The sequence below is a fragment of the Lissotriton vulgaris genome, chromosome 5, assembly GCF_964263255.1.
Source record: "Lissotriton vulgaris chromosome 5, aLisVul1.2, whole genome shotgun sequence".
NCBI classification, from domain to species: domain Eukaryota; kingdom Metazoa; phylum Chordata; class Amphibia; order Caudata; family Salamandridae; genus Lissotriton; species Lissotriton vulgaris.
In genome coordinates this window covers 852,467,870-852,589,765 of record NC_141693.1, presented here as the reverse complement: position 1 = coordinate 852,589,765, position 121,896 = coordinate 852,467,870, and the positions used below count along the sequence as shown (strand labels likewise).

Here is a 121,896-nt window from a genome sequence, read left to right as displayed (position 1 = left end):
GTCGCGTCCATCGGCCTCTCTGTGAACAGGTGTTCACAGAGATTGAAAACCCCTTAAGAAACCATGAAGCTTTCTCCTGGTTGCTCACCGCACTGAGCGTTTTGATACCCCTTGTCCCCATCCTGATGAAAACCCGCAGCAGAGGATCTTACTAACCCTTTTGCGTTAGGGTCGAAACGTCATCAACCCCTGAGTAGGCCTACATCCTACCTTGATCACTCAAACCGGAATCACAGATGTGGTCACACTGTGATAAAAAAACGAAATTTACTGCTGTATAAAATGTACTGTATTTAATATATAGGGGTAGGCCGGAAATTCTGAAGGGAGACCATTTTTCTGTCAAGTTTATCGCCGGATCCCTTATGCATTATTTCATTTGAATCATCCACCTGTGGAAATCCATTCCTTTTTCTCTATTTTCTTCACTAGAGCACATTTTCTCACACCCTTTCCTTTTCTTGATGATAACCGTCACGGACGTTTACAATTGTGTATCATGCATTTGAACTTTTGATTTGTGGATTTTTGTTTTGAACTTTATTATGACTAAATAAATTGAACATACCTTGTCATTTTGAAGTGGCCTATAGCCTTTTTGCCTTTTCGTATATGTGCCTTTGAATGCCTTTATACTCATTTATTGGAATAAAGTGATATGCTTAAATAAGAAATGTCTAGGACCACTGTTTTCTTTACCTATTTTTTTAGTGAGCAGATGATGCTGGCCAGCACCCCACTCTAAAAACAGTTTTTGCACCAATGATAGAGATCTAATTGATTGAGGACTGGTTCAAAGTTCATGTGGAAGCATCAAATCTATTAGATTCTCAATCCACCTAAGACTCAAGAAGGCAATTAACCTTTCATAGCTACAGGATAGGTCAAACATGGTGTTCCAGAAGTAGTGACATTTTGGATGGGAACATCTGTGCAGTCTGATCATTAGATCAGAGTTAGATTGCAGTGTTTGGGCTAGTGGAGTTGAAGATTACTCTAGGGCTGTATAAAGTAGATCTTTTAGCTTTCCACCCCGAGGAACTGGAAAACCCAGAGATTGCCACTTTCCCTTTGACCTGAATGAGAGGGCTGGAAATCCCTTGCATATGCTGGGGCAACGGGTGCAGGCAGCAAGGGGCCAGACACACCACCCATTTCTCAATCAGTAGCAGTTCCCACCATTTGTTGAAGCTTGGACTATCCTGTGGGAGCCTAGACGCAGACAAATAACAGGAAAAGAGTTGGCAGGAGGGGCTAATGTCCATTTCTGACACTCTGATAGTAGAAGTCAAAGCTCTACAAAAAATGCAATTTGTTGATACGCAAAAGACAAGTCTCAACCTGCAGCCCAATCTGCAAATACACAACTCCCACTGAGGGTGTTTTGTTTATACAACATACAGTCATATTGAGAATCTTCTCAAATAGACTCAAACACATACTTCTAGATTTTTTTTTAATTAGAGCCCCAATAGGCAATTAGAGACACAATAATTGCTGAGTGGCTTTCCCCTCTAATCTCTAACATTTATCTTACCAGATCCTCCACTCTCTCCCTTCTGACCTTTTTATCCTAGGTTTCCTTGAGCCTGTTGGTCCTGCTGGACCGGTTGCTCCAGTTGAACCTTTAGGCCCCACTGCCCCCAAAGGTCCTGTTGATCCATTTACACCTTTAGGGCCTGCTGCTCCAATAGGTCTTGGAGATCCAGATGAACCTTTTGGACCCGCTGGCCCAGTTCCTCCAGGTGGTCCTGCTTTTCCTTTTGGTCCCGCTACTCCAGTTGGTCCCATTGGTCCGGCTGGTCCTGGTGAGCCCATAGAGCAGGGGTCTTCAAACTGTGGGGCGCGATCCCCAGGGGGGCCATGGAGCGATGCAAAGGGGGTCGCACCTTCACAGTCATATTTCTTCCCAGGCCGAAGGGTTACGGCCCCCCTCCTCCCTCGTGGTGTCTCTCAGCCTGGCTGCTACTGCAGTGTAACTCGAGCGGGGGGGCTTGGCTGGGCAGTGTCTGGAGTCATCTCCAGCAGGCCAGAATTTTTCACAGGTCTTTAATAAGCATGGGCGGAAAATCCGTTTCGCTCGCGAATTTTGCGGATTTTCGGTAAATTCGCAATCCGCGAGATTTGCGAATCTCCCGCAAAATCCGCAAATCCGCGAGCAGCGGATTTTGCTCGCACTGTTCGCGTGAGTTCGCGGCTTCCCAGTACAAATTCGCGCCCCGCGAATAAGTGCCAAATTGCATAAATACGATCTTAGCAAAACTGAAACTACTTACCAGGTTCAAAAGTTCAGGCTCATCATTAGTAGCCATTTCCTGTAGTGCTTCCTGAGGGGCCCCTCCAGAGTTCAGTTGCCAGTTGCAACTATTATGTGACCCTGCTCTGAACCTCAGAATAGTTACACATATGCCACAAAGGTCCTGAATTACAGCTAAGGGAGACAAGCAGGAGCCAGGCTGGAAGTTCAAATCCATTAATTAGCCCCTAATTCATTATTGTCAGTTGGGGCAGGGCAGGTGTTGTAACTAATTTTGCAACAATGAAAGCACTTAGCAAGTGCAAAAGATCACTAATCAGGAAGCACTAAGGAAGCAGGTGCCAGCTAAAAAAATATTCTGTGACACATTAATCAGCCCCAAATTAATTCAGGTCACTTGAGGCAGGGAAGGTGTGCTTGCGTTGCCACAATAATGTACACTGACTGGACAACCAGAGGGTGCTGTGATGAAACAGAGGGTGGCATGGGTGGGCCAGAGGGTGGCATGAGTAGTCAGAGATTGGCAGTGGTGACAGAGAGTGGCAGTGATGAAGAAGAGTGTCCCAAACAGGCTGGACACGTAGAAACAACAAGTTCACGAAACTTGCGACCCGACAGGTAAGTTCGCAATTTGCGACATTGTACAAAACCCTCGCGAACTGGCAGAAACCCGCGCAAACACAAAAAAAAAAAATCCGCAAATTCGCGAGAATTCGCGGATTTTGCGGATTGCGAGTTCGCAAATCCGCAAAATTCGCGAACGCGAGATTCGCAAAATTCGCCCATGCTTAGTCTTTAAAGACCATTTGCATATTTACATGCCTTTGTTAACTGATTACAGAGGCTTAGTCTTTTTTCCTGGTTTCCGCACCCTGGGCCCCCACTGTGCCTGTTCCTTACATTTGTATTTTACAATTACTGCTGCAGTGTAAAAATGTATTTAATGGAAAGGAATATAAAGTAGGGTTTGCCAAAAGAAAAATGCCTGTGGTTTTGTTTAAAGAGCCTGCAAAGATCTCCTCTTGACACTAAATAGACTTTTAAATACAAAAGTATCTATGCATTAGTTATGTGACTTTTCTGTCTTTTTTCTCTTTGTCAGTCAGGGATCATTGAGGCAGCCCTAGAACACAATTAAAAGTGCTTTCCATTTATATTTGTTGTTCGAAGTATGCACAGATAAGTGCTTAAAATACAGCTTTAGGTCTCTGCTTATTTTTGTACCGACTGAGCCATCAAAATAATCTGCTGGCAACCCTAACCATAGGACTGTAAGTTTGTTGCAGGATCAGCACATTATTTATTTCCTCCACCCTTGATCCCCGATTAATGCCGCAATAGTTTAACTTAGATCTTAAACCCTACGCCGCCGTAAGAACACGCTGAATTACTTCAAGTGTATGGAAATGCACCCTGCATTCAGACAACTCTCTCCTCATTCTCGCCCTTCACTTTCACGCTCACCGTGCACTCACACTGATCACCCTGCACTCACACCATTCACCCTGCACTCACAGTAATCACAATGCCCTCACATTGATCCCCATGCACTCACAGAATTCACCAGCTCAACCTGCACTCACGGTGATCTGTCTGCACTCACAATGCACTTGCGCTGTTCACCCTATACCTCACCCTGCAGTCACACAAGTACACTACTCATCCTGCACTCATGTGACACTTCACTCACCTGACCCCCTCCCTGCTCAATAAGCAAGTCACTCAAACAAGCCCATTAGAAATCATACATTCATTCGTCTCATTCTGAACTTTCATCCGCACCCAAATTCATAAATTCATACGCCACCTCACTCACCCTGCAGTCACTCCTCTTACCCTACTCTCGCACTGTTGCATCGCTCACCGTGCACTCACACGGGCACTCTTGTCACCCACACATTGTGCAGAGGGTAAATGTGCCTGCTACAAAGAATGTGTACCATGCAGATCACAGAACGGAGTTTGAATAAACTATGAGTAGCGCTATAAAAAAATGAAATGTTTCTCAGAAAGGTGCTATTGAGAGATGAGGTGCATTATTAAAGTGAGAGGTGAATTGGGAGAGTTCAGATGTTGTAAAAAGGGGTGAAAGAAAATGGCCTGCAAAGTGAGAGAAGGATCCAGGGTTAGGAGAGAAGAGATGGATGGAAGGGAGGGGATGAGAGGAAAGCTGCATGGGTAAACTGCTTAACTCTGAACAAAACCGCCAGGTTTTTAAGGGACCCCTGCCTCTCCGGGCTAGGGCCAAGTGAGCTTCTAATGTGGCAGCACATATTCCTGCGGAGTGGAAGGCCCTTCTCAAAGGTTGACTAGAAATCTTTCTGATGTTAATTGCTATATTTTGGTTATAAACGGGTAGTGATGGGGTGAAATCTTTCCTCATGTTAATGTGTGTAAAAAAATGACAAAATAATAAAGCAATGCTATCTCAAAATACGCGGCATCACATAACATCACTTACATTTTCGTCCCACACAATTTAGTCAAGCTTGTCGCGTAATTTGGTCCTCAATTGCCTCATAATTCTAGTAGCCCTGCCTACAGGATTAGAATCTTTTGTCGGGGGGGGGGTCCTTACGCCTCAAAATGTTGACAGGGGGGTCTCAGCATCCAAAAGTTTGAAGACCTCTGCAATAGAGCCTTTTGGGCCCATTGGCCCTATTGGACCAATTGAACCCTGTTGCCCTGCTGGTCCAGGTGAACCTGGGGATCCAGTTGAACCTTTTTTTTCCACAGCTCCTGTAGCCCCTGCTGGCCCAGGTAGGCCAATTGATCCTTTTGGGCCCATTGACCCTGTTGGTCCTGGGGTCCAGCTGAACCTTTTGGACCTACTTGTCCCATTGATCCTGTTTGTCCCACTGGTCCTGCTGGACCCATTGGACCAATCGATTCTTTTGGCCCAATCAAGCCTTGTTCTCCTTTGAGGCCTATGGGTCCAGTTGAGCCAGCTGGTCCTATTGGTCCCGCTTTTCCTGGTGGGAACTGCAGGCCCCTCAATCCTTGCAATCCTCAAAGTAAAATAAATAAGAACTAGATATTATTTAATTTCAGTATTTATTTAATCAATACATTCATAATTTATAAAAGTTCGGAATTGGTCTTTACACGTGTTTACTGATAAAGTGTTCGGTGGATTTGTGCATGTCCACCAGATGTTATTTAGTCTGAGAACTTGCAACAGTGCAATGTGAAGCACTACATAACAAACAATGTATTGCTATTAGTAATATTATGATTATTGTTATCACGGTTACTATTAGTGTTATTCTTATTTTCATTAATATTATTGTAATCATCATCATCATAATCATTACAAATGCTTAATGCGGATTAATTACTATATTTACAAATCCAAAGATCTATGACAACTTTACACAATAGAGTTTTTCAGTATGTGGGGGCAGGGGGGTGCAGGTGTTTGATGATGCGCACCGGCATTCTTAATTGGGTACTGGAACCTATAGAGTGAAAAGTACAAAAGGGAGAAAGGGGGATGAAAAGGACCCCACAAAAGTAGAAGAATGTGGTAGGAGTTTGAGGTGAAGTAGGAAAGTGCCTTAATATGGAATCAAAGAGTTGATAGCCTTGGTATCTGCACCATGACATTTGTCATCCCTGGTGTCAGGGTCCTAAAAAAATGTTGAGTACCTGCACTTATGTTTTTTTTACATATGATGAAAGAGATATGCGGGCACATGCATCAACGATAATTGCATTCGCAAACGGTGCGAATCGCAATTTTCGGCCGTTTGCGAATGCAATTATCAAAATTGGAATGCATCATGTATTTTGCAATTTTAGGAATCGCAATCATGTTGCGATTTCTAAAATTGCGATTGCTTTTAAGAAATTGCAATTTCAGATTTCTTAAATGCAATGCATGATAATTTCAAAATTGCGAATTATCAATTTGGAAGCGGTAAATTAGCATGAGGTTGGACCTCATGCTAATTTACCGAAAACCTTCAAACCTGCACAAAAATGCATTTTTGAAAGTTGCATTTTACACACACACATGTCCTTGGGACATGTGTGTGTGTAAGTTGCACTTAAGTTTATTTTCAGGGGTGCAGGGAGGGGTTCTTTGGACCCCCCCCTGCACCCTTGAAATTGCATTTTCAATTTGCGATTCGCAAATTGAAAATCGCAAATTGTAAATGCCTTATCATTGATTCCTATGGGCCTCTTGGCCCATAGGAATCAATGGGAAGGGTTTTCCTTAATTGCGATTCGCAAATTTTGAATCGCAATTAACCCCTTAAGTGCTGCTGACGGCCAATGGTCGTCAGCAGCGCTACCTCCCCAGTGCTGCGCACGACCATTGAACGTCCATTCAGCACTAGTTCTAATGGACAGCGCAGCACTGGGGAGAAATGTTTACACGCAGCTAAGGTGTTAAGGAAAATTACCGAATCGCAAAAAAAATTGCGATTTTTTCATGCATTGCCGTTTGCGATTTCTAAATTGCGATTCCTTAATTTTCGCAATTTAGGAATCGCAAAAGGAACAGTTGATGCATGTGGCCGGTGGTGTGCATTGGTTGCATGAGGCGGACACCACCAATTAGATTTTGAATAGAGAACAGGCAGGAAATAAGATTTGTTGGCATTGGGTGGAGGAAATCAGGAATGATTTGCATGGGAGGCAGAGCAGGAAACAAGGTGTGTTGAATATATGGACAGAAAGCCAGGTATATTTTGAATTTTTAAATATTAAATATTTATTTTACTTTTGCGATTCTCGAAATTGGAACCAGGCCTAGAATGGTCGAACACGGATACAAAGAAGACAAAAAACAACTTTCTTATCATGATGAAAGTTTCAACATGGGTTCAGAAGCCTAAAAAGGTACCCAAATGCCATTAAGTTGCTACTGTGGTAGTGATTACAAGTTAGGGGATGTCTATGAATAGACTCCCAGAATTACCGGTATTGGCTAGTCTCCCTGCATCGATTTGTGCCTATTACGAGTTAACTCCCTCGAAATGGGGAATAACTGTGCAGATATGGAATTACAGTGCCTGTGCAACACACACATTTACAACCCGCTCTATTTACGGAGGCCTCTGTAAGGGGTGGGGTGGAAGAAAGGGAGGTGATGGAGAGGAAAGAATAGTTCTGGCAGTAGAAGCAGTGGCGTAGCTATGGGGGTGAGTGATCCGCCTCTTGCGGCACTCTTTTTTGGGGGCAGCGGAGGTGAGCAAGTTGTGTCTGTCAACTACCTCCATCCCCAGCAAGAACAAGTCGTCCATCGCCGCCAACGCCCCCAGACCAAGTCGACTGTCAGACTCCACCTTCGCCCGCGCTCTTACCTGCACCGGGTGACAAATGTAGGGACCGGCCCGGGTGGCAGTAGTCTAGCTACGCCACTGAGCTTCCCCTTTCCAGAAACAATATTAGGCAGCAGCACGATACAAGGCCTCACTATTGTTACAGCCAAAGCCTTGTGATGTCATGAATTAGAATACTCCCCGATAAAATCCTGTCACATGTTCTTGCATGTGGGAAAATCCCTGCGCAAGAACCCCACTTGTGAACAGGCAGAGCAGAATTCCATATTGTTCCGCCTGACTCTTAATCAGGGCATGAGGAAGGATATTAAACGATGCACAGATTTGTGGGCTTAAGCTTGTGTTCAAACATAGTAATACATTTCAGTGAATAAGTGGCTGAAATGAGGTCAGTATCTATGACTTGCTCAGTGGATAGATAACGTCTGCATAAGTCGAAATTCCTTCTGTTGAATGGGCCTTAAGTCATGTTTTGCACAATCCAATGTTAGTGGCAAGATGGTATTACAATGTGTGCAGAAATCACAGCAATCGCACGCGTTCCCTCTTGTGATTTGCAGTAAGTGAACCCTGTCGAAGTTGGCAGAGCAAAGAGAACACATGCAGTATTTGTGCGGATGTACCATGTTACAACGCATACCATTACAACTACCTACTGTTACAACGCGACCATTACAACGCATACCATTACAACGCATAGCGCTTTGAGGTGCTGGATAGTGGTAAGTATAATTTACTATTCTAACTCCAGTCCCCGTGGACCCTAGGGAAGGTGTTGGATAGTAAATTATACTTATTCCCTATCCTAGAGCGCCCCCCAGCGCAATGCGTTGTAATGGTATGCGTTGTAAAAGTCGCGTTGTAACAGTATTCGGTTGTAACAAATGCGTTGTAACAGGTGTATACCATTTGTGCACCTCAGAAGAGGAATACGATCAGTGAATGGCAAGTTATTCCCCATTTCAAAGTGAAAAACTCAGGATTGGGTGCAAATTACACTCCTGCTAATTTGAGCACCGCACACTAATGCAAAGTAGCGCCCCAAATGTTTTGCCCAATGACCTAGGGAAAGTATTACTTGAGATGACATTATGGTTAAGGTTTTAACCAGGGTTAATAAAGATATGAGTACAAAAATGAGTCCATAGTGCACTTAGCAACCACATACTAAGCCCTTTGGGGCAGATTTATGTCAACTGGCGCATCCCCAGGGATGCGCCAGTTAATGTGCGGCACAGTGCGCCACAGCTCCGCCACCCATGGTGCGCCGCATTTATAATGCGGCGCACCATGGTGCAAAAACGGCACAGATGCGTGACGCATCTGTGCCGAAAAGGTGGCGCATTGCTGGAGTTGCGTCGCAAGCGCGATGCAGCTCCAGCAAGGCTCGGGGGTGTCCCATCTTCACAATGATGCGTCAAGAACTACGCCTGCTTGAAGCAGGCGCAGGGTTTTGACGGAGCATTGGCCTGAAAGTGACTGAGTAAAATCTCATAGATTTCACTCAGCCACTTTCAAGAGGCGTTCCTGCGCAGGAACGCCCCCCCCCCCGCGCAGGAACGCCTCCTTATGGCGCAGGGCTTTACAAAATCTCTTAGATGCGTCACGTTGTAAATAGGGCGCATTGTTTGCGCCGCCATTGCGTCAAATAAAGTGTCGCAATTGCGGCGCAAAGAGGCGCAAGGGCATCACAAATCTGCCCCTTTGTGTTTCTTGTAATAGTAGATGATTCCCACCACACCACTACAAACATGTATATCAAGCACCGAGAGATAGGACAATAAAACCGTACCTCTTCTGGCAATTTCAGAATATAACCTCAGTGTCTCGATCAGCATGGATTTACAGAATTATTGTTGAGCCAGTCCCGAAAACTACAGCATACATTTAAACTTTTTCATATGGCTCCTGGTGAGAGCAGCTGTGTTTGACATTTCTTGAGATGCTAGACGCAGGAGATGGTGCTGAGTTTGGAGAGATGAGGGTTGTAACGTCAGCAAACTTGGACTAAAGCCTCTGAAAACACTTGGCGGCAGAAAATGATGCAGTGAAGATCTGTACCTTACAGACACAGCTGCAGAAAGGAGCAGAAAGGAGCTGCCTTCCACCCATGTGATTCTCCAAAATGGGAGTGGTACTGGAAGTGACATCGATCATAGTTTAACTCCCTATGACATCACAGGGTTGTTTTTTGTATGATCCTTAGCCCCTAATCCGGTTCACGTTTGCACCTCACAGATACTGCAATGACAACGTTTGAAAACTAACACAAGGAAACAGGACTCTGCCAGCCCTGATCTTTTGGCTTTGTCCTGTAGCATCCTTCATGTTCCTGAAGCATCCATCATGTTCCCTGAGACCAGGCACAGAAAGAGTAGAACCAGAGTTGCCAAGGGTAGAGCCAGGGTAGCAGTTACAACCCATAATTGATGACAAGCACACTTCTTGTTGCACCAGCCCCTGCTTTCGCTACCCTGTTGTCAGTGGCGGCCGGTGACATTTGAAAGTGGCGGGGCGTAAACTTATTGTCGTACTGCACAATGCCGAGCAAGTGTACCGAGCGAGCATGAACACCCTACAGGTTTTTTGAGGGGAAATTGTGGACAAATGATACATTTTCAAGCAAACTTGAGGAAGCAGGAACTTAATAAAGGAATACGATTTAATTATTTATCAGTTAAGAAATTCCATATGTCTTCTGTTACATTTTTCGACCCTTTTCAGAATTCACAAACATTACTCATTTACTCCCACTGACTAACAGTTCTGTTTCCTTTTTCACCACATAGCTTTTCCTACTCATTGCCCACATCAACAGGCCCTTTCCCTCACTTCACTGCTGATCTCTCAATCCGGCCCTGCATATTTAAAAAAAAGACCAGGGCAGTTCACAATGTCCAATATGGTATTCATTATAATGAGGTTAAGGGTAATAGGGCTGAACATCAAACCAATTTGGTGGTGGAGAAGTGTGGCTCACTGGTTAGAGCAGGCAGACCCTGAAGCAGAGGTCAGACCCGGGACCAGGGTTCAATTCCCGACACGGCAGGGTCTTGAGCTCAAATGTCCATGGACTCGATAATTCTCGCTTCGGTGCCTGACCTAATCATGGGTTCACACTCTGCAACTCTGGGCATTAAGCTTGCTTAATCTCCACAACGGCCCCCCGCGGCGGGATGCCTGGCTTTCACCTTAGGGATGCCCTGTAGGGGCTATCTCACAGGGAAAAACCAGGACGGGTTCCCAAGGCAAGCGCGGAGATACCCCTTCGGGGGTCGATTCTGGCGCTATATAAGAATATAATAATAATAATAATAATAATTGCGTTTTTACTCCTCTTAATCGAAACAGGACGTAACACATACTACACAAAAGACTCTTGGCGCTGCACACACCCAGATCTCTGGGGCATATTTTGTTTGAGCAGATCTTGGAATTTTTGTCTGCAACTCAGCAGAATCCTAGTGCACCGGTTCACTTTCACCGTCTCTGTTCGTTGAGACTCTTCCTGGCCTTTATTGTGTTGTTGCTTTTAAAAGGCGACATAGTTTTACAGTAAAACCTCATCACAAAAACCCTCATAAGTTAGTTGCAACCCGCTGCGATGGGGTTTGAGATGCTTTAATTAGAAGATCCACCATGGTAATTTTAAATGTAACTTATCAAATACAAGTGCTTTGTTAACATATTCATCTCATAAGAAATGTTAGGGGGCAACAAAGATTGCATTCATATTAGTGCGCTGCTGCTGCTGCATTACAAGGTCACAACATAAAGCAGGCCGGGGCACAAGCTTAGATTTATAAAATAAATATAAAAAACTTACCTTGGCTTCCCGCGCTGACTCCCGACTCGAGTCCCGAGACTGCTCCCGCCGTCCTGGATTTTGAATGCCGCCTCTCTCGTCACTGAAGTCTGCAGGGAGCCTCCCTCCCCTCCATGGCAGCCGGCGCTGATTGGTTCGGCCTGCTGCCCTAACTGCGTCATTCCCCCTAGTCTGCATCCTGCAGAACAGAGAGTGGGAGGAGGCTTGGGGGAGCGGCTTGCTCACTGTTGCTAATACTGTCTGTTTGGACAGCCTCTCAGGCTGTCCAAACAGTCAGTATTAATAACAGTGGGCAAGCCACTCCCCCAAGCCACTCCCCCCTGCCCTGAGGCTCCAGTTAGTACTAACCAGGAAGTTCTAATCTGCTGACTGCTTTCTCGCCGTGCGAGAAGGGCAGGCAGAAACAAATGGTAGTTATAAATAAATAACTACCATTTGTTTCTGACTTCTTCTCACACGGCGAGAAAGCAGGGGGGCGGCGCCCAAACGCCCCATAGAGAAACCGCCGCTGCCTGTTGTACATTCCTCCTGTGCCTGAAGCGTAAAACCAGTAGCAGGGAAAATAGAGGCAAATTGTGAAGGGAACAGGAAGGGTGAGGTGTTGGGTAACTGAAAGGAGAGATGGATGGAAAATATTAGGTGTAACGAGGGAAAGAAGAGAAGAGAGAGTCTGGGGACTGAGAGAAGGAAGAGATAGCCAAGGGTTGTATGACGGAACAACACAGGGACATGGTCAGTGACAGCTACCGCCCCCTCCCAATGGAACCACACCAACCCCGAACACAGACATGAAACATAATTGTCTTTGGAAGGCGGGGGGTCTGAAGACCCCCCGGCCGTATTTAATAAGATATAAAACGATGAAAATTGTAAAGAAAAAGATCCACATTTCCTATGCAAAATTAACAGGATATTAGATTCAATATTGTCACCAGGTATGAGAGGCTAACCTTAACAACATTCTAATACAGATTGTTCCTAACCGAATCTAACATCCTCATCTTAATTTTGCATACTAACATTTCTGGCCATATGGCAAGGTCGCTAACCGGTGTCAGGTCCCACTAGCTGCGCCTCCCCGTAGGTGCGCATGCGCAGCCGAGCCCGTTAATTACTCGGTCCATGCCGTGAACTCCATTTACCCACTAAAGGAGGGCCCTTACTCTGCGCCCATTCGCTGATGTCATGAGTACGCGCGGGGTGGCTACCGGCCTAAGGGAAGCGTGACTCACCTACCCGCGCCCCTTTGAAGCACCAGTTGACCCTGTCCCTGAAGTTCTAGGAGGGGCCATTGGCCCCTCCCCGCTGGGCGGGCACCTCCGAGGATGATGCCGCCCCCCCAGACCTTAAAATAGCTGCTCACCGGTCATGACCTTACCGCATGTCCAAATCCTAATAAATACGACGACCTGTGGAAAAAGGAACTAAAGGACAACTACACTGACTAAATAAACATGTCATGGAAACATTGTCAAACTACTAAGGGAAAAAAAGGCCTAAACAAAATTGTAATCAGACATTATACTTCAACGCCACTTTGTAACGGGGAAAAAGGCCTAAAGACAACTTACACAAGATAATTACACAATAAACCGATATCAAACAATGCAAAACACCGCATATTTCCAGGGATGGTGGGTGGGGAAAATTAGGCAGCCCCAAGCGCGGGGCACGACCAGTGTGTGGGAGCGTCCGGGCAACAAGGGCCACCCGAGCGCTCCCCCGCCTTTATTCCAGGAGCGCGGGAAGGGGGCAATCTGCCCCCTCCACCCGCCCCTTCAGCAGCCCGCCCCCCCTGACCCGGAAGTGTACCATCGCCTTCCGGGTCACGGTCGGGTGCCGGCCAATCGGTGGTGAGGCGCACACCCCGCGTCATCCCTGGACGCCGGGAGGTCACGCCACACCACCGGTAGGCAGAAGGAGGGGGGCGGCCGCCGCACCGCCATGCAGGCGGGGGGGCAATGGCCCCCCCTTTTCACATGGTCAGTGACAGCTACCGCCCCCTCCCAATGGAACCACACCAACCCCGAACACAGACATGAAACATAATTGTCTTTGGAAGGCGGGGGATCCGAAGACCCCCCGGCCGTATTTATTAAGATATAAAACAATGAAAATTGTAAGGTAAAAGATTCACATTTCCTATGCAAAATTAACAGGATATTAGATACAATATTGTCAACAGGTATGAGAGGCTAACCTTAACAAAATTCTAATACAGATTGTTCCTAACCGAATCTAACATCCTCATCTTAATTTTGCATACTAACATTTCTGGCCATATGGCAAGGTCGCTAACCGGTGTCAGGTCCCACTAGCTGCGCCTCCCCATAGGTGCGCATGTGCAGCCGAGCCTGTTAATTACTCGGTCCACGCCGTGAACTCCATTTACCCACTAAAGGAGTGCCCTTACTCTGCTCCATTCGCTGACGTCATGAGTACGCGCGGGGTGGCTACCGGCCTAAGGGAAGCTTGACTCACCTTCCCGCGCCCCTTTGAAGCACCAGTTGACCCTGCCGCTGAAGTTCTAGGAGGGGCCATTGGCCCCTCCCCCCCTGGGCGGGCACTTCCGAGGATGATGCCGCCCCCCCAGACCTTAAAATAGTTGCTCACCGGTCATGACCTTACCGCCACAGGCCAGCATTGTTACCCGACGATCTGGCCTCCCCCCTTCCTACTCTAGAAAGGTCATACTCCCCTCGCAAAAGCTTCTAACCATGCCAGTATATTATTGGCCCAAAGGACATTACCTGCCTCTGTCAAATGTACCCCATCCCGCAAGTAGAAATGCTCCCCCCAAATACACCCATGAGGGATCGTCTGCAACCGGGGGGCTCGAAATAATTTATCCAATTGTGTGTTGCTCCTCTTTACCGAGTGATTCAACGCCTTAACCGAGTCCCCCCCCTCATCACTGCCATTGAGGTATAAGTTGAGACCAAACTACAGTGCAACCCGGGCATGTCTTGGCCACCCACCCCTCAGCGGAGATGATTTCCTCAATAAGGATGCGCCTACCTAGTTTGGCCAAATCATTCTCCCCCAGGTGAAGTATCACTACTGACGGGGGGCGGGTTGCTGGGATAGGATTTTCTGAAAATAATTTCTGAACTGACTGAGACATAAATCCCCCTCCCAAAGAAGGAGACTGAAACCAAAACCCCATTCGCTCAGCCCTTGTTTTTCTGTCACCTGAAAGAAAGACATATTCAGTGCGCCTCACATTAGAGTGGCCTACAATCCAAGTCACCAACGTCCGTTGCTCCTTTTGTCGCTTGTGTTGAGCTGTTGTAGTTCCTTGACGCCCCGCGGCGAGTTCCTCCCCCGCGTGACAGGTTTGAGAAACTGCAAAAAACCAGAAAACACCAGGCGTGAGTCCCTTGGTACGTTACAACATGTCAATCCGTACGTACCGCTTGTAACAATCAGTAGACCATCTCCCAATTTTCTTAACATTCTCAGCTGGTAGTCCCCTACTCACTGCCTCAGTTGCTGCGCCAATTCTAAAGGAGTGGGTACGGAATTCCTTGGGGTCAAAGCCTGCCTTTTTGACCGTCAACTCCAAGACTCTCCTAAACTGATACCTGGTCAATGGTGTCCCATCAGCGTGACACAATAGTAAAACCCCCGCCATTCCTTCCCGCTGCCTGCTAAAGACCTCTACGTGCGATACCGGGCAGCAAGGATTGGTCCAAGACCGGTGGAGCACTATGGTATCCCCCCGTGCATCCTGATCTGTTTTAGATCTTTGAATTGTTACCCACATTGTATCCTCCCTTATCCTTACACAGGCAAAGTGAAGGCCGCCCTGCTTGTCTCCTTTAGAAGCTGCTAACAACTCGCCTATTCTCAAAGCCCCGTAGAACGCCAATGCGAACGCGGCTTTGAACAACAGTACTTCCCATATTGAGCTACAGACCTCTTGAAGTGCTGACAATAAGGCTGCCAATCGCACTAGCCCTATTGGCTTTCTTGTATCTACAGAGTGTCCCTGCATGTGGCGCCAACCTCTCAAGGCTAGAAAAGTACTAGAGAAGTGTTAGTGGGATCCCTCACGCCCTTGGCCTGCGCAAAGAAGGAAATAGCCATCCTATGTCTGCTTGCAGTCGCCACTGAGCACCCTTCCTTGTGCAACTGTTACAAGTAGGTCGCAAAGCTGTCCCCCTGCGCCCACATAACCTCCCAATCGTGCCTCAAGAATGTACGGTAAGACAAGAATGCCCCTTCGTATGCTGTCTTGGTCCTGGGGGCTAGGCTAGCTACCACGAGGTCCTGTAATCTGGGGCACCAATCCGCCAAAGTGCTGCCGGGAAATTCGCTGGCCAGGGATCTGCTGCAGGAAGCTGTTACCTGAATACCTGCATTTTAGAGCGAGAAAGGGCATCAGCTGCATTATTGAGAACGCCTGGCACATGTTTGGCTCTGAACACCACGTTCCACCTTAAGCACTGCAGCACAATTTCCTTCACCCGGCGCAGTATGAATGGACAGCGTGCCGCCTGCTGGTTTATGCATTCCACCACACTCATGTTGTCAGACCAAAACACCACTGATTGATTTCATAGGTGTTCTGGCCAGACCATCAGCGCTACCCATATCGGGAACAATTCCAGGAAGCCGATGTTGGTGGTCAAACCCCTGGACCTCCATTCCTCGGGCCACCTCTGTGCTACCCATTTGGTCCCCAGGATGGCGCCAAAGCCCACACTACCAGCAGCGTCAGTCCACAAACCCAACTCTGCTGATGTGGTGGGGGGGCCGGACCACACCACCCTTCCAATGAAGGTCTCCAGAAATGCCAACCATATCCGCATATCCTGGCGAACCTCACATGACAACCTAGTGCGGTGATGTTTCTCCCGTAATCCTTTCATGGCTTGGGCAATGGAGCGTGAGAAAAGGCGCGCCATTGGGATGACCCGCAACGGGAAGTTCAGTTGCCCCACCACCTCTTGCAATTGTTGTAAGGAGACCTGCAAGTTGTTTCAGGATGGGATGGGTGACCGCAAATTGCGGAGTCATGTCTAAATCTACACGTGCCAGCCGGTCTCGAGCAAGTCCGCTTATTGAAGTCCCAGCACACATCCCTCCTGTCTCCCCCCTACTCTTTCCCGGGAAGTCATTCCCCTGCGTTGACCGAAAGGGCTGCTGGGGTCTGGCAGAGAACGCCTTGACCGCACTGGTGGACTGGGTCGTGGATGTATTCCCTGAGAACAGTTTATGCCAAGACATTGAGTCAAACCTGTCCCATGTCAATGATGAATCAATTTCCTTGGATTTCCGAAAATTCACATCGTACTCTTTCCATGCATCCCCAGGGTACTGCTCGCTCCACCCTGCAATCCTGCTCTAGTAGCAAGCCATTGCTGCCTGTACATTAGGCGGGCGTTCGGCCGTGACGGCCATAAAGACTGAAAAGGCACTGAACCAATTAAGCAAAGTTTCCTCTACCCTGAATCTAGAACATTGCGCCCTCCATTCACTAGGGTGCATCCATTCCTTCAATGCCTTGGCATGCACCATCTCCCTATTATCCAGCAACAGGGAGAAAATATATATATACTTTCCCACCCAAATCATCTCTTTTACAGTCTGCGAAACATGTTGCCCTAAATCTTCTCTCCCGAACGGCATTGAACCGTCACCCAAGAGAGGCAGAGCCACCTCCTTACCATTTCCGGACACTTGGGCCAGTACAACTCCGTTTCCATTCAGCTGGGCGGCATTCGAACCTGTAAGGGGAGACAAAGAGGGCCCTGCAGCACTATCTGCAGCAGTCGCTGCTCTAATCTTTTCCAATAATTTCGCCGCCTCCGCGGAATGATCTGATGTCGCGGGCAACACACCCCCCTTCTGTAACCAATGTAAAACTGCCACTAACTGGGCTTCCAGCTCAGGGGGAACTGGGGCACTCGAAACTGGCGCTACAGCAGGCACACCCACCCCACCCAAGGGTACACGCAGAGGCACTGGTAGGCTAGTTAGCGGGGACGATGGCGGCGCCATTGGGACTGGTACTGATACTACCGGCGTGGGGGCGCAACATGTGCTGGCATTGGTACCACCGGCGCGGGAACCAGGGGGGCACCCGGGGCAGGTACCACAAGAGGGGTTACCGGTGGCACGGCCGGGGCCTGTGGAGGCAATAATGGCGCGGGTGCGGAAGGACCTGAGGGGAGCGTGGGACCAGATGCACCGTTCCTAGATTTCTTGGCCTTGCCCCTCTTAGGTGAGATGGCGAAATCCCCCCTTGGTAAAGGGGGGGTAATGTGACGCTTGGGCCTAACTTGTGGCTCCGACGGGCCATCCAGCCGTTCATTAATGCGGTCCATCCTTTCCCCCAGCTCATCCACCTTCCCCAACTTCTTATCCAAGGCGGTCATTCTACGCATCATGGCCTGCATCATTACCTCCATTGGTGACCTCTTTCCACCCCTGGCCCCTGGCATATTGCCGCCAAACTTAACTACACTCCTAATTGACGCACTCAAGTGCACGTGTGCACTGTACCTGGTCAAAGATGGAGGATGTACAAGGGACTGTAAGCACCATGCAACTATGACCGCAACACACCGGCTTGCCCGATTGTCAGGGGTGAGTGAACTCTAATGTAAACTCACCCGGCGGCCACCAGAAGCAATGAAATGCAAGCCCCCCGCACTCCCCTTACCCGCCACGGAGACCGGATACCACCCTACGTTCGTCCAACGTCCAGAACCAGCGCGACAGCAACTGCAACATACCCCGTACTTGAGTCACCTAAAATGAAAGACACGTTAATAATATGCTTTGACAGGTTGACAATACGAAGAAACAGGCCCCTTGCTCGATTTGCGATGCTAGCAGACAAAGCGCCTAGAAGCAACCCGAAGGTGCTATGCTAGGGTAGGTGCGAGCACTAACGATGCTCCCAAAAGGCCCTTTAGATAGTGAACACCTCGTTTATAAATTCACAAGAACCACACAGCTGTGATGTACATAGGACACTCTAATGATATATCCACCAAACACAGCCCCCAGGAACCCTCAGCAGCTTTGATGCACACTGCGCAACTCTCTGAGCTAAGCATGAATTATAAACACCCCCTCCCTTAACTCCATGGCTGCTAAGGGTTTTCCCCCCCGGTGCTGGGATCCCAGATTTTCCATTGTTCATGACGAGCTCAGCTCGTCATGAGTGCAGCTCCGCTGTGCCTCATGACGAGCTGAGCTCGTCATGAGCATGGAAGGAGTTAAAGAAGATATTCCACAACCTCTGCTAAAAATACTAAGCCAAGACCTCTAAATATTGTATTTCTGCTATTGGTCTCCCTTCCACCTGCTGCCCTGGTCGACCCTGCTTCGCTTCCCACTAGTTAATAAAAGTATGGGAGCGCTTTACATGAGCACCTGTTACTTATACAAGGACACAATCAGACACGGGAGCATAAGTGATTTGCTCCGAATCACAGTATATGAACGCGTCCCCGAAGCTCGAACTCTGTTTACAGCACCACAAGTCGGGAATCAAGCTGGCAGAGCGCATCTCGTCCCTCTTCAATACCGCCGGATCCCCCAGCCGATCACAAGCGCAGCGGACTTACCACGCTATCGAAACACGATCGGGCCAAGCACCCGCTGCTTCGCCCCCTCTCCCAGCGCCTACCCACTACCTTCTGGAGCCCCGACTCATCCTGCCGAAAGGAAGCCTGTACTCCGTCGTCCGTATCGACGCCGCCTGCCACCTCCCGAACTGTAACCTGCAGGGGAACAAAGAAAATTAAAATTAGGCAGCCCCGAGCGCGGGACACCACCAGTGTGAGGGAGCGTCCGGGCAACAAGGGCCACCTGAGCACTCCCCCCGCCTTTATTCCAGGAGCACGGGGAGGGGGCAATCCGCCCCCTCCACCCGCCCCTTCAGCAGCCCACCCCCCCTGACCCAGAAGTCTACCATCGCCTTCCGGGTCACGGTCGGGTGCCGGCCAATCGGTGGTGAGGCGCACACCCCCGCGTCATCCCTGGACGCCGGGAGGTCACGCCACACCACCGGGAGGCAGAAGGAGGGGGGCGGCCGCCGCACCACCATGCGGGCGGGGGGGCCGATGGCCCCCCCTTTTTAAATACTTTGCATGCCTTTACATCGCATTTTGTACCCGTCATTTTTTTTAGCGCTTATGCTTTTACAACGTATGCCTTTAACATGCATTATATATATACATATATATATATATATATATATATATATATATTACCTACTGGCGGTCGCCAGTAGGTATATATAGTTAGGATTTTTTCTCTATGGGATTTTTGAAAATTCTATGTCTAATAACTTTGGCGTTTGTGGACGGAATTGGCTGAAATTTTCAGGAAAATGGAACATTTTGTTTCTGAGCAGCCCCTGACAATTTGGGGGGGTTTCATCAAGGGGGGGGCCGAGAAAAAAGGGGGGTCCCAAAACGCGTTTTTCCCATGTTAATTTCCATAGGGCGGTTGGCCTCACTTTTAGCTCGAACGGCTGAATGGATTTGCACGAAACTTGGCAAAATTGTAGGGACTGTTAGCCCGATGTGCCTTTGCTAGGTCTCAATATATGTGCTCCAGTAGTTTTTGAGAAATTAACGTTCAAACCAAGATATATATCTGTAACAGCGCTCTGGGCAGCGATCCGGTCCGCTTACTTTTCGCTTATCGGAACTTTGCGCGCAGAAAGCTGATTGGCTCTCCGGTGTCTGTCAACATTCTAAACAGTCCGGAGCGGACGCCATCTTGTCTCTCGGTAGGATCGAGAGAGAAGAAGAGGTGGAAAACGAAAGGGGAATTTAATGAAAGGGGGCAAGGTATCCCCCTCTTGACCCCCTAGGAATGTTGTTGGGGTTATTAAAGGGTCCCGTGGGGAAAATAAAAAAAAAATGATTTTTCACGGTAGAAGCGCGGCCGCGAACTGGTAGCGAAACGGGAATTCGCCATTTTGAGCTTCGTTAATTAAATTACTAGTTATAAGTGGGTGCGGGAGACGTATCCTAATCCCCTATGTTTCCTGAGGGTGGCTGAGGAGGCTGATATATGTTGATACATCTCTTCCAGCGGCTGTGCGTGAGCTTTTTTTTTTTTTTTGCTGCGTGACAGTCCGGAGCGGCCGCCATCTTGTCTCTCGGTAGGATCGAGAGAGAAGAAAAGGTGAAAAACTAAGGGGGAATTTAATGAAAGGGGGCAAGGTATCCCCCTCTTCACCCCCTAGGAATGTTGTTGGGGTTATTAAAGGGTCCCGTGGGGAAAATAAAAAAAAAAATGATTTTTCACGGTAGAAGCGCTTCACGGGCCGCGAACTGGGCCGCAAACTGGTAGCGAAACGGGAATTCGCCATTTGCTTCACGGGCCGCGAACTGGGCCGCAAACTGGTAGCGAAACGGGAATTCGCCATTTTGTGCTTCGTTAATTAAATTACTAGGTATAAGGGGGTGCGGGAGAGGTATCCTAATCCCGTATGTTTCCTGAGGGTGGCTGAGGAGGCTGATATATGTTGATACATCTCTTCCAGCGGCTGCGCCATCTTGCCTTTTTTTCGAATGCCACAATTTTGTCGTGCACGGCAGCCATTTTAGATGCCAGGCTGGTCCCAGGATATCACCTAACCCTGCGGATGTAGTTTATGGCCCCAGCTGTAGAGAATTCAGACATGCCAATCCTCCTGATTCAGGCGTGTGACTACTGATTTCAGTGCTAGTCTCCCGCCTCCCGATTTCTGCAAGCAAAAACCCGGGGGCATATTACGAACAACTAGCGATAATTTTTGTCTCTAACTTGTTTAGAGACAAAAATTATCGCCGCACATCGGCGATTTTTATCGCAGATAAACCTTGCTATTATCGCAGAAAAGTCAGCGATATTCATGTATTATTGACCTAATGCTCTTAGCCATGTTATCCACCTCCCTTTGGATAACATGGCTAAGAACTGCTCAGGGCAGGTGTTAGATTTTGGAGATATTCGCGCTTAGCGCGAATATCTCCAAAAGTTGGTAATAGAAGGTAGCGATGTTAGGGACTGTTTCCAGTCGCTAACATCTTGGCACGCCACTTTGCATGTCATTAGTGATAAATATCACTGACATGCAAAGCGGGGCCCAAGATGGTTGCTATCTCCTTTTAGCTGTCACTAACTGGTGTCAGCGACAGCTTGGTAATAGGGAGATAATTTTATCTCCGCTTTCATGGCTTTTAAAGCCAAAAAAAGCGGAGATAAACCCCCTTGATAATATGCCCCACGATTCCTTGGGGGTTTCAGCCGACAGGGCTTGGTATTGTGTTACATGGTAATTTTTCCATGAAACGTCAGAGGGTCGATGCAGGGGTTCTAGAAGAGGTGATAAACCATTTAAGCCTCATGAACAAGCGCATGGTCTTTTAAAGATTTGTGAAGTACTCGGGGCGGCGGTGTGTGTGTGCCCTCTTTCAGGAGCGGGCGGGGGGGCACTGCCAGCAACTTGCCAGGTCAGGTAGTGTTCAACACGTGCATCACCCTTTCTCTGCCTGCTATTGCGCTCCATGCTTCGGAAAGGTAAGAAAAAGAACGTGCATTTGAGTTTGAAATGTCCGATCCTGCAGCAGCACACTTCCAAAGCCCACACATGACAATAACCCGATTCAAGGCCCCATTCACCCGTTTTAAAAAAAATAGATAACACTCCAACAAAGTAAGGTTATAAAACTTTATTAACTACTAACTTTAACAAACGGAACAAAAACTAAAAACATTTAAACATTTCTCAACACAAAAAGCAACAATGGTTAGAAGCGGTCTTTTGTGCGAATAGTCCCAAGGCAGCACAACGTGCAGAGTTCTGGACGGCACCCAGGTGATGTCGCCTGGGTGCCGCACTGGTTTAGGGATCCTACAATGCTGCTCCGAAAATTGGCGTGGGGCGTCCCGGGTGGGGCGGGGGGAGGCCTCGTCAGTAGCGGTCTGTTGTGCGAATAGTCCCAAGGCAGCACAACGTGCAGAGTTCTGGACGGCACCCAGGTGATGTCGCCTGGGTGCCGCACTGGTTTAGGGATCCTACAATGCAGCACAGAAAAACAGCGTGGGGCGTCCCGGGTGGTGCGGGGGGAGGCCTCGTCAGTAGCGGTCTGTGTCCAGTGTCACATGGCTGACACAACATGTACGACAGGCACCCAGGTGATGTCCAGTAAACTGCCGCACTGGTTTTGGTATCCTACAATGCTGCTCCGAAAATTGGCGTGCGGCGGCTCGGGGGGGGGGGGCGTGGGGGAGCCGGCGTGAACGGGCCTCCCCAGGTGGCGGCCATCTAGCTGAGTTGCGCTCGCTCTTGCGGCCACAGCGTCTCGCTCACCATGTTGTTGAGTTGCTCCCACTCTTGCAGTGCAGCGATAGGCGGCTGCCACATGGCTCTTAAAATGGCGGACAGCTCCTCGGTTTTAGGCCTGGTCCACTGAAATGGCCCTGGGACACTTTGGAACTCGGACGCTTGCCTGCTAGGGCTTGGGCTCCATTCTCGAAAAGCGTCCGCTCAGCCGTGAAGATTGTATAAAAGTCTTGGGGGCCCCCGACTCCCGCAGGCTTCCGGTGGGGAGCGGCTGCCATGATTGCTCGCGGAATGACCACGACGGAGCCACGAGATGGTGGTGCTCTCATGCTGACGCCAGCTTCAGTCTGAATGATCCAGAAACAAGGTGGGGCTTTCATCGTTTGGGAAAAAAAAATGTTCTAAACCAATGAAAAGTGTTATTTTTAGGTCATATGACCAAGCCTTCCATCTTTAGGAAACCAAAAGTAAAATGAACCAATGAAAAGTTTTATAAACAAGTCACATGACCTGTTATGCGACATAGGGCTACAAAAAGCGTAGAAAATCCGTTGGCACGTGAGGCGGCGTCAGTAGCGGACCGATGTGCGAATAGGCCGAAGGCAGCACAACGGGCCGAGATCCGGATGGTACCGAGGTGGTGTCCAGCAAATTGCCGCACTGGTGTGGCCATCCTACAATGCTGCGCCGAAAGACGGCGTGTCCAGCTGAATTGCGGTCACTGTTGCGGTACAGTGACTCGAACGCGCCGAGATCCGGATGGCACCGAGGTGGTGTCCAGCAAATTGCCGCACTGGTGTGGCCATCCTACAATGCTGCGCCGAAAGACGGCGTGTCCAGCTGAATTGCGGTCACTGTTGCGGTACAGTGACTCGAACGCGCCGAGATCGGGATGGCGCCGAGGTGGTGTCCAGCAAATTGCCGTACTGGTGTGGCCATCCTACAATGCTGCGCCGAAAGACGGCGTGTTCAGCTGAGTTCCGGTCACTTTTCCGGCACAGTGACTCGAACGCGCTGAGATCCGGATGGCACCGAGGTGGTGTCCAGCAAGTGGCTGCACTGGTGTGGCCATCCTACAATGCTGCGCCGAAAGTCGGCGTGGGGTGCCCCGTTGGCTTATGAGGTGATGTCAGTAGTGGACTGATGTGTGAATAGGTCGGAACCAGCACAAGGCGCCAAGATCCGAATGGCAAGTCCTGGATGTTGAGTGCCTCAGTTGAGATTTCTGAGCAGTGCTTGTAGGACTGTCTGAAGCTTATTTGCACCTGCTGCAGCTTCACTAGGTCCGGCGGAACTTTTTGCCTTTTCCTTTCTGCTTCTTTTCCTACAATGCGTTTCATCTGAAGACACGACCAGGTCCCTGAATGTGTGCAGGGGGACGCTATTGATTGAATGAACGCGCCGAGATCTGGATGGCACCGAGGTGGTGTCCAGCAAATTGCCGCACTGGTGTGGCCATCCTACAATGCTGCGCCGAAAGTTGGCGTGGGGTGCCCCGTTGGTTTATGAGGTGATGTCAGTAGTGGACCGATGTGTGAATAGGTCGGAACCAGCACAAGGCGCCCTGCACTGTTGAGCCTTTTTCAATGCCTGTTTTTTGTTGTTTCCCCTCCATCAAAAACAAAACAAAAATACAAGGCGCCAAGATCCGAATGGCAAGTCCTGGATGTTGAGTGCCTCAGTTGAGAGTTCTGAGCAGTGCTTGTAAGACTGTCTGAAGCTTATTTGCACCTGCTGCAGCTTCACTAGGTCCGGCGGAACTTTTTTCCTTTTCCTTTCTGCTTCTTTTCCTACAATGCGTTTCATCTGAAGACACGACCAGGTCCCTGAATGTGTGCAGGGGGACGCTATTGATTGAATGAAAATGGCGGCTTGACACAAAGCTGACTCAAGCGTTACTGTTGGTGCTATACAGACAAAAATTGGTTTTCAGTTTGTACATTCTTCAGGTTTTTTTTTTCCATCCAAGTCTGATTGAGAGTTTGTAGAAAAATGGCTTCAGATTTTCCACATACTACTCTTCAACATTCTTCCTAAATGTAACAATGTGAAACTCGAGAACGGCTGTTTCTGTTTCCTTTCAAAATGCTGCCACCAATATTTTCTGAATGGAAGACACCATCTTGTAGCATAAAGGGCCGAAAGGGGTTCTGGTCTGGCCGATGGTTGGTGGAGACATTTTGACTATATCTTGGACCTGCCCGGCCTCGCCCAAAATGGCGCCGGTATAAATGGGACTCGTAACTCCTTGCCCGCAAATGTATATCTAGAAAATGTTATTGTAAGTGGCCCTGTCGTATTTTAATTACAAAATGTACGTCCACCGATTCCGCAACTGTTAGACACCTTTGTTCTTGTCACCTAATGGCCCGCTCGTTACGTTCTTCTACAGTGTAAATGTCTCCTCATCATATACGATTTCAGTTTGCTCCGTGGCCGGCCCACGTGGTTATAGGCCCGTATTTGTATACTGACATTTTCACAATAAAGGTTTTTAAAACAAAACACGGTAGTAGTATTTTCATTTGTAAAGTTTTTACTTTTAGTGACTGTTTTCGAATCAGTAAAAGGCAAGTGAAATAAAGCAGTCCAATTATATGACGGATAAAAGGTATAATATGTAGGAACGCAGTAAAGATAAATGGTCAAGGGCAGTTGTGTTTTTCATGTCTGCAACATAAAGTGATCGATAAGAATCTGATAATCAGGCGTATCGGCGACTAAGACAGCAGGCCGAATCTCTTTTACTCAACGGCTCCGTCATGGAAGGAAGAAACGCCCTTTTTCTCGAAAAAGGAATATATTTTACTTGCAAGACAGTTGTAAATTTTCCGGGAAAGTACATTAGCCTGGAATATTATAACATATGTTTGAAAAAAAAATATTGTTCGAAAATAATAAAAAGCGTAATTTTTAGGTCATATGACCAAGCTTTTCATCATTAAATTAACAAAAGTAAAATGAACCAATGAAAAGTTTTATTAACAAGTCACATGACCTGTTATGCTTACGTTACGCGCTGCGCGCCGCGCCTCGGATCACTTCCGGGTGCGCTAACGCGGCGTGTCATAAAACGCATTACGCGACAACGTAGGTCAAGAATATAGTTTAAATGTCTCCACCAACCAGCGTTCAGAACACAACCCCTTTCAGCAGTCCAAAAAGTTCTGTTAAATGACAACAGAGGGGACAGGCAACAAGAACCATCAGTCAAAGAGGGGAGGGCAAGTTCTTCTCTTCCGGGTCATGTTGGGGCGCTACCGGAACTGATCGAATTGGTAGTCTACAGTGTTTCTGGATGTTTCAGACTAAAGCTGGCGTCAGCATGAGACCACTACCATCTCGTAGCTCCGTCGTGGCCATTCCACGAGCAATCATGGCAGCCGCTCCCCACCAGAAGCCTGCGGGAGTCGGAGGCCCCCAAGACTTTTGTAGAATCTTCACGGCTGAGGGGACGCTTTTCGAGAATGGGACCCAAGCCCTAGCAGACAAGCGTCCGAGTTCCAAGGTGTCCCAGGGCCATTTTAGTGGACCAGGCCCAAAACCGAAGAGCCGGCCGCCATTTTGAGAGTCCTGTGGCAGCCGCCTATCGCTGCACCGCAAGAGCGGGCGCATCTCAACTACATGGTGAGCGAGACGCTGTAGTCGCAAGAGCGGGCGGTAAACAGCTGAATGGCGGAAGAGGCACAGTGTAGCAAAAGCGGGCGGAATGGCAACTAAAACGATAAAGGGGCGCCCCACTACAGCTTGTCTTCAGGTCAAACGGATTGTGGGACAAGGTCCAGAATTGAAGAGTCATCAAAAGGCAAAAAGTTCCGCCGGACCCCGGGAGCCGGCCGCCTATGTCGGGGGCGATCTCAGGCTACACCAGTGCTATAAGACTTGGGGAGGGTGTCGGAGCCAAGCGTCTTCTCCGAGTCCATGGCCATCACACCGCCCCTCAGGGGCCTCCGTCAAGCTGTTTAGGAAGGTAACATATCACATTGTTTTCTAATGCAGTCAGGTCCACAAACGACACTCACTTACTTTGAGAATAGTGAAGCTGCAGTAGGTGGAAATAAGCTTCAGACAGTGTTACAAGCACTGCTCAGAACTCTTAACTATGGCACCCAACATCCAGAACTTATGCTATTTGAGAATGGTAGTAACATCGAAGCATCTCAGGGACCAAAACCATTAACGTACTTTCACGTATGAAAATCTTACTTGGGGAGGGGGCAGGAGCGAAGCGCCCCCTCCCAGTCAGCGCCACCACACCGTATGTTGAAAATCTGAAGCCATCGTTCTACAAAGTCAACCAAACTTGGATTGAAAAATCTAGAAAAATGTACAAACTGAAAACCAGTTTTGGTCTGCATAGCATCAGTAACAACGCTTGAGTCAGCTTTGTGTCAAGCCGCCATTTTGATTCAACAAAGCACAGGCATTGAAAAAGGCTGAAATTCAGAACTCTAAACTATGGCACCCAACATCCAGGAGCTTGCTATCTGGATCTTGGAGCCTTGTGCTGTTTTCGATCTATTCACACATCGGTCCACTACTGACATCATCTTATAAACCAACGTTATGTAAATAGTTTTTTAATAAAATGTTTTACCCTGTTTCTTTGCTGGTGTGTTGTCTATATTTTTAATATTTGCATAGGGTTTGTCGTTATTTTGTGCGGGATGGGTGATGGAGCCGAGCTGTCTTGCAGCCCTCATGGTGTGGAGCTCAGTTCATCTCACTATTTTCGTATTTCTCAAGAAGGGTTGTTCCTAATATTTCTATTTTAGCGAGGTCAAAAAGAGATCCAATTAGTGGCCTACTGATTTTGCTCGATTACTTTTATTTTTTTACACGATTTTTCACTATCTGCAAAGACTAAACAGAGTATTGCGACTTTGTGCTTGTTTGTAAATAGAGAATGATCCAAAGAGAACCAATTCTAAAACAGTAAATGCTTGGACAACAATCAATCAAATGGAGAGACAAGGAGGCACGACGGATTACAACGGGGGTAAAGGCCTGCGTTAACTACCCTTCAGTATCTGCAAAGAGAGAGTACTACTAAGGCAAAAGAGGGGAGGGGGGGGGGTTGCAGCGTTCAAAGCACATCAGCGTGCATAAATACGAAAATGTTTTTATCTATCACGTACTTGACATTTTAAAGCTTTTTATATTTGCTATTAAAAAACCAATGAAATTCACAGAAAAAACCATAGGTTATAGTGGATATATAGTTAGGAATTTGCATTTACAAAACCTTGAAAATTCAATGAAAAAACCATAGGTTATAGGCCATATATAGTTAGGAATTAGCATTTACAAAACCTTATTTTACTCGCATAAAACCATTGAAATTCCATATATAGTTAGAAGCGCTAACTATATATCGCGCACCCGCAATCCACTGCTGATGATGTCACATATTACATCATTCATGACATGGTCAGTGACATCACTGATGACATCACTGATGACATCTTAAATGACATCACTGATGACAACTCAAATGACATCACTGATGACATCTCAAATGACATCACTGATGACATCACTGATGACAACTCAAATGACATCACTGATGACATCTCATTTGTCATCACTGATCACATCACTTATGTGATAATACAATGAACCTCTTCAGACTCTAATATAACCTTACATACACTCAGTATAAACAGACACTCACAGACTGTCACTCATCCATGGAGTTACTCACACACCTACTCAGTCATGCAAAGAATCAATCACACCTCCATTTCCTCAACTATAAAGTTATACACATCTTACTTATTCAAACATATAATAACACATATTTATTCTCTTATATAATCCCTGATACAAGCTCACAGTGATCGATACAGCCACTCACACATTCACTGGCTCTTATGTTCAGTTATTTATATATGTCAACTCTCACATGTATTGTGTTTTACATACGTACTTACTTGCTCATGTAGCAATGAGAAATCCATTCACTCACCAACACACCCATGCACAGTCAACCGCCCATATAGCTGTTTCCACATGCACTCTTGAACTCATACTCCTAGTGAATCAACTGCTTACACATCTATGCACAGAGTCACGCACCTCCCAGCCACCCACACACACACTCAGCCTCCCATTCAAATACTTGGGCAACCAATCAATAACCCATATGGCCACTCTTATAGCTACTGATCAACACATGCATACAATCATTTGGTGTTGTCATCAGTGATGTCATCAGTGATGTCATTTGAGATGTCATCAGTGATGTCATCAGTGATGTCACTGACCATGTCATGAATGATGTAATATGTGACATCATCAGCAGTGGATTGCGGGTGCGCGATATATAGTTAGCGCTTCTAACTATATATGGAATTTCAATGGTTTTATGCGAGTAAAATAAGGTTTTGTAAATGCTAATTCCTAACTATATATGGCCTATAACCTATGGTTTTTTCATTGAATATATATATATATATATATATATATATATATATATATATATATATATATATATATATATATATATATATATATATATATATATATATATATATATATATACAGCAACGCTCCCAAGAGTGCCACAAACCGCAGCACCCTCTCAGAGAAGAACGGACACCAAGTCAGGTAACGAGTGCAGAAGTGTCTTTTTTTATTTTTTCATGTGTAGCAGGAGTGCCACGATCCGGACGCGATTCGGCGACCCTGTCGCCTTGCTCACCAGATTACAGAGTGTTTCAATCAATCAATCAATCACAGGCATTTATATAGCGCACTACTTACCCGGAGGGTCTCAAGGCACTAGGGGGGGGGGGTGGAGTGCTGCTACTGCTCGAATAGCCAGGTCTTGAGCTTCTTCCTGAAGGAGAGGTGGTCTTGGGTCAGGCGCAGGTCGGTCGGTAGGGAGTTCCAGGTCTTGGCGGCCAGGTAGGAGAAGGACCTTCCTCCTGTTGTCGTTCTTCGGATGCGGGGGACGGCGGCGAGGGCGTGGCTGGCTGATCGGAGATGCCGTTTGGGAGTGTAGAAGCTGATGCGGTTGTTGAGGTAGCTAGGGCCTTGATCGTGTAGGGCTTTGTGTGCGTGGGTGAGGAGGGGGAAGGTGATTCTTTTGTTGACGGGGAGCCAATGCAGGTCTCTCAGATGTCCGGAGATGTGGCTGTGTCGTGGGATGTCGAGGATGAGTCTGGCTGTGGCGTTCTGGATCAGCTGGAGTCTCTTCTGGAGCTTGGCGGTGGTTCCGGCGTAGAGGGCGTTGCCGTAGTCCAGTCGGCTGGTGACGAGGGCCTGGGTGACCGTCTTCCTGGTCTCGGTGGGGATCCACCGGAAGATCTTCCGTAGCATGCGCAGGATGTTGAAGCATGATGAGGAGACAGCGTTGACTTGTCTGGTCATGGTGAGGGAGGAGTCCAAGATGAAGCCCAGGTTGCGTGCGTGGTCTGTCGGTTTGGGTGCGCTGCCCAGGGCGGGGGCCACCAGGAGTCGTCCCAGGCGGAGGGCGAGGAACCCAGGATGAGGACTTCCGTCTTGTCTGAGTTCAGTTTCAGGCGGCTGGTCATCCACTCGGCTACGTCGTTCAGTTTCAGGCGGCTGGTCATCCACTCGGCTACGTCTTTCATCCCTTCGTGAAGGTTGGCTCTGGCGGCGGCGGGGTCGTTGGTCAGGGAGAAGATCAGCTGGGTGTCGTCAGCGTAGGAGATGATGTTGAGGTTGTGTTGGCGTGCGATGGCCGCGAGGGGGCTCATGTAGACGTTGAAGAGGGTGGGGCTCAGCGAGGATCCTTGAGGGACGCCGCAGATGACTTCGGTGGCCTCTGACTTGTACGGTGGTAGACGGACTCTCTGTGTTCTTCCGTCGAGGAAGGAGATGATCCATTCCAGTGCCTTCTCCTGGATTCCGACGTTGCTGAGGCGCTGCACTAGGGTGCGGTGGCAGACAGTGTCGAATGCCGCGGAGAGGTCTAGGAGGATGAGGGCTGCTGTTTCTCCGTTGTCCATCAGGGCTCGGATGTCATCGGTGGCAGCGATGAGGGCGGTCTCGGTGCTGTGTTTGGCTCGGAAGCCAGACTGTGAGGGGTCGAGGGATCCATTTGTCTCGAGGAAGGCGGCCAGCTGCTTGTTGACGGTCTTCTCGATGACTTTGGCTGGGAACGGGAGGAGCGAGATGGGGAGGTAATTCTTCAGTTCGGTGGGGTCCGCTGTAGGTTTCTTGAGTAGGGCGCTGAGTTTGGCGTGCTTCCAGCTCTCCGGGAAGGTGGCGGTGTCGAAGGAGGTGTTAGAAAAGGGGGGGCCAATCGGCCCCCACGCATGCATGGCGGGGCCCGGCCCCCCCCATATCCCGGTCCCTTCGTGGTGGCTTGCCCCCCCCCCTCACCCCGGAAGTAGTTGTGCGCTTCCGGGTCGAGGGGGCGGGGCCGCGACCACGAACGGGTTAAGAGCCTGGGGAGCGCGGGAAGCGGCCTCTTTGTGCCCGCGCTCCCCAGGCTCGCTCCTCGCCCCACCGTGGGGCTGTTTAATTTTCTCTCATTTTTTTTTAATTCAAATCTTTTTTATTGAAGAACAAAGCTGAAAATAAAAACAATACAATGACTCTTCCAAGGTACAAATGAATAGAATGATGGCACCAAGACACTTACAGTAATCAAATCAAGTCAAAGAGGAGAGAGAAGAAAAGGGGGAGAGAAAAGGAGAGGAGGAACGAGAGAGAAGAGAAGAGAGTAGAGAAGAGAGAGGACAGGTGTATCCATAGAGCAGTCACAACCAGTTTACCCAAACCTGGTTCGGTATGCATGTATTAGGAAATATACAGTAAGCATATATGGTTGAACACACTAAAATTCAATATCAATTCTATGGAACAAGTTGACCATTGAGATGTGCTTCATGGGGGTTCAAAGTGGTAGGATGACGCATCCAGGGATGACCAGAGTTTGTTGTTCGAAGGCTTCCAAATGGCTGACTGTAGCGCAGGATTGTCCGCCCCTCTTAGAAAGAAAAGCCATTCCAGCCACATTTTAAAGTTGACTTCAGCAAAATTTCTCCACTTGTAAAGTATGACCTTGCACGCCAATGTTAACATGATATCAAGCAATTGTCTATCATGAATGTCTGGCAATTGTTCCTCCAGAGGGCCCAGAATGACATATATAAATTCTTGAGTAGGAGTTATTCCAAATATTTGTTGAATATATGAAAATACTTTATTCCAGAATGGTCGCAGTAGGGAACAGTTAAAAAGCATGTGTGCCAAGTCACCTGGTGCTTCTTGGCAGTTCCAACAATTAGGCGTGTCCCTCAGTTTACATTTAAACAGTTTCTGAGGGGTCCAGAACACTCTGTTCAACAACATATATTTCGTTTGGCATAGGATCGGGGAAACCTTGTTTGTTAGTGCGGTGTTATGTATGACCTCCCAATCGATCACTATTCCTGTGGAGTTAGGCTCTGATTCTCACTTGGTTTCGGTCAACTTATGTGGCTTCTTGGGCAGGGGGAGGAGCAGTTTATATACTCTAGAAACAAAATGACCAGCATGGTACAGTAATCGGAGGCGGTTCACCAGCCAAGGCGAGTCTGTAGATAGGGGACGTTTGGAGATAGCAGCTTTCAATTTCAGGAATTGGTAAAATTCTATGGGAGGCAAGTCAAATCTCTCTTGCAATATCGAAAAGGGTAGAGGCCTACCACTTTCATAGAGGTCATTCACTATATGTATACCCTTAGTGGCCCACAGTTCCCAGTAAAGGGTCTTCCCCTCTATCCTAAGCATAGGGTTATGCCATAATGAGAGTAGAGTAGATCTCTTAATCACCGAAGCAGTCTTATGGGATTGGTCAAGTCGGAGGAGTGCTCTTCTAGTATTTAATAGAATGTATTTAGAGTGAGGTATATGGGCCAAATCCATGGTGAGGAGAGCCGAGAGGGGTGCACGCGCCATTAACGACCTTTCGATAGTTAGCCACACTGGAGTGTAGGATGTATCATCAACTAGCCAAAGGGCCCCTTGTTTACAGAGGAAGGCTGTTTGGTAGTTCCTGAACGAGGGCAGGCCCAGGCCGCCTTTGTCTTTTGCTAACTGCAGCTTTTTTAGTGATATCCTGGCTTTTTTCCCTCGCCACAGGAACTCTCCGAACAACCTGTCCACCTTCTTGATGAATTCTTCTGAAAAAGTCATAGTGAGCATGCGGGCTAGATAGTTAACTAGAGGCGTGCACATCATTTTAAGGGTCTCAGCCCTACCCCACCAGGATAAATATTTTGGTGACCTAGCAATGTGGATATCTTTTTTAATGTTAAGTCTTCATTTAACTTCAGAGTCGTAATCAAATCCCTTTCAAAATCTAAGCCCAGATATTTAAAAGCTTTCGGTTGCCAGGTAAGGCCAGAGGAGCCTAGAATGTCTTTACTCCCGATATTGTTTAACAATTTAACTTCTGTTTTGTCCTTATTCAGTTTATATCCTGAAACTCTAGAGAACCCCTCGATTGTGTCCATCAAGGCCGGAATAGCCTCATCGGCTTTTTCCGTTAAGATCAGCACATCATCGGCGTAGGCTGTCAATTTTACAGTGCAGTCATCAAATGGGATACCAGCGATGGCTTCGTTATGTCTAATATGCCACAAAAAGGGTTCTATTGCCAGTAAGAACAGAGATGGTGATAATGGGCAACCTTGCCTCGTCCCTTGTTTCAGGCAGAAAGAGGATGAGAAGGAGCCACCTGCTCTGACTTTTGCAGTGGGGCCGGCATACAAAGCCATTACGAGTTTAGTGAACGTTTCTCCTAAGTTAAAATGGTGTAACACCGCCTTAAGGAAGGACCAATCCACCTTGTCGAATGCTTTTTCTGCATCCAGTGTGAAAGCTACCGTGGGAGTATTCAGAAGTTTTGCTTTCTCTAGGGCATGGGCTAGCACCCTGGTGTTATCACTAGACAGTCTATGTTTTAGGAAACCCGCCTGAGATGGGTGTACGAGAGTAAGAAGGACCTTTTGTAAGCGAGCTGATAGAATCATGGCCAACAATTTACAGTCTAAATTAATCAGGGAAATCGGCCTATAGTTTTTTGGTAGCGACGGGTCTTTGCCGTCCTTTGGCAGAACTGCAATAGTCGCCTCTGCTAACGTACCCCTCACTTCCCCCGACTCAGTAAATTCGTGGAAGAGGCTCAGAAGAGGGTCAACCAAATCTGATTGAAAGGTTTTGTAAAATTTGGCAGTAAAGCCATCCGGGCCCGGTGCCTTCCCACATTTCAATCCCCTGATCGCTTTTTCCACCTCAGTAGCCGAGATCGGCTCATTAAGACTGAGTTGTTCCTCAGGCTTTAACTTTGGTAATACACACTCCTGAAGATATTCTTGAACTTTGTCTTCAGCCACCAATTCGTTTTTGGCGTATAAATCCTTATAGAAGTCTTTAAAGACTTCGGTTATTTTTTGGGGATCCGAGTGAGTAACTCCCGCCGAGTCCTTGATAACATTAATAGCATTCTTTTGGACCTTAAATTTCAAATATGCCGCCAGGCTCTTGCCGGCTTTATTAGATTCACATAGCTTAAACCTTCGCTTTCTGTCTAGCCACACCCCCGCCCTTTCGCTTACTAGCTTGTTATATTCGTATTTTTTGTTGGTCATGATATTGAATGTCTCCCGGTCTCTCGTCATTTGGTGTTTGTTCTCTAGGATGGCTATTTCCGTCTCTAACCCTTCTAGCTTTGCATTACAATCTCTGTTCATTGCTGAACGAATTTTGATGCACACCCCCCTAATTGTACTTTTCAAAGCCTCCCAACGCACTAGGTCCGAAGTGTCCCCTTTCGCATTAATCTCCAAATAAGACCTAATGGCTGATAGAATTTCAGTTCTGTTTTGTTCTTTACTCAAGATTTCCTCATTGAGTCTCCAGGACGTTTGTTTAGGGGACGGTTTAATGTTAGTGATGGATAGAGATATGCAAGAGAGGTCTGATAGAACCCTAGGTTCAATTGAAGTATCCTCTATCCTTGCAACGCCATTTTGTGTAATGAATATGTAATCAATGCGGGAGAACGAATCGTGAGGGGAAGAGTAGAAAGTATAATCCCTATCAGTATGGTTTTGTATTCTCTATGTGTCAATTAAGTGAAATTGTTGGCATAATTTGATAAAGGCATTATGTGATCTGCTTGGTTTGAATACACATTTTGAGTCCCTGTCTAAGGCCGGGTCAAATGGAAGATTGAAATCACCCCCAAGGATATGCACCGCCGTATCAGGTATCGTTGCAATCTGCTTGACTAAGTCTTGCCAAAATTCTAAGTCATTAGCGTTAGGTGCATAAACGTTAGTGACAAAGAATTCTGTGTTATCTTTGGAAAGTTTCACTGTGACCCAACGACCCTTTTCATCTGATGAGGAAGACAGTAATTCTACCTTGGACTTTCTTGACAATAGTACCAGAACACCATTCTTTCTTCCAACTGCACCAGAACCTACAACCTCTGAATAAAACTTATTGCGCAGAGTGTAAAATTGTTTAACATCTAGTTTGGTCTCTTGCAGCAGTACAATGTCTCCCTTCTGTCTGCGCACATAGTCTAATATCTTTTGTTTTTTAACGGGCTGATTTAAACCTTTAACATTCATAGACAGAATCTTTAATCGATCAAGTGAGGTTGTCCCAAGCGGAGTGGAAAGTGTTGTTAGTGACATTTATAACAGTGTAGGTATCATGAGTGCTCCACGAGAGCCATGGAAAGACATGTTACACGGCGCATTATGGAAGGAACACATTGCTTTGCCCCCTATGGTGTAAAACAGGCGGAGACCATAGTCCATCATCTGGGCGCCCAGGGATGGGGCATGGCTGGTCTGAGTATCGGTATACAAATACAACATATGCATGATACAGCTTGTCCAGATAAGAGCAAAGAGACAGGTCAGAGGAGAAAGAAAAAGCAAGGAAAAGAGAAGAGGAAAGGAATAAGAGGGAGAGAGAAGGGAAAGTACAAAAAATGCAAACCATAGAACATAACACCCACCCCCCCCAATACCCCACATCCCCCACCCCACCCTCCCCAACTGTAGTACAGAAGCATGGCGACGTGAGGAAAACCGCAGTAACCCTCCCGTCTAAAACTAGTCATGTGTAAACATTGGAACAGCTATGCACAACGTAGAGTGCAGACAAACATTATGCAAACAGTGGAATATTGGAGTGATGCGGCAGAACTAACTTAGATATAGTAACACGTTCCCTCTGCACATTTTTGATAAATCAGAAACAAACCAATATACCTACAATATATCTACCAAAGTGATGCTGTCGAGCAGAAATTTGACAGTACAGCCACATAGCCTATTGGAAGGTATTATAGCTTCATACCCTCAACATAGGGCCCCTAATGGTTATTGGTATCTAGGTTTATGCATCAGTGGTGAAGAACCTAGTCAAAAACGAAAACCTGCCAGTAATCATTCCTTAAACACGAGCCCCAGCACGGCCAGTCTGAAAGCCAGTCTATTCTGATTAATCCTGCCAATGCACCGGATTTTGGGTTCAGCCATACACGTCTTGACACATCTCACACCGGTATCTTCCTCAGTTTAATCAAACAGGGCAGACCAGCTCCAATCAAAAAGTTTAGATCACTAGCAACAGGCCATGTCAAGTACAACCTAGAGAAATAAAGTAAGGAGACTCCAGGACCTTAGTTCAGACCTTCAGGCCACCTTTCAGGCAACGTAGAGTTCTTGGTGCAATGAGGCATCCGTCAACTTGAAACCTTACAGTGTGGTAGTCTTGCAATTGACAAGCTCGTTGGGCTTTGTGGAATTAACATAGCAGAGATATCCTAGTGAGAGCACTAAACCTCAGATGTGGTCATCTGTAACCTGACGCCGAAGCCGAGGCCGAGGCTGCTTGACTTTCTGGGTTATTAGTTTCCATATCGCGTTCCATGTCCCGTTCTTCCACGTCTTCAAGCATACGTTTGAGCTTCCTGGGGTCCGTGAAGTAGGAAGACGATCCACGTATTGTCACCCTGTACTTTGCTGGGCCCACAAAGCCATATTGATATCCCTTCGCTGACAGTTGTTGACGTAGCGCAAGGAAGGCCTTCCTTATTTCTACGGTTTCCTTACTGTAGTCTTGAGAAATGTAGACCTTGGTATCCTTCCACAGAATATGATTGTGCTTCCTCACGAAGGCCAGGATTTGCTCAACATGCTGGTAGCGTAACGGTTTACATACGATGGGCCTTGGTCCTCTCTGTGTCTTAGTGATTCTCCCTGGTACTCTGTGTGCCCTATCAAATTCAAGAGGGTTGGTAAAAGTCAGGTTCGTGGCTTTAGTGAACCATGATTCCAAAAACTGAATGCATGAACCTTCCGACTCCTCGGACCCTTCCGGAATTCCAAAAATGCGTAGGTTCCCCCTCCTATTCCTGTCTTCCAACTCGGCCAGTCGTCTAGTTGTCTGGTCAGAGGAGATGTGTAGGTGTTTCAGAGCCTTGGTGGTTTCAACCTCTATGTCTTCCAGGCGACTGATTCGGGATTCTGTTTCTGTTAGGCGCGCATTAGTATCTCTGATATCTTGACGGATTGCTACCACTTCCTCCTTAGTGGCTTTGGCTAGGTCCTTCACTTCATCTAACCTATTCAATATCATGTCAAGTGCGTCCGGGGTAACTTTCTTTGGTTTGTTTGGTGATCCCGGGTTCGAGTGATCTGATTTAAGTCTCTTGAAGGTTCCTTGATCTTTGGTATCCATTGCGATCGTTAGCTCCTTCTCAGGGGTTGCTTAGAATTTTGGGCAGTGACCTGAAAGCTCCCCTTCGGCACTCACGTGGGGCAAAAGAACCAATACCAGCTTACCCAGGGGTTTGGTCAGCCAAAACACAGTTCACTGATGGTAATAACACTTCACAAGAGGCATTTGAGGAACAGGGCGTCCCATTTATTCAGTCAATATATGCACATGGCGCTTGTCGAGATTGGAGCATTAGGGAGCCCACTGTGTATTGGTATCAAGCAATCCAGGCGTTCATTTCCAGCAGGTTTAAGCTCTCACAAACATACTATCAGATACTGTGAGCTTGCCATGCACTGTGGCTGTAAATAATGCATTATGTACTAATGGCAGGCAATCCAGGCACACAGCGTAGTAATAACCATCTCCCCAGTCTAGCGCAGGTGTGTGTGACTACTTTCTCACCAGTGCTCGATTGGCGTCAAAATCCGGCTTATTGTGCAGAGACAGTGAGGAGAGATGATTTGCCTCGGTTTTTCCAGCATTACCGAGTGGCGGCCGCCATCTTGGTAAAGGTTAGGGAAGTCTCTGCATGGCCGATCGCACTGCACTCACGCGATCGGTGAAGTCAGCTGTCCGCCCCGGTGCGCTAAATTCTGTGAACGCGGTCACCTACTTCAGCTCCTTCTTGCGCTGCCGGGCTTTCCGCTGTGCTCTGCAGGAGCTTGCTTCGCGCTCCGCTTTCCGTCCTTCCGTCGCGCTGCCGCCATAAACGCCTGGAGCCTCACTCGGTGCAGCTCTTGATCCGCTGCAGCCCCGGCCACGTAAATCAGCACATTACAGTCAGGGAGTGATCCGATGCTCGAATCTTCGGTCACATCCCAGCTGTAGGCACTTAAAGGTGTTCCAATTTCAGTTAAAGACGCTCGTGACGGGAGGAGAGACGATCTAACCCGCCATCTTCCTCGGCGTCCAAGCCACGCCCCATTTTCTCTCATTTTATTTTTCAGGTGTGCTCGTAGCTTCGACTGCGGAGATTTCCTGGATTCAAGGTCGACGCGTTCTTTGAGGCGGAGCGGGAGGACTGCAGTGTTTTTCCGTGGATCAGCCTGCCTGGAGATTCGGAGGCGGAACAGGGAGAATTCGCCGTGACTAAGCGGGCGTCGTGATCCAGGGGAAACCGACGAGCGCAACAACGAGCACTTCCGCATCGTAGGACGCCGGTGGAGCATCGGGGCACGAGGTATTTTGCGGGGCGGGCGGGGGCTTGACGGCGGCTCGGCAAGCGTGCAGGGAGCAGCCGGTTTGTGAAGTGTTAATGCACAGCGTTCCATAACTACGGACGTACTGAGGCTTGATGCTGGTAAATTTTAAAGATCGTCTAAGTTGTGCTTTAAGTGCCTGGCATTCGGAAGAAAAAGCCTGATTAAGTGTGTCGTGCGCGCGCTGCCTGTTGTGGGGGAGTTTTGATTCCCGTTTTTTGCTTACATTCCACTAACGCGGGGCGGGCTCGGCTCTGGGTTTTTCTGTGCACCGATCGGCAGAGTGCAAACAAAGTGAAGCAGGGACAGCTAGGGCAGAGGGCGGATGGGAGACCAAAGAGGTTTCTTTTAAGGAAAGCAAATATTTCGAAATAACAAAGTACTTGAGTTTCATCAAACAGTGAATGTCTCTTCATGCAATGCAACTGGTGTTATGTAAAAGTGCTCTGATACAAATTTAAATAGGTGCAAGATCGTTTTGTGTGTCTTAACAACGTTGGTTGATTTAGTTGTAGGGCCCCCAAGATTTCTTTAATTGTTTCTTAGCATATAAGGGCCTCACTTATTTACAAGTACAAAGCACCCAGGAACTTGTTTTAAATTCTTGTTTTATTATATAAAGGCTTGACTTCGCCACAATTTTAATGAGTATATGATCTGTTGAGTGTCTTGCAAAGGTGGTAGGTTTGGTCTCACGCATCATAAACTTCAGCAGTGCGTGGGCAGTCCAGTCAATAAGTTTTAAAAATAATAGCCAAAATTGGTTTTTAACGTATTTTCTATTTCAGGTAAACAAGATTAGGATCTTGGTCCGCGTATTCCAGCTCGGGCACCTTCAACTGGGTCAGGTACGGAGCACTGTGTGCTCATAAATATGTCTGCAAGAAGGGGGCACGGGAATGCAAATGTAGGTTTAATGTTTCAAAAAATGATGCGCAGAATGTCTGCAATGGATAAGCGATTAGGGAAGGTGGACAAGCTGGGTAAGACCGTAGCGGAATTGGGAGCGAAGGTAGATGCTCAGGCCGGCCCATCTGGAAGACCTAAGCGGACAATAGTGCCGCCCAAACCAAGGGGCGTGTTCGTGACACCACCCAAGCGGGCAAGAAGTAAGAGGGTGGGGGGTCGCCCACAGAGTCCAATTCCCAATGTACTACTGCACCCCCTGGTTGGGTGGGGGAGCGCTGCCGGCCAACACGAACCTCACAGCTGAACAACAAACATTGGTTGCTCAGATATTGTTGGCCAGTGGTCGGGGCAGCACGCCACCTGCACCAGTTTCTCCCCAAACAGGTCCAACGAACGATGGGGGTGCAGCCAAGACCGTGGAAGCGACGTCAATCAACGGCAATGGTAAGGAGGTTGCCCTGCCACTGTTGGGTGAGGGCGCAATGCCCTCCAGGGGGGAGAGTCTAGCGCAACATGTGTCACAAAGTGTGAAAGAGTTGATTTGGGCTGACAAGTATGTTAATATTTTTTCATTACTGATAGACAACAGGGAATGGGAATATGTAAAATCACAAAAGAATATGATGTTGCCTAGTGAATGGAGAACAAAATTGTACAAATTTAGGGTGGAAGAAACCATCATCAATTGGGTAAGGGCCTTTGCTGTGTACAGTGCAGTAATTGGTGAACGTTTTCCAGGAATGCAATCAGTTATGAGCTGCTATCAGAGTAGAATCACAATGTACCATGAGAATCACGTGGGGGATGTTTGGAAAGAATACGATATAGCTTTCAGAAAGTCTAGGGAGCACAATAAGTCTTTGGAATGGGACAAGGTGGATTCTATTTCTTGGCATTCACAGTTTGAGAAGGGTCAGGGTGCGAGCACTAGCACTGCTTGGAACAAAAGTTATCCCCCCAGGCCACAACAGCCATTCCAGCAGCCCTTTCGACCAGCGCAGGGGGGGGAGACAAGCCAAAAGATTAGAAGCAGTGGAAGTGCGAAAGGGGTGTGCTGGGACTTCAACAAACGGACATGCAACAGGGCACCGGGCACATGTAAATTCAGGCACGCGTGCAACCTATGCGGCCACCCTTCCCACCCAGAGGCGACATGCAGGAATAAAGGCAATGGGTCAGGTAATAGGGGAAGGAAGAAACCAGAATAACAAGATACATCCCATTATGGCACATTCGCCTATTCTTTTGTCGGCTATGATCCCTTGGCTTAACAGGTACCCTAACCACACTTCTGCGAGATTGTTGCAAGAGGGTTTCACCCATGGTTTCCGAATTCCAGCTGGGGGTTATGTCGGGACACCACAGTGCAAGAATCAGCTGTCAGTTCTTTCCAATCCCACGCTGGTGGCTAGCAAAATAGAAAAAGAGTTGCGTTTAGGTAGGGTAGCGGGTCCTTTTCATGCCATTCCTACTAAGAATTTTGTATGCTCTCCTTTGGGGGTGGTACCAAAGAAGGAGAAGGGCGAGTATAGGCTTATCCACAACTTGTCTGCACCTAAGGGCCTATCCTTGAATGATGTATTGATGAATCAATTTGCAGCGTTAAATATGCATCCTTTGATCAGGCGGCGGACATGCTGAGGGCCTTGGGCGCGGGGGCACTGATGGCCAAATCAGATATTTAGTCAGCCTTTAGACTACTCCCAGTTCACCCTGAGGACCAGCGCCTCTTAGGTTTCTCCTTCGAAGGGAAGTATTACATGGATAAGTGTATGCCCATGGGCTGTTCCATTTCATGTGCATATTTTGAACAGTTCAGCTCCTTCCTGGAATGGGCCCTAAGGCAATCTACGGGGCACCAGTGTGTCATGCACTGTCTGGACGATTTCCTTTTCCTGGGTCCGGCGGACTCACGGGAGTGTGCGTCAGCTTTGCAGGAATTTTGCGAGCTCATGCGCTCTTTCGGGGTCCCTCTGGCGCAGGGAAAAACGGTCGGGCCAGTAACATGCTTGGAATTTTTAGGAATAGAACTGGATTCAGTGGAGGGCTGCTTTAGATTACCAATGGAAAAGATACAAAGATTCAAGAATACCCTAGGATTATGCATAGAGGCTAAGAAGGTTAATCTACAAATGTTGCAACAGACAGTGGGTCACTTAAACTTTGCATTGAGAGTAATACCCATGGCGCGCCCTTTTTCACGCTCAATTGCACAGGCCATGAAGGGTCTTCGGGAGAAACATCACCGGACACGGCTATCTGCTGAGGTTCGCCAGGATATGCGGATATGGATCGCATTCCTGGAGGACTTCAATGGCAGAGTGCTGTGGGGTGCACCCACACTGTCCTCGGAGGACTTGGGTTTATGGACTGATGCGGCAGGCAGTGTAGGGTTTGGTGCAATCCTGGGTAGGAAATGGGTGGCACAGAAGTGGCCCGCCTGGTGGGAGGAGAGCGGGCTGACGATGAACATTGGTTTCCTCGAGCTCTTCCCAATCTGGGTGGCACTGAAAGTGTGGCCTCAGGATTTGGCCAACCGATCGGTAATCTTCTGGTCAGATAATATGACAGTGGTGGAATGCATCAACCAACAAGCTGCAAGGTGTCCATTCATACTGCGTCTGATGAAGGAGATTGTGCTGTGTTGCATGACATTAAACATACTTTTCAGGGCGAAACATGTCCCGGGGGTGTTGAACAATGCAGCTGATGCCCTTTCTCGCTTTAAGATGCAGGTGTTCAGGGATCACTTGCCGGAGGCAGAGACAACCCCGGCCCATTTCCCGTCGACCCTCTGGCAGATTGGTGCCCTCAACTACATGACCTCGTGGCAGCCAGCCTAGCACCCAAGACAAAGAAAGCTTACGAAGGGGCGTTCAGGTCTTACTGTCACTTTCTGGGCCAGGGCTGGGAGAGTGGGTGGAATTTGGAAGCTAGCTTCAATAAGTACATGAGCGCCTTACACAAGGAAGGGCGCACGGCGGCAACAGCCAGCAGGCACAAGGCGGCAATCTCCTTTTTTGTACGTGCCAAGGGGGTGAGGGATCCCACAAACAATTTCTTAGCTCAGAGGGCATTGAAGGGATGGCGGCGCCTGCAGGCACCTTCCACAGATTCTAGGAAACCGATAGGTTTTGAACGCTTGTCGGCAGTTCTCCTCGCTCTGCCTGACACATGTAGCTCTGCGTCCGAGGTATGTCTCTTTAAAGCGGCATTTTCTTTAGCTTTTTATGGGGCATTCAGGGTAAGCGAACTGGTGGCGGCCAACAAAGGTGATGGGGTAGGCGGCCTTCAGCTGCATGATGTCAGCATAAGGGGTGACACAATGTGGATTAACATCAGGAAATCAAAAACTGATCAGGAAGCTAGGGGTCAAACCCTGGTGTTACACCGGGCACAGAGCAATCTCTGCTGCCCGGTGACACACGTAGAGAAGCTGATAAGACAGCGGGCGCAGGAGTGTAGGGGGCCACTACTGCTGCATGGGGATGGTACACCATTGACTAAGTTCCAGTTCCAGAGGGTACTAGCCATGAGTATGGCCAGGGCTGGTTATAACCACAAAGAGTTTGGGACGCACTCCTTTCGGATAGGGGCAGCCACAGAAGCAACGGCCAGGGGGTTGAACACAACCAGTGTGCAAAGGATTGGGAGGTGGTCCTCTAATGCCTATAAGCGTTATGTGCGGTTGCGCATGTTGTGAGAGCTGTCCCCATTTGGAGTTTTTCTAACACCTGCTGTTTTTTGTCTGGTTATTTACAGTTTCTCGGGCCTGCGACGCAGGACGGAAACTACCCATGGATCATAACATCAACTCATCAGCATCACGGCATTGCCAGGAGGACATAAAGAAGACAGTGGTAGTTTGGGTAGTAGGACATTCATATGTAAAGCGCGCTAATCCTATTTTTCTTTCAGGATCGGGTAGACGGAGGGCGGAGAGTGGGGGGTGCACGGTCTCCTTCCACGGCAGGGGGGGGGCTTCTCCTCAGTCAGTTCAGGGATTATATGTCGGATTTACTAAGAAGACATACTGCACCTCCTTCGGCGATGATCCTTCATCTGGGGGGGGAATGATCTGGCAGGTCTGGGTAGAAGGGTCCTCCTGGAAGAGATTATATCAGCAGCAGGGTGGCTGGCGAAGCGGTTACTGGGGAGCGTGATTGTATGGTCACAGCTGATACCGAGAATGCAGTGGAGAGGGGGGGACTCAGTTAGCGCGTTGAATCACTCGGTAAAGAGGGTCAACAACAAGCTGGACAAGTTATTTAGAACTCCGGTCTTACAGACCATACCTCATGGGTGCATCTGGGGGGAGCACTTCTACCTGCGGGATGGGGTCCATTTAACAGAGGCAGGGAATGCCCTTTTCATAAGGAATATCTTGGCATGGGTTGAGGTCTTTGCAGGTAGGTTATGACCTTTCTATAGGTAGGTGCGGGGGGGGCCAGATAGTCGGTCAACTATGCTGGCCTGTGGCGGTAAGGTCATAATCGTTGAGCAGCATTTTAAAGTCCTTAGGGGGGGGCGGACCCATTCACGAAAGGGCCGCCCGTCGGGAGGGGCCATTGGTCTCTCCCAGAACTTCAGGGGCAGGATATGATATCCATTACTTAGAAGGGTGCGGGGGAGGGAGTCTACGCTTCCCTCAGGCTGGTAGCCACCCCTCACAGACACTATGACTTCATCAAGGTGCGCGAGTGTAAGGGCCCTCCTGTTATGGTTTAATGGAGTTCAGAGCGCACGTGGGTGAAACGTGCCCTGGGTTGCGCATGCGCATCTCGAACGTGAGAGCGTAGCTGTAGAGGATCTGACACCGGTTAGCGACCTTGCCGTCCGACTTAATTATTAGAATGCATTTATTTTCAGGATGTTAGCTTCGGTTAGGAAACACGCTGTACTAGATATTTGTTAAGGTTAGCCCATCATACAATGTCAATACGGATTTTGATCTAATGTTCTGAAATGTGCATTTTAATAATTGTCAAAATGTTTATTTTATTAAAATTTTCAATTTATTTTCATATTTTAATAAATACAGCCAGGGGTCCCTGACCCCCTGCCTTCCAAAGACTCATGTGTTGACTTGTTGAATTAAATAATGCATTTTGTGTATTAAGGAGGGGGGTGGCCGGTAGTCCCAGACCATGAGAAAAGGGGGGGCCAATCGGCCCCCACGCATGCATGGCCGGGCCCGGCCCCTCCCATATCCCGGTCCCTTCGTGGTGGCTTGCCCCCCCCCCCTCGCCCCGGAAGTAGTTGTGCGCTTCCGGGTCGAGGGGGCGGGGCCACGACCACGAAGGGGTTAAGAGCCTGGGGAGCGTGGGAAGCGGCCTCTTTGTGCCCGCGCTCCCCAGGCTTGCTCCTCGCCCCACCGTGGGGCTGTTTAATTTTCCCCACCCTCCATCCCCCTTGGTTAGCGGAATTGGGGTAAAGACAATGGTAGGTATACTGTCTAGCGATGTCCAGGATCATAGGAATAGAATGCTTGCTTCCTTAGGCCCCTTTTTTCCCCGTTTACAGGTGTAATGTGCATAAGTGTATGCATTGTGCTTTGCTGTGGTTGTTTAACTAATTTTCTCCTTAGGCCTTTTTTCCCTCTTAGATTAGCAATGTCGTATTTATTACGTGGGTCTGGCGGTAAGGTCATAATCGGTGAGCAGCATTTTAAGGTCCTTAGCGGGGGGCGGACCCATTCACGAAAGGGCCGCCCGTCGGGAGGGGCCATTGGTCTCTCCCAGAACTTCAGGGGCAGGATATGATATCCATTACTTAGAAGGGTGCGGGGGAGGGAGTCTACGCTTTCCTCAGGCTGGTAGCCACCCCTCACAGACACTATGACGTCATCAAGGTGCGCGAGTGTAAGGGCCCTCCTGTTATGGTTTAATGGAGTTCAGAGCGCACGTGGGTGAAACGTGCCCTGGGTTGCGCATGCGCATCTCGAACGTGAGAGCGTAGCTGTAGAGGATCTGACACCGGTTAGCGACCTTGCCGTCCGACTTAATTATTAGAATGCATTTATTTTCAGGATGTTAGCTTCGGTTAGGAAACACGCTGTACTAGATATTTGTTAAGGTTAGCCCATCATACAATGTCAATACGGATGTTAATCTAATGTTCTGAAATGTGCATTTTAATAATTGTCAAAATGTTTATTTTATTAAAATTTTCAATTTATTTTCATATTTTAATAAATACGGCCAGGGGGTCCCTGACCCCCTGCCTTCCAAAGACTCATGTGTTGACTTGTTGAATTAAATAATGCATTTTGTGTATTAAGGAGGGGGTGGCCGGTAGTCCCAGACCATCGATGATGTCCCGCAGGTGGGGTGCGATGACCGCGTCGGCCTTGTTGAAGACGTGGTGAGGGCATGGGTCGGTCGGAGATCCGGAATGGATGGATATCATCAAGTGGATGGTGTCTTCGGTGCTGATCGGAGTCCAGGCGCCGAGGGTGGTGGTGGGGGGCGGTGGTTCGGTTGTGGCATGCGTCGGTTGAGTGCTGAAGCTGTTGTGTATGTCCGCGATCTTGTTGTGGAAGTAGGAGGCGAGGGAGTTGCAGAGGTCTTGCGATGGGGTGATGTCGTTGTTTCCGGCGTTGGGGTTGGAGAGCTCTTTGACGATGTTGAAGAGTTCCTTGCAATTGTGTGCGTTGTTGTCTAGCCGGTCCTTGACTACAGTTTTCTTAGTGGCGCGGATCAGTTGGTGGTGCTTCCGGGTGGCAAGCTTGAGGGCGGTCATGTTGTCCGGTGTTGGTTCCCTTCTCCAGGCTTTCTCGAGGGCTCGGCAGTTCTTCTTGGAGCTCTTGAGTTCGTCGGTGAACCATGGGGCCTTCTTGCTGCTTCTGCTAGGCGGGGTCCTCAGTGGGGCGAGTTCATCCGCGCAGTTGTTGATCCATATCGTGAGGTTGTCGGCGGCCTGGCTGGGGTTCGCTGAGCTGGCGGGGGGGTGTTGGCTCAGAGAAGCGGCGAGCTGGTCGGCTGTGATCTTGTTCCAGCTTCTTCGAGCAACCGGTTGCTGGTGGTGGTGGATCGTCGTTCTTCTGAAGGCGAAGTGGACGCAGCTGTGGTCCGTCCAGTGGAGTCCAGTGGCGTGGCTGAAAGCGATGTCTTTGCTGGATGAGAAGACGGCGTCAAGTGTGTGTCCGGCGAGGTGGGTGGGGGTGGATACCAGCTGCTTGAGTCCGAGGTTGGCGAGGTTGTCGAGCAGGGTGGTGGTGTTGCGGTCGTTGTTGTTCTCCAGGTGGAAGTTGAGGTCCCCCAGGAGGATGTAGTCAGCGGAGGGGAGGGCATGCGGGCTGACAAACTCGGCGATGTCCTCGCTGAATTGTGTGCGTGGTCCCGGGGGTCGGTAGATCAGGGTGCCTCTGAGGGTGGTCTTCAGGTCGGTGCGGATCTGGAAGTGTAGGTGTTCGGCGGTTTTCAGGGTGTCGTCGGTGTTGGTCGTGATGTGGATGGTGTCCATGTGGATGATGGCGATGCCTCCTCCAGTCTGTTTGACGCGGTCTCTTCAGGTGATCTTGTAGCCCTCTGGGATGGCGATGGCTATGTCGGGCGCTGAGGAGTCGTTCATCCAGGTTTCCGTGAGGAAGGCGAAGTCAGGAGCTGTGGTGTTGAGGAGATTCCAGAGTTCGATGGCGTGCCTGTGGACGGAGCGGGTGTTGAGCAGGATGCACTTGAGGTGGTTGCTGCTGGTGTTCGGCTTGGCGGGTGCTGGTGTGGGGCAGGTCCGGATGCAGGTGAACTTGCAAACGTGGCAGCTGAAGGGTCCGTGGGTGCGCCTCGGGGTGGCTCGGTAACATCCAGGGATCCCGCCGGTGTTGAGTGCGATGAGTTCGGTGGCATTGTAGGACAGTCGGGTCGTCTTCCGTCGGTGGGGGCCAGGGGTCCTGGCGCTGGGCGCGGTCCAGGCGCGGACGGCGCAGACGGGCTTACCTTTGGCGCACCTTCGGCACTCAATCGGTGCTCCCGCTGCACGCGTCCGCTGCGCGGTCGCTCCGGGGGCGTCATAAGAAGGGGGACGATGGGCGGGTCAGCTGGGCGTCGGTCTCGGCTCGGCCAATGGGCCGGTGGTGGCGGGGCCTGTGGCGAGCTGCGGCGGGAACGGGCTAGCGGGCTAGCGGGCAGCACTGCAGAGGCTGGCCCGCTCGGGGGCCTCTGGGAGGAAGAATGCGGCAGGGAATGCAGGCAGGAGCAGGCTGGAGCAGGAGGCGGCAGGAGGAGCAAGGGGGCGACCCGGCCTGGTGAAAGGCGCAGTGGTCACTCCCGAGTTCTCCCTACTGTCTCCTTAAGAAGGGGGACGATGGGTGGGTCAGCTGGGCGTCGGTCTCGGCTCGGCCAATGGGCCGGTGGTGGGCGGGGCCTGTGGCGAGCTGCGGCGGGAACGGGCTAGCGGGCTAGCGGGCGGCACTGCAGAGGCTGGCCCGCTCGGGGGGCCTCTGGGAGGAAGAATGCGGCAGGGAATGCACGCAGGAGCAGGCTGGAGCAGGAGGCGGCAGGAGGAGCAAGGGGGCGACCCGGCCTGGTGAAAGGCGCAGTGGTCACTCTGGTTTGCCATCACACACAAGATTTTTAAAAAACGGCAATCCACCAATCAAAACACTTGTTCCCATGCCATGTGACCGCAAATTGTGTCTCATAGAAATAGACAATAGACTTCATCTGAGTGAGCCGTCTACCAGAAATTGACGAGTTTGCATCATAAATATTATCTGTACGAATACATATATATATATATATATATATATATATATATATATATATATATATATATGCTCACAGGAATGTTCATAAAAACAATTAACCTGACCACTTTGTATAAATAAATATACATAGCCTATAGCAGTACAAATACATGTTGTTCTGCCCATGTCATAAATATGCTTAAAATCATAAAATGTTACAAATTATGTCAATATAAAAAGCAATGAACATCTGGGCCTACTATTTGCATAGTGCAATGGCGTGACTCAATTGGTAATGTGGTCATTATGGACATACCTATTCATGACATCTATCATCGCCAAAAAATCATGTGAGCGCATGTCACTGGTTAAAAACAGGAAAAAGTGCTGTTGTGCCAATAAAGTGCAATGTGTAAAAAAATCTATATGTGCGGGGGCGTGGCTTGCGCGCCGCTTCAGCATGGCATGTTGCGCTTGAGCTCCGAGGCGAGTTTGTCCCGTCGAGCGATTTTCTCCGTCTCTTGCTGCCCTTCTTGACGGAAAAAACAACCCTCATCAGCGGAACATGTTGAGAGCTGATTGACGCTGTTTCCTGATGTTTTGGCCACCGGCTGCATGATTTCTGCCTCACGCTTCACAAGCGCTCGCATTCCTCACGAGCGGCCGCCATTTTCCCGCTCATGACGTTCCTGTCATTTTACTTCAGAGGCGCCGTCGCGGATACAATTTTGCAGTGTCGCTTGTCTGCCTAATGCATTTCGTCCACGACGTCTACTACTGGTAACATTTTTGCCTTATTTATGTTACTCTCTTGCTGCTTGGCTGGTTTTAAGCGGTTCACACACTATTTTTCTCTCAGTCCGCTTCTTTCATAGAGGTGTCGACATTTTTACTACGAACTCATTACGGTGCTCCCCTGCTCTGCTCATACTTTCACCGCTAGAATATCATAGCGCATTTTGAGCTTGGTCTCCTATTTTTACTATTTGTGGGACACTCTGCGCAGCTTTTGTGTTTTCGTTCTTCCTCAAGTGGTATTCTTGCAGGCTACTACCTCAACACTGCCAATATGAATCGGTCTTCGACCAACAAAGACTCTAAGGATGTTGGCACGTCGTTGAAAAGGCTTAAGTCAGTCTCTCCGACGCCCGAGTCTCCTCAGTCAGACACTACTTCCACATTGGACACGATATTAACACGCCTTAATGAAGTGCATGATATTGCGCAGTCAACAAAAACTAACACAGACTTGCTACAAGTGGAAGTGTCTGCTATCAGAAATGACTTTAAAGCCCTTTCTCTTTGTGTATCAGCGACAGAATCACGAATCAGTTCTGCAGAGGATGGTATGCAAAAGCAATCCAGATCCCTTAACCACTTGGAACGCTCAATGGCGGCATTGCGCAGAGATCTCACTGAGCAGGAGGACCGTAATCGTAGATCTAATCTGCGCATTTTTGGTCTACCGGAAGATTCAGAGAAGTCATCTTCCTCTATGATACAGTTTTTATCTCATTGGATTCCGGATACACTTCAAATATCATTCCACAGAGATTTTGAGATAGAAAGAGCACATCGTGTTCCAACGTTTCGACCTAAGGCAGCAACCCAGCCAAGAGCAATCATTTTTAAGCCTTTGCGGCATCAACACACTGAGTTGATTCTCTCTCATATGCGGAAAGTTAAGCAAGTCAGCTGGGATGGTCATCGCATCTCCATTTCCCAGGACTTTGCCAGAGACACAGTCATAAGAAGGAAAGGCTTCCTGAACCTTCGAAAACGACTCACGGAAATGGGCATTCCTTTTTCTTTTTCTGGTCCATCCAAATTTCGCATTACACATAAAGGTCGTTCCAGAATCTTCGATGAACCGGCAGATTTGGCGACATTCCTGGACAACCAGTTGGAAATAGAGATGGAAATCCAAAGAGCAACTTCGCAGACTCCTGGTGCCTCAGGAACTTGAACTGTTTCTTCTCTATTTCTGGATGTATTTTTTCTAGCTAGATGCCTCCTCTCTCTTTCCAGCTAAACTTACATGTCGGTCTATCCTTCTGGCAATATTCGTCCTAACTCTGTTCTTCTTTTATCCATACTAATCTCGAATTTCTCCTTCTTCATCGTATTCAACCTCCCTATCTTTTCATGGTGTTTATCCTACGAGAACACTTTTTCCTATCCTTTCACTTTTTTTTCTCTTCTTTCCTATCCTACTAATATCTATATTTTTGTTCCTTACTTCATATCTGTCGTCCTTTTTTCTGTTCCTCATGTTTATTTCTTCAACATTGTTATTCCTCTTTCTATTCCGGGTCTTTTTCTTTCTCTTTTTTCATCCAAGTTCCCTTACTTCGGTGACTTAGCTTCATATTCTTATCTATTACTGTTATAGCTTGTTTCACTTATGATGTTATTGTTTAAATATGCATTTTACCTGCCTTACATTTATCTACTGTTTAAGATTTTCCGTATATAATTAGCGTATTATTACTTATTTCACTCGCATTTTTACTTACATATATCTCCTGCTAGGATGTTATTATATTATAGTTGGTGTAGAATTCTCTTCGGTTTTTGATCTGGTATTTACTATACTTGTTCTCTTCCTTCTATTCTCTCCCTCTTTTTCTATCTACAGTACTCTTTTTTCATTCTCTCACGCACCTCTTTTTCTTACTTCTGTAATTCGACTTCATAGTGTAGTCATATGCAGGTATACTTTATTCTTTGAGTATGTTGTAACCTTTTATAATATGTATTGTATTCACTAAATGCTATATGCTAGTTAGGCTTTTTCGTACATAATCACGCTGTTATTATTTTTCCTACTATTGTTGCTTAGTATAGATATTACTCTCGCTAGGATATTGTTACTCTACTCTGAATTGGAGTATTCTTTTCTTTATCAGTTTAGTAATTACATTATAATAATGTTTTCCGGTAGTATTTTTTACTTGTTTTTCTTATTATCAGTCGCTATATTTTAGTATTGGGCTACTCTTTTTTACCCACCTATGCTCCTAGTACGGGTCCCTTACTCGCCTTTTCCACGTTCTCCCTTGCATGATATGGGTCTTTTTTAGACCTCCCCTCCTGCCTCTTCTCTCTCTCCTTTCTATTCTATTTTCATCTCTTCTTTTTCTTTTTTTTCTCCTGGTTCTCCCACATGGATGCTCTCACAGCATTTCTTTTCATTAATGGTTGGTCCCTTATATTTTTGAAGTTCGTTCTTTTTCTGTTATCAGTGTTGTCTTCTTTTGATCCCTCTTTTTTTACATGCCAGGTTTAAATGTGTTATCCCTTAATGTTAAGGGTTTGAATCACCCGGTGAAACGGTCTAAAATCTTGGATTACTGTAAGTCTCTCTCGGCAGATTTAGTTCTTTTTCAAGAATCTAAGATCACTAGCAGAGAAGCGTTGTTTTTGAAGAAGGAATGGGTGTGGGATGTTTCTTGTTCTGATGCCTCTGGCAAACGAAATGGAGTTGTTACGTTAATTTCAAGGAATTCCGGTTTATCAATTCTCTCTTCTGAGCATGATTCTGAGGGTCGTTGGCTCCTATCTAAATTGTCGGATGGACAGCATGATTTGTATGTTATGAATATCTACGCTCCGAATGTTGACGATCCAGCGTTTTGGAAATCCATTACTAAAACCTTGCATAACACCCCACATGCTGGCAATCTCATTGTTGCTGGAGATTTTAACTTACCAATGGACCCTCTTTTAGACAGGAATTCTGCATTTCAGTTTCGTCCTCCTAAAGCACACAAGCAGATGCTTAACATGTGTTCCATTTCTCATCTGCACGATATCTGGCGTCTTCATAATCCCACTGGCAGTGATTTTTCTTTCTTCTCCTCGCCTCATTCCTCCTTTTCTCGTATTGATTATCTCCTAGTTCATTCTTCTCTTGTCTCATCTTCTTCTTCTCCGCTTATACACCCCATTGTCATCTCTGATCATGCCGCGGTCACTTTTACGCTATCTTCCTTTGCTCCTAAACCACGTGGTCGTTCATGGAGATTAAATACTGAAGTGTTACATGACTCCTCTCAAGTGGCGGAATTTTCTACGGATATAGATACTTTTTTCCGTGAAAATGAGGACTCTGTTTCTTCTCCAATAATTCTATGGGATTCTTTTAAATGTACTTTCCAGGGTCAAGTCATTAAATGTATGTCCAAACGTAATTCGGCTATTACAAAAGAGCTTACTGATTTATCATCTGAAATCAAAACTCTAGAAGCTTCCTTTCGACACACCAAAGATCCGACTAGCCTACAACAAATAAAGCTCCTAAAATACAAATATAATACAATTGTTACTAAAAGGGCTCATATTGGTGTCCAAGCACAAAAGTCCAAGAAGTTACTTTTGAAGAATCGGGCTGGGAAACTTTTGGCTGCTACCCTAAAATTTCAAGATTTCTCTTTTAAGTCCTCACAAATTTCTTCTATTACGGATCACACTGGCTCTAAAAAATTTCAAACAGAGGAAATTCTTGAAGTTTTTCGCGATTTTTATAATAAACTATATACCCCCTCTAACCAATCCTCTTTTGACAAGTGTCAAGTTTTTTTAAAATCGATTCAGTCAGTCTCTGAGGAAGATCGCTCCATCCTGAACGAACCTATTTCACCCGAGGAAATAGTTGCTGCGATCAAGGCCACCCGTTCTGGGAAAGCCCCTGGCCCGGATGGTTATCCAATATTATTTTATAAAACCTTTCTCCCGTTGCTTGTCCCTAAGTTACAATCTATCTTTAACTCTTTTGTTCAGGATGGCTCTGTTTCTGGTACGGCTGCTGAAGCCACCATAGTTGTGATCCCGAAAGAAGGGAAGGACCATTCGGATCCTAAAAACTTCCGGCCTATTTCTCTCCTTAATATGGAAGCAAAGATTTTTGCTAAAATCCTGGCTAAACGTTTAGAATCCTTTATTCCCCATCTTGTACATCCCTCCCAAACTGGTTTTGTTAAAGGTCGTCTGGCAAGGGACAATATTCGCACTTTCTGTCATATTATTGGTGCGGCCAAGCACTCCCAACTCCCTGCCGGCGCCTTGGCCCTTGATGCAGAAAAGGCCTTCGATAAGGTCTCTTGGCCATTCCTTCGAGCTGTCTTATGCGCACATAACCTTGGAGAGTCTTTCATTAACATGGTAATGTCTTTATACTCCCAACCTAAAGCTAATATTAGGGTTAATGGTGCTACGTCTTCATTTTTTAATCTTTGCCAGGGCACGAGACTGGGTTGTCCCTTATCCCCACTCTTATTTTTATTATCTATTGATCCTCTTCTTCGGTTGATTGATTTACATCCTAATATTAAAGGTTTTTCTTTTGCTTCTCACTGTCTTAAAACTGCAGCATACGCTGACGATGTTCTCATTTTCTCAGATGATATCGCCTTGGCCATCCCTGCTATTTCTGACACCATCTCTTTGTTTTCAACGGTATCGGGATATACTCTAAATAAAGAGAAGACAGAGATGTTCCCTTTAAATGCCTATTGCTTTCCTGCTCATATGGGCTCGGCTGGTTTTAAGTGGCAATCTACACATCTCAAATATCTGGGAATTTATTTCTGTTCCACTCTGCATGCCACCGTTGCTTATAATGAATCTCAGACTATTACCAAAGTACGTCGTCTTCTGGATACATGGTCTCCAAAACATATTTCATGGGGGGGGTCGCTTGCAAACCCTTAAAATGATGATCACGCCGATTATCAATTTTGTCTCCTCCATGCTTCTGCTTAAATTGTCTGATTCCTTTTTTTTGAGAAATTGATGCTCTCACTTCTAAATTTTTATGGAATGGCAAACGAGCTTGGTTAGCATATAAATATTTACGTCGACCTTGTGATATGGGAGGCTGTAATTTTCCGGATTGGGAAAAATACCAAACTGCTTTCTTGGCCTCTCAGGGTGCTTTTTGGTTTTCTCCTCCAACCCGTCATGTCCCCTCATGGCTACTCATAGAACAGGAATTAGCATTACCTTTACTAATTGCCTCTTTTTGTACTACATCCACTTTGCACATTCTGTTTTCCCGCTCTATCATTATTGATACAATTACTGCGATTAAGAAATTAGATAGGAAGATGGCAATTCCTTTGCATAAAACTAGGTGGTCTTCTATCTGGAGAAACTCCAAAATCAAGATTACTATTTCTCCCGCCCTCATGTCTTACTGGGCTGCAAAGGGAATCTCTCTTGTCCAACATTTATATAGTGATTCTGGCGATCCCTTACCTTTCTCTATCTTGGCACACGAACATTCTTTAACAAATCTTGACTTCTATACCTTTCTTAAAATCAAGGTTGCTGTTTCAAAAAGTAAAAATAAAGTTTCTGTCCTCTACTTCGCTTCCTGACCAGACGGTTGCACAACAAAAATGGTCGCGTCATTTTGATCACAACATCACGGATCATATCTCACCCGAAGCTTGGCAATCCATTGGTAAATTAGCTCTCCGTAATAAAATAGCTCCTTCCCTAATGCAATCTAAGTTTTTCTCTATCAATCTCCTCCATTGGACGCCTGTGCGTCTTCATTCGCTCAACCTTAAAGACGATGACCTTTGCTGGAGTTGCGGCTTGGTGGCTGGTGATTTTCCACATATGTTTTATCATTGCTCCTTACTTAAACCTTTCTGGGACCTTATTCAGCAACATTTGTCTCTTATTTTTAACATTGAGCTCCAACTTTCCTTTCCTTTAGTCTTACTAGGCCCCTGGGCTGCTCCTACTCCTCTCCCTTTAGGCCTGATGGATTTACAACTGCTAGATCTTCTTTTAGCTGTAGCGGACAAAATCATTCGTATGGAATGGAAATCCTTTTCGTCTGTCTCCTACCATACGTGGTGGGCATCCTTCTTACGCAGTGCCCACACCTCAGTAGATCTAGCACACCTTTCGCCTTCCATCTCTAAAGGGGTTTGGACAGCCTTGGACGATTATATGGAACTCTCCTCGAAAGGGTTAGTCCCTCAATTCCCTGTTGATTTGTCTGCCTAATTGGTGTCTGTTCTTTGTGCTACATTGGGTCATTCCTGTGGGAACCCTTCTTTTTTCTTCCTTCCTCTTTCCTGTCCTCTCATCCCGTTCTTTCTTTCTGCTGCTTTTTTCCCTTCTTTCCTTTTTTCTTCCTTTTCTTCTACCTCCTCCCTTGTCCCCATCCTCAAATTAGAGAGTGATGCGTTCTGCTTTTGATTACTGTAAGCCTGTATTGGTTCATATCCTCAACTTAGCATTGATTGTCTTTTTTTAATTTTATTTACATCTATTTTAGTTACTTCTCAAGTGATGTACGTGCTTATCTTCTCCATTTATGTCAGAATGTATCACCTCTATTGTATTTGGTTGTTATTATTTGGATCATTATCTTTCTCAATAAAATCTTCTTGAAATCAAAAAAAAAAAATCTATATGTGCAAAAGGATTTTTAAAATACAAGCTCCCCAGCCGGGGAATCTTGTGGGGGAAAGGACAGTCACAGTAAGAGCAGATTGTATCTCAGTTTTCATATAGGAACCATCGGATAAAGTGACTTGTGCATGCTAGTTCCACGATGTGCAAAATTTGGGCATAAATAAATAGATAATTAGTCATGTCTAAATACAAAAAAATGGCGCCAGTAAAATCGAATAAAACCATAAATTCATGATAAAATCCTCATTCACAACACACCACCCTTAAAAAACCCAAATATAAATACCACACACATCGTAGAAACATTTCAATAATATTTAAACGTCACTAATAAAAAATCACGTAAAGTCACTATTGCCATTGTCTAATATCCAAAATCATAAATAGTGATGCAGGTCTTCGCAAATGTTGAGACCTCTCGGACTCTTGGTATCTAATTCCAAGATATACTTAGTCTCCAACTGCCTAAGGGACTTGTCTCTGTCGCCACCCCTTTTATTTACTGGTACACTGTCAATTACATAATAGGTCAAGACATTGAGGTTACCTCCATGCTCTGCCTTGACGTGTCTTGCGACGGGGTATGATGGATCTGAGTTGACAGTGGCCCTAAGGTGTTGGAGAATGCGAGCCTGTACAGGCAATTTGGTGCTCCCTACGTAACGGAGTCCACATTTACAGGTTAAAACATACACCACATACTCCGTTCTGCAGTTAAAATTGCCTTTGATTTTGATCTCACCTTCCCTGAAAGCACTTTGATATGTTTTTGTGTTAGCACCAAATTTGCAGGCTCTGCAACTACTGCACTTGTAAAAACCATACTTGGAAGACAACCAACAGTCCTTATTTAGTGTCTCTGGACTATTTTTGACTAAATCAGATCTCATGGAGTGAGCTTTACGGTAGGTGAAGTCAGGTTTTATAGGCAAGACTTCTCTCATCACTCCATCTGTCAATGCAATGGGCCATTGGGAATTAATAATTTTCCTGATTGCTTGTGACTGTTTGCTGTACGTGGTGATAAACCTACACGAGGCTTCACCTGTGGGTTCTACTGATGTTGTGACTATTCTATGCATCAGGGTTTCCTCTTCGCTAGTGGTTGGAAAGTGTGGTTGGAGCAGAATATTTCTTTCTTGGGAATTAGCTTTTTTCAATGCTACCTCCAAGTTATGCTTCCCATAGCCTCTAGCTAACAGTCTCTTTTTAGCAATCTCCTGTGACTCAGTCCATGTCTGCTCTGTACTACACGCTCGTCTTATCCTCAAAAATTAACCATACAGTAAACTGTCAATAGTATGGCGTGGATGAAAACTGGACGCGTGCAGTAGCGTATTACCAGCTGTTGGTTTCTGATACAGACTAGTGATGATGACCCCTTCTTGTACTGTGACCTTGATATCTAAAAAGTTCACCGAGTGTTCATTGATGTCACTAGTGAAACTTAGATTAAGTTCATTGTCATTAATGCATTGAACAAATTCAGATGCCTGCTCTGCATTGCCTCTCCATATTATGAACACGTCATCAATGTACCGCCACATGTGAGCTATATGGGCGTCATATAGGGCCTTATGGTGGCTTCTGAGGACATGCTCCTCCCACCAGCCTACATGTAAACATGCATAGCTGGAGGAGAAGCATGCCCCTATTGCCACGCCTCGTTTTTGTCTGTAGATCTTAGTGTCAAATAAAAACACATTGTTATTTAGACATCTTCTGATCATCTCAACCAACATTTTGTTATGCTCATACATACCGATGTTTCTTTGATCTAAAAAGTATTTCACTGCACATATGTCATCCTCATGCCTAATACAAGTGTATAGTGCAGTTATATCAAGAGTTATAAAAATCATATCAGCTGGTATATATATATATATACCAGCTGCAATCTCCCACCACACCGCCGACGAGTTAGTAGAAAAACCACGCAAATCCAGCGTTTCTTCTTTGTTCACAGGTATTTATTAAAGTTGAGTTACCAAATCTGACGCGTTTCGGGCTTCCGCCCTTGCTCACAGATCGTCAGTCAGTAAACTGTTCCCCAATATATATCTATATATATAATCTACTGGCGGTCGCTAGTAGATAGTTATAGTTAGGACCTAGTTTCCATAGGAAAAGCGTTTTTTGTTTTCCCAATAACTTTGGCACCGGTTGATGAATCTTCGTGAAATTTTCAAAACTTGTGGCCCGCTCCGGTCTGCTCCTATCCTGAAAGTTTCTAGGTGATTCGCCAGGCGGGGGCCAAGAAAAAAAAGGGGGGGTCCCAAAACATGCTTTTCCATGTTATTTTCCATAGGAAACTTTAGACATGGCTACAGCCCGAACTGCTGAACGGAAATACACAAAATTTGGCAAAAAGGTAGCCCTTGTTTCAGAAAGAACTCTTTTTCTTGGTGTAAATGGTGTATATCCGGTCAGTAGTTCATGAGAAATTTTAAATAAGAGGTCAAAAAATGCATTTCTCATTGGAAACTTTAGACATGGCTACAGCTGGAACTGCTGAACGGAATTATACATAATTTGGAAAAAATTTAGTGCTTCGATTATATAGAGGCACGGAGGATTCACACACCCTCCCGACCACAAGCTTTATTTTAATTGGCTGTCAACACTCCAAACCAGGAAGTGTTTGCAGCCATCTTGTGCCTCGGTAACCGAGGCACAAGAAAACAGAAAAACAAAAGGTGAAAAATAACAAAAGGGGGCAGGGTAGAAATACCCTGACCCCCTACGCCTGCTCAGGGGATCACACAGGGACCCACAGGGCAAAAAAACAAACATCTTTTTTTTAAAAATCAGCCCAATTTGGGCTGGGTGCGCGAATCCGACCGAGAAAAAAAAAAAAACGAAGCGCAATCTCCTGCGCTATGTTGTATTGAAGCCCCTGGGTGGGCCAGGTCCCGTGGGCAGTGAACAAAAAGTGTGGGGGCCACAATCCCCCCACATTGCAACGGGGACCACCACCTCCCCGGGGGGCAAGATAATTGAGTTGGGGGGGCACGCAGCCCCTCGGGGCTTCTTTTTTAATCTGTGGGGGGCCTCCAAGGCCCCCCAAACCCCGGGACTGCCAACACCCGGGCCTTTTAAAAAATATTTGCGGGGGCACAACGCCCCCCACATGCCCCGGGGACTGCCACCTCCCCAGGGCATTAAGTATTTAAATTTGGGGTTCCGTAACAGGGGCCCCCCTGAGACCCGGGGATCACCACCTCCCCGGGGCTGTGCATGTGATGGTAAGGGGGCCGCGCGGCCCCCCTCATGGAGCCTGTGATGGCCCTGGGGACCGCCACCCCCTGGCATCGCAGCTAGGCACGCCTCATCCATGCAGCAATCAGCAACCGCACACCCGGTGCGTTGTAAGTTGGGAAATTAATTACCTATAAACACTGAGGGTCCCTGGGGGCCAACTAGCCCATCAGGAACCTCCAGTATCCGCCAGGGAGCTGCGTTGCAGAGAGGTGTTCAGAGGCCACACCCCTTTTTACACCTCTCTGCAACGCAGCGCTGTGGCGCTTACTGGAGGTACCTGGTGGTCTAGTTGGCCCTAAGGGACCCTCAGGACTCAAGGGGAATTAATCCCCCAATTTACAATGCACCAGGGGGCGCGTTTGCACAGTGGTGACAGGAGGGGGCGGGGCCAGACATAGCAAGTGTTCAAACGCACCCCCAGGCACATTGTAAATTGGGGGATTAAGTCTCCTTCAATCCTGAGTGTTCCTGGGGGCAAACTAGCCCACCAGGTACCTCCAGTATGGGCCAGGGAGCTGCATTGCAGAGAGGTGTTCAGAGGCCTCCCCCCTTTTTTCACCTCTCTGCAACACAGCTCTGTGGCGCTTACTGGATGTACCTGGTGGGCTAGTTTGACCCCAGGGACCCCTAGGATTCAAGGGGACTTTATCCCTCAACTTAAAACGCACCACGGGCTGCGTTTGCATAGTGGTGAAGGGAGAGGGCGGCGCATGAGGTGACATATGTGCAAACACGCCCTGTGGTGCGTTTTAAGTTAGGGAATTAAATTACCCTTCAATCCTGAGGGCCCCTGGGGGCCAACTAGCCCACCAGGTACCTCCAGTAAGCGCCACAGAGCAGTGTTGCAGAGAGGTGGTCCAGGCCACGCCCATTTTTACACCTCTCCGCAACGGAGCTCTGTGGCGCTTACTGGAGGTACCTGGTGGGAAAGTTAGACCCCAGTGACCCTCGGAATTCAAGGGGACTTAATCCTCAAACTTAAAATGCGCCACAGGGCGCGTTTGCACAGTGGTGAAGGGAGGGGGCAGGGCTTGAGGTGACATATGTGCAAACACACCCTGTGGCTCATTTTAAGTTAGGGAATTAATTCCCCTTCAAACCTAATGTCCCTGGGGGCCAACTAGCCGACCAGGTGCCTCCAGTAAGTGCCAGAGGCCTGCGTTGCAGAGAGGTTGTTCATGCCACGCCCCTTTTAACACCTCTCTGCAATGCAGTTCTGTGGCGCTTACTGGAGGTACCTAGTGGGCTAGTTGGACCCTCAGGATTCAAGGGGACTTAATCCCCCAACTTACAAATCGCCAGGGGGCATGTTTGCAGAGTGGTGGAGAAAGGGGGCATGGCCTTTGACTACCTCTCACCAATCCCACTGTGTGGGGTTTACTTGAGGTAAGAGGTAAGCTAGTTGGCCCCTAAAGGACCCCCAGCAGTAAAGGGGACTTCATTCTTCACCCAAGAGCATGCCAGGGAGTGCTTTTGTAGAGTGGTGGGCAAAGTGGGTGTGGCCTGGTACGAGTACTTACCAATGCTTCTGTGTGGGACTGACTGGAGGTAATAGTTTAGGAAGTTGGCCCCCAAGGATGTCCTTGAGGGCCAACTACCCCTCTTGTTACCTCCAGTAAGTCCCATACAGTGGGATTGCTAAGACATCTTCGGAGGCCATGGCCCCCTTTCTCTAACACTCTGCAAACGTGCTTTGTGGCAGACTACAGGATAGGGGCTGAAGTCCAATTTAGGCCTGAGGGAGTTTGGGGACAAGAATCCCCGCTGGTACCTCCCGAAAGTCCGACCCCGCAGAATTCCTGAGCGTTGCTTGGACTATCAGCACCCTTTCTCCACCACTCTGCAAACGCGACTACTAGTTAAAGTAACATATTTCTGCACCTCTGACTTAGAGGTAGTTTTAATCCCCCTGCCCTATTATGTACTAGGGCCTTACAGAGGAGGTCATGCTAATCCCAGTGGTACCCCAACGCATAATGTTCCCTAGTGAATGTAGGTGTTTTCACTGTATTCTAAGTGTCTTTAAGCATTGCACTGCCTCTAGGCCTGGTTAGTCGGAGTCAGTTACCACCAGTACCCGTCTGAAAAAAAGGTGGGCACAGGATGATTTTGCAACAAGGCCTCTTTGTGCTCCTCTGTTTGTTCTTTGTGCATATCTCTTGTTTCTTTCTGCAACTTTATTCATCTTTCTGGACTTCTGTTGCCTCTTTCTGCATTTCTCTTGCTTCTTTCTGCGCCTTTCTTCCTCTTTCTCCACATGTCCTACCTCTGTAGGCATAGTTAGAAATTAGCATTTAAAAAAACCTTCGAAATTCACTGAAAAAACCATAGATTTCAGGCGCGTTAGAGTTAGAAATTAGCATTGAAAAAAACTTTGAAATTCACTGAAAAAACCATAGGTTTCAGGCCCGGTATAGTTAGAAATTATTATTTAAAAACCCTAGAAATTCACTGAAGAAAACATAGGTTTCAGGGATGTTATAGTTAGTTGGACATTTCACTCATACAAAACAATAGAAATTCCCCAGTTATCGTTATTTGAGCTAACTATATAACTCTCGCCCCCGCCATGCACTGCGGATGACGTTACATATTACATCATTCATGTCCTGGTCAGTGACATCACAGATGACATCACTGATAACATCTCAAATGACATCACTGATGACATCATCCACATGAAAATCTGATCCACCTCCTCACACTGTAATATAACCTTTCATACACCCACTGTACCAGTTATTACATACACACTCACTGATCCTACGTCTACATACATATCCACTCATTCACCCATAGAATCACTCATAGATGTAGTCACTCATCAATACGACACTATCATAAGCACTCATACATGTATACAGAGGCTCACACACCCCACTCAGCCAGACTTACTCACACACCTTCTCAGTCATGCAAAGAATCAATCACAATTCCATTTAATGACCTATACACTTATATGCACACAACATCAGTTATTCAAACAGAAACAAATCCATACTTGCTCTTTTCTACAATCACTGATACAAGTACACACTCATCCATGCAGCGACTCTCACAATTACTAACTCTCATGTATATATAGACATTTGTATACTTCAACTTTCACATACACAGCCTTTTATATATGTAGTTACTTGAACATGTAACATTCAGGCATTCATTCTCTCACCAACCCACCATACACACATTCACACTCATACAGCTGTTTCCACATGCACTCTTGAACCCGTACATACAGTGAATCAACCACTCAAACATCTATGCACTGACTCACACAACTCCCAAGCACTCACACACATACACACAGGCACCCAAACAGATACTCAGACAACCAATCAATAACTCATATATATCCTCATTTAGCAACTCACCAACCCATGAAACGCTTACACACCAACTGTCAAAATAAACTGTGTGAATGTCTGTATCAGTCACTATCCTGTGCATTCAGTAAGACACATGTAATCCCTCACTTAAACAGTCAGTCACATACCTACTAAATCCTCCATCCAGACACTTATACACCCACTTGTTCTTCAATACACCTTGGCATATATATAGTACATATTTAAACTTTATACAAACACACATTCACTGGATGATGTCATTAGTGATGTCATTTGAGATGTCCTCAGTGATGTCACTGACCATGTCATGAATGATGTAATATATGACGTCATCAGCAGTGCATGGCAGGGGCTCAAGTTATAGTTAGTTCAACTAACTTTAATGGGGAAATTTCTATGGTTTTGTACGAGTGAAATGTCCAACTAACTAACTATAACGTCCCTCAAACCTATGGTTTTTTCAGTGAATATATATATATAGCGTTTCCATTTTAAACATCCTGCCAGAACTGTGAAAGCAGCCTACTAAAGGTATTTAACTGAAGACATGCATGAATGACAAACGAACATTGGAACTTACTTAAAGTACATGAACTTTAGCGCACTAAGGACTTCAAATCCCATGAAGCATCAGGAGGCTTGTAAATAGGGAACGCCCACTGAGGGATTTGTATTTAATAAACCGGATATACTAATTAGTGTGCTCATCCAGTGTTGTTTGTGCAGCCCATGAAGAAGGGGCCAGGTGGCCCTGAAACGCGTCGGCACATTGATAAAATGCAGAGCATGAAGGCAAGATGGAAATACATGCTGGAGAGCAGAAACGCTGTTGTGTGCTCTCAGAATGCTACAGGGCAACTTGCTGAACATATATATATATATATATATATATATATATATATATACTAATACAATAAAGAGAGAGCCCAAAGCTTTGAGGCGGGTACTCTCAGGAACCACAGCACCAATCACAACACCCAATACAGCGTTGGAAAGGGCAGTTGCGGCAGAAGGACATAGGCTATGCAGACGCCCACCATATACATTTAAAAGGTAAAAGAACCGTGCCAGCAAAGTAGTCCCTTGTGGGCGTGTCTGTGTTGTGCTGTGGGTATGTGCTGGGGGCGTGACAAAAGCTGGGGGCATGTGGTACGTTCCGCCCTTCATGCCATGTCTCATATCGTGTGCTGTGGGCATGTGCTGGGGGCGTGGGCGTGTGTGGGGCACGGGATTACGAAAAAAAGCGAGCGTTGTGCCCAATATTTCATTATTTTTTCTTGCCAGGTTCTGTACATTTCAGCTCTGGGCGTGCTTGCCCCGCGCTTCCTGTGACGTGCACCTGCTTTACTGTATGGAGATCAGGCATGGCGCTATTCTCAAGGGCCGGAAGGAGCCCAAACAGGGGCCAAAGTGCAGGGAATGTAATCTTGCCTTAACTTCCGGTGACGCCTTAAGCGCACACTGGAGATTTTCCACTTCTGTTGCGCACAGTCCTCGAGCCACGCACATCCGGACACAAGGCCCGCCTCCTCGGAAATAGCAAGAAAGGGACTATCCCTCCCCCAGGAATATGCGATGATATTCCGCAAACCAATATCACCATACCATCACTCCCCAATTTTTATAACGCAGGACTATTACTCCGCAAAGACATCATTTCTAAAACTTTTACAATGCATATGACTTTATTACGTATGCCATTATAACGCAAATGCATGTGTGGTAAAGTCATATACATTGTAAAAGTACATTATCAAAACATCAAATATATGTTTGTGTATATATATATATATATATATATATATATATATATATATATATCGGTCTTCTGTGTGTGTGTATATATATATATATATATATATATATATATATATATATATATATATATACACACACACACACAGAAGACCGATTGAAAACCGGTAAGGAGGCACTCACTCAGGCAATTTCAAGAAATCAAGAAATTACTATGTTTGGGGGAAAAAAGTGGAAAATCAAACAACATCTAACATGCAAAAGCTCTTTTGTAGTATACATGGTAACATGCCCCTGCGCCAAAAACTACATCGGCAGCACCATCTTTGAGGCCAAGAAAAGGATCCTTGAGCATACAAGAGCAGTTACTCATCAAGATCAGTCCAATGCAATTGCCAAGCATATGACACAGTACCATGACAACAACTGGGAAACTCTTAAGTACTGTGCAATTGATCAACAAGCAAACTCTGAAAGAGGAGGAAATCGCAGAAATGCATTGAGACAATAGGAGTCAAAACATATCATTAGCTTCAGGACCCTCAAACCATATGGCCTTAACTAAACAGAAGAACTATATGTCCATCTGTAATTCACTCTGAAAACCATCAGGAACAGTAAAACATAACATTGGTGTCAGCTAATAATAGCTTCAGAGGACTCACTCACCGGAGAGATGATACCTCCTTAATCACCTATGCACTTAGAGACATAAGAGGCAATTTTGACTAGTCATGACTATTGTGAAATCGCTCACCAGAGAGCATGTATTACGACACGATCACAGCTGTGATCACGAGTCACCAATGACTGAGAAACAGAACTATAAACAATGTTCTATATTGTCCATAAATCCTTATAGTTGCTTCTATAAAATTTCACTGTAAATTGAGCACTTTAATACTTTTTTCACGTGAAAAACTACATTACCCACAATGCAATGCATTTCACTGTAAAGTTTTTTCACTGTACATTAAAAATAAAAGTAGGCTCGTGTTAGAGCTCAACACCCGTGATTAAGCCTTCGGCTGAAGGCGAAACGCATTGGGTTAGGACGAGTAGTGTGGCCCACTGGTTAGAGGCGGCAGAGCCGAGAGCAGAGGACGGCCCGGGACCAGGGTTCGATTCCCGGCGCGGCAGGTTTCTGGACCAGGGTCAGCGGACTCGATAATTCTCTCGCCTCGGTGCCCACTCTGATCAGCGATCACACTCGGCAACTCTGGGCATTAGCTTGCCTCATCTTCACTAACGGCCCACCAGACCGCCGGGGATGCCTGGTCTCACCCTGGAGATACCCATTAAGGGACCATCTCTCAGGGAAGCCAGGAAGGGTTTCGCAGCGGTCGAAGCGCCTTGGGACACTCTGGGTAAGTAGTGCGCTATATAAATGCCTATACATATACATATATACATATACATAGTATGCTGAAAATAAAGCAGTTGGTCTAAAACTGGAAATTGCCTGAGTGAGTGCCTCCTTACCGTTTTTCAATCGGTCTTCTGTGTGTAATATTACGACTGGTTCTGTCGTTTGAAGGAGGGCACCACGCTACAACTGAGAGCGCCGGCGTTCTACATAGAACCAAACTACGTAAATATATATATATATATATATATATATATATATATATATATATTCCAAAAGTTCCAAATGACAGTGCTCTCAGACCACAAAACAACGCGACTCCAACTGCAACTCCAAGGGTGTTTATTCACCTAACAACATGTTTCGGCTGCGGACAGCCTTGATCACGTTAGGTTGTGTGTCAGTTTCAAACATTGATAAAGACTTCAAGTGAAAAAACATAGAAATGGGACTTCCACATGTGGTACACATCGCAAGTCAAAAAAGCTCTGAAACCAATGTAAATTTAAGATCAAATTACATGTTAGAGGTCCAGCAGGCTACCCAAATAATATTGTAAAAAAATATAAGGTAAACAATACGTTAAACGCCAAGTTGCAAACATTTTCAAATTGACGAAAATACGTGCCTTAAATGATGTATGCCCTCGGTATACCATGAATACCAACAAACTCTACATTGTCGAGTTAAATAAGAAGTGCAATGCTAAATACATGACACAACAGTATAAGGCACATTAGGTGCCATGAGTGTAGTTTCTTACGCGCTAGCAGTTGAGCACCTGGGAGCAACAAGGCGCCGGAGTCGTGCGCGTCATTCAGCAAGCAGCAACAATTCATGCAGCATAACAGTGAAATACACGTAAAAATCAAAATCATGAATGCAAGGTGCAAGAGACAACATTAAGTCATGGAGTTTCTGGCAAACTTAATAACGGTGCAATGAGTAGAACTGATTACTGCACCACGTAATGTATGTAAAATACACAAAAGGGTACAGGACTTGCAAGTGTTGCCTGCGCAAAATGCAGAAGTGCCTAAAGTGACTGTGCACCTGGGTAAATGTCAAATACATTGACAATACGGTATATAATGTAACTAATTGAAAGGACAGGTGTCCCGAGTGACCCAGAGTGGCACAGGAGGGGCCTGCTAAGGACACATCCTAGCGAGAAGTCAGGAGTCCAAAAGAGAGAAAAAAGCCCCCATTCAGGGCTTACTGTGCTCATAAGAAACTGACGTGCTGACAGAAGAGTGAGTGGCCGTGCTCGTGAATGAAGTCAATGATTTCCGTGTGACTGGAAACCTCAAATAAGTGCAGTGGTGACGAGATCCGGTACATGGTGCCAATCTATAAAAGACATGAGAGAACAGGGTCAGAACTCCACCTGTTACATAAAAACTCACTGCGAGCATCAAAACGAGAATAAACAGTGCATTAAAGGAAGAGAACTCAGAGAAAAAGCATGTTGTGACAATTTACAAACAGTTACAAAAAGTACTAGCAGAGCACATGAGTGTCAGGAAGTGAGTCATTCTCTAAGATGTACTGCCAACTCCTCATCCTGGTTCAACCCTCCTGGGGCCTTACTTTGAAACTCAATGATATACTTAGACTCTTTTTGTCTTAGTTTCAAAGTCTTATCTCCTCCCCGGGGGTTTCTTTCAAGTTGCTCAAGAACATGGAAACTCATCTGGGCTGGGTTGGAGAAATGTTGTTCTGCAAAATGTCTAGCTACCGGGTATTTCTCGTTTTTGTTGACAATGGCCCGGTAGTGTTCGAGAACACGATTCTTGGCCTGTTTGGTACTGCTGCCTATGTACCAAAGGCCGCATGGACATTCAATGACATAGACAACAAATGTTGTACTGCAGGTTAGGAATTGTTTGAGTTCCTTTTTGACCCCATTGTACTCAACCGATTTTTTATGAGTACTGTATCTGCACGCCTTGCAGTGACCACAAGGAAAGAAACCAAACAATCCTAAATTCTGTGCTTTGGAGTAGTGCGTGATGTCACTTTTCACTACCATATCCCGTATGGATCTACCCTTCCTGTAGGTTATCAAGGGTCTGTTGGAAATATCTTTGCCGATCACACTGTCAGCAGTGAGAATGTTCCAATTCTGGGATATGACTTTCTGTATCTGTTTGGACTCAGTGTTGTATGTGAGGATGGGACGGGTATGTTCCTCCTCACATGACACGTTGGGGGTCTTCTCTTCTAGAGTTTCTAGTCTAGAAATCTCATCCGCCCGGGTTTTGGCCTTTCTTATTACCCAGGCAGGATAGCCTCTGTCCCTGAATCTGGATATCATTTCTAGGCTGACTTTTTCATACCCCTCATTTGTGCTACAGTTCCTTTTTGCCCTGAGCAATTCACCATAGGGGATGCTCCATTTGAGAGTCTCGGGATGACTACTTAGAGCATGAAGGACGCTGTTTCCTGCGGTGGACTTTCTAAACAGACTGGTTTGGAGTTGACCTCTTGTCACCTCTACTTTCACATCAAGATATTCTGCGGCAGTGCTGCTGATGTGACTGGTGAGTACAATGTTCAAGTTGTTGTTGTTTAGCTTTCTGACAAAGTCTTGTGCCATATCAGCAGAACCCCTCCAGATTACAAAGAGGTCGTCAATGTAACGCCACCATGTGCTGACGTGTTGCCAATACACTGTGAGATTGGGGTCAGAGCGAATGCTTTGCTCCCAGTGCCCCAAAAAAAGATTAGCAAAACTGGGAGCAAAGCACGAACCCATCGCCGTCCCAGTGGTTTGTCTGTACAGGACCCCGTCAAAGAGAAAATAGTTATTGCAGAGACAGTATGTCATCATGTCTATCAGCATCTTGCTGTGATCTCTAAAACGGAGAGGGCGTCCTGCCAAAAAACCTCTCGCACGCTTCCAAACCCTGGTTATGGTCAATGATGGTGTACAAGGATTGTACATCCAAAGTGATGAGAAGATTCGTGTCTTCCCATTGCACACTAGAGAGTTTTTTGAGAAAGTCTTTCGTGTCCTTAACGTAGCTGGGGAGGTTGTGTACCCAGTCCCTCAGGAAAAAGTCGACATATTTCGATATGTGTTCAGAGACACACCCTCTTGAAGATACAATGGGTCTACCCGGTGGGTCTACTGCATTTTTATGGAGTTTGGGGAGTAGGTACAGCACCGGGAGTATAGGGTGATCATTCTTAAGATACCTAAATTCCTCCCACTCCAAAATGCCCTGATCCTTCCATTGGATGAGTTTATCCCAAATGCTCAAGATACTGTTATTGTAGAGATCATAGGTGGTGGTGATGTAATATTTCCCATCACCTAGTTGTCTTAAGGCTTCTTTGGTATAGGCCTCGCGATCCATGATAACAATGTTACCTCCCTTGTCAGCTGGGCGTACAACCACTGACTTGTCCTCCATCAAAGAGATGAGTGCCCTTCTTTGTTGTTGGGTCAGATTTTGTTCTCTGGGACCTCCCCTACCCTTGTTCTTGTATTTTAAGCCAATCTGTTTATTGACACATTCGTGGAAGGTATCAATGTTGTCATGGGGCATATTGGGAATGAAGGTGGACTTGGGTTTGAAACCAGAGAGTGAGCTACTATCCGTAACAAAAGCCACATCTCTTAGCAATTGTGTGGCAGAGCTGGTCTCTGGTTCTTCATCATTGTCAGATGTTATACGATCTAACTCTATGATGTTGATGATGTTGTCCACATCCCCAATACAAAAGTCCTCATCGGCAATTACATTGGTGGTCTTACCTTTGTATTGGTTACCACCCAATCTCTTAAGTTTGTGCCATTTCTTTAGCTTTAATTTGCGTACAAACTTAAAAATGTCGATTCTGGTTTCACTAAACCCAAATGACATCGAAGGGCAAAAGGAAAGGCCCAAGCTTAGAGTGGACTTTTCTAAAATGGACATGTGTCTTTTGGAAAGATTGATAATAGTTTTATTTACCATTTCCTCGTCCCTTATTGGCCTTTTTTGGAGCGTGTTACCATGTTTTCCGCGTTGCTTTTTGCCTAGCCTCTTTTCCCACCTCTGGAAAAGCCTCTTCCCTCGGTTGTTCCTCCGGTTCCTCTTCCCCGTGCTCGTCCTCTGCCCCTTGGTGCAAGGAACAGCCGTGTTAGTCTATCTAGAACAAAAGCCCTTCACCTTCAAATGTGTCATCATTCATGCCGGAGGGCGCAGAGACAAGTCGTGTGCTTTTCTCAAAGCTGAAGGGCTTTTGTTCTAGATAGACTAACACGGCTGGTCCTTGCCGTGGAGAAGAGGCACCATTTCGAAAACCAAAGAGAGGCCGGGGGAAGAACTGATCTTCACTGAAATCGGCACTTGCCTCTGCAGTTAATTAATATGGCACGTCTGAAAATTCCACATCCACTCAGGATTTTAAATGCTGGAAATGAATGGAACTGTATCTGAACTGAATTAATGCTATCATGCCAGGAATCTACAACATCGGAACCACATGTCCCAAAATACACTGCTGCCACACGTGATGGGAGGAGGTGGAGCAGAGACATGTGGGTGCTTGAAACCGGCAAAAACCTGTTTGAAATTATCAGTGATGTTCCAAGCTGCCCAGGAAGAAGGGGCGTGACTGCCCTGAAACGCGTAGGCTAAAGAAATAAAAGAAAGGAAACCTTCAAATGTGTCATCATTCATGCCGGAGGGCGCAGAGACAAGTTGTGTGCTTTTCTCGAAGCTGAAGGGCTTTTGTTCTAGATAGACTAACACGGCTGGTCCTTGCCGTGGAGAAGAGGCACCATTTCGAAAACCAAAGAGAGGCCGGGGGAAGAACTGATCTTCACTGAAATCGGCACTTGCCTCTGCAGTTAATTAATATGGCACGTCTGAAAATTCCACATCCACTCAGGATTTTAAATGCTGGAAATGAATGGAACTGTATCTGAACTGAATTAATGCTATCATGCCAGGAATCTACAACATCGGAACCACATGTCCCAAAATACACTGCTGCCACACGTGATGGGAGGAGGTGGAGCAGAGACATGTGGGTGCTTGAAACCGGCAAAAACCTGTTTGAAATTATCAGTGATGTTCCAAGCTGCCCAGGAAGAAGGGGCGTGACTGCCGTGAAACGCGTAGGCTAAAGAAATAAAAGAAAGGAAACCTTCAAATGTGTCATCATTCATGCCGGAGGGCGCAGAGACAAGTTGTGTGCTTTTCTCGAAGCTGAAGGGCTTTTGTTCTAGATATATATATATATATATCTGCAAATACCTCGCAGCAGCGCTCCCTCAGTGAAACACGAGAAAGGACCAGCTTTTTTCAGCATCTTGTTTATTTAGCCATTAACCAGGTAGTCATAACACGTTTCGGCCGTCCCAGCGGAATGTCTGACAAAATATCGAAATCAAAAATATCGAAATACAAAAATATCGTAACAAAAATATCGAAGTCAAAAATATAGGAATCCTATCCCTAACAAGGTAAGTACAAAAATATCGAAAAATTAATATCGTAGTACAAAAATATCGAAATTAAAAATATCGTTTTTTTAAATGTATTAATAATAATGTAAAAATAATTATACAATACATATAATGTTACAAATATTAAATAAAAATATTAATATACATATACATTTAAAATAAATTAAAAACTTAATAATTTAATGTAATTTTATATTTTTTAATTTCATTTAATTGATTTAATATACATTTATTTTATTTTTACCCTGTACGACTGTACCCCAAAAACCCAAAACTGACCCTGAACCCTAAAAATACCCCTTTACCCAAAAACCCAAAACTGACCCTGAACCCTAAAAATACCCCTTTACCCAAAAACTAAAAACAGACCCTGAACCCTAAAAATACCCCTTTACCCAAAAACTGAAAACTGACCCTGAACCCTAAAAATACCCCTTTACCCAAAAACTGAAAACTGACCCTGAACCCAAAAAATACCCCTTTACCCAATAAGTGAAAACTGACCCTGAACCCTAAAAATACCCCTTTACCCAAAAACCCAAAACTGACCCTGAACCCTAAAAATACTCCTTTACCCAAAATGAATTAATATTATTTAATTACCAATTAATTATTAATTAACAATAACAATAAAGTAAATATATTAGCACATTAGCTGTAATTAATTACATTTAATAATTAATATTATTTTTTCCCAATTAATTAATTAACAATAACAAAAAATTATATATATAAAAAAATTACTTTAATTAATGTAATTAACTAATTAATATTAATTAATTACCAATTAATTATTAATTAAAAATATGTTCAAAATTATATTAATGAATTAACTAATTAATATTAATTAGTTACCAATTAATTATTAATTAAAAATATTTACAAACATATATTAATTAATTGATTATTATTAAATTACTTCCCACCCTATTCCCCTATAAACCCACAACCCGCTACAGTACTAAAAGACAATATTTAATTAAATTACATTAAAAATTACATAATAAAACATAATAAATACATTATAATATACACAAAATGTATTTAAAAATCGATATTAGTAACATCGAAATTATTGATTTCGATATTATTGACATTGATATTTCAAACATCGAAATTACTGATATCATACTAATTTCGATATTAAGACTGTCGATATTACTTACCTTCTATATTATGTCCCATCGATATTTAAACTTCGATATAATTGTATTTCGAAATTTTAATCTCGATATTTTGTCTGTGTACCGTCCCAGCGGCCTTGGTCACATGGCGTTACAGATTGCTTTTGCCCTTTTTAAAGTGATATCGTGCAGTCACATGTTCCGATGATGGATATAAACAAAATACTACATGTATAAATACATTTGCTAATGGTTTCTCATAAATGCCAGTGCGGAGGAGAATTAATAACTGTATAAATACATAAGTTAATCCTGTAGTATTTTTGTATGAAAAAATATATATATACATTTGCAATTTCAAATCTCATGTGGCAGAGTATTTTTAGCTTTACAATTATATACATATCAGCATAAATGCCTTTAACTCCTCAAGTTTGTACTGAGAAAATTATATCAACCTTGTCCATCAAGTCCATTAATAACTACTGTGCATAGTCAGTGCTCACCAACGTGTATTAAATCATAATACAAAAAAATAATAATAATAATCCCTACTATTTCATGATAGTAGAGAAAAGAAGATCCAAAAAAAGAAGATAACTTTATCTATAAGGACCATACAACAAAAGATGAATTCATAATGAACCTATTTCCAGCCATTACATACTCGGAAGAAGGGGATATAATACAGCTAGATATTATTTAGTTCTGTTAATTCATTCTCACCTTCAACCATATTATTGCACCTGTATTTAAAGTGGCTTCGTGTCAGCTAGAAAAAATATATACTTTTTTCATAAAGTGACATCGTGCAAACAGAGTGCAGATACAGATAAAGTGGCTGGTGCTGGGGGGTTATGCTGGAGTGAGGTAGTTTAAGGAGGGAAAATCTTAACTCTATTCAACCAGAGTTATAGTCATAGTATTCAAGACAAGATATGATCATACATTACCAATGTAGCACATATAGAAAAATCACACCATAAAACCAATCTATAAAAAAGGGAATCGGTGACATGACTAAAATCAGCTATCATAACAAACATTAGGATGAAAAGACTACCCCAATATTTAAAAAGACGGCTAAAATCAATCAATTCATATATATACACACATACTCCACACTCTATATATAAATTATGCACAATACATTACAATATAAATACATATGTGCAAAAAAGTGCAAGGTACGATCCAACTCCTCTTATAGTATGGTATGCTATAGTGTATTGGTGTTAACTATATAGCTAAGATGTGGCATTATCATGAAATGATCAAAGGTATGTGTGCAGGTCCTCCGTGGTGTTAAGACCTCCCGGCCACTTTAAATTAAACTCCAAAATATATTTGGTTTCAAGCCTGCGCATACACGCCTCTCTGTCGCCTCCTCTTTTTGTAAGCGGGATCGATTCTATGGCGAAGTATTTGAGACACTTAGGCTTACTGTTGTGACACGCCTCAAAGTGTCTGGCCACTGGATAACTCTGATCCTTGTTAACAATGGCGCGGAGATGCTGTAAGATACGCTTGTGGATTTGCAGTTTACTGCTACCAATATATTTAAGTTTGCAGTCACATTCCAATATATACACACAGTATTCAGTTCTACAGGTTAAATGCTGTTTTATCTCCCTCGTAGTTCTTGGAATTACTGTTGTGTATTTTTTGGTGTTAACACCATGTTGGCAAGCCTTACATGCCAGGCATTTGTAGAAGCCCCTGCTGGTGGGTCGCCACGGCTCCTTGCCTATGTATTCCTCACTGTTTTTTAAAAGGATGGAGCCCATGCTTAGACTTTTACATAAAGTTATGGAAGGATTTGGGGGCATCACATCACCAATCATGGGATCATCTTTTACAAAGTGCCAGTTTCTTCTGACTATACTCCTGATTTCTTTCTCCTGCTTGGAGTATGTCAGTATAAGTCCGACTTCATTAGTTTTGTCGCATTGTTTCACTTTCTCAATCAACAAGTCACCTCTTTCTTTAAGCCTGGATTTCCTTATAGCAGTGTTCAGTATCTTGGCAGTGTATCCCCTATCTACAAATCTTAGAAAACTTTCATGTTGTTTAACAATCATGTCATCACGCGCACTCTTAAGTGCATCAGCAGTGCACTGTGGATCGGAGCGTTTCACAGGCCTGTCACAGATAAGAAATGCTATTAAAACGAAATCCTACAAAACAATACACTACTGTCCGGCAGCAATTCATACCCGGACAACGTCGGGACGGGCTGCTAGTATATATATATATATATATATATATATATATATATATATATATATAGAGAGAGATATGCCAAACAATGCCTCCCCAGTTTTAGGAGCACTCTAAAACAGACGTAGTATTGGCTTTAAACAGCATTCTTTAATTTATAGCATTTTTCAGGCCTTACGCATTTCAAAGTGTAGACTTCTTGTTCACAGGCATAATGTGAGGCATTTAGACCAGCATGGTTTTGCTTGTTCCAATTACCCTTCAGTGTGCCTCAGAGGTGCGTATAGTGTCCCGTGCATGCTGGAATGTGTAGTACAAACTCCATTGTCATCGAGAATGTCTTTATAAACATTATTTCCCTTAGTAGGTTTGGCGCTGCCACACACACTTAATAATTATTTTCCAACCCTCTGGTGGGCCTCTGAAGAATTAAGAGTGCCGGATGATTTCTGCTGGTCTGTTTTCCAATCGGACTCGAGACAGTTCTGTGTCCTTGGCCTCTCTGATTTGCGAGTGGTGCATCCTCACGCCTGGAACACGGTCAAATTCATGCCAAACAATGCCTCCCCGGTTTGAGGAGCACTCTAAAACAGATACAGTATTGACTTTAAACGGCATTCTTTAATTCAGAGCATTTTTCAACGCCTTACGCATTTCGAAGTGAAGACTTCTTGTACACAGGCATAATGTGAGGCTTTGTAGGATTCAAATGCAAAAACAACAGTTGATGGACACAATGCAGAACAATGTCGTACATTCTCCCCGTACAGAGATCTGGGCCTAAATCCATTGTTTCTTTGCTCACCATGCCATTCCAGTTTGAACCCAGCCATAAGAAAATTGAAGTACCTAAAATTCATCATACTGAAAACCATCATACTTCTTCTCAGGGATCTTACCAATCTGTACTTCATTCATAAGCAGCAAAGGAATCAACAGAGAATCTGAAATATGGAAAGACATCTTTATTAATTGTGAGGCTACGTCGCCCAGCCACATTTGAATGCAACTGAATGAGGTAGTCTGCCTGCATGGCCTTCACACAGACCTTTTATACAAATTATTATGCCCTAGGTAAACATTCTTTGTTTCACAGTAAATAATTCACATATTTCCAACACAAAGAAGGAGCAGAGTTATGATGACAAGTCTATACTTCAGTTTGTCCAGTATATAATTAACTATCCGGCAAGGTCCAGTGTTTCCATCAGATATTGACGGACCCCTAATAAAGACGGGCACCTCCCCATCGTAAAGCAGATCAAAAGACAGAAACAGAGACAGGTGTGTGTAAGATTAGACATGGTTTGTGTGCGATGAAAGGCTTGTGGTATGTTGTGCCTTGATACAAATCTCACTCGGCCAGTGGGTTGGGGACTGCCTGAACAGGTTTAGCTTGAGGCACTGGAGTCAGCTTTGCCCAGGTCACAGAGGAGTCAGGAAAGGTGTACGTGTCCTTTCAGCTCGAATTCAGCCTTGGTCAATTGACTATGTAAGGGCAATCACAAGATGGATGCTGCTCACAACATGGGACCCAAGGCTTCAAGACAGGAAGCACGATTTAAGGGTGTTCCCGTCACTCAATCGTGACGCAAATGCACAGTAATAATGTCCTAATCATTACCGGTCTGCCAATACCAAATGCGTCATGGTATGATGATATTTTCTGCACGAGGGTAGAGCTGTGGTATCACACCATGGTCGGGTCCAGAATTTTTCAGTACCTCAGACGCTCCTTTTGCCCTTATATAGGCAATGACATAAACCCATGTCAGTCTGAATCTAGTTCTATACTTATCAGATCATCAAGGGGTTGCTGTAGTATCATCTTACTACTTAGCAACTCTCTCGGGATAGGTCTTCTTACACACGTAGTGGTACAAAGGCCATATATGGCAGGACCAAATAGGGAATACCTCTTTCTGTAGTATGTGGTATAAGATCACCCACCTAACAATTAGTGATGTTCACTACTAACTGGTGTTAATGTAGAAGCTGTACAGAAGGGTTTATCAGTAAACTCTGGCCTAACCAATTTATGTTCAGGTAAAATATGAAAGTCATGTGAAGAAACAGTAAAGAAAGGGTAGGTTGAGAAGTTGGCGCAGACGTCAATTGTGTAGGAGAAACAAACCAGAATATAGTAAAAGTATTAAAATAGATAAAGTTATACCACACTTAGAGAACAACATTCTATAATTTCGGTTTTTCATCTCTTGCTTTTTATCGTCATTCCTCAATACAATCTCCATTTTCTAATGTCGCTCACGCAATCTTGATAGAGAACTTCAGCTGTGATTATTAGCAGGTCATAGGGACACTGCAAGTCCTGAAGACCTACTGCCACTACTCAGGTCACAAACTGAACCGTTGGTACTCCTACGTGACCCTGCAACTGGCAAATGGTAACCAATCAAAAATCTAACAGAAAACCATAATACAATTTCAGGAAAAGCAAGAGAGAAAAGGAGAAACAAAGGTCAAATGCAAAGAGGTAATAGTAGGAAGAGACATAGGTTGGGAGGTGGGTACAGATGTCAATTGGGTAGCAACAAAACAATCCCATCCATAAAAGACAATGTCATTTTAGAATAACACTAGAAAACACGTTGTTGAGAACATATAGACCACGGGAGGAAGTAGTGACCACTATTACGAATGAAATCATCATTTTCCACAATCCTAAACAGAAGGCAAATCCTAGAATTATCTAATAACATTCTATATAGCTTCCTATGCATTTCAGTAATCTATTATATGTTCAAGTGAAACAGTGGCGTTCCTGATCAATGCTCTCAGATGAAAAAGGGATACTCTTCCACAGAGAGACTTCATTCTGCTTCTACTAAACAGAATAGTACTTTAAAACAAATGCCAACAAAGCAGCAAAAATTAGTTTCCAAACTCCAATTCTATGCAAGTTCACAGAAAATACCCACAGTCCGCCAAAGCCTCTCCTTGCATGCTTCTATTGTCCATCAAATCCGCTTCCAGTGTCTTCTTCGCGTTGGGCCTCTTCAATTCAGGCTTTTTCATGAGAAGACAATACTGTTTAGTTGGAGTGCCCTCCGGGCAAAACCCTCACAGCTCACTCGAAAGTCTCAATGTCTCAAAACAATGCACCAGTGTCTCTTCTTTGTGGCAGACACTACAAATGATGCGCTCTTCATTAATCGAGGGCACAAAGCATCTTGTGCAGATCCAAGCACTACTGAGAAACCAACCCAGCAAAATCAGCAGCACTTTCAGACTCCAACACTCATCATTTAGTGTCAGAGGACGCTCAAGCTGCTCTCTCATGGGCACCAGAAGGTAGTGCCTTTTTCCAAACGTGGATCCTTGGGTGCACTGCCATTCCGCTGGTGCAAAACAAAAGAGGTGTGGGTGAGGCCAAAACTCGGGCCAAGGGCTCAAGGGAATGTACACTGACAGAGGTTTCCAGCACATAACAGGTACAAAGCCCAAATGAATAAACTCTAATTCTGTGGAAAACAAGGAACTGGCTCCTCCTTTTTTCTGCAATGCCTTTCAAGCAGATGCCTTGCTTTTGGAGGTACCACTGATGTCGCGCTGATGATCGCTGTCCAGCTTTGCGACTTCCTTGTTGCAGGATTTGTAGAGCAATCTGTAGCGGTCACTGATGGGGAGTGGGCTTAGTGTTGATCACAGGTCTGCAGGGAATCACTCTTCCTTTGGCTCTGGAAGATCAGCAGGACCTAGTGATGTAGGGAATGTAACACAATTGTTAGTTTCCTCCAAATCAAGATGTTCTTTTCATTATTCTCTGTCACCTATCCAAATGGATTTCCTCACACAGTGGCATTGTCTAATGGGGCAAATACATGTGTTCCCTCAATGACTAAGCCTAGATGTTCCTAAATCCCGTATCTAGAACATCTCAAATAGAGAAATAACATGATTCAGATTATCAAGGACATGAAGAAAGGTCCCTTTAAAAATGTGCATCAGGTGCACTATGCAATACAAAGGCTAATGATCAAATGTGCAGACAAAGGACAAGCACTAGAAAGTCCTGGTATTTGCATGATTAGAACACATCTGAAAATTCGTTATGTTTAAAAGGGTAAACTTAAGATATCTCCTATTGAGATGGAAAATATGTCTCACTGTAATATTGGGTCAGTTAACCAGCCTATTACTACCCTGACAGTCAGTCTGGAAAAACATTTTACATAACATGGGGGGTCCCTAACACATCACTATAGTCTAGAAGTGTGCACATAAACAATACACCCATAATAAATGGGCTGACTGGTGAAAGGAACATGGGAAGGTGAAATGGAAGTAGGACACAATTAAAATCCCTAGTAACTAAGCATAACGCGACATTGGTCAAGGGGGGCAACAAATAGAAATAGGAAGAACAAGAGTTTGCTTGGGTGCCTCAGGCATGTGACACAGCACCAAGAGTATGGGGATACACACAAGACCAAAGGTACACACATTCTAATACCACCATATACAGTAATCTTAGCTAATGTTCCAGTTCCTTCTTCAGGGAGAGAGAAATGAAACCTAGTTTCCTTTCAAGGGACAAAGCCATAAGCCATATGCTATTTGGGAAACAAAACATGATTAAGTAATGCAATATAGAAATTAGGTCACCTTGAGTCACAGATCTATAATTTTATCCTTAGGTCCAATCAAGGATACATAACAATTTAGAGCTGCCTATTCCTTTAAGGGGATGTGCAGTAGGTGACTAACATCAGGTGATACACTTTTGAACCTGTATGTCTTTTTAGTTCTCTTCAATATCATTATAGCCAGATTTAGGCATGCACTGGTAAAAATGCTGCCTATCTTCCTCACAGTATGAAAACCATATCTGTGAAATTTATCATTATAATAAAGCCATCCAATTATTGTGCAACGATACATATCGTCATATGATCGCTTCACAACACAGGAGAACTTGTAATAGTAACAACATGGAACAAAACATACACATAATAAGAAATGCACAATGCACATGTCAAGCTATCAGATATACTCGCTGTATACTTTATGCACAAAGCAGAACAATAACATATGTGAATAAACGGTAACACACAACACCATGTCATGTACTTATATGCGCTGTAAACCTGCAGCCAAAAACCCAATATTTGGGCCTGTACCCTCCTTTTGACAGTAGAACATAACGCAGTTTTGAGTCTACTGTCAAACATACTGTCTCTTCTTGTAACATATAGGACCAACTAAAATATTTCATGACAGGGCCAAATTACGCAAAAACACATTTTCTTTCAATTAACTAAACTCACGTGTCTTGTCTGCCTTAGAACAATCCATTAATAATCTGTTGGCAAAAAGCAGAAAATACACAACACAAAAAAACATTGTAACATACACAACAAATAACTGTCACTTCTCCTGTCAGTTCACCTTGACACTCCATATTAATTTGGTACCTATAATGTGCACTGAAAAAAATTATACCTAATGAGCAAATCTTTTCTGTACGTAGGCCTGTAACCTATAACCTTCAAAATTTGGAAAAAGGGCTGCACGTTATTTTCTATCTAAGACTTAATGCAACACTCCATTTTCTGTAAAATAAACGCAGCTTTCAAACATTATTTTCCTTAGTGTGGAAAGACAAGTGTATTAGTTCTGCATATTATTTAGCACATGTTTGGGACCTTCAGAGAAACCCCTATTTTTTTATATTAAGTTCTTTCATTCTATTGATGTTTTCACGAAGAAACCAGAAACCTCACTCTTAGCAGCCCGTTCAGAGAGGTCATTCTGCATTCCTTGGAAGCAAAGTCCTAATTAAAAGGTTGCAAATGTCGACATGACTTCCATTATTTACAGAAAACTAAAAGATAACATCTCGGCCGCGCATGGAACCAGCCTTTCAAGTTTCTCAACCTCTGTCACACTGAAGCTGACAAAGCCAGAAGGCTTAATTCAATAATTCACTCTAAAATAATTTCCCTTTTTAGGCGCTAAAAAATGTACTTTCTGTTCCCATATTATTAACCTATATTAACTGTCAATAATTCACAACACACATACCAGTTTGTTTAGAATAAAAGCTTGTTACAATTCTATGCGATGGTACACATTTTCATCAACCTTAAATGAGCAAACTTTTTTGTAGGCCTAGCTGGAGCCAGAATCTTAACTCTGATATTAAAACAAGCCTTTGTAGTGGCACATTAACCCACTGAATCATGAGAAGGCACAACCTTATATCAAAACCCTAAATGCATGCATTTGCTTAAGGCTGAGACACTTTAAATAGTACTCTGAATGAAAGCAAAATGCTTTTTAAACAGTGAATTTACTCAAAATCGACTTTTACATTTTGGGCATTAAAAAACAAATATCCTACAGTTGTCTTGCATAATATGGATTACTAGAATGTCTATTACATAACCCATGAGTCAGGTAGTTGAAAATAATAATTTATACTTTGTAAAAATGAGCTTGCTTGCGCCTATGTCAAGGGCAAATTATACACATGAATACTTGTCATTTTAGTGATGCAACATAACTTAAATCAAATTTTAATGCTAGGAAGTCATAGTATGAGTGTTAAGCTTTATAAATATTAGAAAACGATTTTTGTAGCACTTAGTTTTAATAATTATTTTTGATAATTAATAATTATTGTTTTTTTTCTTCTAATAAAACCAATTATTCCTTTTTTTTGTGATTGTTCTACATATAAGAGCCCGCTACATGCCTTGCCTCTCATTTTAGATGCATTAACTCACAAACCTAAGCGCACATGCCTAACTTAAAATGCGTCACATTCCTGCGTCACATTTCTGCGCCTGATTTCTTAAAGGAACTGTTATGCAAAATTCCACCCGTGTTTAACTAGAGAGGAGCTGGCTGAATGAACCTTCTTATTAAATATACTGCAGCTGAAAAACGTTTTGCCTATGAACATATAACACAGTGCATTTAAGGGAAAATGCTGCAAATTTATTTATTTTTGCAAAAACGTGTAATTTCGTTTTTGTCTGGGGCCTTATTTATATCCATTAAATGTGACCCACACACATTGAGCTCATTTCAGAAATAAACAGAAAGTGTTGAAAACATTTAGGACACACAATACAGCGCGCTCTAACCATTTCTTGTAAATAGCGCTGTCGCAATTTACAACAAAACCCACAAACAAAATAGACATTTAAACACACATTTTAAACACACATTTAAACACATATTTAAACCCACAAATCAACACTCAGGACGAAAACAGGACAGTCCAGACTGTACGTAGCTGTAAGTCATATTTACAAGAAACACTCCTCATAGAGTTCCAAAATACTACAGAAGCAGCCGAACAGTGCTAGCTGTAAGTGCAGAAAAACGAAAATACACTCAACTCACTAGCTGTAGCTGGCAGAACACCAAGAATCGTTCTGCATATAAAAGTGCACAGAGCAAAGGATCCTTGTTATGTATTATGTCATATTTTAATTCCCTGGGGATACAAAATCACCAAGGAAGAAATATGTTTGTATATCTATCCTATTTAGATAAACCGGCTAATTCAAACGTATACAAAGTTGGCCAACACAAATCTCCAAATTTGCTAAGATCAGGCATCTTATAGCTCACTAATCTAGCTTCAAACTTCAAGGGGCTATCTCTATCGATACACTTGTAAATATACAAACCCTCGGTTATTGAACATTGCAATCCTCAAATACAAACCAAGCAAAAACAAAGGACTGGGAGCGACCCACTCATACTTCAAGTAAAACAAATGGCATTACCTGCCTACACAAATTGCAATTCGCATATACACCTACACAAATTGCAATTCGCATATACAAACCTATACAAACTTATCAAAGCTATACCAAACAAATAGTTGTTTCAAATTCTAACTGCCAAGTTCTAACTGCACTAACAGACTTTTTTGTTAAAAAACACGCCAAAAAGTGGGTTCCTCAGTCAGGGGTGACATCTTTTGGAGAGATTTAAATCAAAATATACTAGGCCGCAAAGACAGAGAATCCCCCAGAACCTCCGTGCACAGAGTACCTCTTTTAGTAGATTTCTGTCTTGCCTTCCCCAGTAGATTTCTGACAAGATTACTCCTCCAGATTGTCACTTCTTGATGAGGCCCCCTCGTTGGGCGACAACTGAAGTACCTAAAATTCATCATACTGAAAACCATCATACTTCTTCTCAGGGATCTTACCAATCGGTACTTCATTCATAAGCAGCAAAGGAATCAACAGAGAATCTGAAATATGGAAAGACATCTTTATTAATTGTGAGGCTACGTCGCCCAGCCACATTTAAATGCAACTGAATGAGGTAGTCTGCCTGCATGGCCTTCGCACAGACCTTTTATACAAATTATTATGCCCTAGGCAAACATTCTTTGTTTCACAGTAAATAATTCACATATTTCCAACACAAAGAAGGAGCAGAGTTATGATGACAAGTCTATACTTCAGTTTGTCCAGTATATAATTAACTATCCGGCAAGGTCCAGTGTTTCCATCAGATATTGACGGACCCCTAATAAAGACGGGCACCTCCCCATCGTAAAGCAGATCATAAAGACAGAAACAGAGACAGGTGTGTGTAAGATTAGACATGGTTTGTGTGCGATGAAAGGCTTGTGGTATGTTGTGCCTTGATACAAATCTCACTCGGCCAGTGGGTTGGGGACTGCCTGAACAGGTTTGGCTTGAGGCACTGGAGTCAGCTTTGCCCAGGTCACAGAGGAGTCAGGAAAGGTGTACGTGTCCTTTCAGCTCGAATTCAGCCTTGGTCAATTGACTATGTAAGGGCAATCACAAGATGGATGCCGCTCACAACATGGGACCCAAGGCTTCAAGACAGGAAGCACGATTTAGGGGTGTTCCCGTCACTCAATCGTGACGCAAATGCACAGTAATAATGTCCTAATCATTACCGGTCTGCCAATACCAAATGCGTCATGGTATGATGATATTTTCTGCACGAGGGTAGAGCTGGGGTATCACACCATGGTCGGGTCCAGAATTTTTCAGTACCACAAAATCAGTCTTGACCCTGTGCTCCATGTGAACAGTCCAGCCCGAACTGCCAAGCCAGGTCCTCCCTGGACTGGAAACAAGCATCCTAGTACCGGTTTTGGGCTTTCAGCCCCCATCAGCCCGGGATAGCTTGATTCCAATGGCATGGAGAGCACAAAACTCACGTCTGAGCATACCCGACCCACACGGGGTGACAAGTGCAAAAAAAACAGTTGATGGACAGAATGCAGAACAATGTAATACATTCACCCCAGTACAGAGATCTGGGCCTAAATCCATCATTTTTTTGCTCACCATGCCATTCCAGTGTGAACCCAGCCATATGTAAATCAGTCTTGACTCTGTGCTCCATGGGAACAGTCCAGCCCGAACTGCCAAGTCAGGTCCTCCCTGGACTGGAAACAAGCATCCTAGGACCGGTTTAGGGCTTTCAGCCCTCATCAGCCAGGTTAGCTTTATTCCACTGGCATGGAAAGGGCAGGATTCATGTCTGAGCATACCCGTACTACTCGGCGTGACAAATGCAAAAAGAACAGTTGATGGACAGAATGCAGAACACTGTAATACATTCTGATTTGCATTTGGCCAGTTCTAAACTGGGATGGCATGGAGAGCAAAAGAATGATGGTTTTAACCCAGATCTCTTGACTGGGGATGAATGATTTGATTTGTTCTGCATTCTGTCCATCAATTGTGTGTCTTTTGCTTGCAGGATTCGAAGGCATTTATCCCAGCATGCTTTTGTTTGTTCCAATTACCCTTCAGTGGGCCTCACAGGTGAGTATAGTGTCCTGTGCATGCTGGGATGTGTAGTACAAACGCCGGTGTCATCAATATATATAGGCATATAAACAATGTATTTGCGGGGAGCCCCCCACACCCCTGAACATACCGTAAATGTGTGGTAAAGGCATGCATTGTAAATGCATAAACATTGTAAAAACATGCTTGGAAAAAAATGTGAAGTAAAGGCACAACATGGTAAAAACTTTGTTGTAAAGGCTGTTTCCCATAGCCATGAATGTGTGTAACAAAACCTTGGGGGCACCCATATAAAGTATGATGAAGGGGTCTCTGCCACATTTCTCTCTCATGTGGTCCCCAAATTCCTGCCTTTGCGAGTTCTCATCAATCCAAACTACTGCTTAGATCACAACACAATCCCTCTGGCTCTGGATTCAGACTACAGGAATGATCTTCATGTGCCACAAATGTTGCAGGCTTACACCTCATACTGAATCTTAATGCAGTTTCCCTCACTCCTTATGGATATCTTTTATTCCTTATCCATTCATGCTTGTCCCTCTTTTAAAACCCCGTCCATCCTCCAGTGCTCTGCAAGTGGTGACATTTCCTAGTACCCCTGTGCCTGCATAGTGAATGCATGAATAATGGTGAATGATGCTACATCTACCTGCATAGGTAGTATCTTTTATATTTTTGCTAAATTGTAGTATTTGTAAAGTGTGTGATTACCTGAGGGTGTCATTGAGCTGGATAATGAGAAGAAACATGGGTGTTATTAAGCTGTAAAAAGTCAGGTCTGGAGAAGTTTCCTGAATCTAGATAAATTAGTCTGTTGGTGTAAATTTGATGGAAGGAAGTTGCAAAGAATGACTGCCTGAAATCAAAGGATCTGCCGTCAAGTCAATTTTCATGATTTTAGGGATTTGCAGTAAACAGGCCGATGTATAGCGAGGGATTCTGTGCGGGTTATACTAGCAAGCATATGCCTGACAAAAGCCAGGATATGACCATTAGGAATCTTTAAAGCAGGCATATTTGCTTTTAAACATAACACGCATGTCTAGTGGAAGTCAATGTAAAGATCTCAAGTGCTCAGAGATCTGTGCATTTCACGCTGATCCAAGTGGCAGACAAGCAGCGCAGTTGTGAATTATTCCGAGTTTGTGAAGCGAATAGGCTGGCTAGCCTAGAAAAATGGCAGTGGTGTAATCCAAACGAATTTCTAATAGCACTCGAATGATAGAAAAGTGGACAGATTTTGGAATGAACAGAACCAGATAGAACATACTTTATCAAAGTGAAGGGATAAGAAAAGATTGTCACCAAAAGCTATCTCCTCTAATTCCTAGCGATTGAAGTGGTGTTGGACACTGATCTAACAAGTTTTGCCACCAGTCAGTAGTCTAGCAGGAGGTAAATCCACCAAGAATCAGTACCTCAGTTTTCTCCGGGTTAAGTTTTAAACAATTTGCATCCATCCAGTTTGCGACTGCCTTTAAGCCTTGGAAGAAACTTGCCCAAGTGATGTTACTTTGACCATCCAGTCTCAGAGTGATTTGAGTCAGCTTTGCCAATGGAGCTGCATAAAGATTCAAAGTGTAGGGCTCAAAGAAGATTCTTGTGGCACTCCACAAGAGACTCTTTTGGTAGCTTGCCTAAATAGGGCATGATGACTGCTTGGCTCATCTCTCTCAGAAAGTAGCACAACCCTCAAGTGCATCTCTGCCAACCCCAACACTGACCAGCTTAACTATCAGAAGAGACTGGCTCACAGGGTCAGGGTGTGAGGGACACAGAGGTCGAGAAAGAAGATGACTACCATGATCGTTATTAACTGATTCTGGACTGTGATGATGGCAACCTTGCTGCTATGAGAGAGGCGGAAGCCAGGTGGCCTCAGACTGTGGGATGAATTGTTAGAGTTGAAATAGATAGTTGCTTGTTTATTGATTTCTCACCAATCTTGGGACAGACAGCAGCAAGTGAAATATGGTGGTAGTTGCCTGTAACTGCAGGGTTATGTGCAGGCTATTTATATTACTGGAAGAACAGATCAATGTTTCCAATCTTCTGGCACCTTACTTGAACTGTACGATGAATTTATTCGCTGACATAGAGGAGCATAAATAGTTGGCTTCAAAAGCAAGCTGGGCAGGGGTCGCCTGGTTCCTGGAAATTAATGGTTTGCATGATTTGCAAAGTAACCTTAGGGGCAATAGGAGACTTGCACTTTGGTTTCTTGATTTGTGCTCAAAACTCAACCAGTACCATGTGCTCTCCCCATTTTGGACTTTGAAACGAGGTGAACAATATCAACAAGGAGGGTGCAAGAATTATAGGCGAGGTGAGATTTGTCTCCTAGCACCTGCCCCGCTTCAGCCAAAGGATTCAGATGCAGTATTGTGCACTTTTCTGCTGGTTGAAGGTGGCAACATCAGCAAGCTGCCTCCTCTTGCTTTATCAACATGACAGCCTTGAATGTGAATGTCAACAAAAGTGTAATACTAAATACCTGAAAAGATACGGTGAGAGACCCTGTAGACACCAACACTGCCAAAGTTAAGGTGCAGTGCTGATTTCCCACGATACTTGAAGTCACCAAACCTTCTAGAAAAGGTCACACTATGTGCTGATGGGTCTTTTATCTGGTGAACCCTCAAAAGTGAATGGACCTTGACATCCTTTTGTGGCTGGCTGTCCGGGAGATCTGTTTGGCTCCAAAATCTCGATATGGAGGAAAAATGTTGTAACTCTCCAAAAGAGAATGTGCACAGGAGTGGAGTCCACATCAGTTCAGGGCTGACACACCTTCCCCAGAAACAAACCCTGGTTTACTGCCCCTATGTCCTAACAAAAATAGACTGTTTTATTGAAGTACAACTTTAAAAAAAATGTAAGTACATATAATAAAGAAGGTACAAATAATTTTACTATAAATTGTACACATGGTTTTGCCTCACGAAAAATGTAGATTGTACATGTTCCAAATTATATTTGTCAATGTGCACATGGCTATCATATCATGCTGGAGATGGCTACATCCACTTTACTGTGCCAGTTTATTTAAATGGGAATGGTTCTTTGCTTGTATCCCCAACCGTATTAGTGAGCCCGACATACTAAAATCATTCCTTTTAAAAAGCAAAAAACAAAAAAGAAAATAGTTGACGCATGCACACACAGGCATTGGCACATGAATACACATCCCAGCATTAAAAGCTTTTTTGTTGTTCAAGTACATTTTATTAGTTAGAAATAAAAAAGAGGCATACACTCAGAAATACATGCGGTACAGCTAAAATCCATGTAAGTCAAAATGCACATGAGAATATTACTCAAGTCCAGTTTCGGCTGGTTGTGCTCCTCATTTGCTTGGCTTCTTTTGTGTTATTACTGCTGCTAGTCCTGAGCCCCATTCCCACTCAATAGTAGAGCATGATTAAAACTTTGGCCGTGATTATCAGTGGCCCCAAATAATCCCCCAGACCTGCCATTACCAGGAACCCTGGTTATTCCGTGGTTAGGCAAATAACGGGGATTACAACTAGGGAATAATATACAGGAATCGGTGCTTCAGCGCTGGTTCACTGATGTTTTAAACTGCTCTCAGCAGCTGAAAGCTACCTGTGAAATACATGCCTTCTAATCCCCTGCTGCCTCTCCTCTCCTGTGTCTATCTCTTACCTCTTATTGTCTTCTCTACTTTTTTTCAATATCACCTGGGTCTGGTACACTGGTTTTCTTTTCTCTCTTGATCTTTCTTTGTGCCGCCTCCTCACCTATCTCTTTTAATTCATATGTCCTTCACACTTGCCTCTTTATCATCTCGGCTTCTCTCTCACAAACAGACTCAACTTCTGGTGTCTTCTTTTCTCCTGCTTCATCTTCTGGATGTTCCTTAAACCTGTCGTCTTTTTCATCTCAGTCTCTCATTCTCTGTTGTCTTTTTCTCTTGTTTCCACTTTCCCTCTCCCCTTTCTCTCACACATGCACACACACACAGCAGTCACTTTCTCGCCTCGCTATTTAGAAACCTTTTGTCCTCTCTGCTTTGGTTCGCTATCATATCTGTCTATTAAGGACCTGTCTCTCTTGTCTTTGCTGTAGTTCCTCTCATTCTCTCTCTTTCACACACATGCACACACACGCGCCCTACACACAGACACACACACACATACACCTAGTCACAAACACAACTGTCTTTTTAACTTGTCTCTTTAGAACCGGTCTCTCTCGCAGCTCCCTCTCCTTCTCTTCCACAAAACACACATACAAACATCCACATACACACCTTTTCTTCACAACCTGTCTCTCTGAGGAGGCATTTCTCCTATCATTTCATCTTCTCACTCAGAACCCTCCTCTGCCTCTCTCCACTTCTTGTTGAACTATATGAGGTTAGGAATTAGGACAGGGCGAGGCTGCACGTGTCAATATTTTGCCAAGGGCTTCACAGTACCCTGAACCAACCCTATTGTGCAGGGTGAAGGGTTGCTCCGGAGCATTTGTTGAAAATGTTCTACCTGGATGGGAGCCTGTCAACTGCTGTGCAGATTTGAAAGTCTATTCTGGTGTTGTTTCTAGGCACATTTCTGTGTGTTTGTCTGATATTTCACACTGTTGTTTGGTGGCGGCCACTGATGTGGCCGCCACATTACTCCAATCCTGATTACACTCCACCACGGAGAGATTCCAACAAATCAGATGATTCTGACAGCAATTCTTCAACCAATAGTAACAGCTCCAGCAATCAGGGCCAAAACAGAAAGGACGACGAGGTGGTAGAGGTAGACCTAACTATCACAACCAACAACCCAGGTGGCCACCATATGGAACACCAGCCAATGGCCCACCTCCCCTTTTCTTTCCACAACAACCACCCTTCCCAATGATGGGTTGGAACCCTTACATGCAGTCCCGCTTTCCCCAAAACAAACATCAGATGCCTTTTTTAGAGAGAGGCGGGAGGGGAAGAGGAAGGAGACGAGGCAACAACAACCAAGTAACCTGTGAAACGGAGGACCCAGTGGGCAACCACACCCGCATCAAAACATCGACACCGAGCACAAGTGCACAGGGAGTTTAATAACAAACCTCTCAAAAAAAGCTCTGAGTTCAACAGAAATAAAGGTCCTTGAGAAAGGCCTTGGATTTGTTCCCACGGCCAGACAAGACAAATTCAGACTCCACTGTGAGCTATCTGATTTTTTTAGAAAGCTGAAACTTAAAGCATTCTTTGAGTCAAAAGAAAACTCTATGACAGACCCTCCTCTTTTTGATGCAAATTTCAGGTTAAAATCAACCTTTGTCCCTCCGCCACACTCTATCCCAGCCGAAATAACGGCTTTTGAACAGGCGGTCTACAACGATATGGAAGCTCTTCCAACACCCACCCCTTTGAAAAACTTTTCGGCCATGGAATATCAGGCCTTGGAAAAATTGAAAAACGATAAAGACATAACCATCAAGCCAGCGGACAAAGGGGGTAGCATAGTTATCCAAAATACAGTGGATTATGACAATGGTTGGGCCATAGACCTATGAAAGCAATTATAAAGGTGTACAATAGTAAATCCCTGCCCGTGGCCCTATATGGTGCACCCCTATGGGGCAATGCACGCTTGGATAAAAACCAACTAGCGGAGAATAGGTTCTTACGTTCTCTTTTGTCCCTCCCCCAATCTTCAGCGACTTTTTCTATTAATATGGAACTTGGCCTGGATTATGTTCAGGATAAATTGAGACTGGCACCTTTGACATATTGGCTTAAGACTTGGTTAAACCCAGAACTAACGTTAAACCATATGATCATGAGGGATGTGATGAGTCTGGAGAATTGTTTTAAGTGCCCATGGTTGGTCTATGTAAAAAAATCTTTTAATGATCTGGGTCGCCCAGATTTATTCACTGTTCCCTCTGGTATCACAAAGCAGGATGTGGACATAATTAAAAAACAGTTTATGACAAGGGAACATTTGCTCCGAGAAGAATCAGAACTGCAAAAGTCTACAGTACGACTGCACTATGTGTCACTTTATTCACCTGCAATTGAGCCCTATTTATGTTATGTCACAAATCCCTTTCATAGATTTTTGTTAACCAAATTTAGGTTTAATCTTATACATTTTTATTTGGGTAAATTTAATTTCTGGATGAAACCAGAGTTAGCACCTCCCTGCACATGTGACAACTTTTCAGTTCAGGACACGATGCACTTTGTTATGTTTTGTGAGTTCTTCTCTGTAGAAAGGAAAAAACACCTGTTACCTGTCTTAAGGGAAGCTGGTTTCCTACAGGTGAGACCAGCCATGCTTTATCTAAAATCCCTGGGAAACATATGCATTACATTTGCCATGGCAAATTTCCTAGTTGCAGCGTCCAGAACAAGAAAACATATGAAATTGTTAAACCAGCACGCATAACCTTTTTAATTGCTTTTTATAACCATCATGTCAAATTAACTCGATTGTAAAGAAACTGTTTAATAGCTTTTTAATTGTAAATAACTTTGTTTTTATGTTCTTTGTATGATTTTAATTGAATCGAATAAAGTTAACTTGACTTGACTTGACAATGTGTGTAAGAACCTCCTGGACAATAGGACAAAATTACACTCCTTTGACAACAGACCCTACACCAGAATTGAAGTCACGCATTCATGACTTAGTAACGGAAGTTGAAGACAATGAATGGATTTCCAAACATGAAGCAGCATACCTGATGGCAGGGGGTGCCACAATACCATACTTTTACACCCCGCCCAAAACCCACAAAAATGTGAGCCCCCCCGGGAAGACCCATTGTGTCAGGGATCGGTTCACTTCTTAAACCCCTCTCGACTTTCTGTGATTACTATCTTAAACATTTAATATAGAACACACCAAATTATTTTAAAGACACTAAAAATCTGTTGCAACTACTGGAACCAGTGACATTTGAAGTAGACTCAATCACTCTTGTGACACTTGATATCGAGAGCTTGTATACAAGCATCCCCCAGGATGACACTCTGAGAGTCCTAAGGACAGCTCTGGACTCTATTGTGTGGGAATATACAACACCAAACAATTTATACTAACATGTGCTACTCTGGCCTTGAAAGAAAATTACTTTGAGTTCCAAGGAAAACTATATCTTCAGAGCACAGGCACGTCTATGGGCAGCACATTTGCTCCTAGCATAGCCGGACTCTATGTCCAGGACTTTGAGTCCAAGCACATCCTGCCAAGTAACAACCCATTCTCATCCTCCATAGGATTATGGAGGAGGTATATTGACAATATTTTCCTTATCTGGAAGGGAGACGGTCCTTCTCTTGAACAATTTCTGATTTGGGTCAATACCCTAGACCCTTATCTTAAATTTACCCATTGTTTCAGTAAACATGAGGTTGTGTTCCTGGATCTGGTCATCACTGTGAGTGGAAATACCCTTAAAACTAGAACGCACTACAAACCGACAGCTAAAAATAACTTGCTCGAGTTCTCCAGTTTCCACCCTAGACCTCTTAGGGAGAACCTTCCTTACGGTCAGTATCTAAGGATACGGCGGAATTGTAGCAATACATGAGACTACAAAACTCAAGCTAATGAGCTCACAGAGAGATTAAAATCAAGAGGATACCCTACTACCATCCTCGACAAAGGAAACAAACGAGCAAGAAATCAACCACGGGAAGCTCTCCTGGAAGAAACTGCAAAAGAACCAACAGAAATACCACTCACATGTGTAACCACCTACAGCTGTTTATCAGATGCCATGAAAAAATCGGTAAATAAACACTGGAGATTCGTTACGAGCAACAAAAGAACTTGGGAGAAACCACTCTTTTCTTTTAAGAAAGGCAGGAGTCTGAAGGACTCCTTAGTACACACTCGGCCACAATCTACAGTGTCCAACTTGTCAATTGAAAGACCAATTACAGATGCTTGGGGTTTACCCCCTATCATTGGACACTATCCATGTTCAAACTGTAGTGTGTGTCACCTGACGACACACTCCAAACAACTTTCCCTGGAACCAGGCAGGATATGGACACAGATGACACACAGTAATTGTAACTCCACCAATGTGGTCTATCTCATCACATGTCCCTGCCATAAAAGATACGTAGGCATGACTACTCGTAAAGTGAAGTTGCGCATCTGCGAACATCGCAGTAACATCAGATGTCGCAAAACAACTACTAAAATAAGTGTACATTTTCTCCAGCAAAATCACACACCTAACGACCTACGTTGGACCATCATTGAGAAAGATACCACCGTAAAAAACACTGCCAGTGTGCTCTTTGAAAAAGAACAACGCTGTGTTTATAGATTGGGGACACATTTGACTGGTCTTAATGATCAAATACCATGGTCATCTGTACTTAAACGTTAGAACTCCTTTTCCCTATTAATTCAGGAGTTTCTCTAGGTCGTCCGTTTTGGATTTTCAGTGAGTTGGCATCTACCGTTTAAATCCTTTGGCCATGAGCACAGTTACGTTAGGACCTTTTTTCTAACACTGTCCTTTTCCCTTTACTGAGTCCTTAAAATTAATGAAACTACTAATATAGAAATTAAAACTATTTACTTTCTAAGTCCCTAATTGGTGCTTTTGCTATTCAATCATTTCCCCATTCTTAATTTTCTGTTTCACATTCTAGATCAACCTTTGATCTTTACAGTATCTGCACGATGTTTTGTTTCAGCCATTTGACGTATAAAACATCCAGCAGTTTTTTTCACAAAGTATTGAGCATTTTATTAGTGCCCCACCAACGCCCTTGCTCGTATCCTCATTTGTCCTCAATTCAGGATAAATAAAGTTTTTACTTTGTGAATTTCACCCGGCTTGTAATCCAAGCCTCGCTTACACTCAAGGCTTCCATCGGACATTGTCCCGATTGCTTCTCAAGCCTCGTTTGGTAAGACGTGGTGTGATTGGTTGACACCCCTATGACGAAACTGAGGGAAGAGGCTTGCATCCCAAGCCTCTTTCTGATAACCAGTCGTGATTGGACCGCGCTCCCTCGACGACGCCCCCACCTCTACCGGCACTCTTCTTTAGCATTTTCTGCCTGCCTGGGACCATCCACGAGTTCCAGTAGCAGGAGACGCTAGGTGCTGAGCGGGTGCTGGGCGTTGCGGGCTTAAGAGCGATTCTTTCCTATCACTACAGAGCTAAGTACCCTTTGCTCATTTACAATATTCACCCTTATCCTACATCTCTGTCCCTCCGCAGGGTGTGCCACTGTCGCCCCCACCCCCCTCCCGAGACCTAGGGGGCGTGGATCTTTTAATTTACAAGTGAGAATGTTCTTACTTTTTTAATTTGTGTCTTTTATGATATACAGTAGTTTGTACTTCGCGTGGTACACACACTCCCACTGGCCCCTACCGTCTGGCCTATTGATCGCTAACCACAAGTGTAGTTACCACAGCCCTATATATAATCGGCTATTATTTTTTTGCCATATTGCATTTTTAGACCATCAATTGCTGACATAAACGTACGACAAAACAACAGTTGATGGACAGAATGCACAACAATGTCATACATTCTCCCCATACAGAGATCTGGGCCTAAATCCATCGTTTCTTTGCTCACCATGCCATTCCAGTTTGAACCCAGCCATATGCAAATCAGTCTTGACCCTGTGCTCCATGGGAACAGTCCAGCCCGAACTGCCAAGCCAGGTCCTCCCTGGACTGGAAACAAGCATCCTAGTACCAGTTTTGGGCTTTCAGCCCCCATCAGCCACAATAGTTTGATTCCAATGGCATGGAGAGCACGGAACTCACCTCTGAGCATACCCGACCCACATGGGGTGACAAGTGCAAAAACAACAGTTGATGGACAGAATACAGAACAATGTCATACATTCACCCCAGTACAGAGATCTGGGCCTAAATCCATCATTTATTTGCTCACCGTGCCATTCCAATTTGAATCCAGCCATACGTAAATCAGTCTTGACCCTGTGCCCCATGGGAACAGTCCAGCCCGAACTGCCAAGCCAGGTCCTCCCTGGACTGGAAACTGGAAACAAGCATCCTAGGACCGGTTTAGGGGTTTCAGTTCTCATCAGCCATGTTAGCTTGATTCCACTGGCATGGAGAGCACAGGACTTATGTCTGAGCATACCCGTCCCACTCGGCGTTACAAATACAAAAACAACAGTTGATGGACAGAATGCAGAACAATCTCATAAATTCACCACAGTACAGAGATCTGGGCCTAAACCCATCTTTTTTTGCTCACCATGCCATTCCAGTTTGAACCCAGCCAAATGCAAATCAGTCTTGACCCTGTGCCCCATGGGAACAGTCCAGCCTGAACTGCCAAGCCAGGTCCTCTCTGGACTGGAAACAAGCATCCTAGGACCGGTTTCAGGCTTTCAGCCCATATCAGCCAGGATAGCTTGATTCTAGTGGCATGGAGAGCACGGGACTCAGGTCTGATCATACCCGTCCCACTCGGGGTGACAAATGCAAAAACAACAGTTGATGGACAGAATGCAGAACAAAGTAATACATTCTGATTTGCATATGACCAGTTCTAAACTGGGGTGGCATGGAGAGCAAAAGAATGATGGTTTTAACCCAGATCTCTTGACTGGGGGTGAATGTTTTGATTTGTTCTGCATTCCGTCCATCAATTGTGTCTTTTGCTTGCAGGATTCAAAGGCATTTATCCCAGCATGCTTTTGTTTGTTCCAATTACCCTTCAGTGGGCCTCACAGGTGAGTATAGTGTCCTGTGCATGCTGGGATGCGTAGTACAAACTCCAGTGTCATCAATATATATAGGTATATGAACAATGTATTTCTGGGGAGACCCCCCCCCCCCCACAATCCCTGAACTTACTGTAAATGTTTGGTAAAGGTATGCATTGTAAATGCATAAACATTGTAAAAACATGCTTGGTAAAAAATGTGAAGTAAAGGCGCAACATGGTAAAAACTTTGTTGTAAAGGCTGTTTCCCATTGCCATGAAGTCGTGTAACAAAACCTTGGGGGCACCCATACAAAGTATGATGAAGGGGTCTCCGCTACATTTTTCTCTCATGTGGTCCCCAAATTCCTGTCTTTGCGAGTTCTCATCGATCCAAACTACTGCTTAGATCACAGCACAATCCCTCTGGCTCTGGATTCAGACTACAGGAATGATCTTCATGTGCAACAAATGTTGCAGGCTTACACTTCATACTGAATCTTAATGCAGTTTCCCTCTCTCCTTATGGATATCTTTTATTCCTTATCCATTCATGCTTGTCCCTCTTTTAAAACCCCCTGTCCCTCTTCCAGTGCTCTGCAAATAGTGACATTTCCTAGTACCCCTGTGCCTGCATAGTGAATGCATGAATAATGGTGAATGATGCTACATCTACCTGCATAGGTAGTATCTTTTATATTTTTGCTTAATTGTAGTATTTGTAAAGTGTGTGATTACCTGAGGGTGTCATTGAGATGGATAATGAGAAGAAACATGGGTGCTATTAAGCTGTAAAAAGTCAGGTCTGGAGAAGTTTCCTGAATCTAGATAGATTAATCTGTTGGTGTAAATTTGATGGAAGGAAGTTGCAAAGAGTGACTGTGTTGTAAATAAGTAATCCTCAGTAGCCAGATAATGTGTAGATATATATAGTAGATTTATTGATAAGTTGACAGCATCAATAGGTTACTGGAAGATGGTAAGTCCATGTGATGCCCAACCAGGAGCAGCCTCTGTCCTGCTCAGCCTGCACACTCCAACTGACACTCACAACCTCACCAGGCATCCATCATTCCATGACATCGTCAATCATCCAACATTCCAGACATCTCCAGGCACACCAACACTCATTCTGGCTGAGCAGTAGAGAAGAGATACATAGGCAAGGGGAAAGGCAACAGCAGATCATAACACATCCCCTTTCCTATGGAATCCAAAACACAATAAAAGCAATTGAAAGTTCCCAAGGCAATCTAATTAAGATATACATTAGATTATAAAAGATGCATGAAAATACATTGAGCAAATGAATCAAGGACAAATAACATAAATGAAATGCATGACAATTCCTAATGCCAATGAAATCACACACCTAGAAACAGAATAAAATAATTCCAAGGGAAGCTTTAGACTTTGACAGTACTAGAATACTCAAATCAAACATTACATAAGTAAAACCAGAAAAGCTTCAAAGACTCATATCCAAGTAAAACACAAAGAAGCTTCAAGTCAAACATTCCATAAGGTAAAAACCAGAGAAGCTTTGCAAGAAGTTGTCTTCTCCAACATAGTCTCAACAGGGATAACTTTTAAGAGAAGCTTCATAAGAAGGCGTCTACTCCTAACCCTGTCCAACAGGAAAACCTTTCACCACGCAGGTGACAACCACACAACAAAATACACACAAAGAAACTTCATAAAAAGTTGTCTTCTTCTACGTAGTCCAATAGGAAAAACCATTCACCCACACAAACCAAACAGTGAGTGTGTGGACACAGAAAAACTTCATGAGAAGGTGTTTTCTCCTACGCAGTCCAAATAGGAAAAACCATTCACTCACACAACCCAAATAGTGAGTCACACAATCCAAACAGTGAGTGTGCACGCAGAGAAACTTCATGAGAAGGTGTTTTCCCCTACGCAGTCCAAACAAGAGAAATCATTCACCCAAACAATCCAAATAGTGAGTGTGCACGCAGAGAAACTTCATCAGAAGGTGCTTCCTCTTACGCAGTCCAAACAGGAAAAACCATTCATCCACACCATGCAAAAGTGAGGAAAACTGACAACTAATGTCAACCAGGTGACACACTAATGTGAATCATTAACCACAAATAAGTGGTAGATAAACCAAGGGTTAAAGGAAACACCAAGGAAAAATACACTACCCCAAACCTCAAAGAAGAACTCAAGTCACACACACACCAGAGTGACTAGACACAAAACACCAAATAAGTGGTAGATGAACCAAGGGTTAAAGGAAACACCAAGGAAAAATACACTACCCCAAAACTCAAAGAACAACTCAAGTCACACACACACTAGAGTGACTAGACACAAAACACTCTTCCCTCCTCTAATATAAACTGTAACAGGAACAAAGTAAGATACAACCATCCCAAAGCAGAGCACCAAAAGCTTAGCACTCCGAAACACAATACAAAATGTCACTACAAGATCTGCATAAAAATACACATTTCTCCCCCCTTAAACAGTGAATAATGGCAAAAATAAATTAAAGTCTTATACTCCGGTGAGCGATCTCTCACCCGAGTATGTCAATCCCAGTGAAAAACAAGTCCACAAGCTCGATGTAACTGCTGCGTCATCACACTGTGGTGTGGTGAATTCTTTACAACAAGTGTGGATGATAATTAAAGAAACACTGTGTCCTGCTGTTAAAATTAGAAATGTTGACAATCCTTTTAAGCAATACTGAACCAGTGTTTGCCTAAGCACGGGCGGAAAATCCGTTCCGCTCGCGGATTTTGCGGATTTTCGGTAAATTCGCAATCCGCAAACTCTCGCGAATTTACCGAAAATCCACAAATTCGCACGTAGCGGATTTTTTTTCTTGGTGATACAATATTGCGGCATGCGGCGTTCACTTACCGTCATTCAGCGTTTGCCGAGTTGTTTTTCTCAATATTTTGCGAGTGCTGCGCCATTTTGGATCTTGCTGCGGGATCCCGCGGGAGTTTGGCGACCGCGATTATGTAATCGCGGCTTGCCACCTTGCACAGCACCCATCGCGAGAGTTCGCAATTGCGAACACGTAGATGCGGCAGGCAGCAACAATCTCGCACTTGCGAAATCCAGAATTTGCAATTCTGCACAAGAAATCCACCAGCAAGCAGCATAAACCTTCTGAAAATGAGTATTTTTATCAGAATAACTCCTCAGGTTGACATTTGCCAATACTTTTTTTGCAAGTAGTCCATTTGGGAGGGGGGGTGGGAGGAAGGAAGTGCCCCACAGTCTCCAACTTCCTTTTCCTATCTAGCAGGCTCCTCCCAGTGCTTTCTTCATGTGCTGGTCACTTTCATCCGGATCTTGACCTGGAAGGATTACTTTTTGTGGATGCTGCTGGATATTTGGATTTGAGGCCTTTTTTACTTTCTTTGGATCACTTTTAGATTAGAAATTTCACAAGTAAGTTTGTTTGGGGCATTACAGTTGCTGCAACTAAATTTTTGGAATTTTCGATTTTTAGGCTGTTGTTGGGGCCTTTTGACCAGGGGCAGTGTTCTCAGGCCTGCACCCATTTTGTCTAGCTTTCATACATTAGGCCCAGGGGTAGTGAGTGGTGCATGGGCCTAGTCTTTCTGTGGGGTGTCTTGAATTTAAACATCATGGAGGGCATGGATGGTATGGGATTGTGCTGATTTTTCAGAGTTTTTCGATTTTTGGGCTGTTGTTGGGGCCTTTTGACCAGGGGTAGTGAGTGGTGCATGGGCCTAGTCTTTCTGTGGGGTGTCTTGAATTTAAACATCATGTAGGGCATGGATGGCATGGTATTGTGCTGATTTTTCTGTGTTTTTCGATTTTTTGGGGTGTTCATGGGGACAGGCCATGTGGGTGGGGGCCATTTTGAGTGCTGGTACAGGCAGGCCCTGGGCATGTGCTGGGAGGCAAGGGACCATTTTGAATGCCGGCAGTGTTCTCAGGCCTGCACCCATTTTGCCTAGCTTTCATACATTAGGCCCAGGGGTTGTGAGTGGTGCATGGGCCTAGTCTTTCTGTGGGGTGTCTTGAATTTAAACATCATGGAGGGCATGGATGGCATAGGATTGTGCTGATTTTTCAGTGTTTTTCGATTTTTGGGCTGTTGTTGGGGCCTTTTGACCAGGGGTAGTGAGTGGTGCATGGTCCTAGTCTTTCTGTGGGGTATCTTGAATTTAAACATCATGGAGGGCATGGATGGCATGGGATTGTGCTAATTTTTCAGTGTTTTTCGATTTTTGGGCTGTTGTTGGGTCCTTATGACCAGGGGTAGTGAGTGGTGCATGGGCCTAGTCTTTCTGTGGGGTGTCTTGAATTTAAACATCATGGAGGGCATGGATGGCATAGGATTGTGCTGATTTTTCAGTGTTTTTCGATTTTTTGGCCTGTTGTTGGGGCCTTTTGACCAGGGGTAGTGAGTGGTGCATGGGCCTAGTCTTTCTGTGGGGTATCTTGAATGTAAACATCATGTAGGGCATGGATGGCATGGGATTGTGCTGATTTTTCAGTGTTTTTCGATTTTTTGGGGTGTTCATGGGGACAGGCCATGTGGGTGGGGACCATTTTGAGTGCTGGTACAGGCAGGCCCTGACCATGTGCTGGGAGGGAAGGGGCCATTTTGAATGCAGGCAGTGTTCTCAGGCCTGCACCCATTTTGCCTAGCTTTCATACATTAGGCCCAGGGATAGTGAGTGGTGCATGGGCCTAGTCTCTCTCTGTGGGGTGTCTTGAATTTAAACATCATGGAGGGCATGGATGGCATGGGATTGTTCTGATTTTTCTGTGTTTTTCGATTTTTTGGGGTGTTCATGGGGACAGGCCATGTGGGTGGGGGCCATTTTGAGTGCTGGTACAGGCATGCCCTGGCCATGTGCTGGGAGGCAAGGGGCCATTTTGAATGCAGGCAGTGTTCTCAGGCCTGCACCCATTTTGCCTAGCTTTCATACATTAGGCCCAGGGGTAGTGAGTGGTGCATGGGCCTAGTATTTATGTGGGGTGTCTTGAATTAAAACATCATGTAGGGCATGGATGGCATGGGATTGTGCTGATTTTTCTGTGTTTTTCGATTTTTTGGGGTGTTCATGGGGACAGGCCATGTGGGTGGGGGCCATTTTGAGTGCTGGTACAGGCAGGCCCTGGCCATGTGCTGGGAGGCAAGGGGCCATTTTGAGTGCAGGAAGTTTTCGCAGGCTTGCACCCATTTTGCCTATCTTTCATACATTAGGCCTAGGGGTAGTGAGTGGTGCATGGGCCTAGTCTTTCTGTGGGGTGTCTTGAATTAAAACATCATGTAGGGCATGGATGGCATAGGATTGTGCTGATTTTTCAGTGTTTTTCGATTTTTGGGCTGTTGTTGGGGCCTTTTGACCAGGGGTAGTGAGTGGATCATGGTCCTAGTCTTTCTGTGGGGTATCTTGAATTTAAACATCATGGAGGGCATGGATGGCATGGGATTGTGCTGATTTTACAGTGTTTTTTGATTTTTGGGCTGTTGTTGGGGCCTTTTGACCAGGGATAGTGAGTGGCGCATGTGCCTAGTCTTTCTGTGGGGTGTCTTGAATGTAAACATCATGTAGGGCATGGATGGCATGGGATTGTGCTGATTTTTCAGTGTTTTTCGATTTTTTGGGGTGTTCATGGGGACAGGCCATGTGGGTGGGGGCCATTTTGAGTGCTGGTACAGGCAGGCCCTGGCCATGTGCTGGGAGGCAAGGGGCCATTTTGAATGCAGGCAGTGTTCTCAGGCCTGCACCCATTTTTCCTAGCTTTCATACATTAGGCCCAGGGGTAGTGAGTGGTGCATGGGCCTAGTCTTTCTGTGGGGTGTCTTGAATTTAAACATCATGGAGGGCATGGATGGCATGGGATTGTTCTGATTTTTCTGTGTTTTTCGATTTTTTTGGGGTGTTCATGGGGAAAGGCCATGTGGGTGGGGGCCATTTTGAGTGCTGGTACAGGCATGCCCTGGCCATGTGCTGGGAGGCAAGGGGCCATTTTGAATGCAGGCAGTGTTCTCAGGCCTGCACCAATTTTGCCTAGCTTTCATACATTAGGCCCAGGGGCAGTGAGTGGTGCATGGGCCTAGTCTTTCTGTGGGGTGTCTTGAATTTAAACATCATGGAGGGCATGGATGGCATGGGATTGTGCTGATTTTTCTGTGTTTTTCGATTTTTTGGGGTGTTCATGGGGACAGGCCATATGGGTGGGGCCATTTTGAGTGCTGGTACAGACAGGCCCTGGCCATGTGCTGGGAGGCAAGGGGCCATTTTGAATGCAGGCAGTTTTCTCAGGCTTGCACCCATTTTGCCTAGCTTTCATACATTAGGCCCAGGGGTAGTGAGTGGTGCATGGGCCTAGTCTTTCTGTGGGGTGTCTTGAATTAAAACATCATGGAGGGCATGGATGGCATGGGATTATGCTGATTTTTATGTGGTTTCCGAGTTTTTGGGGTGTATAACTGAACTGATGTTCCTCTGTCTTCCATTGCTTTTAGCTGCACAAGACTCAAGAGAACCACCAGTGCCAGGAAGAAGTCCTGCAGCGGTGTGTGTGTGCAGCATAACATCACGCAACATCACGTCTGGCCACAGACAACTCTGCAACTCGTGCAACTGTGGCCTGCTGTTCTGACCTCTGAAGAAGATGGCCCCAAAAAAAGTTCCCCATAGCTCCTCTAGCAAGAAAGTTGCCAGTAAGGAGCAGAAGAAGCAAGTTACCAAGGAGACTGGTGTGCCGCCCGCCACATTTTTTGGGAGTAAAAAAAAAAGTACGCCTGCAGCAGCAGCGGGATCTGCTGTTGACCAAGCTAGGAGCAGCACCCCCGCACCATTGGGCTCAGTGCCACCACCACCACGCCAACTTAAGTCAAAGCCCTTGAGTGCTGCAGAGGCACTTAGTCTAGTTGTTCAATCACCATCGACCAGTGATGTTGGCTCATTGCAAGAAAGTAGCAGCAATGTCCCTCAATCAACACAGGTTGTAGTTAAGGCCATGGATCTGGGTCACTATTTCAGAGTGCCGTGTTTGGCGCACTGTATAAACCTGGTTGTTAAAAAATTCTTGAGTGATGAAGACAGTCCAGCGTGCAAGTTAGTGGCCACCTGCCGAAGAATGTGCAACCATTTCAGCCATTCTTTTAAGGCCCGGAAGCATCTGAGGAGCCTGCTACATGAACGTCGAATGCCAGTGAAAGAACTCATCCAGGAGGTGCCAACACGTTGGAACTCAACCTTCTACATGCTTGAGCATCTGTATGAGCAGTATACGATATTCGATCACTATTTCTTAACACTGGGTACAGCTCAGAAGGACCTGAGGCTAGATGCGGCGCAATGGAACCTAGTTAAAAGCCTGACAGACATGCTTCGTCCTTTTGAGGTCTTCACGCATGCAGTCAGCAAGGAGGACTGTAATTTGGGAAAATCTATCCCATTGTTGCGCATGCTGGAGCACCAACTGAAGGCGGTGTCTTCTATGTTTCAAAAAGATTAAAAAAAGCAAGACGCTTTTGTTTTGGCAGAGAAATTATTAGAGCGCCTACTTGGCGATGAACGCCTTAAAATGATCCACTCAGAACAGCATTACATTTCTGCTACTATTCTGGATCCACGCTACAAAAAGGCGCTGGCAGGCCGAGCATTCTTTCCTTTTGATGATGAAGATGTTACAAAGTACAAACGTTGGCTAGCCTTGTCAGCCATGAGGTTTGAAAGAGAACGGCAGCAAATTGAAGGAAAAGGCAGTACATCAGCATCAGCAGGCCATCCCCAGTCAAAAGAATCCACTTCTGCACCTGTGGCTGTGGCACAAGTGACCTCTCAGCCGTTAAAGACACCGGCAACCGGATCATCTGCACCAGACACAACAGTAACATTGGGTGAAGAAGAGGATTGGCTAACTCGGCTTGGGTTTGGTTCTCAAAAGGTCCCAGCAAAAAGTAAGCAAAGTGGAGGAACCTTGGAGAACCTTGAGTCGATGGTGTATGTATAGTCATTTATATAGCGCACTACTTACCCGGAGGGTCCCAAGGCGCTTCGACCGCTGCGAAACCCTTCCTGGCTTCCCTTAGAGATGGTCCCTTAATGGGTATTTCCAGGGTGAGACCAGGCATCCTCGGCGGTCTGGTGGGGCCGTTAGTGAGGATGAGGCAAGCTAATGCCCAGAGTTGCCGAGTGTGATCGCTGATCAGAGTGGGCACCGAGGCGAGAGAATTATCGAGTCCGCTGACCCTGGTCCAGAAACCTGCCACGCCGGGAATCGAACCCTGGTCCCGGGCCGTCCTCTGCTCTCGGGTCTGCCGCCTCTAACCAGTGAGCCACACTACCTCACAGAGGATGATGGTGCAGGACTATCTGAATGACTCAACAGAGGTCTATGTTAATGCTGGCCCATTGGCGTATTGGCATGGGAAAAAAGAATTGTGGTCACAGATCTCCAACCTGGCTATAAACTACTTGTCTTGCCCACTCGCAAGCGTGTCTTCTGAACGTGTTTTCAATGCTGCTGGTGGCATTGTAACTTCCAAACGGACCCGCCTCTCGCCAAAAAATGTGGAGAGGTTAACAATGATCAAGATGAATCAGCACCTCATACCACCAGATTACAAAGTACGAGAACACACGCCGGCTGAAGACGAGGAGGACAGTAACTTAGATGAGGGAATTTCTTCTCTGTTAGGTGACACTGACCTACTCCTGCCTGAATTTGCAGAGTATGAGGATGAACTCTTATTCTTATTCCCTGGCACCGAGCCCTGAAAATTAGCCAATGAATCAATAACTTTCTTTTTCGTCCTTATTCACTTTTATTCCCGTGTGTCTGTCTTTCTTTGTTTTGCACGGTTAATATAATTAAAACTTTAATCACCTAATCACAAAAACAAGCCCATCAGCAGAACTGTCTTCACTTGTTTGCTTATTGATTTGAAGGTGCCGCAGTCTGCATTCCTCAGGTTCACAAGTTCACAAGAACATGCTCCTCTATCCTCCTCCTCCAGACTCCTATTTCCCACAAAGCAGAGGGCTGGATTACGCCCAATGAAGAAAGACTCTGCACTTGTGAGGGTGTTCTACTTCTTTTCGGGTGAGTTGGCGGGTCTTGGGGCATTGCTGGGAAGCTCTAATACCGGATAAAAGTGGTTTGGACCAAATCGGAGGCAAATTTTTTTTGCGTTTTTGCTGACTTGCTTGCCTTTGAGGTGCTCTTTGGGGGGGTTCCGGGTGTTTGTGGGTGGGTTTTAGGGTCTGGGAGCACTGCTGGGCCAGTCTAATTATGATTGCATTTGCTTTTCAGGAAATCCGTGGTGGAAAACAGGAGTTATGACCTAGCTGCACAGCGCGTTTGGACCGAAGGCCAATAAATATTGTAAGTATGAGATTTTCCTTTTTGGCTGTTTGGGGGTGTTGTGCTTTTTTGCGGTTGGGTTGGCGGCTCTTGGGGCATTGCTGGGAAGGTCTAATACCGGATAGAAGTGGTTTGGACAAAATCCATGAGGAAAAAGTTTTTGCTATTTCTGACATTTCGCTCAATGTAGCGTTTTCGGGGGCCTGTTTGGGGGGGCTTCCTGGTGTTTGTGGGTGGGTTTCGGGGTCTGGGAGCACTGCTGGCTATTGATACTTTTGATTGCAAGAGGTTTGAAGCAAATCCATGGTGGCAGAGGGGAGTTAGGGCCTAGCTGCAGAGCGCGCGTGGAGTGATTTTGGAAATTGCCATGAAAATGACTGAGTCCCCATTTTTGTACTTTTGCTTTTTGGCTGTTTGGGGGTCTTCTACTAGTTTTTGCCTGGGTTGACGGCTCTGGGCCCATTGCTGGTAAGCTCTAATACCGGATAAAAGTGGTTTGGACCAAATCGAAGGCAAAATTATTTTAGCTTTTTTGTTGACTTGCTTGCCTTTGAGGTGCTCTTTGGGGGTTCCGGGTGTTTGTGGGTGGGTTTTGGGGTCTGGGAGCACTGCTGGTACAGTCTAATTTTGATTGCATTTGCTTTTCAGGAAATCCGTGGTGGAAAACGGGAGTTATGACCTAGCTGCACAGCGCGTTTGGACCGAAGGCCGATAAATATTGTAAGTATGAGATTTTCCTTTTTGGCTGTTTGGGGGTGTTGTGCTTTTTTGCGGGTGGGTTGGCGGGTCTTGGGGCATTGCTGGGAAGGTCTAATACCGGATAAAACTGGTTTGGACAAAATCCATGAGGAAAAGCCTTTTGGCACTTTTTGTAACGTAGGATTCGTTAGGGTTAGCCCTAGCAGCAGGATTGCATGTGTTTCGGGGTGTTCTAGATTTTTGCAACTGAGTTCTGGGGTCTTAGAGCACTCGTGGGAATGTGTAATTTTGGTAGCAAGTGATTTGAAGAAAATCCATGGTGGGAAAGGGGGGATTTGGCATAGTTAAAGAAAGCGTTTGCCACTATTCTTAACTTAGGGCTCGTTAGGGTTAGCAGTATTTGTATTGCATGTGTTTGGGTGGGGGGCTGTTTGTGGGGGGGTTTGCGAGTCTTGGAGCGATGCTGGGTATGGATACTTTTGCTTGCTTGCAAGTGGTTTGAATACAATCAACGGTGGGTAAGGGGGTATTTGGGCCTACTTTTACTTTCAAAGTACGTTTTGCCACCAGTTTTCTACTAGGCCTCGTTTTTTGGGATCTGATTGGGGGCTCTTCTACATTTTTGCGACTGGCTTTAGTAAGGGTCTGGGTGGGAGCACAGCTGGGAAGGTCTAATTTTGTTCTAAAACACAGTTTACAGTACACCTAGCTTAAGGGGAAAGATCCGCTAAATTAATTTGCCCATACTTATTTATCTTTCAAAAGGAGACTCAGACAGAGTACGCACTTTCAAAAATATTGTACTGTCTATTAGGAAACTCAAAGTGTGACTTTTTGCACTACACAGCGTACATACCTTATATTTATTTATCAGTGGTGTTCTAATATCACTTCCTGTTTTTCCATCAATAATTACAGGCCGGGTTTCAGTCTGTGCAATGGGAAAAAAAGGATGAAGTCAGGCTTCACATTAGCGAGCCGCAATTCAGCATCCGCCAGGCAGGCAGTGGACAGGTCACCAACATTGATGGACGAAGCGTCAGCTGGAATGGAGGAGTGCCGCTAATAAGAGGAATGGTTTGATGCGTGCAACTTACTTACCAAATTCAACAGGACAACTACAACAACATACAGATACAGTATCCATTTATTAATAATGTAATTGCTGTGAACTTCTATAAGTGTGACTCTGCATTTCTCGGATCTCTCTCTGCTTCTAAATTGATCCCTACAGCCATTCTATAGGTTTTACTTCGACTATTTTTTAAACCTAATTTAATGTAAGAAGTGTTTCTCTGAGTGCAGAGATAGGCAAGTGAAAACGCTGCAGCCCTGTAATGTCGCATTCTGTCATTCACGGTTGTTGAAAGTACTACTTACTTTTCAGTAACAATGCATGCAGTAGTGCATGCACTTCCTTTATGTCACTTAAAAGATTTATGGTTAGCTTTGTACCCAAAGATTTCTTTATCTTCAATTATTGTTTGTCCACGCTGTGCTTTTTTTTTTCTTCTCTCAACAAAACTTACCCCAAAAAAAACCCCATTCCCATCCACTTTCCACTTTCCAGGATAAGGTCATAGCAACAGGCTGGTGAAGGAATCCGAGGATATATTCTAGACTTACTCAGCTTCAGTACTATTTCTTGTAGTAGTAGCCAATGTCAAAAAAATTCAACGCAAGTACTAGTTATACTTTCAATACTTTACCATTTGTTAGGCTACATTGTGGCACTGTTCTAGTGTACTGTCACCTGCTATATTCTGTATCGTACTGTTCTAATGCTGCTGTAAGGACAAACAAGGTTTCATTTTCTTTTTTTTTCAGATGCTGCAACTGCCACTGTGTAACACCACTAGTACCAACGCAATGATGACATTTCATCCGCCCAGGATTGCCATATCGCCATTTGACGTGCAGCCAGCCCTGTGCCTAGCCCTATATCCAAACACAAATTACAGGTAAGATAAGCGTTTGAGGGGAGAAAGTATAATGGAGTATTAGGAGAGACGAGAGACTGACGCTAGAACTAGTAAAGTCCTAGGACTATTGAATTCACTTACTCTGTGAGAGGCACTTAGTTTTGAAAACATTTGGGCAATTAATTACACAACTTGAATCAAGATGCCACTTAAGTGTCACCAAAACAAAGTTACTGTTAAACCCCCACCCACCAGCCTCAAAAGCAGTAAAAAAAACACGTATGCTAAGATAAAGTTTAAAGTATATTTATATCCCTGACAAAAATAATCTCTCACAAGACCCAACCCACCCGCACTCCCTAACCCCAACGAATGTCTGTGAAAAGTCCAAAAAAGTGAAAAAACCCAACTCCCAATTCCCACCCCCCAGAAGTCTTTAAAAAAGGGGCAAGGGACAGTCTCCTCCTACTGCTGGCTGCTGCTGTTGAATTTCCGGGCCAGGTCGGAATGCTCCTTGCGGAGGGTCTCGAGCAGGGTTTTGGTGTTGAGCAGCTCCTGCTCGAGGTAGGAAACCCTCAGGGAAAGGCGGTGCATATGTTTCTTGCAACTGCTGTGGGGGGCAGCTGATTTCTTTGCTCGGCGTTGGCGGGTGGCTGCGGCACCCCGGCTACGTACCGCTGTAGACCTGCACCGTCTGGGTGACCCAGGGAGCGCGGAGGAGGATGCAGCTGTCCCGGTAGATGTTGTGGTAGACTGCGTGTCCCCCTCCTCCTGGGCCACCAGCCGCCGATATTCAGCAACAGTGGCCTCCAGCCTCCGTTGCCGGGCCCGTCTAGCCAGCTCCTTCCGGGTTGGTTTGGAAGGAGCATCTATATGAAGAAAGAAAGACATAGTCTGTAACCAATGCTCTTTAAGATTAACAAAAAATGATTCAGCAGAAAGTTGTGTCACAGTAGAACTAGCAACTTGCAAGTGCAGTACATAACTATTGTGGCCAGTACCTATCTAACCTCCCACTTCTTCACCCTTGCTCTAACATTAGTGGGAGTTTAAGGAATCAATTCTACAAGCACTATGGACTCACTCCATTAGAGTTGACTATGACAGTACACCAGTCTTATTCTTCTTCTTCTCTCTTGTTTAGCAAAATTGGTACGTTAACTTCTGCAAGCCGGCACAATGCCAGCGCAGTCAACTTGCACCCGAGGAAAACAGATGCCCGCCATGATGAGTGAGACAGACTTGCGTTACTGTACCAGTCCAGTACATACAGGTGGTGATGCTCTTACTTTTCTATTACGGGTGGCACTGAGAATACACTGTTACAAGGGCTACTGCTTAATTAATATAAGTTTCACTCTACAGTGCCAATGAATACTAGAAAAGGAAAATGAATAAGATAAATAATCTGATTATCTATCACTGCACATGGTATGTATTTACTTACATATGGGATGACTTTAGGTGCTTTGCTTTTTATTGAGTGAACAGTGATACATCCACACATGAATGACCGAGTTCTACTAAACTTATTAACAGAGGTAGTGAGTGGCCATCGTAATAGCCGGATATATGCTGTGCTTGCAATACAAACTACTGCTACTAGGCATGGTAGAATTCGGACAAAATTACAAATTCTTTTCCTTTCCTTTCCTACACTGGGATGGACGTGCGGGTGCGGTGTTACATGCTCTTCAAAGTAACACTTAGTTCATCCAGTGACCGTCTACTCTCTCTAGATACACATATGCTATCTAGGAGTCAGATAGTACCATGATCCAGGCATCCATCCATTCAAACTATGGGGCAGATTAGAATTGCGGATTTCCCGCATCCTCCGGTCCGGCGGAATCCACCGCTGGCCCGGAGGATGCGGGAAATCCGCAGCGGACTAAAAATGACCCCCCGCCAGATTAGGATGGCTGGGGGATCGTTTTTCAGTCCGCAGCTTTTCCGCCGCGGTCGCCTCCCGTCCGCGGCGGAAAAGCACTAACATGGCTGGCGGTGTCTATCAGACACCGCCAGCAATATTAGGATGTCTGGAGGAACACATGCCTTTACACGGGGGCATTTCCGACGTGCAAAGGCATACAGATTTTTGTTTGGGGTCCTGTTGCGGGCCCCCAGAGGTGAAGAGGGGGTGGGGGGTGCACATGGGGGGGACCTATGGTACCCCCCTGCATTTGCCTGCACAAAGCAGCAGGCACCATGCGGTGCCTGCCGCTTTGTGCATGCAAATGTACAACTTACATTTTTATCATTGCGGCGGGTGCTGCTTCAAGCAGCACACGCCGCAATGATAAAAATACAGGATGTTACCGCCAGGGTGGCGGTCACATCCTAATTACCACGGAGGGACCGCCACTGCCCCTGCGGACGGTCCCTCCTACTCTATGGTGGCGGAGGGACTCAGGTCCGTCCGCCATCATAATAGGCCCCTAAATGTCAATCATTCTTCTTCATGTCTCTCATTTGGACAAACCTTACGTTTTCTCACGGGGAGCAGCACACTATGCAGTCTGCAATCTCAATAAGTAAGGAATATAAGAGCTTACCACTGACCGCCACTACCGTGGCAACCCGCACAGCAGTTTGGTCCGGCACTTCCACCGCCTCCTCCCCAGAGCATTCCTCCTCCACCTCCGCGCTGGGCCCAGCACCAGATGTTCCACCTACAAAGTACATTTAAGAATGTTAGATTTCATAGACATACACCACTCACTAGAATTTTGTTTAGGAATGAAGAAATGTGAATACAGAAACCAATCTAATAATTTGTGACTGTCTACTCTAAAGTAAAATTTTCCAGTGAAGGGTCTTGTCTTGCTGCACTTTTTGGCACAACTAATGAATGCTTGCTTTTTAACATGCACCATTTTTCTCATAACAGACAGAAGCTTCACTTCTAAGAAAAATTCATCATCATCACCACTAGGACAGAGGGACCAACGATTCATCACCAAAAAGAAAAATTAAAGTTCAAACCAGGTGAGGGCTTGGCTCGCCCACAATAAATGTGTGAAATAAATCACTATTAGCAGTTTTCCATTTTTAATCAACCGTTTCTGTTTAATGACAAGCTTGATTTTAATAAATATTTTTACTTTTAATAAAGATTTAAAACTTAAATAGACTCTGTGGTCTTTGGTCAAGAGTGAATGAGCAAAAGGTTTTGCAATTTGCAAGCATGAGCCCGTGCCTCTGACACTTCTGGACTCTGACTCCGTACTCTTGTCCTGCATTGGATAATCATCATTGGGGATCAATAATCGATGAATTCGGGAGCTAAATGACTCTGCCACACTATCTAGTCAGTAAGGAGATTGGGGGTTCTTCAAAGTCTGATATCACTGAGGTATGTGGAAAGTCTACCTGCGCCTATTATAATTGATAAACAATGCACTATTTAGTGTCCATAGTTCTGTTTGTGCATATTTGTCCCTGCAACAGTAGTAGAATGGATTGTCCTCCTATCCAAACCAAATTAAAGTAGTATCTTATTCTTTCTTGGGGGTCATTCACCTTTTTATTTTTGGCAATTGTCAAAGCATAAACATTTAGAAGATTTGAAAAGACATTATGGACAATCCCAGAGGACTGCACTCAGTGCATAGAGTTATTGCTGACTAGAATGGGAGTCCAATGGAATTGCCAAATGTGCAATCTTACTTAGCTACACAGACAGACTAATCAGAATAATCTAGTAATACCACAGGGAGTCATAGTCGAGGCAGGATAAGAATTTAGATACAGTCTACAAGAAGATCAAAGACGATTTGGAAAGAAATCGAATGAGGAACACTAGGAAAAAATAGGTACTCTATATTAAAATTAAAACTTACCGGGGCCAGCAAAGGAGCCCTCGCCTGACCGATCCTGTTCAGCAGCAGCAGCAGCCTCCTCCAATGCCCTATTGCCCCTGGGGGGAGCTGATATACAACATGAAAGAAAGAAAGACCAGAAAACATGGATGATATTTGTCAACCAAATCAAACATTTCAAAAGAACAATAACAAAATATTTTGGCGAAATAGCAAATAGACAACTATTCCACTGGATATATTGACCGATCTCATGTGGTCTACTACGTTATTAGTATTGCTTGATTTGTGGACCGTCGACTTGGAAAGTTCTTATGTAACTCACTAAACAAACTACTAAAAAGGTTCGCCTAGGACTGGCAGGCAGCAGTCCGCAGCACGCGAAGTGACAGACAAAGTCCATCATGATTGCAGATCAGCGACAACACTAAAAAGTTTCCTACTACATTAACCAGTCATTAAAATACTCAAACTATCAATCCACCACCACTATTTCTTCTTATTGCCATGTGTACAAAGGAAGGACTGGACTTGAATCTGTAGGGGCTGATTTAGAAGCCCCTTGCGGCTCTTTTGCTCCATTGTTGCGTGACTTTTGTGACTCAGCGGCAGAACAAAAGAGGCGCCATGGTGCGGCGTATATTAACAACATGACGCATATGTGAGACGCATCACGTTGTAAAGCCCTGCGCCATCAGGGGGCCTTCCGGCACAAGGGAGGGCGTTCCTGGGCAGGAACGCATCCTAAATGTGGCTGAGGGAAATCTACAAGATTTCAATCAGTCACTTTGAGGACAATGATGCGTGACTGACACCCTGCGCCTGCTTGAAGCAGACGTACGGCTTGACGCAGCATTGGGGAGATAGGGCACCCCAAAGCATTGCTGGAGCTGCGCCATCGTTGCGACGCAACTCCTGCAATGCGCCGCCTTTACGGCACAGATGCGTAACGCTTTGGTGACGTTTTAGGCCCATGGTGCGCTGCATTGTAAATACGGCGCACCATGGGTGGTGGTGGCGTGGCGCACAATTACTGGCGCATCCCTGCTACTTTGCAGGGATGCGCCGGTAATTAAAAATATGACCCTTAGTGTCTAGCATTATGCAGTTCTTTAAACTACACTCATACATAATTTCACAGCCCAATGAAATGAACACAAAATCGAAAACAAATAAGCATAGTAGCAACGCTACTGAGAAGGAGAGCAGTGCCCCTGAAATGCACAGAAGATTTTGAAATATAATTTACCTACAATGTAATCAGCAGCAATAATGCTCTTGGTAAAAAACAAAAATTTGCAATATAATAACACACAGAGCAGGAGAAAACAGAGTAGTAAAGAAATAGCTACTACTACTCACCAAGCCTGGGGATCTCAAGGCCGAGCAGGTCGAGCAGATCGCGTTCCTGGTCCAGGACATCCATCCAACGGTGGGTGGCCTGGTTGTAGGCGCGCCGGACCCGAGAGTGTTGGTACATGGCCCGGCACACCTTCTCCCACCGCTTCCGGCGCTCCTGGATCCCGTACCCGCTAGCGATCTTGCCGCCTGCCATGATGGTCCTGGGGAGGCGGCGCTGAACATAAAAAATTAGTGCGGCCACCTCCTCCGCGCTGAACATCTCCCGGGGTGTGACCTGCACCCCCCTCAAACGCCCGCACGGGAGCCGGGCACGGGGTGCGGGACCCTTCCCCTTCTCAGGATGCTTCCCGGCTCCCTTTACCATGGTCTGGGCAGAAAGGAAGCTAAATAATAAAGAAGAAATAGAAAAGGGAAGAAGAAAAGAAAAGAGTTTAAAAAGGTAGTTTAAAATTAACCAAAAGTAGCAGAAAACACAAAAATATAGAGCTAGAAAAATAGAGGGATAGATAATAAGTAAAATAGATTTAAAAAAACTTCAAACAAGCAAAGGATGGCAGAGATTCAGAGAGGATACAAAAAGCATGCCCAGAACCATAGTAATGAATGAGAAACAAGCTAAATAATAAAGAAGAAATAGAAAAGGGAAGAAGAAAAGAAAAGAGTTTAAAAAGGTAGTTTAAAATTAACCAAAAGTAGCAGAAAACACAAAATATAGAGCTAGAAAAATAGAGGGATAGATAATAAGTAAAATAGATTAAAAAAAACTTCAAACAAGCAAAGGATGGCAGAGATTCAGAGAGGATACAAAAAGCATGCCCAGAACCATAGCAATGAATGAGAAACAAGATGGCCGCGCCCGTTCACGACCGCGTGGGTAAGTTCGCGCGAGATTTTCCTCGCGATCACACGCGAACTTGTACTAGCGAGCCGCACACTTGCGAGATTACACATCGCGCCCGGAAACGAAAATACGTCATGCAAACAAGATGGCCGCGCCCGTGAAAGACCATGAGGGTAACTTCACGCTGTTGCGCTACAAGCGGCTCGCTAAAACGCACAAAACCTTGCGAACTAACACGCCGCAAAAAAACAAATTGCATATTTGCACAAATTCGCGGCTTCCGAATTCGATCTCGCGCAAGTTCGCGCCCCGCGAATCCCACGAAATTGCAGAAAAACGAGTTTTGCAAAACTGAAAGCACACAGCAGGTACAAAAGTTCAAACTTGCCATTAGTAACCATTCCCTGTAGTGCTTCCTGAGGGGCCCCTCCAGAGTTCAGTTGCTAGTTGCAACTATTCTATGACCCTGCACTGACCCTCACAGCAGGCTCATAGAATAGCTACAAGTAGGCCACAAAGGTCCTGGAAAAAAAATTGCACTGCAACAGAAAGCAAATTACAGATAAGGAAGCAGGTGCCAGACTGGAATTTTAAAATAGTGACACATTAATAAATCAACCTTAAATTAATTCATGTCAGTTGAACCAGGGCAGGTGTGCTTGCTTTCCCCCCCATAATCTACAGTGATGAACCAGAGGGTGGCGTTGATGTACCAGAGGGTGGCATGGGTGAAACAGAGGATGGCAGTGGTGAAAAAGAGGGTGCTGTGAACCTAGAAACAACATAGTCGCGACAGTTGCGAGCCGACAAGTAAGTTCGCAATTGCGAACTGGTACAAAACCCTCGCGAACTGGCAGAAACCCTTGCGAACACAAAAAAAATCTGCAAATTAGCGAGAATTCGCGGATTTTGTGGATTGCGAGTTCGCAAATACGCAAATTCGCGAACGCCAGATTCGCAAAATTCGCCCATGCTTATGGTTGCCCGACGATATCACTGAAAGCTCAACTATTGTTATAGTCCGTATCAAAAGGTAGCTGTGCCTGTCAGCCAAGAGATTCCAACACCTCCGTTTACGTGGGGTCGCGTTTTCGACCTGACGCGTGATGACGCTGATAAGCTCTCTTGTCTCTGTCTGCTTTCAGGTAAATCCAATATGGCACCTCCGTTTGCGTGGGGTCACGTTTTCACCTTTAACGTGATGTCGCTGGTAAACTCTTCCGTCTTCGTCAGCGTTCGGGGAAGAACTCTTCAGCTGCGAAGTCAGAACGCGCTAGCAATGAGAACACGCGCAGAGAACACTCGGAGCCTCCGAGACATGGAATCCACCCCACAGTCAAAAAACGCAGATACGGTTGCCAGCGTTGTCAAGCACCACAAGAAGTATGTAAATTTAAAATAAGGTACATTAAGAGTTGTACACGTAGCTGTAGTTGTCCAATTCAATCGCAAAATCCAATCAGTCCAAAAGGTATTCCGACTATCCTTTTAAAAACAAAAAATTCGAACAAAATCGGAAGTGAGTCCCAAAACAAAATAATGTTGGGGAATTGATGCTGTTCACTTGTCCCAAATCAAGTCAAGTAGTCCCTTTGTTTCCATGCTAAAGTCTATTGCGCCGTATTTCCATTAGTTTCTTTTACCTCATCGCCAGTGTTGTAAATAAGTAATCCTCAGTAGCCAGATAATGTGTAGAGATATATAGTAGATTTATTGATAAGTTGACAGCATCAATAGATTACTGGAAGATGGTAAGTCCATGTGATGCCCCACCAGGAGCAGCCTCTGTCCTGCTCAGCCTGCACACTCCAACTGACACTCACAACCTCACCAGGCACCCATCATTCCATGACATCATTAATCATCCATCATTCCAGACATCTCCAGGCACACTAACACTCATTCTGGCTGAGCAGTAGAGAAGAGATACATAGGCAAGGGGAAAGGCAACAGCAGATCATAACAGACTGCCTGAAATCAAAGCATCTGCCATCACGTCAATTTTCCTAAATTTAGGGATTTGCAGCAAACAGGCCGATGTATAGCGAAGGGTTCTGTGCGGGTTATACTAGCAAACATATGCCTGACAAAAGCCAGGATATGACCATTAGGAATCTTTAAAGCAGTCATATTTGCTTTTAAACATAACACGCATGTCTAGTGGAAGTCAATGTAAAGATCTCAAGTGCTCAGAGATCTGTGCATTTCATGCTGATCCAAGTGGCAGACAAGCAGCGCAGTTGTGAATTATTCCGAGTTTGTGAAGCGAATAGGCTGGCTAGCCCAGAAAAATAGCAGTGGTGTAATCCAAACGAATTTCTAATAGCACTCGAATGATAGAAAAGTGGACAGATTTTGGAATGAAAGGCAGGATTTTCATTAAAGTTTTTGAATAACAGAACCAGATAGCACATACCTTATCAATGTGAAGGGATAGGAAAAGATTGTCACCAAAAGCTATCTCCTCTAATTCCTAGCGATTGAAGTGGTGTTGGACACTGATCTAACAAGTTTTGCCACCAGTCAGTAGTCTAGCAGGAGGTAAATCCACCAAGAATCAGTATCTCAGTTTTCTACGGGTTAAGTTTTAAACAATTTGCTTCGATCTAGTTTGCGACTGCCTTTAAGCCTTGGAACAAACTTTCCCAAGTGATGTTACTTTGACCATCTAGTCTCAGAGGGATTTGAGTCAGCTTTGCCAATGGAGCTGCATAAAGATTCAAAGTGTAGGGCTCAAAGAAGATTCTTGTGGCACTCCACAAGAGATTCTTTTGGTAGCAGACCTAAAAAGGGCATGATGACTGCTTGGCTCATCTCTTTCAGAAAGTAACACTACCTTCAAGTGCAGCTCTGCCAACCCCAACACTGACCAGCTTAACTATCAGAAGAGACTGGCTCACAGGGTCAGGGTGTGAGGGACACAGAGGTAGAGAAAGAAGATGGCTACAATTGATCATTCTTAACTCATTCTGGACTGTGATGATGGCAACCTTGCTGCTATGAGAGAGGCGGAAGCCAGGTGGCCTAAGACTGTGGGATGAATTGTTAGAGTTGAAATAGATAGTTGCTTGTTTATTGATTTCTCACCAATCTTGGGACAGACAGCAGCAAGTGAAATATGGTGGTAGTTGCCTGTAACTGCAGGGTTATGTGCAGGCTATTTATATTACTGGAAGAACAGATCAATGTTTCCAATCTTCTGGCACCTTACTTGAACTGTACGATGAATTTATTCGCTGACATAGAGGAGCATAAATAGTTGGCTCCAAAAGCAAGCTGGGCAGGGGTCGCCTGGATCCTGGGAGTTAATGGTTTGCATGATTTGCAAAGTAACCTTAGTGGCAATAGGAGACCTGCACTTTGGTTTCTTGATTTGTGCTCAAAACTCAACCAGTACCATGTGCTCTCCCCATTTTGGACTCTGAAACGAGGTGAACAATATCAACAAGGAGGGTGCAAGAATTATAGGCGAGGTGAGATTTGTCTCCTAGCACCTGCCCCGCTTCAGCCAAAGGATTCGGATGCAATATTGTGCACTTTTCTGCTGGTTGAAGGTGGCATCATCAGCAAGCTGCCTCCTGTTGCTTTATCAACATGACCGCCGTGAATGTGAATGTCAACAAAAGTGTAATACTAAATACCTGAAAAGATACGGTGAGAGACCCTGTAGACACCAACACTGCCAAAGTTAAGGTGCAGTGCTGATTTCCCAAGGTACTTGAAGTCACCAAACCTTCTAGAAAAGGTCACACTATGTGATGATGGGTCTTTTATCTGGTGAACCCTCAAAAGTGAATGGACCTTTACATCCTTTTATGGATGGCAGTCTGGGAGATCTGTTTGGCTCTAAAATCTCGATATGGAGGAAAAAGGTTGTAACTCTCCATACGAGAATGTGCACAGGAGTGGAGTCCACATCAGTTCAGGGCTGACACACATTCTCCCAAAAACAAACCCTGATTTACTACCCCTATGCCCTAACAAAAATAGACTGTTTTATTGAAGTACATCTTTAAAAAAAAATGTAAGTACATATAATAAAGAAGGTACAAATAATTTTACTATAAATTGTACACATGGTTTTGCCTCACGAAAAATGTAGATTGTACATGTTCCAGATTATATTTGTCAATGTGCACATGGCTATCATATCATGCTAGAGATGGCTACATCCACTTTACTGCGCCAGTTTATTTAAATGGGAATGGTTCTTTGCTTGTATCCCCAACAATATTAGTGAGCCTTACATACTAAAATCTTTCCTTTTAAAAAGAAAAAAACAAAAAAGAAAATAGTTGAAGCATGCACACACAGACAGACAGGCATTGGCACATGAATACGCATCCCAGCATTAAAAGCTTTTTTGTTGTTCAAGTACTTTTTATTAGTTAGAAATAAAAAAGAGGCAAACACTCAGAAATACATGCGGTACAGCTAAAATCCATGTAAATCAAAATGCACATGAGAATATTACTCCAGTCTAGTTCCGGCTGGTTGTGCTCCTCATTTGCTTGGCTTCTTTCATGTTATTGCTGCTGCTAGCCCTGAGCCCTATTCCCACTCAATAGTAGAGCCTGATTAAAACTTTGGCCTCGGTTGTCAGTGGCCCCAAATAGTCCCCCTGACCTGCCATTACCAGGAACCCTGGTTATTCTGTGGTTAGGCAAATAACGGGGATTACAACTAGGGAATAATATGCAGGAATCGGTGCTTCAGCGCTGGTTCATTTATGTTTTCAACTGCTCTCAGCAGCTGAAAGCTACCTGTGAAACACATGCCTTCTAATCCCCTGCTGCCTCTCCTCTCCTGTGTCTATCCCTTACCTCTTATTGTCTTCTCTATTTTTTTCAATATCACCTGGGTCTGGGTCACTGGTTTTCTTTTCTCTCTTGATCTTTCTTTGTGCCGCCTCCTCGCCTATCTCTTTTAATTCATATGTTGTTCACACTTGCCTCTTTATCATCTCGGCTTCTCTCTCACAAACACACTCAACTTCTGGTGTCTTCTTTTCTATTGCTTCATCTTCTGGATGTTCCTTAAACCTGTCGTCTTTTTCATCTCAGTCTCTCATTCTCTGTTGTCTTTTTCTCTTGTTTCCACTTACCCTCTCCCCTTTCTCTCACACATGCACACACACACAGCTGTCACTTTCTCGCCTCGTTATTTAGAAACCTTTTGTCTTCTCTGCTTTAGTTCGCTATCATATCTGTCTATTAAGGACCTGTCTCTCTTGTCTTTGCTGTAGTTCCTCTCATTCTCTCTCTCTCTCACACACATGCACACACACGCGCCCAACACACAGACACACACACACACACACACACACACACACATACACCTAGTCACAAACACATCTGTCTTTTTAACTTGTCTCTTTAGAACCGGTCTCTCTCGCAGTTCCCTCTCCTTCTCTTCCACAAAACACACACACAAACATCCACATACACACCTTTTCTTCACAACCTGTCTCTCTGAGGAGGCATTTCTCCTATCATTTCATTTTCTCACTCAGAACCCTCTTCTGCCTCTCTCCACTTCTTGTTGAACTATATGAGGTTAGGAATTAGGACAGGGCAAGGCTGCACAATATTTTGCCATGGGCATCACAGTATCCTGAACCAGCCCTATTGTGCAGGGTGAAGGGTTGCTCCAGAGCATTTGTTGTAAATGTTCTACCTGGATGGGAGCCTGTCAACTGCTGTGCAGATCTGAAAGTCTATTCTGCCGTTGTTTCTAGCCACATTTTTGGGTGTTTGTCTGATATTTCACACTGTTGTATGGTGGCGGCCACTGATGACTTCTTGATGAGAGAGAGTTATCAAAGTCATGGAGTATGTCTTTCTGTCATCAAAGGGTACAAATCGACATATCCATAAAGTCATTAGAAGAACTATTTTTTTTCAATGCACGTTCCTTGGTCTCCTTTTTCTCCTTTTGGTCCTTCCCTGCCATCTCGTCCATCTCTCCATGGTAGCCCATTGTTTCCTGGGGCACCACAAGTTATTACTGGCCAAGTGTTGGTTATTTGTAGTTCCTTCTTAGGATTAATGCTTGCTGCAATCACCATAGATGCTCCCACAATAAATATTTTGACTGACAACAGAATGGACATGTACGATTCACCTTGCCAGAACTGCAAAAAATTGACAGATGTTCTGTGCAGCTGTAATTATGAACAACTTTTCTGCAATACCCGAAATCTAAAATATAGGAAAGACCTGAAACATAACAAGTAATCATTGTGTAGGAATTTGTTTTTACAATGTCACATCACAGTCTAAACTACAATTAGTTTATAGCATTGTAACAGAAGGAGGATAGTTGCCAATTGTTATCCACAAGAGGCTGCCATGATGGATCTAGAATTGTCTTTTAACCCAGATAAGAATGCCTACATCCATCCATCCATCCATTTATTTAGTTAGCTGATGGCCATAAACCTGCTCAGCAGAGAAAATGAACAATTCATATTTCAACCACTACACCCATCCAATTAACCCTTCCCATGCTCTGAGCTCGTCATGAGCCACGGCGCTCCGGTGCTCATGACAAGCTCAGCTCGTCATGGCATGTGGAACGTTCAGGTGCGGGGAGAATTCCCCTGCTGTGCTGAGCGTTCCACGGAAGCCAGTGCACCTGCGTCAAGCTCAGCTCGTCATGAGCACAGGAGCGCCGTGCCTCATGACTAAGTATGGGAGGAAAATGTGTTCCGCTCGCGGAATTTGCGGATTTTCCGCGATTTCGTGATCCGCGAATCACGCCAAATCGCGGCAAAATCCGGGAATTCGCAAGCGGGACGAATTATTTCTCAGGAAGCACTTGCAGGGTTACAGAAGGTGCCCAAGTTGAAGCTAATTTCTTTGTAACCATTTACAAAAAGGTTACTAAGAAATTAGCTTCAACTTGGGCACCTGCTGTAACCCTGTAAGTGCTTCCTGAGCGGCGCCTCGTTGCCTACTTGCAACTATTCTCTGACCCTGCTCTGACCCTCGAAGCAGGGTCAAAGAATAGTTACAAGTAGACAACACCGCTCCGTGAACAGGAAGCACTTACAGATATAGATAAAGCAGGTGCCCGAGTTGAAGGTCAAATTCAGTAACTCCTTAATCAGCCCCAAAAAATCGTGCGCTTTGTCGAGGCAGGGCAGGTGTGCTTTCTCCCCATATCTACAGTCGAAAATTAGCTGTGATGCTTGATGGAGGCCTTTGCATCCTTGGCTTTCACAAGTGCAATCCCCGTGCAGTTCCTGTAACCAGTAGCTTCTTTCTCTTCATCTGCTGCTCTGATCTGTGCCTGAACTTTTATACACACAAGAAGAGGCATGTGAACTCGCAAAGAAGCACCCCCATTTGCCCCCCCCACACACACTAGCGGTGTGCACCGTCTTCCCCCCCTTTACACACTATGATGGACAGCTCACTCGAGGGACCCCGGTGCTCTTCGGCGCGATGGCAAAGGTAATCAGCCCCCAAAAATTGTGCGCTTTGTCGAGGCTGGGCAGGTGTGCTTTCTCCCCATATCTACTGTTAAAAATTAGCTATGATGCTTGATGGAGGCCTTTGCATCCTTGACTTTCATGAGTGCAATCCCCGTGCAGTTCCTGTGACCAGGAGCTTCTTTCTCCCCATCTGCTGCTCTGATCGGTGCTTGACCTTTTATAAACACAAGAGGCATGTGAACTCGCAAAGAACCCCCCCATTTGCCCCCCCCCACACACTAGCGGTGTGCACCGTCTTCCCGCCCTTTACCCACTATGATGGACAGCTCACTCGAGGGACACTGGCGCCCTTCGGCGCAATGGCAAAGTTAATCAGCCCCAAAAAATCGTGCGCTTTTTCGAGGCTGGGCAGGTGTGCTTTCTCCCCATATCTAAAGTCGAAAATTAGCTATGATGCTTGATGGAGGCCTTTGCATCCTTGATTTTCACGAGTGCAATCCCCGTGCAGTTCCTTCAACCAGTAGCTTCTTTCTCCCCATCTGCTGCTCTGATCGGTGCCTGACCTTTTATACACACAAGAGGCATGTGAACTCGCAAAGAAGCCCCCCCGTTTGCCCCCCCCACACACACTAGTGGCGTGCACCGTCTTCCCGCCCTTTACCCACTATGATGGACAGCTCACCCGAGGGACCCCGGCACCCTTCGGGGTGATGGCAAAGTTGATCAGCCCCAAAAATTTGTGTGCTTTGTCATGGTTGGGCAGGTGTGCTTTCTCCCCATATCCATATCTACAGTCGAAAATTAGCTATGATGCTTGATGGAGGCCTAAGCATCCTTGACTTTCACGAGTCCAATCCCGTGCAGTTCCTGTAACCAGTAGCTTCTTTCTCCTCATCTGCTGCTCTGATCTGTGCCTGACCTTTTATACACACAAGAGGCAAGTGAACTCGAAAAGAGGCCCCCTGTTTGCCCCCCTCACACACTAGCGGTGTGCACCGTCTTCTCGCCCTTTACACACTATGATGGACAGCTCACTCGAGGGACCCCGGCGCCCTTCGGTGCGATGGCAACGTTACACACACATGGTCACTGGAGGCAACTCTTCTGGCCCTACGCAGCTGTAGTACAGGAAAAGCACTATACATTTACCTAACGAGGTAGCACTTACTGATTAGCCAGTAGAAAGTTTTCCAGTTAAGTATTGTGCAAAATCTAAAAAAAATCAGCGATTTTGTGGGGAAATTCGCAAATTCGCTGATTTTTTCTCACAAATTAGGCACTGGTTCCAATCAATAAACCCTTCATTTAATTGACTTTCATATTCACATCTAACTTTTACCTTTGTGCAAGTGTAAGACATTGGAGTATAAGTGGGGGTGAGTACCTACTTCAAATAATATCCACAATCTTTGAGAGGCTGAACCCCTAGAGTCTCTAAATTAACCTGAGCCCAAGCCCCTGGTAGCTATGGTTTAGAGAAACCCTAGAGTCAATGTGTGAACTATTTCTGGAATACCAAAACATTAACACATTAAAAACACAACATGAGAAGGATTTCTAGTTAATTTCGAAAAATAGGGAATGTTTCAATAAATAAAATTACATCAAAATGACAAAATCGCAATACCAGAGACCTGAATTAAGAATTTTAAAAGTTTAAATGTGAAAATAGAGCCAAAAAGTATTAAGCGCCAACTGTGGTAATCTGTTTGCGCTTGACCTGTACCTGGCCCTAAACACAAATTAAGGCCTGCCACAATACTGCATCAGTTGGATAAAAAATCCAG

General features: G+C 45.1%; 1 pseudogene; it reads right to left on the bottom strand.

Moving 5' to 3' along the window:
- Positions 1-1,533: 1,533 nt before the first annotated feature.
- LOC147711697 (uncharacterized) lies at positions 1,534-118,783 on the bottom strand (annotated as a pseudogene).
- Between the last annotated feature and the right edge of the window lie 3,113 nt (positions 118,784-121,896).